Source organism: Macrotis lagotis, chromosome 1 (genome assembly GCF_037893015.1).
Source record: "Macrotis lagotis isolate mMagLag1 chromosome 1, bilby.v1.9.chrom.fasta, whole genome shotgun sequence".
NCBI classification, from domain to species: domain Eukaryota; kingdom Metazoa; phylum Chordata; class Mammalia; order Peramelemorphia; family Peramelidae; genus Macrotis; species Macrotis lagotis.
This window is the reverse complement of record NC_133658.1, coordinates 167,640,468-167,784,646: the sequence shown is the minus strand read 5'-3', so window position 1 is coordinate 167,784,646 and position 144,179 is coordinate 167,640,468. Positions and strand designations below refer to the sequence as shown.

The 144,179-nt window shown below is 35.8% G+C and overlaps 2 long non-coding RNA genes across 2 annotated transcripts; both read left to right on the top strand.

Moving 5' to 3' along the window:
• Nucleotides 1-53,232: 53,232 nt before the first annotated feature.
• On the top strand, nt 53,233-97,616 carry LOC141514682 (uncharacterized). Its single transcript, XR_012476080.1, has 3 exons — nt 53,233-53,382; nt 96,595-96,692; nt 97,501-97,616. It is a non-coding gene; the product is annotated as an uncharacterized LOC141514682 (long non-coding RNA).
• A 17,974-nt stretch (nt 97,617-115,590) lies between these two features.
• LOC141514679 (uncharacterized) lies at nt 115,591-121,383 on the top strand. The gene is made up of 3 exons (XR_012476079.1): nt 115,591-115,804; nt 119,524-119,575; nt 121,182-121,383. It is a non-coding gene; the product is annotated as an uncharacterized LOC141514679 (long non-coding RNA).
• The last annotated feature ends 22,796 nt before the right edge of the window (nt 121,384-144,179 follow it).

The following is a 144,179-nucleotide window of genomic DNA, read 5'->3' as shown; positions in this document are numbered from 1 at the left end:
CTACTAAACTTTAGACCAATATATTAGCCTTTCTTTATCTCAACTTTTTGATCATATAAAATTGATAATAATGTTATCTCTTTACTAAGTTATGGAAAGGCTACATGGTCAGAATTCATGAATGTTTATAAAAGAGAAAGTTCTAAATATGAAGTTCTCCATGTATATCTATTAAAGCCATGTGGGGAAATCTGTCCAAAGACTTTAGAACCATTCAAATACCCATGTCAAGTTATCTCTTAAACTTGATGAGGTGACTAAACAGCAGGGAAACTAATTTTTTAATGGGCAAAGGTTTGCTTGATAATTTTTGTCTATATCAAGGGTAACTTGTCAGAACATTATTGTCAGTCTACCTTCAAAATGCTTTGTTATGATGACTGCTTTGGTTGTTTTTTTAAATTGTTTCATGTATGTAAGTCTTCCTCTTCCTTCTCCCCTCTGATTCCCCCACTAGAATATCATCTTGAGACCTGGGACCATGTCATTCATTTATCATTTATTGAATGACAACTCTGTAATGGGAGAAACACTGAAAAGGGAGTCTGGAGATTCAGATTGTAGTACCCAAATTGATAACAATTTTTAATGTGACTGAATCAGAGCTCTATGCCTCAGTTTCCTCATTATTAAAAAGGAAAGAATCCTATTACTTTGAATTTAACTACTTTGTATTTCTTTGTCTTTCTTCTCTTTAGTTTTGCATTATATCTAATTATGTATGTCCTTGTGCCCTCCATTAAGATATAAATTCTCTGTGAGTAAGGATTATTTTCTTGCTATATGTGTATTGTGCTTGATACACAGAAGATGCCTAATACATATTTGTTGTTGGATGATGTGAGTCTAGATGCTAAGGAAAGGGATACAAATATTAGCAACATATAATTTTATCATTAGGTAGTTTACAACACAGTGAGTGAACTTCTCTCATATAATGTATGTATGTATTTTTTCTTTTTTCCCATTTCAGTCCTAGAATAGTCTTGGGTATATAGTAAATGTTCTTAAAAGTTGTGCAGTGTGGCTACTCACTAAATGCTAATTGATAAGGATGATTATGATGAAAATGATGAGTAGGTAAATCAAAATTTTTAAATGGTATGTACTCCTTGTATAAAACAAAATACTTATTTTTATCATCTGGGACATGCTCCATGTTAGTTACTCAAAATTTTCTGTTCAAAAGGAGAAAAGAATGAAAAAGGAAGATGTGTTTTGTGAGAATTTACAACATATTCCCTTGTGTAGGTTATGGGTTACTTTTCTTCATTTAAATTTCCTACGTTCAAGTCTAATTTTCTAGATTTTAAATGTAGAGACTATAATGTGAGGAACAATAATAAAAAACATACTCACCACGATTAACAAAATAAGTCCTCTGTATTTATATATTAATCACAAGATGCTAAAAATCACAGAAAACATTGATTTTTAATTTAGAGGAACTTTTAAAAATGTGGCATTAGGTTCAAATCAAATGCTACTTGAGTTTCAAGGGAGAGTTTAAGAAAATCAATTTTCCCAGACTAAAAAAAAACTCAGAGAAAAACACAGCAATTTATATAGTGGTCTTTGTTATTTGAATCAATAGCTCTGTTCCCATGAATAGCTGAATAATCACTTTTTTGTATAACGTTTGGTATCTGTGCAGACTTATCTCTTCCCGACTTAGTCGTTGAACCTGTGGTAGATTATTTTTGATCATTAACAGTTTCCTAATCTTATCCTTATTATTTCTTTTTCACCATCTGCAAGTCTTCCTCTGTGCCAGAAAGTGATTATTCCCTGCAGGGGAGTTAGCATGTGTTATAAAAAATGCTTTCACAGTAATATTTTTCACAAGAAATCTTGAGTAGAGCATAACATTTTTTTTTGATGAGAAAATTGGCATCTACTTGGTGCCTAAAACTCTCCATATGACAAACAAAATATATCTGATCCTATTTGTCTTTTACATATGAATAAATAGCATAAAATGATGGAAAGCATAATTGGCCTAGTTAGCAGAAAAGCAGGCTTCCAGAGTTGCCTCTTCAACTAATTAGCCTTGTGATTTTGATTAAATAACTAAATCTTTCTGTACCTCAGTTTCCTCATCTGAATGTAGGAAGGAAGGGGAAGAACCTGAATAACTATGGGTTTCTGGATGGAGGAAGGGTTTCAAGTCTACTTTCACACAGAGTCAACATGAAGTCAAGAGTAAATGTTCTTTTTTTGTGTCAATTTTTTCCTGATTTAAAGAGAAGGTATATTGGAGACAGCTTTGACCTTGGGTGCTTTGAAAGGTCAAGAGATGGAGTCTCTAGAAGTTCAGGAGCCAGAGTCCATGCTATGATTTTCTGGAAGCTTAATGACAAAAGGCAAAGTCCTGAATGGCCTGTTTGATCCAGGTAAACAAAAACATAGGTGTGGATTCACTCATTCATCAGCTAAGCTACTGGTGGGATCAATTGTATATAGAAAAGTTTCTCAAGTTTAAGCTCACTCATCAGGGACCAAGGAAGGAGTTATGACCTCAGATATTGGGGGGAAATGTCTAACCTCTATTCTTGCTTTATCTTTGCAGTAAAATGTCTTTAATAATATCAGCCAGTATTTCTATAGTGCCAACTATGTCCCAGAAACAGGACTAGGAACTTTTTTTGTTGGAACCTCATTTCTACATGCCTCCTCAAGAAGAGGAAAGGGAAAGGAGGGAGGGAGAGAATTTGGAACTCAAACTTAAAAAAAATAATGTTAAATTTTAAAATAAATATTTTATTTGTTTTTCCAACTATGTACAATGGCAGATTTCATCAATAATTTTGCAAGGTTTTGAATTTTACAATTTTTCTCTTTCCCTTCCTTCCCTCTGCCCTGCCCCTACAATAAAAAAAATTTATTTACTTGTAATTAAGAAGCAAATAAAGATAGCATAAAAAGAAAAGAATGTTTTAAATATTTTTACATTAGTCAATAATGATGATGTTTGTACTTCACTCTCAAAGAAAGGTGATGCATATGAATTGGACTTGAGTAGAGGTAAGTTAAGTGACAGTGCTAAATTATCAGCTTTAATTTCTCATCTGTAGTCATCTGGGTCCAACAGTGAGATATGAATCAGAATGACTGGAGGCAGCCCAGAATGTGAGGTAATCATAATTAAGTGACTTGCCCAAGGTCACACAGCTAGTAAGTGTATGAGGCCCAATTTGAACTCAGGGTTTCCTGACTTTAGGGTTGGTGCTCTACCACCAGTTTCATCAGTTCAAACAGATATTTTTACCCAATTTGCATATTGCTCACTCTGATGTAATAGAAAAGGAAACATTTATTTTTCTTTATTATTTTCTTTTTTCCCCAATTATATACAAAAGTAGTTTTCAACATTCATCCATTTGCAAGTGAAATTGGCATTTTTCTATCATCCTCTCTTCCCTCTCCTTTCCCCATGGCAGTGAGTAATCTGATAAAAGTTGTACATGTACATTTGTGTTTAACATATTTCCATATTAGTCATGTTGTGAAAAAGGAATTAGAACTAAAAGGAAAAAAAAACATGAGAAAGAAATAAAAACATAAAATAAGTTTTAACACAGCATGCTTTGCACTGCATTCAGACACCATAGTTTTATTCTGAATGTGGACAGCATTTTCCATAATAATCTCAGGATTGTCCTTGATCACTGAACTGCAGAGAACAGCTGAAAGAAACTGTGACCATCATGGTTGATTTGTTGTTAATATGTACATGTTCTCCTGCTTCTGTTCATTTTATTAAGCATCATTTCATGTTAGTCTTTATAGACTTTTTTAAAGTCCTGCTGCTCATAATATTACTCCATATTATTCATATACCCTAACTTGTTCAGCCATTTCCCAATTGAGGGAAATCCCCTCAATTCTCAATTCTTTGCCACTACAAAATTTTGTACATATGGGTCTTTTCCCCTTTTCTATGATCTCTTTGGAATGTAGAACTAGTGATGGTACTATTGTATCTAAAAATATAGTTCCAAATAGCTCTTCAGAATGGTTGGATCAGTTCACAACTCCACCAAAACTACATTACTGTGTCAGTTTCCCCACATCCTCTCCAACAATGATCATTTTCCTTTTTTGTCATTTTAACCAATCTGATAAGTATAGGTAGTATCTGAGAGTTGTTTTAATTTGCATTTCTCTAAGCAATAGTAACTGGGAGCATTTTTCATATGACTATAGAGTTAATCTCTTCATCTGAAAACTGCCTGTTAATATCCTTTGACCATTTATCAATTGGGGAATATCTTGTATTCTTATAAATTGAGACACTTTTCTAAGAAAAAAATGAACTATTGCAATATAGTACCTTAAACTCCTACAGAGTGCCTTACTACCATCAGGAAGTGACCCTGGCTTCTTGAAAGCTCAACCAACAGAATTCAAGAACAACCTCTTACAGGTCCTACAAAATCATAGGGGCTGTAGTATGACTCCTTTATGAACTTTATGTCTGTTTGCCAAGTACAAGAATAACTGAGTTTGGAGAGATTTGTTCCTAGGGTGGTTTAAAGATGAGCAATGTTTTGACTGCAGAAATCCCTGAAGACTATTTATAAAATGATTATGGAATCCAGGAGTTGGAGAGGACCTTCAAATACAACTGGTGTTACCTTCCAAGAAGAAATTTCCTTACAAAATACCTAATAAGTGGTTGATAGTTGACTTTAAGATTTAAAATAATAAGAAATCCACCACATTACAAGGCAGTCTTATATACTCTTGAATAGTTCTAGTCGTTAGAAAAATGTTTCCTTATATTAAGTCTAAAGCAGTCTCTTTGCCATTTTCATCCATTATTAGGGCTATCTGCTTTATATGGCCATGTAGAGCAAGACTGAGCATTCTTTCATGTAACTCTTCTTCAAATACTTAAAGAGTTCTCCTGTTCTTTCTTATTCTCTTTTCCAAGCTAATCATCCCCAGTTCCTTTAATGATTTCATATTTCATTTAATTTTTAAGTCCTCCTCTGACTCAATATGGACTAATCAGGAGGTCTATTGAACTATCACTTCCCTAGTCCTAGACATCGTCTCTAGGGATGCCTAAAAAAGAATTCTTTTTCTTTTTTTTACTTGCCATATTGGCAGCTAAATACAGACTGGATGCAGACTCACAGCTCTCCCAGTAGAAAATGTCACTATAATCAAGGGGAACATCTTGAGAACTCTAGTAAAGAGACTTCCAGAATCTGTGACCCTTTTCTTTCTTTCTTTCTTTCTTTCTTTCTTTCTTTCTTTCTTTCTTTCTTTCTTTCTTTCTTTCTTTCTTTCTTTCTTTCTTTCTTTCTCTCTTTCTTTCTCTTTCTTTCTTTCTTTCTTTCTTTCTTTCTTTCTTTCTTTCTTTCTTTCTTTCTTTCTTTCTTTCTTTCTTTCTTTCTTTCTTTCTTTCTTTCTTTTTGGATTTGTGCAAGGCAATGTGGTTAAAGTGACTTGCCCAAGTCACACAGCTAAGTAAATATTGTATTTTGTCTGCATTTGAACTTGGGTCCTCCTGACTCCAGGGCCAATGCTCTATCTACTGTGCCACCTAACTACCCTGGTTATGCCCTTTTCTGCATGTACTCTCTAAGCTAAGGCCCATTTGTGAAAATATGTTGGGGGAGTATGTTATATCAACTGATGTTACTCTACCATTTTATAAATAATGTTTTCTAAAAACTATCTAGATATGATTAAATAATTGAAAATATACCCTTAAACACGAAAGGAAGCAAATTATCAGTTATATAGCATAGGTAAACCCCTCTTCTTCCAAGGTTAACCCAAGTCTCTCAGGGGATATAGAAGCTATACTCTAGGGACCCAATTCATCAATGAGAATGAGAATTACAATAGTTGCCCCAAACATGCAGTAGAGGTAAAAAATACTTGCTAACTGGATAATCTCTGTTGTAGAAGTTGACAAGTGTATCAAACTTAAAAATTTCCACAGTCATTGTTTTAATCTACAATATATGTGGTTTATGTATACTTTGATACTTAAATGAATATGGGATCTCATGGATGTGAGTTCTCTCCTCAAGAGTTAAGATCCCAACTTAACTGTGCTTTCTAAATTCATGAGACTATTGTTGTTGTGGGCTAACTTGGACTCAAGATGGTCCACAGGCAGTTTAGGACTGACACTGGGAATGAAATGAAACACGTGAAAGTCATTCAGAAGTTATCATAAAAAGATTTCCCTAGCCAAAGGAGGAAAAGGGCATTTGCCAAAGATGTTAAGTTAGAATACCACACTGATTTAGCTTAGCGTAGCTTCTCAGTGTCAGTTCACAACCAGAATCCTTGGAGAGAGAATGTTTGGAGTTTCTTCTGGCTTTTTGTTCTCAGATGATCCAGAAACCTCAGCAATAACTTGATGCAGTCCTTTTGGCCAAACACGATGAATGGAGATTAATACCTCTGCTGGAAAAGAAGTAACCCAGATCTTGAAGGAGGAGTCCCAGGAAAAGCTAGCCCAGCCTATTCATCAAAGCACCAGAAAATATTGTTTCTGCTACACTGTATATATTACTGTATGTATAACTGCAAATTCTCCACTTAATACAATGAAAATCTTTTTCAGCATCTCTCAGCATTGTACAGATGAATTGAAATATATGAGCTATCCATTGTTTATCTTTCATTCTCACTTTATGACTGATCCACCTCCTTTTCCAGTCATATATCTATATTTCTAATTATATCATATACACTCCTTGCTGGCTACTTGTGCCTACCATATCCCTCTTCAATGCCTTTTGGGTGATTCACAAATTTAATTCTTTGGATAATGGAATATTTCCTTAAACAACAATACTTCCCAGTATATATCCCATGGAAATATTGAAATCATATAGATTCCTTGAAAATATAACAGAAGTAATTTTATTCAATGACCTTTCAATTATTAATTCCAAGTGATACATAAACTATGGCGACATGTGCTTGCTAAAGGTGTTTACCACTATAATGGAAGATGAAGTTTTCAAGTAAAAAAGTTTTCCTAGAGATGAAGTCCTTGTGATGATCTTGAATAATGGGATGATTGTATTAAGCCCCGGAACACTTCAGAACCACAGTCACTCAAAAGAATTTAACTCAATTATTTACCTGGGAAAAACCAAATTGATAAAGAATGTTTATTTATCTTTTGTTCAGACTATAAATATGCAAGCTGAATAGACAACCTGTAGAACTAACATCTCTGTTTCTCTATCCATTCATACATACATATTTATCCATATATCTATCTAGGTGTGCCTATCTATCTTGAACAGACATTACAGATAGATAATGAACTGGGTCCAGATTTGAATAGGAAGAGGAGACTGGACTGGATTACACTTGGGAAATTGTGCAGTGCTCTTGATAATCACATAATTTTTGGACAAAGATACATGTTAACCCAAATTTTGTTCTAGTTTGTACATTTTCAATTATATTTTTAAAAATTATGAGAAAGAAAAATTATTAGACACCTACTGTGTATTTTGCAACATTTATTAGACTTGGACCCTGTCCTCAGGGAGTTGTAGCTTGTAGCCGTATCCAGTTGCACTGAATACTGAGACTCTGTCTCACTTTCCCATTTGTAAAATGAGGATCATAATCACCTATCCCACAAAATTGTCGATGTGAGTAAAATCAGATATTTGTAGAATGCTATAAATTACTAGCTATTACTGTTGCTGTTGTTCTTGTTGTTATTTTGTATCTGAGGATGTATATCTGTTGGAACAATTTCTGGATAGATATGTTTGATTACTGCCTTTCTATGTGAAAGGTTCATAGAAATATGCCTAGATGTTAAGAAGATATAAAAAATGAATAGTTGCTCCCCTCAAGGAGCTTACAGTTGAATAATGAAGATAAGCATATGGGCACAAATAACTTTAATACAAAGTAGATAATGATGGCTGCCTAAGAGAAGTATGACAATGAGAACTCAAAAGGAAAGAGGTTACTTTGGAGAATCAGGGAAGGTTCTGTATGGATTTCCAGTAGTTAAATATCAATAATTAAATAAATATGAGTAAATTCCAGTAAATAAAAATAACTTCCAATACATAAATATCAATAATTTAATATCTGGTCATAAACTCTTGAACCCTTTAAGAATAGTGGTTTTGTTAATAATGGACTTCATTGAGTGAAATCATATATTACTCTAATTTCCCTACATGTATTACACTTCAAAGATATCCATTATGGATTAATTGTCAAAAAAAGAATTCATTTGAAAAATATGATCAGAATCGTAGGATTTTTGATATGAAAAAATCCATAGGCCATCTTATCTGAACGATTCTTGAATGAAGTCCACTAAGACATGAATCAAGTAGCTCTCTAACCTTTGCTTGAAAACTTCTGAGAGAAAATCTATCTCTCACTAAAGCGATCCATTCTACTTTCTTAATTTTCTCATTAGGAAGCCTTTCCTTCCATCAAGTCTTGGTTTGTTGACTGTCTAGACTTAGGAAAGTGATGAAAAAAAATATTAGTAATGTAGATTAAACTTTAAAATGTATCATGCATACATCTTTTTTCCTGAGAGTAATTGTTAAATGTTTTTCAGTCCATCACTGATTGAAAGGCTGCCATGTTTGGTCACATAGGGCAGCAGTAGGAGCTAAGAAGGTAAAAGATGTACTAGTGCAAAGGGGTGGAGATACAAGATGCAATATCATGTATAATGGTGCAAGTAGGTCTGCAAGTAGAAGAGAATGACTGGGTCACAGAGTTAATGGAAGGGAGTAATATATAAGGCTGAAGAAGAAGGAAGGAACCATCCTTGAAGTAATTAGCAGTTCCTGGTGCTGTGACTAGAATGCCAGGATTAGAGTCAGAGAGACCGTAGTTTAAATCCAATTGTAGACACTTATTAGTTGTGTAGCCCTGGGCAAGTCAATTAACTCTGTTTGTCTTTTTCATCTGAAAAATGAACTGGAAAAGGAAATGACAAACCACTCCAGTATATCTGCTAAGATAACCCCAAATGGGGTCATAAAGAATAAATATAACTGAAACAACTGAACAACAAGAGGTAGTTGGGAACCATTGGAGTTTATCAAGTAAGAATGGAACATGGTCAGACTTGCATTTGAGGAAAACCACTTTAGTGGCTATTTGAAGAATACTTTGGCATACGGAGATACTTAAAGCAAAAAGACTAATTGTGAGATGATTACAGTAGTCTTGGTGATGAGTGATGAGACTTAGTTTCTGTGCAAATTTGGAAACAATGGAATGTGTGTAAGAAATATTGTGGCAGAACTAGTTGGATTGTGGAAGAAGTGAGGGTGAAAATTTGAGAATGACACTGAGAGAGGACACAAACCTTAGATGAGTAGAAGTCATCATGCTGCCTTTGATGGTAATAGGCAAGTTCAGCAGAGGTATAGGTTTGGTGGGAAAAATAGTGAGTACTATTTTGAAGATAGAGGGTTTGAAATGCTTGTGGGATAGCCATTTTGAAATGTCTAATAGACAACTGGTATGGTAGTGCTGATTTTAAAGGAGAGATGGAAAGGTTTTTAAAATTATTTTTATTGAATTTTACAGTTTTTCCCCTCATCTCAATTTCCTCCCCTCCAGAAGGAAGTCTGATTGTCTTTACATTGTTTCCATGCTATACATTGATCAAAATTGAATGTGTTGAGAGAAAAATATAAGAGATAGCAAAATTACATAATAAGATAACTTTTTAAAAAATTAAAGGTAATAGTCTTTGGTCTTTGTTCAAACTCCACAGTTCTTTCTTTGGATACAGATGGTATTCTCCATCGCAGATACCCTAAAATTGTCCCTGATTGTTGCACTGATGAAATTAGCAAGTAGAGATGGAAAGGTTTTAATAAAACTTCCCAACTTTAACTGCTTTCCAGTTTGATTCTCCATCCTAAAATCTACAAGTGCTTCCCTGAATTTAGTATAATAGATATCACGTGTTTTTAAAGGTAACTAGAGAATTTCACATCAGAATGGTAAAAAAAAAATCCTTTTCTTGATCCTCTCCCCAACCTCAGCTCTCTGGCTTCCAATTCCATTCCTGAGATCTTTATTTGTTCAGCTCCTAAAAGCAAGGCATGGTTTTGCTGATCTTGCTCATTAAAAAGGAGTAACTAAGGCTATGCATTTCAAAGGAGAGTGAGAAAACAGAACCATCACTGGTGGTCCAGTAATTCATGATTATTTTTGTTTTGTATTTTGAGCATCTCCCTTTCTACTTACAAACAGTTATATTATTAAAAAGGTATTTTTTCAGAAGATAGTAACCTTGGCAGTGGTTAGCAAGGGCTAATAGTTTGACATTTCAGATCACCCACAACTAATCAACAGAACATGGCAACACATTTGAAAAAGCCATTATAGACATATAGCTTTGGAGTAATATGTCAAAGCCAGCACTAACATCTGTTATGTAAACTGGATGATTTTTCACTGCTGAATGGTCACATGTTTGGAGGGAAAGTGCCTTTTGAAGGATGCAAGCATATAACCAGGAAAGTAGATTGTGCTGTTGAATGCCACATATTTATAAAAAATAAAAAAAGGTTGATAACACTAATGATAAAAACACTCAGTCTTCTCTCTCAAAGGTATTTAGGTATGCTTTTCTTCTAAACAGCTGCAGTCCCTGAAGGACATTAAGGGCTGTGGGTAATTGCTTCTTATGCTGTAAGTTGAAGGGGGAAGAAGAAAATGAAACAAAATAAAATGGGTGTTTGGAGCTGAGCAGTCCCAGAGCTGTAGTGTGGGTTTCTTGAAAAGTCAGAGCCTAAGGCCCCAGGTGAGTGGGTTGAAATTTCAAAAACACTCAAGCCCAACAAGATGAGAAAAAGACAAGGAACTCACTTTGCCTCCATAAATCCTTTACAATTCCAAATTGCTTAAAGCAATTGAAAAAAAAAATTGGTGTGCAGGACATCTCTCATCAGGTCTCTTAACAATATACTGGATTTGCAAGTATTTATTGTGGTGGGTTTTGAAAACATAAAAGAAAGTAAAGAAAGGTACCCTTAAGAATAATTGGTTTTATTCAGGTTTAATTAGCTTTCAAATTCTATAAAAGGGTCTTTTAAATGAACAGTTATTTTCTTCAATTATAGATCATTATGCAGCTTTGGAGAAAAAAATTACTTTTAGTTATGGTCTAGACCTGTAGACTTTGGATTTGTGAGAACTTGGGCCAATGTAGAACCGCACTGGCTGGTTAGAAATTCTCTGAGTTACTTGGGGCATGTGGTCATGCAGCGTTGTATATTTAGAGACTAGGCTTGATGCCCAAGCTTTCCTGATGCCAAGAATGGACTATTTACACTTCATTCTCTTACCCCTTTAATTCAGAAAAACTTTAGATTTAGGCAGGATGGTTCTAAATGAATCCTCTTAGAAAGATGGTGCTGGGTTTGAAACCTTTCTCAAAGAGAGTGAGGAAAAATAGAGGGTAAGGAGACTGGGGAAAAGGCTTCATTCTTTGCTTTTTTTCTAAAACTCTCCAATTTGTCAGTTTAATCCAAAGGCATGATTAATTAAAAGAATCACAGGATAGGAACTCTAGAAGGAACTTTTAAGATTATCCGCTCTAGCCCTTTCATTTTACAGATATAGGAACTGAGGTGTCAAAAGATTAAATGATTTGCATAATGTTACACAACTACCAGACAGCAGAGACTGGGATCTAAACCTTTTTTTGGTTCCAATTTCTATTATATTTCCTCATGTATATTAGCCAAATTATGTGATAGTTTGACTTGTGATCTAAAATTGGAAATTCCTTATTTCATTATTTAGTACTTAAATATATTCAGTGCACTTGGTCAAGAAAAGACATCTCAAAACTTTTTTTAACACTAAAAAATACACTATCTATAAACATAATCCAAAGGGTTGGGATTTTTTTGTATATTCTTTTCCTTTCTGCTGAATTCTTTCAGATCTTGGAACATTAGAATCTCTCAGAAATCAAAGCTATGTGTGATCCAAAGATTAATAGAAATATGTATGGTGTGTACAGAACATCCCCAAGGATGATCCAGGTCTAAAAAATGATGTAAGGGATAATAGAGAAGAAATCTGTGAAAGGAAAAGGAGGTGGGTCAGTCACATACAAGAGAAAAAGATAACAGATAGATAGGGGGAATGCTTCACTGGTGTCTACAGAATGTAACCAGAGTTAGGAGAAGGCTTTCAGAATATTGGGGAGTCCTTCTGTGGAATATAAGATGGCTTGTGATTTAAATCAAAAGAGGGGATATGCTCACGGTTGAAGTACCACATTTATTTGCATACACCATGTTTAGAATGCAGTGTAGAACTCTAAAATTCCAAACTTGATCTGCGATTTGACCATAATAAGGACTCATAATTTTAAAAATTGTAATGGAGGAATCTCACAGGCCCAATATATGACATATTCTGAAGTATCTATGTGTAACCATGATGAACACTTAACTGAATTAAACACATCTCTGCAAATATATTAAACATGTTAATCCAGATCTATAAATAGATGGGAACAATTTTCAATATTTATTATAATATGATTTTTCTTCAATAATTTAAAAGATACATGATTTATTGCTGTGGGCAGTCTCTCTACTAAAACATACAGTAGCTCCTCAATAGTCTGTGAATTTTTGTCCCCTTCACTCCCAATTCAGTGTTTCTCGAAATTTACTAATAATCTCTTAGTTTCCAAATCTAATGCAAAATGGCATTTCCTTGACCTCTCTGCAGACTTGGACAGTGCTGCTCACTCTCTACTCCTTGATACTCTCTTAGGTTTTTGGGACACCACACTCTCTTGTTCTCCTCCTGCTTTCATCACCACTCCCTCTCTGTTTATTTTGTGGATCCTTTTCCAGACCATACCTTCAAACTCTATGTTTCCCTTAGTTTTCTGTTCTGGACCATTTATATTACTTCACTTGGTGATCTCATTATCTCCCATGGATTTAACTATCATCTCTATCCTGATGATTTTCAATTCTATCTATTCTGGTTTGTAGTTTGTGAGATCAAGTCTCAGAATCTAAAATAGTTGTACCCATTTCCAGCATGTCTTGAGAGTTACTGTGATCAGAATGACATTTTGGATGCAAACAATCTCTAAGCACATAAAGTTAGGTTCAAGAAATATTAATAAATGTTAAATAATAATTCATAATACCTCAATCTCTTTGTGGACCTCCAGTCTAACATCTCCACTGCCTTTCAGAAATCTCAAACTGGATGTCCAGTAAACATCTTAAATTCAATATATCCAAAATGGAACTTTTTACCATTCATAAACCTTCAATCTCTTTGTTGACCTCCAGTCTAACATCTCCACTGCCTTTCAGAAATCTCAAACTGGATGTCCAGTAAACATCTTAAATTCAATATATCTAAAATGGAACTCTTTACCGTTCATAAATCTTCTCACCATCACCTTACCTATAATTTTAGAGAGCAACACCAACCCCCCCAGTCCCTAGGAGTCATTTCCCCTTCCTCACTATGTCTCACGCCCCATATTCAAGCTGATTCCACGATCTGTCAATCCCACCTTTTCATATTTCTCTAATATGTCTTTTCTCTCCTCTGACACTGCCACCAAGTGGTAAACCTTCATCCCCTCTCATCTTGATTACTTCAATAGTCTGCTGTTGAATTTTCCTGCCTCCAGTCTCTCCTCTCTCTAATCCATTCTCCATTCTGCCACTAAAGTGATTTTCCTTAAATGCAGGTCTAGTTATATAAAGCCATTCCCCCACTCAAAAAAACTCCAGTGGCTTCCAATTGCCTCTATAATACAATGTGAAAAGTTCTGTTTGGCATTTAAAATCTGTCATAACTTAGGTCCCTCTATCTTTCTCTAACACATATGCTTTGATTCAGTGGCATTGGCCCCCATGCTGTTCCACAAACAAGAGACTCCAACACTCAGCTCCTGGCATTTTTTCTGGTTGTAGCCTATAACTGGAACACTTTCCCTTCTCTGCTCTGTTTAGTGATCTCCTTGACTTCCTTTGAGTTCCAACTAAAATTCAACCTCTAGAGGAAGCCTTCTTCAACCCTTCTTAATTTCAATGCCTTCCCTCTTAACTTTCTCCTATTTAGCCAATTTGAGCTTGCTTTGCATATATTTGTTGGCATAATGAACTCCCCATAAGATTGTAAGCTCTTTGAGGGTTAAGACTGTCTTTTGCCTCTTTTTATAACCTCCACTGCTTAGAACAGTATCTGAAATATAGTGGGTGCTTAATTAATGCTCGTTGAATGATTGACTGGTAACCAAACTTCTCAGCTAGATGAGTGTTAGACAACAGACACAGTCCCATACTAGGGTTAAATGACATAGTATGTATCTGAGGCAAGTCTTGCTGACTTCAAGGTTAACTCTAACAAGAATATGACAACTTTGCCAGAATCTCAATGGACTCTCAATGTCAATTCCTCTTTTTAGGCTTCTACAGGGAGCTCTGGACCAAGTAGGTTTGGATGTAAAATTGGGCATACAAATTTAGATTTGAACCATATAACCACACTCAATCAGTCTGTGATCAGCCTGACTTTCACTCCACTCACCTCCTCAGTGCTTAGAATGCCTTCCTCTAGGGACTGCTAGGTAGCATAGTGGATAAAGCACTGGCCTAGGAGTCAGGAGTACCTGGGTTAAAATTCAGTCTCAGACACTTAATAATTACCTAGATGTGTGGCCTTGGGCAAGCCACTTAGCCTTGTTTGCGCTGCCAAAACCTAAAAAGAAAAAAAAGAATTCCTTTCTCCTTAATATTTCTCTTCTTTCAGGATTCTACTTAGGTGCTACTTTCTTTCATTCCTACTTCAAGTAATTTTGTATTTACTTATGCATGTGTATATCAATATGACTATGTACCACAGATCTATGTATACACACATGCATGAGGTGTATGTGATATGTAAATGCACATACACTAATATATTATATATGTAGTATAGCATGGCATGCCAGACATGTATTCAAATACACATGTGTGATATGATAGGCATATAATAGATATATACATGTTTTATTGTTTTATCATTTTCAGTCATGTTCAACTCTTTGTGACACCTTTTGGAGTTTTCTTGGCAAAGATACTGGAATGGTTTGCCATTTTCATCTCTAACTCATTTCACAGATGAAGAAACTAGAACAAACAGGGACCTTTGACCTATATGTGATCATTTCCTGGGAGATCGCCCCTGGGAGGCACCCTATTCCTTGTGTTTATCCTATATTGGAGTAAGACTAGAATCATTGTCCATAGCAGACAGAAAACTCTATTAACTTCAAGTTGAGGTAGTTTTTAGCTTTTTTTTTATTGGCAACTTTACTGTACTAACAATATCCTGGTCTTTTAAAGGATGTTTACTAAGAAGGAAACATGGACTATTTGGGCTTTTTCTATGTGTGGGTGTGTATTTCCTAGCAAGCTTAATTGCAATAACATTTATATCACATAATATAGTGCACTGAGGTGGTAATTTTCCTATCATCTAAATTGCAGGCTGAAAATTGTGTTAAGGAAGGAGCAGAGAGAATGAATTACTGCTTTCAAAATGACTACTTTTAACTGACAATGTGACTGGCAAATGAATGTCAAAGATGGAATAGTGTTTTTGTGTTTAATGTTAGTAATCTGTGGCATAGTATTTTTTAAAGTGTGACTTGGCTTACACTGTTTGAATGTTAAATTCCTAATGAGTGATTCTATCTGAAAAAATAAAGTTTTTCCACTCAATAGTATATTTCCTTTGGAAAATATTACCAGTATTTTGAAAATGTAACTGGAATGTTCCTCAAAGGCCATAGTACAAACCTCACTCCTCAAAGAATGTTCATCATACTGAACTCAACATGTGGTTATCCAGCCCTTACTTAAAGCCATCTAATGAGATGATTTCATTATCTCACTAGGTTATACATTTCACTTTTGGATGAATTTGTTAGGAAATTTTTCTTTATATCAAACCTATTTTTTTTTACTTTGCAACTTATAGTCATTGTTATTTCTTCTTTCTGAGACCAGGCATAACAATCCTGATCCCTCTCCCATCTGACAACCTTACAAATACTTAAAGACAACTATCATGTCCCCACCCCCAAACTCTCTCCTTCTGGCTCAACGTTTTCAGTTCTTTCAATATATCTATCATCTATCTATCTATCTATCTATCTATCTATCTATCTATCTATCTATCTATCTACAGCTCAAACTCAAGGTCCTTCCTGATGGTTGTACTGTTTTAGTGTTTCAACTTATTAATTTCTTGAGTGAATTTAAATCAGATGATGAATATACTACTGTTGGCAAGAATCCCTGAGAAGAAATTAAGATACCCTCATAGTCAATAAAATGCCAAGAAAAGCAATATTACAGTAGAATTTCAAAAATGATAGAATTTATCTGTTCAAATCCAAGGCAAATCATTCAACATCAACAGTAATACAAGTCTATCCTCCAGCCATTGATGCTGAAGAGGCCAAGTCGATCAGTTCTATGAAGACCTACAATATCTTCTAGATATAACACCTCAAAAAAGATGTCACATTCATTGAAGTGGATTTGAATACTAAAGTAAGAAAAATAATTGGAATGACAAGCAAGTTTGGCCTTGCAATACAAAATAAAACAGGGGCAGGGCAGAGACTAATAAAGTTTCATCAAGACAGCTGGTTGATCATAGTAAAAACTCTTTTTCAGCAACTTAAAAGGTAATTTTACATATGGACATCATCAGATGGTCAATACAGAAGTCAGATTGAATATATACTTTTCAGTCAAAGATGGAGAAACTCTTTTAGAGGCAGTTAAAACAAGACCTGGAGCTGACTGTGGCCCAGATCATGAACATTTTATTGCAAAATTCAGATTTATATTGAAGGAAGGAGGGAAAATCAACAAATCTTATAAATACGACCTAAAATTCCTTAGGAATATGAAGTAATGTCATTTTGGTCCTGCTTTTTAAAAAAATTTTTTAGTGGTTTATTTGTTTTTGGTGCTTAAAAAATTGAAAAAATACTTCTTGACAGACACATACAGCATTTTATAACTTATAATAAAAGATGTCACATTCATTGAAGTGGATTTGAATACTAAAGTAAGAAAAAAAATAATTGGAATAACGGGCAAGTTTGACCTTGAAATACAAAATAAAGCAGGGGCAGGGCACAGAACAAAAGAACAATCTCTAACCCTAAAATTTAGTTGACTTTTCTACTAATTTAAAGTGTGAAAAGGGCAAAGAAAAAGGAATATTGCACTTAAGAGTCAGGAAAAATACCTTAATATTAAATATTTATGTGTCTAATGGATAGGATACCAACAATATTATGTAAGATATTCATTTTGTTGTTGCTATTGTTCAGTCATGTCCAACTCTACATGACCCCATTTAGGGTTTTCTTCACAAAGATAGTGGAATGGTTTGCTGTTTCTTTCTCCAGCTCATTTTACAGGTGAGGGACAGAGGCAAACAGGGCTAAGTGACTTGCTCATGAACACATAGCTAGTAAGTGAGAGGTCAGATTTGGACTCGTCAAGATGAGTTTTCCTGACTCCAGACCCAGCACTCCATCTATTCTACCACTTAGCTGCCCCCCAAATTCATTACATAGCTACAAAATAAAATGGGTTGAGATCTGAGAGGGAAGGCAATTATCATGAGCCTGAAGTGGGAGCAAAAGAGGAGTCAGAGAAACTTTCATGTAGGAGATGCCATAGGTAAAAAAGAGGGAAGGAAGATCCTTAAGGTATTGAGAACCCTTTGAGTCAAAGGACTCAGATGATAAGTGTGTAGGATGAGTTTGAGGGACAGGGAATTCTCCTGTTTAGTTGAAACTGAAGACTGTGTAGAGGAGAATAATTGATGTGAGACTTAGATTTGAGTTCTGTTTTGTCACTTAGAAGACAGGTCAACTTGGTTAAGTAACAACCTCTCTGAGCCTCAGTTTTCTTATCTGTACAATGAAGGATTTAAGTGAGAAGATCTCTAAGGTTTTGTGCAGCTCTGCTACCTTAAAATCATTGATCTAATGGTGAGCAGTTTCAGTGAATGAAAAAAATGCATGATTCATATTTAAAGTGTTTTTTCATGAAAATTCTTAATCATTCTTACTCTACCTTCTTTTGGATTCAGTCCAGGTTCTTTTTAGCCCTGAGCCCAAGCACCTGTGTCTCTTTCCTAGCCCTAATACTTTGTACAAATGAGAATCTATTCAAGAGACTTTATAAGTTATAAAATGCTGTATGGGTCTGTCAAGAAGTATTTTTTCAGTTTTTTAAGCACTAAGGTTACCAAAAACAAACAAATAAATAAGCCACTAAAAAATAAAACCAGTCACTTCAATTCTCTGAGCCTCTGATCCTCACCTATAAAGTCAGGGGAAAAGATTCATTTTCTAAGTCTTTTCTAGCTGTAGATGTTATAATCCAAAGTCCAAGTACAATCCTCTGAATCCAAATACTCTTTTGTGTTGGGGGCTAAGAACTTGAGGATTTTTATATACCAACAGTGAAACATTCTTTATTTTTAGTTTTGAATTAGTAAAAATCTAGAAAAGGAGACTAGTCAATGAAGTTTTACTCCTTCCCCTGCCCCATATAGTAAGAGGGGAGGGGAGAGAAAGAAGAAACTTTGGATAAGGAATTAGAAAACCTTAATTCCATTTAACCTTTGCACCTTAACTAGTGTGATCTTGGGTAAGTCACTTCACAGAATCTAAGAGTTGGAAGAAACCCCAGAAGTCATATGCTTTTACCTGTTCCCTACTACAACATCTGTGAAAAGTGATCCCATAGGTTTTTCACTAGAAGATGTCCAGTGAGGGAAAAATTTGTTTCTCCCAAAGCTAGTCATTTACACTTGCTGCTGTTGTTCAGTCATGTCTGACTTTTCATGATCCCATGGACCTACCTTCCATGGGGTGTTCTTGGCCAAGAAACTGGAGTGGTTTGCCATTTTACAGATAAAGAAACCAAGGCAAATAGCATTAAGTGAGTTATTTAAGGTCACACAACTAAGGGAAGATTTGAACTTTGTTCTTTTCTGACTCTAGTCCCCAGCACTCTAACCAAAGTTTCCTAATGATTATGCCTATGGATAGATCATTGAGCTTGGAATCAGGAAGTTTCATCTTCATGGGTTCAAATCCAGTCTCAGATACTTTATAGCTGAGTGACCCTGAACAAGTCACTCAACTCTGTCTGCCTTGGTTTCTTCATCTGTAAAATGAGATAGAGAAGGAATGGAAAATCACTCCAGTATTTCTGCCAAGAAAAATCCCAAAAGAGGTCAGGAAAAGTCAGACATGACTGAAAATGACTAAACAACATTATTCTAGCCTGCCATGATCCTCGCTGAGACTTAATTTCTTTATTTATAAAATGAAGAGGATTCTGACTTCAAATATTGTGTCCTACACTTAACTGCATTGTGACCCTGAGCAAGTCACTTTATATTCTAATTTTCTCATCTGGAAAAATGAAGATAATAACATCTTTAATGTCTACCTCAAAGAGTTGCTACAAAGTTCAAATGAAATAATGCTTCCAAAAAGCTTCACAAACTTAGAAACCTATGCAGATGTCTTTGGTTGTTATTGTTCTCCTCTCTTCATATTTTTTCTGTTCTTTCAAACCTATTATTGCTAATAGTGGTTTATTTCCCTACAAGACCACTTTAGCCTGGGTGGTAGGTACTTTTGTATGAAAAGAGCACCGTAGCTTAACAGACAGAACTTGGTAGAGTGAATTTTTGAAAGCCTCCTCCAGAGCTCTCAAAGACTGTGTTGTTCATGGATGTTTGATGTTGGAGCAGTCTCAAGTGAACTCATTTGTAAGGATAATAAATAAAGAGTTAAAGACCACAAGCAGATTTTCAGTTGGTTAATTTTTTTGACTCTGGAATAGCTTGGCAAAATGAATAGAATACTAAGAAGATCTGAGTTCAAATTCCACTTTAGATACTTAATAATTGTGACATAAGCAAACAACTGAACTTTGATTTATATACTCTGTATAATGGCTATAGGAATACTCGTAGTATTTACCTCACTAGATAATGTAATGTTCCAATGAGTTAATATATGCAAAGTTTTATATAAGGATCAGCCGGGAGGTTCAGGGCTAACAATGCTGAACTTAGAGTCAGGAAGACCTGCTTTCATTGCTAAGATGCCAGCTATAAGACACTGGCTGGGTAAGTCACTTAAGCTCCATCTCAGTTTCCTCAACTGCAAAATGGGAATAACACTAGCACCTATCTTACAGGATTCTTGTGTTTATCAAATGAGAACATTTTAAAATACTTAGGATAGCACCTGGTACAAAGTAGATGTTTAAAAAATGTTTGTTCCCTTTCCTTCCTTAAGTGCCCCCCATGCCCATTATTATTATTATTTTAACCCCCCAAAAAGTTAGCTTACCAGTTAAGAATCTATAAAGTATCTATAAAACTATTTTTGAAACACAAGCACGGTAGATCCAAAAAAAAGCTAGAAGCCATGTTTGGTGTTTATTCTAAGAGAATAAATAAGAGAAGTTATGTTTGGTGTTTATTCTAAGAGAGAGGTTTAGTATTTAGTATATAGTAGCTATTTAATAAATATTTGTTAACTGATTTTTACCTGTTTTATGTAAAAATAGAATTGACAGCATAAAGAAAATATCTGAATGACTCCATTGAAACACACCCACAAATAACAGCAAAATGGCATTGTATTTCTTTGTTATGAAAATTTTGACATGAGAGAAAATAACAAAAACTCTAAATAAAGCCCCATAACCTCAGAAAGGGTTTAATATAATTTTTTTAACCTTTTCTCCTCTCTGTCTTGAACCAGCTATTTCCTTTGAAATCATGAGGCAAGGGAAAAAGGATGAGTTTTTAAAGTGCCCTCTTTGCAGAAAGGTTTGATGTTGTTCTACCCCATTCCCTACCCACATCCCCACACAAACCCTCTTTTGTTTAGGAAAACCTCAATTCTTTCACTTCTTTTTCTTCCTCATCGATATGACTTCAATAAGCTAAGAGAGCTTTCCTGTGTATCTTGATAGTGAAGACCTTGGAAGTTGTATAGTACCAGGTGAAGAAAGTAATTTCATGGTTCATGCTGTGGTGAATCCTCAATGGAGAGCAAGACCCTTTTGTTTAAGTTTGGAATAATGAAGGGTTTAAGTTTTAGTTCTGTCAAATTAGTCATCAGAGTGAAAACAGAGGCCCATTTCTCTTTAGGGTTAGTGTAGATTGCTGTGAAGATAACTAAGTGAGCATTATAGGTGACTCTTTCTTTGCAATAAGGTAGAGAGGTTCCATTAACTGCCTCCAAATGCATTAAGCAGGAAGTCAAAGTCCTCAGTTCTTTTTGCTGGCTGCCAGTCTGGTCCAGAAGACAATCAAACTATAAGGGTCATTTTCTGCATGAGCTAACCTTTTCCTCTCTTCTAGTTTGAAGCCTTTGTTGACAATGAGATGCTCAGAGGGAACATTAAATTAACACTTCATATTCGAGCCTGTAAATTTACTGGCAGGCTGAAGAAAAGTCAGGGAAAACAAACACTCCATCATTTTTGCTTCATTTAGCTTGTGAATGGGGACATTCTCACCTGCAGAGAAAAGAGGTCAGTGCAAACAGGGATAATTTTAATCAGACTCTCAGCCTCATCTTTAGTTGCTGTGGATGGTGCTGCATTCTGTGCTTCAAGTAAAGGTGAGCAGGAGGTGAGGTCAAACAGATAGAAAAGTACGGTGTGGAATACTCAAGACACTTCCTTCCAATAACCAGGGAATAGCAGATGGACTAGTTGGATCCATTACCAAGGAGACTAAGGCTAAATTTTGTTAATTTGAAAATTGTCAAAGTCAAGGTATCATCTGAAAAAGAAGTTAAATTTAGTTTCTTGTGTGTTTTGGTGGCAATTGAGGCCAATAAAGGGGTGAATGGTGAAGTACAAAATGATTAAAAGGAGACTCCAAATCGCATTGTTTTTTTAAGTGGGAGGTGGTTGATAAGGACACTAGTCTTTTTTTTGGGGGGGGGGGAGACTCTTTGACTTTCTGGATTGCTGTTTCATTATTTTCAATCCTTTCTTTATTATAAATTAATCATCAGTAGTGTTTACAATGAGAGATGAACCGATTGGATTTGGTGATTTCTTTGCCCTGCTTAGTGAAGTGAACAGCATAAATTTAAGCACTTATAGGACTTGTAAACCTGGGTTGGACTCCTTTGAAATAATGATGGTAATGGTAATAGAGATGAGGACAGTAAATGGAAACCAGTCAATCTACACAGTCATGTATATATTCAAACACATTTTTATAACACATCTGTCCCCGAGTAGAACCTGATCTAGGATGTTTGCAATATTTCCAATAGAGAAAAAGATTTTGGTAAGTGGACAAAAATTGAAAATGATATGTATAGAGAGGCTTATATGGGATGCAACCCCTGCAGATTCTGCAATTTTTCTATCTCACTTCTGTTTTTTATATCTTGAAGAATTTCTCAGGTTACTACTATTAAAACTTGACAAGGGTTGAAATGCAGCATTAAAAGTTCTGCCTTCTTGATGGATAGTGGTGATGTGATTCAAATACATAATTCCGGGGAATTAATTTTTCTCCTGAAACTCTAAATTCTACATTGGCCAGTAAGTAGTAATCTAAATGGGAAATGGGTGTGGCATGATATATCTTACACACACACACACACACACACACACACACACACACACACACATACAAACACACATTCACACATGAAAGAGAAGGAATTTATTTAATAATTTCAGTTATTAAAGTAGTTTCTTAGATTAGGTATTCTCTTCAAATGAGAAAATGAATGGATTTAGCTTTTAGTTTGCTAGTGCATTGTTATTTTTTCTTTTTTCCCCCCTGTCTACCTTGGAAAGGAGGGGAATAAAAAGAGATAAAGAAAAAAAGGTATGACTTGACTACCAGTGCCATTTTCCTTACCTAGGCTGGCTTATTGCATATTCATGTACACAGTTTTTACCCAAGCCTAAGTGGATGGGTGAGTCAAGTCCGAGTCATCATTGCTGCTTTTCTGGAAAAAGGATATCTATCTACTATTTTGTGTTGAGGCACAGTTCCCATGATTCCTGTGTTGGCAGTAAAACATGAAAAGGCCCTCACTCAACTTGTGCCCAAAAGGCGATTCTTTGATGGGGCCAAGGAAGCCATTCACAGGTGTCACAAGCTTATGAATCAAAAACAAGCCTGACCTTTAGTCTTGGGCCAATGTTTCAGAGGGCTGGGTGGATTAAGAGGAATTCCAGTTTGTCTGTAGATTCTGTGGGAGAATTAAGGACTAAGTGGGAGTGCTGAACTGGTGTCATGTTAAAATTAGCCTACCAGGTGGTCCCAGAAAGGAGACACAGGGAGTCAAGGAAGCTGAAAAGAGGGGGGCTTTGCAATTCCCTGGCTGCAGGGGAGCCTGGGTAAAGGGTGCAGCCCATGGGAGGTGGCACTGACGGAGCCATTGAAGCCCCAGAGAACTCCAAGTCAGGCTTCGTTTGCCACAATCAGAGCCGTGATTAGAGGCCTTTTGATCGCAGGTTTAGTTTCTGCCTATCAAGGGAGTGGGGGGTTGGGATACATATTAATGTATTGCAGTGGGCCCACATAATTTCCCAGAGGGTCACGGGGTCAGGTTTGTATTTAGTTAGCAGTAATGATCTCGTTAGGGATCTGAATGGACCACCGTCCAAGCCCATTCAGGGATATGAGCGTGCCTTCCCTTCACCCTTCTTTGCCTTCCTTGTGTGGGCTTACACGGGACATGAACTGTGATTAATGGACTTCCAGTGCTTAATAATTTGCAAAACAGTATTAAACAAGGAAAGTTGAGGACAATTGGAATTGGACACAGGAGGGGCAGGAGGTGGTTGTAAACAGAACCAGGACAATCCCAAGTGCATGGAATTAACCGAGATGGATGCATACAATGTCACAGCTGGCCACTGGCGGGGAGCCAGGCCTGCCCTGGGAGAGAAAGCGCCTTTGGGATGTCCAGGTGGTCAGACTGAGCTGGCCCTTTTAACTTCGTCAGTTTTTTTTTTATTAGAAAGGGAAAGGGGGGAGGGGAAGGTCTACTTTTGCAGCGGGAAATAAAGAGGAAACCATTGAACAGCAGAAAGAGATTAAGCAGCAGCAAAAGTGACAACCTGATAATAGAAAACACTCTCAATAGTAGTAATCCTTGATGAGTAAGGACAAATATGAAAGCTTTTTGTTCTCAAATTCTGATGAACTTTCTGTTCAGGAGTAACTCACTTTCTCTTTGTCCAATTTATGTGAAACTCAATAAATCCAAGATGGAAAAATGGACTGGAGGGGTCCTTAGAAGAATGTGACTTCAAGGAGCATTTGAGGATGGTGCTCTAGTATGTGTAGTGTGTATAGTAAAATAAGAATGAGAATAGAGATAAAAATAATGGCAAAATAATATTTTCTCAGATGAAAGATGAACAATCAAATAATTAAAAATAGGAGATTCTATGCAATATCCTTTTTAAAAAATTCTGCCTATGTTACATGTGAAGAGGTCACCTTGACTCTAGAGATCCTTTTAACATTAAAAAATCCTAAAAGTTCGAATTTTCCAAAATCTATTGCATGAAGAAAACCATATTGATTGAATCTATTCAAATTCTTATTTGCTCAAGTCATTGCATTTAATTCTAAACAATACAAAGTTGGTGCTATGGGACATCACTGTAGGGGAAGGAAAATTGTTTGCTTTGGATGAAAGTGAATAACTGTATTAAATCTAGATAAATGGATTATTGTATAGGTAGAATTTTTTTCAGTCCTGCAGGAAGCCTGGTTTCTGATGCAGGGATGTTAGTCTTGGATGCCCTGTCCTGATGTCACTGACTTACTTCTATACACTAATTAGTATAGAAATCTTTCTTCTCCTGCCCCTTTCCCTCCCCAATTCTTCTTGTGAAACTTATTTCAAACAGGTAATCAAATGATTGCCAGAATAGTAAAAAATTCTAAGTCCAAGTCTAAAAGAAAACTATTTCCTCAGGTAATTATAAGATGTATGCATGGTTTCCTTCAACAATTACAAGTGAAAGTTGAAAAAGGAAAGGGGTAGAGAGAAGGGTAATCACTGGTATTTGGGGAAAAAAAATTCCAAAAACTCTTTTAAAGCTCTTATTGAAGGAGTGGCTGTCATCTTTGTTAATCTGGGTAAAGCAAACAAGAAGACTGTTCCTGACCTTCAATACCAGCTTGAGGTCAATGAAATGAGGTGAAATTTCTTGAGGAGGGAGAGAGAGAGAGAGAGAGAGAGAGAGAGAGAGAGAGAGAGAGAGAGAGAGAGAGAGAGAGAGAGAGAGACAGAGAGAGAGACAGAGAGAGAGACAGAGAGAGAGAGACAGAGACAGAGACACAGAGACAGAGACAGACACAGAGACAGAGACAGAGACAGAGATAGAGAACAACATTTAGAGTATAGTTAGAACTGGTTGTGGTGGGGAAGGGAAGCTCAAAGGATTTGATCAGGCTGATATACAATGACAGTTCATTGATGGTGTATTTTTTCGACCCCACGTTTTATCCGGTCAGGATGAATGACAGCTTTATTTTGTGATTTACTAGCTTCTTAGGATTTTTCTTGACAGCCATCCTTAAAGTGTCCCTTTCAGGGAATGGCAGGCCTCTGAGAAAAGAACTTCAGGGGGCTTCACCTCCCCCTTTAACTGGCTCCTCCCCCATCTAACACTGGAAGCATAGACTACATTGTTTTTTTGCAGCAAAGAATCCCAAATAACACTGCTTCAGAATCCCCGAATTCATTGTCTTCTGCCTCTCCTGTCCTGGTGACTCTTTCCTAGAATCAAGATGCTCTCCTTAGACCCCAGTTTCCATCTCCATTCAATCATTAGTATCAGTCATTTACTAAGAACTCAACAACCTAAAGGGAATGAAATGGGTGTGTGTGTGTGTGGGGTGGAGGTAGTACAAGTTCCTTCCCAAATTAATTTTTCTTTGAAAAAGTTTGACTGAAACAAATAGTTCATCCTGCCAACTCCAGGCAAAATAAACATTGTTTTTTAAATGGGACAAGTGTTGGTAGGGAACAGTTCAACCTCAGTTTTTAAAAACGTTATCTCTTAAAGCAACTTAAATAACTTTTAAGTTATTTTGTTTTTGAATTGTGATTTCAAATTTTCACTCTCTTTCATGAAAGTTTGTCCCTGGCAGACATGATTCAGGCAAAATTGTAACTGATACAATTTTACTTCAAGACTTTCTAAAGTATATTTTTAAAGAGTTTAGTTGAAATATTGACATTTTAAAATGAATTTTTCCAAGATGAATATTCTTGGGATGATTTTTGGTGGTCATATCACAAACTAATATTATTTTTTGCAAGGTCAAATCCAAGTGCTTCATCAAACATTTGTACTTCTATACAAAAAAACAACTGCTCTCTCATAGGGTAGAGTTAAAATTATCCCTTGCAGAAGGTATTTCATAGCTGTGCCTGGTTTGAATTGATGATGCTGTATTGCATCAATATTAAATCTTGTGAATTTAATGATCAGATTTACAAAATGGGAAAAAAGTTTATATTACTATTTTATAAGGACTTTCATTTTAAATATCATAGAAGAAAAAGTTTAACCTATAAAAACAAAGTTCTATTTTTTTAGTTTAGCCTTGGGATAGTTCACTTAAAAGACAAAAAAGAAAAATTGAGCAAAATATTATTAAATATAGGATTCAGTTAGATCTAATTTTGGGTGAGAAGAAAGAGTGCTTCTTATTCCTCTCTTTATATAAATAAAATTATTATTACCCAGAGAATTCTTAGACTATAATGAGAAAGTGTTAAAAGAATAGACATCCTTTAACATAATTCATCTGGTCAATGTGTATTTATTTGCTGACTTTTGATGATATAAGTCATGGAATTTAGACCTGAAGGGAATTTCAGACATCATTTAGTCCAATATTCTTATGTATAAATTAGGAATCTGAGGCTACAAAATAGATTAAAAGTCTGACCTAAAGCTAAATGACAGTATTGGAGCTTACAATCAAATTATTGTTGAAACATAAGAAGTTGTCATATAATTACTTGTTTATATATTTACTGGGACAGTGCAAACTCTTGAGGGTGGGGATTATTTAATTTTATAATCTAGGGTTTGTACATAATAGATACCTATTTTTATATGTTTATTTCCTGAATCTGTTGTTACATATGTATATAATTATGTAAGTACCTTTACACATGTGTTAGTTGTTTGTGCTTCTCCCTCTTCATGTAATCTTATATTTACTCATCTATTTTGTTGTTTTACTCCAAGTAGCACCTAAAGCAAGTTTTCCTCAATGTTTTTTATCTCTATTTGTCCAAAACCTAGCACATTGTCTTGCATGTAGAAGGCACTTATTAAATGTCTTTGAATTGAATAAATCCTGAGTTTTAAACATATTTTGCAATGAAATTTAAGGTCAATTAGGATTTTAAGCATAGAGTAGATGAACTAACTTTGGATTTGGAGTTAGGGGCTCTTGACTTAGCTTCTGTTACCTCTATGATCTTAGGAAACTCAATTAATTTCTCTGGTCCTCAGTTGCCTCATCTGTAAAGTTGAAGTGATCACATAAGATGATCTCTAAAATCCTTTCCACTTCTAATTTCTGTGATTTCATGAACCTGAGCATTTACTGAGCAATTATGGCAGAGTTCTGTTTCATTCAGAACCTGTTTCACTTAGGAAGAGATGAGGGAGTTGCTAAGGTGGAACATGCCCATTCTGAGTATCATTCACCAACACTTCAGCAGTTTCTTTAGTGTCCAACTTGTGGGTACCTGGTTGGTAAAGCCTCTTCTCTCTCTCTAGAGAGGATTTTCTTCAGGACTGGCTGCTTTAAGAGTTTCCTTGACCTTGTTTAAAGAAAACTGCTTAGATTTTTGAGTGGACCAATTTCTAAAATAAATTTTTAACTGTAGTCAAGTTCCTTAGTAAACAAACTCAATGTTTTAAAAACAGTTTTAACAACATTAGATTATAAACAATCTCTGTGTGGTTGTAGATTTTTGTCTGGGTCAAATGTTAAAGAAGAGAATGGAAACTAGGCAATGAAAATGGTTATTTGCTGAACATTGGGTCCCTAACCAGATTGCCTCAAACCTGAGTATAGAGTTCCCACTTTGCTTTGTACTGTGAAGTCAAAGTCTGAGACATCATAATAAAATATATATGCCTACAGAATACATGCCCCATTTTTCTGCTGAAATGCTCTATTTTAAATACTACTATTCTCCCAGTGACAGTCTATAGTGTAATCATGGAACATTGTATCTCAGGTAAATGAAAACTGCATGAGATCTGATTTCAATATTTCTGTGGTTATACCACAGTGTAATACCAACTACTCCTTCCAGTGGTACAGATTGAAAGCAATTCATGCCTTTATACATTAAATGACTTTATTTATGAGGTCCTGTAAACTGTTTCCTAGGGACTGGACCACCCAAAATGTAAGGGCATTCCTCTAAATGGTTAAGCTGTATATAGGAACAAGTGGAGCACAAGGACCATTCATCTACCTCCTAGCTTTTATTTATTTCTGGCTATTTTTTCTTTTCTTGAAAATATTTATGAGAGAGAAAAATACTGAGATAAGGGATAGGAATAAGTCATGGAGGTCTGATGGTGGAGGAGGGAAGAAAAAAATGAGAATCTCTTTAGGGTCTGGTTATTATTGCCTTTTTAGAGAAAGCTTAGAATGGATGCATGTAAAATTCCTTACCTATGTATGCCATTGTCAAGAGGACTTTTGCAGAGATAATCGATTTTATAGTTCAGCAGGTGACCCCCAAGAAAAAATAATAATTTATAACTGACATTATATAGCACTTACATTTACAAAGTCCTTTGTATACATGATTGCATTTGATCTTCATAGCAACCTTTTGAGGTAAGTTCCATGGAAGCATTGGTTCTCATTTTACAATGAGAAAATAGGAGTTCACATGGTACTGAAATTGGAATCACATGGCCTGAGTTCAAAACCTGTCTCTGGCTGGCAATTTTTTAATTTAATTTTTCCTCAATTACAGGAAACTATTGAATGGTTTAAAAGAGAAGCACATGATTAAATAACATGGTTGGATGCTTGAAGAAGAAAATAACATTGAAAGTTTTGAACCACTTTGGAAGTAATAAATGCCTTCTTCACCTGCAACTGAAGAGCAAAAGGAAAGAAAGCAGTGATAATCAGGATAGAGGCTATCCCTGATCTCTTTTGTGGTTTGAGCTTATAATTGTGAAGAAATACCTTAGTGGGGAAAGTGGATGAGCTAAAATGTCTTTCTCTGAGGAGCTTCAAAAATCAACAAGGTTTCTGTCTCTCTAAACCTTTTTCCAGTATGTCTTGTGTTATTATTTTTGTTATTTTGATTTTATTTATTTTCACATAAGACATTTGTAATTATTCCAGACATGTGAATTGTGTGTTTGTGTGTGTGTGTGTGTGTATGTATGTATGTTTGACCCGAGGCAGAGAGTAGCAATAGTGTAGACTTTATGGTGACTGATTCCATAGGATATACTTGTCTAGGAAGATTTCTTCCTAACATATTGCAGAGATTTTTATTTCCGTCTAGTGGTTGGAAGAAATGTATTTAACCGAGGGGCTCAAGTTTGATAATTTGATCAATAACCAGTATGAAGAATCTGTATTTTAAAGCTCTTTCAATTGAGAGCAAAGGATTTTAGTGGATCTGAGTCATTGCTTCTGTCAAAAAAAAGTTAGCTTATCTTTGTGATCTCTAGACAGCTGGGTGCTGTGGAACTAGGGAACCCGGGCCCATCTCTACCTAAATGAAGAGGGGACATGGAAGAGTAGAGGTGATAAAAATTCTGCTTCCAAGCTTACCACAGTGGGCAGAATGAAGTAAGATCTTGGAGGAATTATTCAATTCCAAGAGCAAAGGGGAATGAGGAGTAATCTGACAGCCAGTAAGCATTTCTCTCCACAGCCCCTACTATCAGTTTTTTTCGGTTCTTTTTACTCCATTCTCTATCACTTCATATGCCTTTCTACTTTCTTTTAATTTTTATATCCAACATGGGAAGCAATATCATGATTTAAAACTAGATGAGGTCTTGGAGGTCAATATTCCTTATTTTACCAATGAAGAATAAAAGCCTAGGATAAATGATTTAGACACATATATGTTAAATATCAGGTCCAAGATTTGAACCCAAACTCCCTGACTCCAATGCCAGGGTTCTTTGCAATTAATGAGCTATAATGTCTTATTAAATCATACTACAGTTTGTTTAGTCATTCTCCAATGAATAGACAACTAATTTGTTTCCAGTTCTTTCCTACCACTAAAGTACTAATATGAATGAATATTTTAGCCCAGTTAAGGATAGTAAGGGTCTAGCAAAGCTCACAATAGACATTAAATGATTCCTAGTTGGATTGAATTGAATGTAACCTTAGGCAATTATTTAACAATTTAGAACTGAATTATTAAAATTTCATTGGTCTCATCTGTAAAATGAACAGCACTGTCTTTATTACATACCTCAAGGTGCTACTGTAAGGAAAGCTCTTTGAAAACCAGAAAGTACTACATAAACAACAACAGAAATAACTAATACTTATATCATCACTGCACCAATGTTGTACAATTATTATCTCATTTCATTTGGGATTTCTATGATATTATTATCTTCATTTTACAGATGAGCAAACTGAGGTAAACAGAGGTTAAGAGATTTGTTTAGGGTCACAGAGCTAGGAAGTATCTGAGGCCAAATTTGAACTCAGGTCTTTCTAATTCCATGTGAATTATTATTAAATATAACTTTTTTTGTTTAATTCTTATTCAATCGCATTATCTATGTATGGATTTGACTTTAAATAAGATAAAATAACAATTCAGTCTCAAAGCAGCACAATTCTCATATTAATTTGTTAGAACTCTGGTTCAGATTAAATGATTGACTTTGATTGCCAAAGGTCAGTGAATCTGATTGACAGGACCTGGTTTTATAGTCTACTAGATGTAGAAAAGCCACCCAAGAGAAGACAGGAGACTTGAAGCTTCCAGGCACATGTGTCTTCTGCCTAGGATAAGAAAAGGTTATTTATTATAAATCATAGGACTACTAGAATACCTTGCTGGTGGACAGATTTTTCTTAAAAGCTTCTGCTGATGGTGACAAGAATCCACTTAACTAGAGCATTTTGTTAGGATAAGTGAAAGGAAAGAAGAAATCCATGTGTGTTTTGTTGTATCAAGAGTGTATCCAAAAGAAACTGGAGACACTACTACTTCCTCCTTCAAAAAGAAAAGAATCAACAAAGTGGTTGACTTGGCTGTGAGAGAAAAAGGGAAGGGTATCATCTTCTATTTGAGAAACACAAGGATTCCTCAGAGTAAATTTTGTTTTATAGTTTTGGTATCAGTTCTGAAAGCCTTATCTGAAATAATGTCCCATTTTAAAAGCAAGATATGGAATATTCACAAAAATATGAAATACTCAGATTAACAGAACAAGACATAAAAAATTTAAATAATCTACTCTCAGAAAAAGAAATTGAATAAGCCCTAATTGAATTCCCAAATGGAAAAAAATCTCAGGAGCAGATAGATTACATTTAAATTCTATCAAACATTAAAAAGCCCCAATTCCAACATTATGTAATTTTTTTTAGGATTTTGCAAGGCAAATAGGGTTAAGTGGCTTGCCCAAGGCCACACAGCTAGGTAATTATTAAGTGTCTTAGGCCAGATTTGAACTCAAGTACTCCTGACTCCAGGACCAGTGCTCTATCCACTGTGCCACCTAGCCACCCCCATAAATTCTTTTAAAAATAGGTAAGGAAGATATCATACCAAATTCCTTCCATTGAACAATCTTGAAACCTAAACCAAGGAGAGACAACAGAGAAAAAAATTATAGACCAATATCTCTAAGGAATATTTATGTTCCAAGTCACCATTAACTAGAAGATTCAAATTAAATCAACTTTGTGGCTTTATCTTACAGATTGGCAAAGATTACAAAGAAGAAAAATGACAGGTGTTGGAAGGGATGCAGGAAAACATACACACTAATGGATTTTTGGTTGAGTGGTGAATTGATCCTGCCCTTCTGGGAAAAAAATTGGAACTGTGTTCAAAAAGTCCTTAAACTGTGCATGTGTACCCTTTGATGTTCCAATACCACAAGCAGACCTATACCACAAAGAGGTCAAAGAAGGAAGGGAAAGGATCCATAATTCTGAAAATATCTATAGCAGTTCTTTGTTGGGAACAAAGAACTGATAACTAAGAAAGTACCTATTAAGTAGGTATTGATTGAACAAATGAAGGATAGCTAGGTCATATAATACTATTTTCCCACAAACAATGTTGAATGAGATGGTTTCAGAGAAACCTGAAAAGATTTGTATAAATTGTTGCACAACAAAGTGAGCAGAGCAGGAAATAAATTATATAATGACCCTGGCATTGTAAAGAAAAACAATCTTGAAAGAATTAATATCTCTGATCATTGTAATCATATCAATCAACAAGTATTTGTTAAGTGGCTACTATGCTGTGCTAGATGCTGTGGATACAAATAACAATCATAATTCCAAAAGACCAACAAAATAACTTATCTCCTGACAGATAGAACTGATTGAATTGTGGTGCAGAGTGAGACATGTAGGAACTTGTTTTGCCTTATTTTTCAGTTTTAATGTTTTATTTTGTTTTTACATTATAGATATTTACAGATTATCCCAATTCAGTGATGGTTTCTTGTAAGAAAGTAAAACAGATAAGTAATATTTATAATACTGTGAGTTTATCTGAGAGTGTATGGAACATGTCACTTCAGTAGTGCCCTCCCATCGTGTCTCTTTAATAATCAACAGAAATCTATTTTCACTTCCTCTTGCCTCCAATTTTAAAAAAAAAAGAAAAAAGAAGAGAAATTTCTCATAAATGTAGTTAAACAAAAAAAACTTTCTTCAATAGCTGTAAATCTTTATTTACATATATGTATATTGGTGTGTGTGTGTGTGTGTGTGCATGCACATCTCATTCTGTATATGCTAAATCTATTACTTAGGAAAGCATGTTTAATCACTGGTCCTCTGGAATCATGAATGATCATTCTATTTATTACAGTTCAGACAACTTTTAAAGTTATTTTTTTATTATTGTTATTGTACAAATTATTCTCTTGGTTCTGATCATTGCATTCTTGGTTGGTTTATTAAAGTCTTCCAATTGTTCAGTTTTATAAGATTGACATAATATTAAATTGACTTTTTTTTAATGATCACAAAAAGAGCTGCTACAAATGTTTTGGTATATAAAGGACCATTTCTGCTTTCCTTGATCTCTTTTGGGTATTGGGCTGCTAGTGGTGTACCTGGGTCACAGATCATTCAGGGAATCCACATTTCTGTCATCTCTTGTTCTTGCCACATGACCAACCCATACTCTTTTCTAGTATACATTTCCTAATCACATCTTCTACTTTGAGATACATCATTTATTAAATGTTGTAGACTGCTTGGACCCATCATGCCTCTCCTCCCTTGCATTTTATCTGATATTCATTTTCAGTTTTTTGAAGACTGTTTCTTGTCTTGTGGTTATTCAACAAAAATGAGATGAGTTGCATTACATGATCTTTAATTTATCTTCTAGCTCTAGAATATCACTATTTTGGCAAATACAAACTATTGAGAAAAATCAAATTATCTTCATTGATTATGATCATAGTTAAATTGTTATGGATGATGAATTGGCCTGATTCTTTCCATCAAATTACTTATAGAATGTTATGTATCTCAATGCTCAAAACTTTCACCCTAGCACTCTGGTTGAAAAGTAAAAGGATTCTAATTGCTGTACTGGATGTCTCAAAATACCCTTTGATCAAAAGAAATAAAATTCCAATCTGTAAAAAAATGACCTTGGCTGACTCTACCTTGTGAGTACCACATCTCCTCCAATCAGAAGAAAGGAGTAAAATGTGCACAAGAAGACCAGAAACCTAAAGCAGTTGCAAAGAAATGCTGTGGTTAAAGTCAAGAAGGGCATTGGGGAGAAAGGAAGGTTGCTCAGTCACAAGTAGATAATTTGCAGAATCTCAGAGTTAGAAGAGACCTCAGAGGTTATTTACTCCAACTCTTACTTGAATAGTGCTCCCTTCTTAGAGCACCCCTAACAAGTGATCTTGAAGGGTCCTGTGCACATGACAGCCTGCATTATTTACTACTCCAAGCACCCTCATCTCTCTGACTGCTTTGGGCACCTGCCATTCCTTCTTTTCTCTGCATTTGAAAAACTAAAGAACTACGATTAATTCAATGACCAACTCTGACTCCAGAGTACCTATGAAGAACCGTGCTACTTACCTCCTGATAGAAAGATGATGGACTCAAGATGAAGAAATTAATATACATTTTTGGACATAAATACTGCATGGATTTATTTTACTTGTTACGATTATTTGTTTGAAGGGAATTTTTATTCTTATTTTAAAATGGGAGAAGGTTAGGTTATGGGGCAGCAGTTAGTGATTTTAAAAATCCAAAAAAGTCATTTGAATAATCTTTTAAAATGCAGCTGCAGGGTTTATTAGAAGACCTTTGAAACCCTTCCAATTCTAAATTTCTGGGACTCTATGAAATACTATTTTCTTAAAGTTGAAAAATGTTACAACTAATCACAATGCCTACCCACCATATGTCCCATGAGACTTAAAGAGTGGATTATTAACCAGGGCAAGTCTACATTAATGGTATTCAATCATGAATATTACTATAATAGGAAATAAATTCAGTACTAGGTCCACAAAAGATGCCTGCTGTCTTGTCAAAATGGGCAGCGAATATTTGTTTCACCAGAGAGGATAGTGGGCTCTTAGAAGAGCATTTGTAGGCATTATAGCAAAAGAATCAGCTTAGTGAATAATACAATTATGAACTGTACTTCAGATATTCAAGTGAAAGTGTTGAAAGGACCATATAATGGCTAATCTGTGTTTGTAGTTTTACACTAATGGCATTTAACCTGCTGTTGCAATTGATCTCATAAATGGTATGAGTCCTTGAAATGAACAAAAAAAATCAAGGATATAAAGAAGAGCATCCTTCTGATATAAATCACAAAACTTGAATGCAGTTGATCTTATCATACCAGTTATGTTTGTAAATCCCTTCCATCCTCCCACTACCATGTGTTGGTAAATCAAGGATCTGAGACTTTATTACAGCTCAATTCAAACTCTTTATAATTTAATAGCTAAAGCATTGTAGAGGTTAAGTGATTTGGTCAGAATCAGAATGAATTAGAGGCAGAATTTGAACCCAGATATTCATAACTCCCAATTCTATGCATTATGCCCAACTATCTCTCCCTTAACATTAGAGTTTGCTCTTTAAAAAACAAGTCAGCACCACCTAGCTCCCTGTGCATTTCTAGCCAATGAATTAGGCAAGGTTAGGAAGAAGAGCTTTAATAATTATCTGAGGCACAATATGAAGTGGGAGGACAGTAGTTAATCTGATTATAGTAATGACATTTCTAATTTATTTACTTGGAGTAGTGATTGTGGACTTGCACCATTATTAGTAGGCTTACTCTGTTTACAGGAATGGCGATAAATATTCAAAACTCTGCTTCTGAATAATGAAGTCAGGGCATTTTGCTTTTCCCTGCCCTGTTGTCTAATCTGATCTAATTGTCTGGTTTTGAACATCTTTTCCTGGCCTTCATGGGTGAGCATCATCACTGTGTGTTTTTCTGTTTTCTTTTAGAACTCCTGGGCCTTGTCTCACAGTGCATCAATATCCGATACACTTGTGACCCAGAGAGCTTCGACTGAGAATTAGTTGTCTCTGAGCTTTTTAACCATCCACATGAATACTTCTTTTGCTGAGATATGGACTGTTTCATATGCCTGATTAGTTGATTTGCCAACCTTATAATTATTGCATTTGTAATTTGTAAGTAGGATTAATTCCTTAAGACAGTCAGCGTGTAGCACTATCAGCTGCATGCAAGACTGCAGCTTAGAAGTCTAAGCTCCATTTTTTTTTGAGGCTAGACTATTGATGAAAAGGGGAAGGGGTGGAAAAGAGTTCTGGGATCAAATGTACTTGTCAGCCCAGTTGCTTCCTAAAATTCCCAGTCCAAGCTATATCATCCCTTTCATTCTTTATCTCTAGAACCCCCTATTGGGACTTTAAAGCTTGAATTTCTGGCATATGATCAGTTTACCCAATCTTTAAAAAAAGGAGGTGAACAGAAGGGAAAAGACAATATAAGCATTGAACTGCTGGCACCCTTTGTTATACAAAGGTCTTTTTTCTTAGAGATTTTTGTGAAATTGAAGATTGAAGATTATTGGTAATATTGATTTGCCAGTCAATGAACTAATGTATGATTTTTTTCTTTACAGGAAGGACTAAGTATCCTATTGTTCAAGGAGTCATCTTACCAAAAACCAGTCCTTTGGAGAATGGATCCACTTGCCTGTTAAATACTATTTTTTTCTCTTTGTAGTAAAGAACCAAGAATGAAATAAATTGTGTCTACCTGCTGATTATGAATGAACTATAATCCTTGTAGATTGCCCCTGACTTAATGATTTTAAGCCCTGCTGGAAACCTTTCACTTCAAATGCATCAGACTGTATGACTTGCTTTTTTGTTGACTTCAACTGAAGGATAAAGATAGGGCAGTGGTTTTGGAAATGTGACTCAGGAATATTCTAGGGAAGATTTAAATTCTCTGATTTTATTACAAATATTTTGGAGAAAATGATCTGTGAATATTACTACTCTGTACAATCATGACAGAAGAATGGGTGGAGAACATCAGAAGCTAGTAAAAATTAAACATCTCCCAAATGAAGACAGAGGTTTTAATTTCTAAGATTGTCATAATAATGTCATAGATATAGAGCAAAAAAGTCACTAAAATATATCAACATAGGAATTCAGAAAGTGGTAGTTTTTGAGTTTGGTCATTTTTTTTTCTAACCCAGAATCATTGTAAGACAGGCTAAATATATTGCATTCAATCTAAATTTAAAGTTATTGATTTCAAATGATTTGGGATAATTTATACCTTTTCTGTTAATGTTTTTTTGTCCTTCCTTTTGAAGAGGAACAATGACATCCTGGAGTGATGTTTTGACTTGTTCAGGCGTCCCTGAACATCCATAAATTGAATTTAAGTGAGGCAGAGTTGCACAAAGTCATCAACCTCACTCTCTCTTTGAAATTCAGTAGTAAGGCAAAAGTCAAGACAACTGGTGATGGTGATGGATATAGTAGATGAGCCTGGTGTCTTTGATGTCTGACTGAGTTCTTGCTTAAGGAGCCTTCAAAGTCATTGGAACAAATCTTCCCAGTTTGTCTTGGGGAAGTCTTCCCATGCTTGGAATGACACCCCAGTTCACCAATGGGTTCAAGATCTGTTCTTTACTCTCAATCTCTTAGCTTCTTCTCACAGATGAGAGTTGAGTGAATCAGGTGGGCACTAAAAGTAGATGAATAACCCTAAAAAGGGCTCAGTAAGTCCTCACATAGGAGGTGCTAATCTCCTTGGAAGAGTCCACACACACCCCATATTAATGTAGTCTTTAATATAACACAGTTCTCCTACCATGCTATCACTAATAATACCTTATAACAATGTTTTAGTCACACAGTTTTTAGAAATGCATTCATTATATTGAGCCTCAGAAGGGTTAGTAGTATCATCAAAAAATTGGTAAAGAGGCACATAGTAACTGCTTCAACATGGTGCCATTGAAAATTTTCTACTTACAATGCTATGAACATCAAAGATGCTCGTGGTATAGTAGAAAAAGAAGTAGACAAAGTCAGAAGAATTTTAGATTTAAATCTTCCCTCTAACAGTTATATCTTCATAACTTTTTCAATGCAGTTATATGGTCCAGGGCTTAGAGAGGCGGACTTGGAATCAGGAAGATCTGAGTTCAAATCCAGCCTCAGACACTCATTTAGCTATATGAGTCTCTGGGTGTCTGCCTCAGTTTCCTCCTCTATAAAATGGGGACAATAATGGCACCTACCTCCCAGGATTGTTGTGAGGATAAAATAAGATGCTATTAGCAAAGTGCTTTGCAAAACTTAAAGCACTATATAGATGTTAGTTGCTATTGTTATTACCTATGATATGAAAGAATATTATGCCCAGGTAGGCTCTGGTTGTTTTGCCTGAGAGAGAAAAATCATTTGTCTGAAACAATTGAACCCTGGATGAAGTTTTCTCATCTGGAAAATAATGATAATAATACTGTGATAGCTCCTTCAGAAGGTTGTTGTGAGACTTGGTAAACCTTAAAACTATAGAAGTATAAGTTGTTGAGTCTTATTTATGTCAGAAAAAGTGGGGTCTCTGGTTTCAATCCTCCTCACCACATTCTGAGAAGTCCTCATTGGGCATTCTTGGCAGACTTTCCTAAGCCCCAGAGGACAAAAATTATGTAATTTCCTTTACATCTGTAGGCTGAATTTGATTCTTCCCTATGAGCTATCATCTGGCACCCAACAACCATCTGCAACTGGTAGAACCTTCCTAGATCCTGTATCCCTGGCTTTCCATTACTCTTGTTCTCCCTATTACCAGGGAACTTAACCGTCCTTTATAAGCATTACGTATGTGTTTGTGGTTTGTTATTTTTACAGTCATGACTATTCTCTGGAGATGTTTTGATTACCAGAAAATTAGCTACTTGGTATGGCATGCTATCCTCTAATCTGCTATCTTGTGCTCTACCTGGGCAATGAAATTATCTAGCTGGACTAAATTCCCCTGTTGGAATGAGTATCTTCATCCTGCTGTTGCTTCTTCCTTTCAGTGACCTTTTGCTCTGAGGACAGAGCTAAACAATAGATCCTCCTCCAATCTATCTCTTAGCTCAAGTGGTATATAGTGAACTTCCACATCCCCTCCATTTATCAAGATTCCAAAAATCAATAAATAAGCATCCAAGGCTCTCATCCCAACAAGACATGGAAGGAACATGATAATCAGATGTGCTTGAATGAGCATGCACTGTTATAATTGACCTTTTGACTTAGACTCTAGGGTTTCCACATGGTCAACAGCATGTTTCTAAAATAGTCTGGTTCTAAGTATTATTCTAGATTGATGCTTGCCAAGTCATATACTTCATTCATTGATTTTCTCTGGTGGTATAAGCCTGCATATATCAGTAAGAGGTTTATTATCACTAGAGTGACTAGCCTTTTTCCTGTTCCCTTCCAGAGACAAAAAGTCTATGTACGCAAGCTCTCAAGGTATGTTTCTTCTATTATCCAGGCAAGAAGCTTGAGTTGGTAGGATTTTTAACATACTGATCACAAGTCTTATATCTCATACAGACATACATCCCACACCATGCTAGGCAAGCAGATCCTGTTCAACACCAGCTCCAAAGTTTTGTCTTGATTAAGATGTCCAGAATCTTCTTGGAATCCTTTCATGTCCATAGGCTTTTGCTCTCCCTTGTATGAACTATTATTCCAAATCATACCTCCAACATCTGCCATACTCTCAACAAGAGAAATCCACCTGAGAAGTGAAGTTTGATTTCTTTCTTTTGGCTTATATCCCTTTATGCTACAGATGAGCTCACTGCTAATTGTGAACAACTAGGGCAGGGAATCACTGAATCAGAGAATTGAGAGTTAAATGCTTGCCATCAAATCCAACCTAATAGATAAATGGAATTCTCACTATGATATACTTGGGACAAATGGTCATTTAGTCTCTGTTGAAAACCTCTAAGGAGGGGGAACCTACTCCTTTTGGATAGCTCTAATTGTTAGGTAGTGACATCAAACCTAAATTTATCCTTTGGTAAATTTATATTTTATTTCTCTTTTTTTTGTTTTTTTTTGCAAGGCAATGAGGTTAAAACTTGCTTGAGGACACACAATAGTTAAGTAAGTATTAAGTGACTGAGGTCATATTTGAACTTAGGTCCTCCTGACCCCAGAGCTGGTGCTCTATCCACTGCACTCACCCTTTTAAATTTATATTTTCAACCTGCAGGTCCTGATTCTGCTCTGTGGAACCAAACAGTCTTTTACAAAATATCCCTTAAAAATACTTGAAGATAGTTATCATACCCCCCACCCCAGTCTCCTTTCTCCAAGCTAAATATAACCAAATTCTTCAATACTTGTTTCTGGTTTTCCTTTTTCTAACTCACTAATTTATCAATACTCTCTTAAGCTACGGTTCTAAGAAGTGAGTGCTATACACCAGATGGGGTCTGAGGAGGGGCAGAGTACCCTGGACTCATTCTCTCTTTGTTCCTGGAATCTAGTCGCCTATTAATACAGTCTGAGATTTCATTAGCTATTGTGGCTACCACATCAAATTCTTGATTCATATACAATAAAATCCCCAGTTCTCTTCCAGAATAAGTGCTATCTAACTATGCCTACATAACTTTGCACTTTGCACCTTGTATAGGTGATTTTTTTGTACCCAAGTGCAGAACATTACACTAGTCCTTTTGAATTTCCTTATTAAATTTAGCTCAAGACTTTAATTTCTCAAGATCCTTTTAGATTCCTCCAGTTGTTAGCTATCTCCCCAGCTTTGTTAATGAACACAATAACTATATCTTTATTCAACTCATCTGTTAAAATGCATATTTTAACAGCATAGATCCCCAATATCACTGAGAAAGACTCTGCAAAGATGATGACATGACAAACTTTACTAAGTGCCTACTAAGTGTATGCATATAATGTGCTGGGTGCTAAGCCTGGAGTCAGGAAGAACAGAGTTCAAATCCTGCCACAGATATTTCCTGTGTGTCTGAGTCACTCACTTAACCCTGTTTGCCTCAGTTTCCTAATCTATAAAATGCAATTGAGAAGGAAATGGCAGCCACTCTATATCATTCCTAAAAAAAACTTTACATGAGGTTATAAAGAATTGAATATGAGGGGGCGGCTAGGTGGCACAGTGGATAAAGCACCAGCCAAGGAGTCAGCTGTACCTTTGTTCAAATCCGGTCTCAAACACTTAATAATTACCTAGGTGTGTGGCCTTGGGCAAGCCACTTAACCCCATCTGCCTTGCAAAAACCTAAAAAAAAAAAAGAATTGAATATGAGTGGAAAATAACTGAACATACCATCCCCATTTTATAAAGGATAGATTACTGATACTGAAGATTTTTTTTTTTTGCAAGTCAAACGGGGTTAAGTGGCTTGCCCAAGGCCACACACCTAGGTAATTATTAAGTGTCTGAGACAGGATTTGAACCCAGCTACTCCTGACTCCAGGGCTGGTGCTTTATCCACTACGCCACCTAGCCGGCCCAATACTGAAGATTTTTAAACCATTCTGAAAAGAACTTCCTTTTGGTGACTTTGAATATTGAAAATTACCTGAATGGAAAGGAATGTTTTTGGGGTTTTTTTGCTTTGTTTAGCTTTTGCGTCAGAATTTTGTATTTTGCCTAGAGTTTTCTATGAGGCAAATCAAAGTGTTTTGTAGTGATAATGTTTTTCACATCTTAGATCACTCATCTCCATAGTGGGACCCATGAAAACATGACAAAGAAAGGGAAAATGTGAGTTGATATTGGGACTGTGGGAGAATAGGCAGACTCAATCAGTGCTATTAGGGTTGTGAAATGATTCAACCCTTTAAAAATACAATTTGGAACTATAGCCAAGAAGTCAGTAAACACCTTTGAAATGAGTAGTACCACTACTAGAGTAGACCATAAAGCTATCAAAGAAAAGAACTCATATTACAAAAAAAAAATTAAAACAGCATTTTTGTTGTAGCAAAGAATTGAAAATTAAATGGGATTCCTATTAATTGGAATATGGCTAAATAATTATGATATATGAATGTAGTGAAATATTATTGTGAAAGAGATGGAAACAGAGAAATCTGAGATAGAGTGAAATGAGCAGAGCTATGTGTACAGTGTGAAGAATAATAAACATGGAGACTACAAATATTATCCAGAAAAACTTTTGAAAAATGTAAGACTAATTAATACCATGATTAATAATGGCAATATCATCAGAGAACTGATGAAGAAGCAAACTATTGTGTGTGTCACTCTCTGACAGAGAGATGATCGATGTAAGATGTAGAATGAGATATACATTTTTAGAATAGTTTAGAATAATTTATAGATTTTTCGAATATGTTCATTTGACACAGGGAGGGCTTAAAAACTGAGAGGGTATTTGAGGAATGTGAGGAGGGGTTGAGTGTTAAATACATTAAAACAAAAAAAATAAAAAAATGTTTTTTAAAAATTAAATTTAAAAATGAAAAATTTAGTTTTTTGGTATTGTTTTGTAGCTGCAATGAAACAGCTTCTCTAGTTTGACTGCCCCTTCATGCTAGATCTTCTTTCTGTCCTTAAATCAAAAAACACAGTGGGTATAGTATTACATATCTGCAAATCCTGCTGTCTGGAAGGCTGATGTAAGCTGAACTGCATTGGGCTAAGCCAACTGATGTCCAAACCAAGTTGTTGGGTTTTTTCCCCCCAATATGGCAGGCCTCTGGAAGCAAGGGACACCAGGTTGCTTCTTTGCCTAAGGTGCAAATTGATACAGGTCAAAAATTGAGCAAGTCTAAATTCCCATGTTAATCAATAGTGGAATCAATCAGGCCCTTGAGTGGCAGTTGTACTTTCAGATTTGGAGAGATAAAAAGATCCAGTATCAAATAAGCAAATATATATATATATATATATATATATATATGAATATAAATATATATTATTTAGCTATTTATCCAGGGATAGTACTTTCCTTTAGATATTGAAATTCTTCCCCCATCCTCTAGTCCTTTTTTTAACCCCTTAGTGTGAGAACTATATTACAAACAACTGTCTTTTGACTCTTTTGCCTCTTCCTCTGTATTTTCTCCTTTACCAATGTCGTCCATCCCATGACTTTAATTGCTATCCCTGTGCAGATGACATATATGCTATGTTATATTATATTACATATATCATATATAATATAGTAAATATGTAAATAATAGCTACATTTTATATAGCACATTAAGTTTTTCAAAAACCTTTACAAATATTATGACATTTAATTCTCTTAATAACCTGGGGAGAATGATACTATAATTATCTCCATTTTACAGATGCATAAACTGAGCCAGGAGAGAGGTTAAGTAATTTGCTCAGGGTTACACATCTTGTAAATCTTACCTTAAATCTGAGATCAAATTTGAATTGAGATCTTCTCGACTCCAAGTCCAATCTGCCACCTAATCTATCCTTAAAGGTACTTTTCCAGTGTAATTTTCCAATGTAATGAGTTTCAACTTATATTCACCATGCATTTCTCCACTGCCCTTAGTAATATCTTTAATAACTTTAATTTAGTGACTTAGATCTTTAGTAACTTTAGTTCTTTAGAGACAATATACTCTATGACTTGCTATCATTTAGCTTCACTAAAAGAATGTTGACTGCTAGTTTTAGAAATAAGTCCAGGGGTCCTTAAAAGCAATCCGATAGCATAGCATTACATAATAATTTATATGTGTGAGACTTATCCTCATTAAAATAATTAGCTCTGTAAGGGCAGAAGTCGAATCTCATCTAAGCACTGTATTTCCCCCATTACTTTTTTGTGCACAAGTATAATAAGTAAAAATAACAGTATTTGTTAAATAAATGATGAAGTGCATAATTTTCTGCATAATACTCCAGAAACAAAAGTTGGTTCTGGGGCAAATTTTAGGATTTAGATCAGGATTGATGAAGGGGAGATCAGCTGTTGAATTCAGAGGGCAAATGGGTTTTGAGTATGGCTTAGGAATCAGACAAAGATCCAAGATGAGGATTATGGAATGAATTAGAAGTCCTTCTTTTATGCTGGAAAATGCATTGGATTAAGAGACAAAGCATTTTGACTTAATAGGTTCTGGCTCAGCTACCAACTTCCTTTATAACCATGGGAAAAATATTATTTGCAGTATTATTTTTTCAGTTATTGGATGTCCATATTCTCTACCTTCCACATTCTCCCATCTCTCAATTGAGAGATCCAAATAAAACTCTTAATACAAATGTGTTTAGTCGAGCAAAAACAAATTCTCACATTGGTCATGTTAAAAAGAAGTCTTTATCTAAAGTCTGACTTTATCCCCTCTCTTTATGGAGGTGGCTAGGTAGCATGTTTCTTTAACAATCTTCAAGATTCATCATTGTATTCCAGAGTAAATACAATTTGTCCTATTGTAAAGACTACAATTGCTGTTGTTATTATATAAATTATTCTCCTAGTTTTGCTCCTTTCACTTTCCATCAGTTCATATGTCTTCCCAAATTTGTCTCACATCATCTACTTTATCAGTGCAATAATATTCTATCACTTTTAAATATTATAACTTGTTCAGTTATCTCCAAATAATGGATACCATTCTCAATTTCCAATTGTTTACCTTCAAAATGGCTCTTTCTTTGATCTCTCTAGGCTATAGACCTATTAGTGGCATCACTGGGTCAAAGGTTATGTAGAGCTTGTCTTGGTATAAATTTATTTTCCAGGTGAATTTCATTATTTTTTTTTAGTTCTATAATGTAAATCTTTGGTAGTCTTATTTATATGGTACCAAATAAGTAATATTTTTTTTGCAAGGCAATGACGTTAAGTGACTTTCCCAAGATCACACTTATAGATAATTATTGAGTGTCTGAGATCGGATTTGAACTCAGGTCCTCCTGACTCCACTGTACCACCTTACTGCCCCCAAAATAAGTAAATTAATTTAGATAGTATTACGCTTTTTATTTTGATTGCTCAGTCTACCCATGAGCAATAGAGTTCCTCTGTGTGGAATACTTCCAAGTATTTCAAACTTTCTTCAATGATTTTAAATGGAATTTCTTTTCCTATCTTTTTCTGATAGATTTTGTTGGTAAAATACAGAAATGTTGATGATGCTTGTTTATGTAAAATATATAATAAATGTTCATTTCATATTCTGCAACTTTATTGAGGTCATGTTTCCATTTTTAAGTTGTCTCTAGAGTTCTCCCAGTTAACCCATCATATCACCTGTAAAAAGATCAAATATTCATCTTTATCTGAGATTTTCCCTTCAGTTTCTTTTTTTTTGTATTATTACTATAGCTAGCCTCTCTAGAATGATACTGATTAGTAAAGGTGAAAATGGAAGGCTTATTTTAATTCTAATCTTACTAGAAAGAACTCTAGATGTTCTCAAGATAATGATGGCTCTTGGCTATAATAGTTATTGTATATCATATTAAGGAAAAAATCAATTACTTTTAGTTCTTTATAAAATGAGAATAGATATTATACTTTGTCAAAAGCTTTCCTACATCTATATAATCATGATTTTTGCTTTTTATATTTATGTGGTCAATTATTTTTTTTAAATTTTATTTATTTAACCTTCATGGATCCTTAACTTTTCTATATATGATTAGCAAGATACAGCAGGAAGAGCTAAAAAAGAGAGAAATCCCATTCAAAGTAACTTCAGACAATATAAAATACCTGGGAGTCTATTTGCCAAGGCAGACTCAAAAACTTTTTGAAAACAATTATAAAACATTTCTCACACAAATTAAATCAGATTTAAATAACTGGCAAATATCAACTGCTCATGGATAGGTAGAGCTAATATAATAAAAATAACAATTCTACCAAAACTAAACTACCTATTTAGTGCCATACCAATCAAAATTCCAAAAAATTACTTTAATGAGTTAGAAAAAGTTGTAAGTAAATTCATATGGAGAAATAAAAAGTCAAAAATTTCCAGGGATTCAATGAAAAAAAGTGCCAAAGAAGGGGGCTTAGCCCTACCTGATCTAAAATTATATTATAAAGCATCAGTCATCAAAACTGTCTGGTATTGGCTAAGAAATAGAGTGGTGGACCAGTGGAATAGACCAGGTGCAATAGCAGGAAACGATTATAGTCATCTGCTGTTTGATAAAACCTAAGAGTCCAGCTGTTGGGACAAAAACTTTCTTTGATGAAAACTGCTGGGAAAATTGGAAGTTAGTATGAAGTACCACCTCACACCTCTCAGACTGGCCAGTATGACCAGAAAGAATAATAATCATTGTTGGAATCATTGTGGGAAATCCGGGATACTTTTACACTGTTGGTAGAGCTGTGAACTCATCCAACCTTTCTGGAGAGAAATTTGGAACTATGCCCAAAGGGCAACAAAAATGTGCATACCCTTTGATCCAGCAATACAATACTATTGGGTCTATACCCTGAAGAGATGATGAAAAAGGGTAAAAACATCACTTGTACAAAAATATTCATAGCAGCCCTGTTTGTGGTGGCAAACAAATGGAAATCAAGTAAATGTCCTTCAATTGGGGAATGGCTTAGCAAGCTGTGGTATATGTATGTCATGGAACACTATTGTTCTATTAGAAACCAGGAGGGATGGGAATTCAGGGAAGCCTGGAGGGATTTGCATGAACTGATGCTGAGTGAGATGAGCAGAACCAGAAAAACACTGTACACCCTAACAGTGACATGAGGGCGATGATCAACCTTGATGGACTCACTCATTCCATCAATGCAACAATCAGTGACAATTTTATACTGTCTGCATGGAGAATACCATCTGTATCCAGATAAAGAACCATGGAGTTTGAACAAAGTCCAATGACTATTTCCTTTAATTTAGGGAAAAAACCCTGATCTCTTATTGCCTGATTTTGTTATTTCTTATACTTTATGTTTCTTCCTTAAGGATATGACTTCTCTCTCATCACACTCAATTTGGATCAATGTATAACATGGGTAACATGGGAAACAATGTATAACAGTCTTTACATGTAAAGACTGACAGATTGCCTTCTGTGGGGGGGGGGAAGTAAGATTAGGGGGGAAATCTTTAATGGAAAAAAATTTATTTATTTAAGGCAATGGGGTCAAGTGACTTGCCCAAGGTCATACAGCTAGGTAATTATTAAGTGTCTGAGGCCGACTTTGAACTCAGGTCCTACTGATTCCAGGGCCAGTCCATTGTGGCTCCTAGCTGCCCCATGTGGTCAATTATGTTTATAGTTATAGCTTAACCTTCCTGGTGTAGATCCCACCTGGTCATATACTCTTTGTAATATGTTGTTGTAGTTTACTTGCTTATATTTTATTTGGAATTTTTAAATTGATATTTATAAGGGATATTAGTCTATTATATTCTTTCTCTGTTTTGACTCTTCCTACTTTAAGTATCAAAAACCATATTTTTATCACAGGAGTTTGGTAAGACTGATATATATATATATATATATATAATTTCAGATAGTTTGTATTATTAGAATTAATTGTTTTCTTCATGCTTGATAGAATTTGCCTATAAATCCATCATTGGAGGATTTTTTGAAGAGGAGGGAAGTTCACATATGATTTGTTAATTTACTTTTTCTGTAATTGTGTTGTCTTCTTTCTTGTTCTGTTAATCTGACAATTTTATATTTTTGTAAATATTCATTAATTTTAGTTTAGACCATTTTATTAATTTTTGCAGTTACTCCTAGACTGAATCCCTTTTCAATGTGCCCTGGATCTATGATCCAGAGCTGTTTAGTGAGTAAGTTGCTAGTTGGCACTTGATCCTTAATCCAGCACAAGACTCAACCCTTTTGGGTGGATCTGGGAGCATCTTCTTTCCCTAATCCACAGTTCTGATCTTCTTTTAGTTGCTGTGCTCAAATGTTCCTCTTCCCCATTTTAGCGCTGTCTTCCTTGATTCCTTAAAATGACAATGTGAATCCAAGTCCTTCTTTTTTCATAGGATTATTTCAAAGTTCAAAGGCAATAAAGTATATGGAAATATTTTTAGACATCAATCATCAAATATTTATTAACTGCCTACTATGTGTTTGGAGTGGGGAGATATAAAGACCTAAATGAAAAACCATCCCTGCCATCTTTTAGTGTGTTATATGAACTTAAGGTATTATTCTTGTTGCTCCCAGATCCTTCTATATAATACCTGGCCTTTGGGACAATCTTAGTTCAGGTCTTTTCTCAAAGTTTAGAGAGGTCAGAGGATCCCCCTGGCTTTCTGTCCACTCCCCAAACCTGCAGTTCCCACCTACCACAGAACATCTTCAACACTCAAATTTATATTGTCAGACCTGACCATGGACCAGGGATTGAGAAGGCAAAGAAAGAACTGATGTCTCAGAGTCCTGGCCTCTGTAGCAGATGGTAGGTTTTCAATCCCCCACAAACTTCCAGTTCTCTGCTCCCAACCTTAAGTATCATTTATTAAAGGATGTAAATACATTTCACTGTTCAGGTGGCATCGCAACCACTCAAGCTTTTCTCTCGTGGTTTATTATAAGGCTGGCTAAATCCTTCAATGCATTTAATTCCCCGTTACCTATTATTTATTCCCTCCATCTGCATTGTGTGGGTTTGTGTATGGCATGTATATTTATATAAATTCTTATTTATCAGGTTCATAAAATATCCTTTATGAGAGGGAATGTTAGAGGGTGACCCAGATGCACAAGAGGAAATGTTTCATCTCTCAAGGAGTGCCTTATGTGCACCCTAGACGTCCCCTCCCCCTTGTGGATCACACACAGTGCTTAATGGTTTTTAAAATTAGAGCATCTGTTAGCCTGAAAATTTATTGACCTACTGTGTGCATAACAAGTGGAATTTAAAATATAATCAGCTAAGATAATTTTTGTTAAAACCTGATTTTTGGAAATTGCATTTGGTGGAAATTTCTGAATAGTATTTCCTGCTTTACTCTGTGTTTGTGGGTGCATGTGCTCATGTGTAAGCACTTGTATATGCATGAGTAAGGGAGACATTTGAGTCACATATGCATATATTGAATGTGCTAGATATATGTTTATAGTATTAAAATCTACTAAACCTTAAAAGCTGCATGAAGACTTGGGACATCCTTTTTTAGTAGGTATAAAGGTACAACAGTACATGTATGTACAAACCTATACAAATAAACAACATGTATGTGTATCATGTGTGTATTATATATAAACTTATATGTACACATGTACACCAAATACATTCTTCAGAATGAGAATTGATATAATGTAATGGACAGAGAACACATGGGAGTCAGGAAGACTTATGTTCAAGTTTTACCACTGGCAGCCACAGAGGGAGAATTTGACTCCAAGTCTTTCAATTTCAGAGTCAGTGCTCCTTTCACTGTTACATGGTCTTGAATTTCTAAACAAACAGTACAAATAATGGTCAATAAGCAAGATGAACTAGAGGGTCCCCCATCTAATGGCAGGAGGCAAATTTTACTTCCCAAGTATTGCTAACCAAGAAAGTGTGGAGGAGCAACTTGGTGCCACAGTGAATAGAGTACTGGTCCTGAAGTCAGGAAAACCTGAGTTCAAATTTGAGCTCACTTATTAGCTATACTGCCCTGGGCAAGTCACTTAACCCTGATTACTTCTAAGGAAGGAAGGAAGATAGTATGGGGGGGTAAGAGAATTAAAAAATACTGTCTCTGATTGGACAAATCACTTAACTTCTTAATGTACCAAGAATTCTCTAGGACTCTAGGTTGCAGATGACTTGTCAATCTGAAGAGGGAGAGGGAATTTCTGCAATTAGAGTTCTAAATACTGATGAAATCCCAGCTCTGGACCCAAAGAGATCATTGGGACTTGATGGAATGAGCCCCATGACAGGAACATGACAATATATACTTCATTCAAAAGAAATAAGAATCAATTACAAAACAATGTAAATGTAAATAATAACAATCTAAGTCAAATGCTATAATTACCCAAATTAGCCTCAAAGAAGGGATATGAGGAGGCAGCTAGGTGGTGCAATGGAGGAGGACCTGAGTTCAAATCCTGCCTCAGACACTTAATACATACCTGTGACTTTGGGCTCCATTGTCTTGCACAAACCAATAAAAAAGCATATAGAAGGGATATGAGAAAGTATTCCCTCCCTCTTCAGATTTTTTTAATCTGTAAAATGGGGATAATCACTTAGTTAACCTCTCTTACAGGGTTATGGTATAACTCTATGGAGATAATGAATTAATAGAATTTTATAAATGTTAAAGGGCTAGGTAAAAATCATTTATTATTACTATCACCATAAACAATAATTGACCTGGGAAAAATTGTATGACATGGTTGATAGAGTTCTAGAAGTCTTGGGATTTGAAGTTAGGAATACCTGAGTCCAAAAATCTCTTTGATGCTTGTGAGCTGTGTGCCTATGGGTCAGTATCTCACTGTCTCTGAGTGTTGGGCAAATCTATAAGACATAGAAGGGTTGGCATCTGCTATGATGAAGGCTATCCTCATAATGACATAATTATTAGATTATATTCTAGCAAAATCCTTAAATAATACCTTTAGTGAATGAAAAGTATAGGACTTTTCTTTACATAATAGTCTTAGATATTTGACATACTGGTTTTTTTGGTTTTTTTATTTGATATTCTCTCCAACCTTCCAGACACTAAGTTGTCTCTGCATTCTTATTAATGTCAATATGCCTGCTTCTATTTTGCTCTGTGCTAAGAAGATAACTAAAGTTGAAATAATTATGTCTAAAATAATTATTTAATGAGCTTCTAACACGAATAAAGTGACTAGGTTTGACTAGGCTCCATGGATGAATTTTGAGACATTTTTGTCTGCTACTCTGACCATTAATAACCAATGGGTAGTGAAATCATTTTAAGTCTTGAAGTGGAGACCCTCTCACCACTTGTCAAAAATGTTATAAACAAGATTCTTGCTTGCTTGTGGGTGTACTGGAAGACCTCTGAGTTCCTTCAGACTGTGATATTTCTTGATTTTATAATGGGCTCAGGAGAGAATTTTGTCCCCATAGGAGTCAAGGACAGGTATACATTTTTCTACAATTTCTTGACCTCTGTGTGATTCAGTTTTATCACTTTTAAGAGAGGAATGTATTGGGACTGCATTGGTTAGAATACTGCAATATCAATCATAGGAAAAGAAAGAGCTCCAAAGTACCAGGCAGAATTCTTCAAAGTGAAAGACCATGAAGACAAACTCTAACTAAAACTGTATTATTTACAACATAAGAAGCCCTTTTGATACAGCTCAAGTGAGTAATCACTAAGAAGCCAAGAAATTCTTCTAGCAGCAAATGATTTAAAGTAATTAACAAGAGGTTGTCTGTGAGATGCCTGTCCCAAAAGAATGATGATACTTTTCCTACACAGTTCTGAGGTTTAGTAAAAAAAATGGCAGCACACATATCCCTAGATAAGAGGCATCTCAAAAATTCTAAAAATTACTGTAATCTGTATGTGCCACTATTTGTTTTTTTCTCTATGGTTTCTAGATGTGACCAATAATAGAATTTAGGGTTTATAAGAAGGGCTGCAAATCATATGGTCCCAGTGAAAAATGTGTTAACTCCCCCTCCCTACCTTTGATAATTTATATGGAGAAAAGCTTTTCTACCAGATGACAATTTTAGATAACTAAAAGCTTTAGTTTTCAGATTTCAGACATTCATTGCTTTAAGATATCATTTTTTAAGCATAAGATCAGAAAAGGGATAAAAATGATATCCAAACTAGTGGAATTTTGGATTATGGATTTATTTTTTTCCCCTTCCTATATGGCTTAGCCTATATTAGGAGAAGAGAGAGGAAGAAAAGGGAATGGAAAAGCCAGAAAGATGAAGTTAGAGAGGAAGACAAGAGAAAAGAGAGAAAAGAAGAAGCATGAAGGAGAAAAGTGAAGATTTTTTTTTCAACAAAGAAGCTAAAATATCAGTGTTTACTTGAGATGAAAGATATTTTTATATCCTCAAGCAAATATACATATCTTTTTTAAAAAAACCAAACTTCTATTGATTCCTTTTGCATATAAATTCGATTGATTTCTGAATGTGTTCCTCCCCAATTCCATCCGATCATCCTTTCCTAGTAATAAAGATTTATTAAAACCTAAAAAAAATGTTGAGTAAAATCAATCATTGCACTGATGTGTCTGATAGCATATACAACACATCATCCCTGTAATTTCCCCCACCCTCTCTTCAGTGAAAGAAAGGGGGTATATTTTCTTATCTCCTTTCAGGGATAAGCTTGGTCATTATAATGTAACATTCAGTTTGGTTTTGCCTTTCTTTCTGTTTACATTAATGTGGTCATGTATATTGTTTTACTGCATCCCACATACTTAACTCTTCAGATGCCCTCTTGGAAAAGGGTTGATTTAAACCTGAAGCCATACTGGTTTTTTTTTTCATAAAAACAAAACCTAGCACAGTAGTGATAACAACACTCCCTTTAGACATGGAAAATAATACTTTTATTTAATCATTGTTTTTTTAGAGGAGATGGCATAGCAAGCATATAGTAGACACTTAAATGATATTGTCATATTTCTTCATGCCCACTGTTAGCTGTTTCTACTGCATGTCCAATAGACATCTCAAATTCAACATGTCTTTATGAAACTAAACATGGCCCTCTTCCCAACTTCTCTATTTCTGTCATGGAAACCACCATCCTTTGAATCATTCAGATTAAAAATACCTAGGAACTATCCTTGATTCTACCCTCTCCATTGCAAATATCTGTCATCTCTCTCTCTCTCTCTCTCTCTCAGTTTCCATTCATGTGCATACCAGCCTTGTTTAGGCAGCTCATCTCCTTTTTTCCCCAAACTATTGCAATGGCCTCCTTATTGTTCTTTCTTTCTCTTTTGAGAAATGAGTCATTCTCCTCAGAGCCTCCAAAGTGGTAGTCTGAAGCTTAGGTCTGACCATGTCACTCACTTCCCTGCTCAAAAAGCTTCAGGGACAATCTAAAAAGCTGAGCAGTCACAGTTAGGGATAAGAATGACCCCTTTGGACACCCAATGGCCTCTACCTGCTGCTGTTTATTCAAGAACTCTTCCTGCTTGGGGAGGGAGAATACCAATGAAAAATTCATATTGACAATAATGTAGAGAAAGGAGAGGATCCAATAAGAATTCATAGCCTCATTTATGACTCACAATACACAGGGAACAGTCAAGAGCTACAAAAATATAGAATCATAATGATGATAAAAGGAGTCTATGGGAACTGAGTTTGTTGAGATAAGTGTTTACAGAAGCAACAAACCAATTAATAAAATAGATTGAGGCCTCTAACAAGTTCTTAAAGCATCTCTGAGATCTGGAGTCTAAGGTCATTTTTAAAGCTAGTATCTGACTAGAATCAAAGAAAATGGTTGAATAATGAGGAAGACAATGAAGATTATGCAAAATAAAAAAGCAATTGATATAAGGTAGGCAAAAAAATTCTCTGAACAAAAACAGACAAATCAGAAAAGATGCAAGGCTATATTTTCTAAAAAAATTCAAGGAACTAACTTATCTAATTATGAATCACCTATGATATGTATTTTTTTCATTATTGGGATCTGAAGAGCCACTGAGAACTGAAGAGTAGAGAAGATTGCAAAGAAATATAGAGAGAACCCAGAAAGGATTCTAAGATGATTATACTAAATGAAAGTTGTGTGTGTGTGTGTGTGTGTGTGTGTGTGTGTGTGTGTGTGTGTGTCTATATGGATATATGTAGGTGTAGGTTTACATTTTTTTCTGACATCCCAGGGGAGAAGAAAGAATCTGAGTAAAATCCCTGATGCTGAGAAATTGGGGACCAACTATCCTAGATTAGCTAGTTTATAAAAGGTTTCATTTCCCTTTCCATATACATCTATTTTATTGTCTGTAGAAAACCAATTACATGGTTTTCAGTTATACATGTGGCTTATTTCTCAGAACCAGACCAAGACTAGGACCTTAGAAGAGCATGCCATCTAATATTCTTTTATTTGTGAATAAGCATTATCTTAGTGGTTTGTGGGGTTAGTTTAGAAGAAAACAAGTATTCAGAGTAGGCCCATAAGTCATGAAGAAGAAAAGAAAGAGAAGGTATTGATGCTTGTGAAAGTGTATTATCTCTCTCACTTAGTAGTGCTGTAATTTTCAATCATGTCTGACTCTGCGACACCATAGTAATGTTTGTCCTTCATTTGCAAAGAATGCCATGACATCAGGGAAGTGATACCATGACAAGCACATGAATTAGATCTGAGAGAGGAAATGCTGTTTCTAAGTCAAGAATCACTTTCTCCTCCAGAGCTATCTGGGTCCAATGGCCAGATACGAATTAGATGATTAGAGATCGTCCTGGATATGAGGCAGTCATGATTTGCTCAGGATCACACAGTAAATTAATGTTAAGTATCTGAGGTTGAGATTAGAACTCCTATTCTTCTGACTCCAAGACTAGTGCTCTATCTACTATACCACCTACTTGCCTGATCCCTGTCCATGGGATTTTCTTGGCAAGAATACTAGAGTGATTTCTCATTTCCTTTTTTCACTTTTTACAGATGAAAAACTGAGGTAAATAGCAGTTAAATGACTCACTTAGCATTGTCCAACTTAAGTGTCTGAGACCAGATTTGAACTGAGATCTTTCTGACACCAAGACTGGTGATTTGGGTGATCTGTGCACTGAACCATCTATCTGTTCTCACTGAGTACATAGCATCTATGAAATAGTGAAATTTTCATTTCTTTTCAGTTTAATTCCAACACTGACCTCTGGGTTCTTGCTATCAGACTGCCTTACAGATGAAAGGATCATATGATAAACTCCTTTAAGGAGTGACTAAGCCTCTTTCTATAGTCTCTATGATGGGCTTGTCTTATTACTATAAGTCTATTGAATAGAGGATTAGTGATGTCCCAGTTTAGTTCTTTTAAAAGACCAGTTTGGTAAACTCATACTGTTGGTGCTTTGTGTTAATAAAATTACTGTCATATCATTAATGCTTTGTTGATAGAGTTGTAAACTGATACAACCTTTCTCAAGAACATGAACAAAGGACAATAAAATTGTTCATATCCTTTGATTAAACAATACCACTACTAGGTTGGTATTCCAAAGAGATTACAATAATATTCATAGTAATTCTTTTTGTGGTGGCAAAGAATTGGAAATTGAGAGGATGCCCATCAATTGAGGAATGACTGAACAAGTTGTGGTATATGAATATAATGGAATATTATTGCTCTAGAAGAAATGATGAGCAGGCAGATTTCAGAAAAACTTGGAAAGACTTATATGAACTGATGCTCAGGAAAAGAGCAGAACCAGGAGAATGTTTCACATCAACTATGATAGACTTAGTGCTTCTCAGCAATATGGCTATCAAAGACAATTCTAAAAGACCTATGTTGGAAAATGCCATCTGCATCCAGAGAAAAACTATGACATCTGAATGCAGATCAAAGCATATACTATTTTCACTTTTAAAAACTTTTTGCTTTCTTTCTCATGGTTTTTCCCTTTTTTGTTTTGATTGAAGTTTAACTTTATGGAAATATGTGTAATACAATTGTAAATGTATTACCTCTATCAGATTACTTGCTATCCTAAGGTGGGGGGGGAGGGAAGAATAGGAGAGAGAAAACTTTACAAAATTGAATATGGGGGGGGGGGACAGTTAGTTGGCACAGTGGATAAAGCACTGACCCTGAAGTCAGGAGGACCTGAATTCAAATCAGACACTTAATAATTGCCTAGCTGTGTGACCTTGGGCAAGTCACTTAACCCCATTGCCTTAAATAAAATTAAAAAATAGAATGTTGAAAATTATCTTGACAAATAATTGGAAAAATGAATAAATTTTAGAAAAGAAAAAAATTGTCATACGTGTCCCATGGAAAATTCTTTATTGATTTTATATCTCAGTTCACAAACTACTGATAACTCCTCTTTTTAACTGCCTTCATTAAAATGGGTTTTAAAATTAAGATTGTATAAACACATGATATAAAATATGAACTCCAGAGAGTTTCCTTTCTTTTTAAAAAGTGTCTACAATGTCCTAATCTTTGTATAATGTCCAATTAATGTTCCTTATTCATGTATTACATGCATTAGACTAGAAGTGGTTAGGTTTTTTGTTTTGTTGTTGGGGTCTTTTAAAAAAATCAGAATGTAATTAACACTCTTCCTGCAGAAGAGTACGAAGCCTAAAAATGTCACAGTGCTTTATTTGTACCAATTTGAGAGATACTGGTGGTGGTGTTCAACTGTGACATCAGATTCAGATCTCACACAGACAAAATAAGGAATTTAAGAATATATAACTTTGTGATCTCAAATACCCAGTGGCAAAACTTATGAAAGCTTCACAGATCTCTGACTGGTAAGTTGAATTTTTACATTTTTTTCTTCTAAATAATATATTTCCCACCTGCCACAGTGCCTTCCAAATGCAGTGCCTTGCAGGTAATAAGAACTTATACTTGCTGAATGAGTGAAGGGATCAGTATCCATTTAAAAAACTCAGAAGAGACACAATGACATTTAAAGAAAACACAACCTTCCCCACCCCCATCTGTCCCTGACAACCACTGGAATTAAACTAAAGAATTTGTTGAGGATTTCATTCATAATCCCTTCAAAATGAGTTAGTACCGATATGTACTAAATGGATTATGCATGAGTCCCAAAACAAATCCAGTGGCAATTAATGTTTTAATAAACTGGTTGTTAGTGTATGCAATACCAACAACTAGTCAGGAGGGATCTTATTGTATTTATAAATATTAATTAGTTGTTTGTTACTGTGGAACTAAATTTAAAATAAATCTGTAACATCACTGGCCACTTGGGTGAAAAATCTCAGTGGTGACTGTAATTAGAAAATAGATGTGAGAGAAAAGTATTAATTAGTTGGCTAATAGTAAGATTTCTGCTAATTGAAATGAGGAGCCCCTATCTTGCAAGATGATGAAATATGGTAGGTGTGAGGGTGAAAGAGAAAAGAGACCCTTTGGGATTTTAAAATAAACATCAAAATTCAGTTAACTCTTTCATAACTAAATTGAAATATGTCCTCACTATTTGGATGACGATTGGCTACCTTCATATTAATTATACAGTGAAAGGGTTGAAAAGGACCAATAGCTTTTGTTTGGCAGAATGAAACATCATTGTCAATTAAGAAATAAAATAGGTCCTTGCCACCACTCCTCAGGCCTTCCCTCTTTGCTTGTGTCCTATATCTGGATCCTGAGTGCATGGGCTGATAGAGTTCAGAAATTATATTGGAAAGCATAGTGTCCTGTACACTTGGGGAGCCCCTGTTTATTTATTACTTGTTTTAGACATCTGTGTGATGGTCAGTATGAGCTGTCTTTTCACCAACAATGATGGAAACTTCTCTCTGCCTTAATAGAAGTCCTTGTGAGTTGCTGTGTTCAAAGTTTAGTGTCTAATATCCTTTGTTAGGATTTTTGACTTTCCAAGTAGAAGTAAAGTCGAGGTATTTTCATGAATCTTTATATTTGGAAAGAACTCTAGAGATCTTAAAATAGCACTAAAATGCTAAAAAACACCTTCCTCTTCACCAATTCAGAGTCCTAATGCATATAGATACATACATATATATGTATGTATATATGCATGCATATATATTTTTTATCATGTCATTCCTTTACTCAAGAAATCTTCAGTGCTTCTTCCCATTGTCTTCTGAATAGTTTACATCCTGATCCTGCTTCCCTACTACAAACAGGCATCATCAGCCTACCCATTCAGTTTTGTAAGCAAAATTTAAACTCCAGTAGAATGGAAGTTCTGTAAGGATAAGGATTATTTCTGTCTAAATCATGTAGGACTCAGTGCTAGGCAGCCAGAATAGTCATAGTTTTAGGGAGTTTAGTATCTTAGGAAAAACAAGAATGGAAAAACAATGTTACAAAGGAAAATGGGGCTAGTGACAAGAGGATCCCTACATACTGCTATGTGAAATTCAAAGAGGAGAGAGAATTTTTACTTGGGGAGGGAAAAAAAGTGGTCATTTGAATTGGGTTTTCCAACCTAAATAGATCATTTTATAGATTTATAAATTTAATTAGTAGTTTGTTATTCTGCAACTAAACAAAATAAATCTGTGACATCACTGGCCTCTTGGGTGAAAAATCCCAGCAGTGATTGTAATTAGAAAATAGATGTAATAGAAAAGTATTAATCTGTTTATTTTGACTATTAAGCTTACTAATTAAATTTAATTCAATAGAACTCAGGGTCTAGAATCAGGAAGACTTAAGTTCAAATTTGACCTCAGATCCTACATGCTGTGTTAGCATGAGGAAGTCACTTATTTGCCTCAGTTTCCTCATCTATAAAATGAGTCAGAGAAGGAAATGGGAAAACATTTTAATATCTTTGCCAAGAAAACCCCAAATGGAGTCATGAAAAGTCAGAGATGGGGCAGCTAAGTGATGTGGTGGATAGAGTACCAATCCTGGAATCTGGAGGACCTAAGTTCAAGTTTAGCCTCAGACACTTACCAGCTGTGTGACCCTGGGCAAGTCACTTAGACCCAATTGCCTTCCCCAAAATAAATTGTGTTTAAAAAAAGAGTCAGATATTACCAAACAGCTGAACATTTAATTAAATTAATCATGTATTATTAATTTTAAATATTTAATTAAATTAATCACTTTACAAAAAAGGAAATTTAAGGTCCTTACTCTGTATTTTGACTGAGAGTGAGATAGAAATTTTGATCAATCACTGGCAGCCTTCTTCCCTCCCCCCAATTGCTTTGCAGACATAGAATAGAATTCTATATCATTCTTTACCCTTTGGCCAACATTCAGCATTTTCATCTCCCATTCTGGTATTGGTGGATCCCACCAGGAATCCATCTATCTGTATGCCCGATGAGCTTTAGAATTTAAAGAAAAATATATCCACTGGAAATAATAAACAACCATTTTAGCCATTTTAATGTGACTTGATATTGGGGAAAATGTCTTTATGGATTGTAGCAGACAATGAAATTTCTGTCGGGGACTCTAAATCACTTAATGTTGAAAGGGATTCCCAGATGGCCTTATCAGTGTCTATGTAAAATTGTTTGAGACCTCTATTAGCTAATAAATCAGATTTGGGCCTTGGTTGTCTGTCATTTACTCAAACCCTTGGAGAACCATAGTTACTGTATATTTCTATACAGTATTTGAATTCAGAATTGAAATGCCTGCTTTGTTGCCCGTTGGGATAGGAAATAAAACTCCATAATAGAATGTCATTTTTTAAAAGTCTGCATGCTATTATTGAGATGATGGTGTACAACAAACTCATGGGATATCATTTGTTATTGTTGTTTCTACTATTTTATTGAGTAGTAAAACTCATTTGTTTCATTAGCTTATATGGGGATTTGTAAAGTTTGGTTAATGATAAAGATGCAGGTAAGAATTAGCTCACCAATCTAGAGTGCTTTTCTTTAATAACCTACGCTTATTCTTAATCCTATGCAGAATAGAAGCTCCTTATTCCAGACCTTGATAGGAAACGTGGGTAAATCCCTCACCATGCTTCCCTACTACTCACCTCAGACAGATTTAATTAGTCCCACATGGACAGGTCTTATTAAAGTAAACGTATATTTTGGCACAACTGCTTTCCTGTGTTCTGCCCTGTGGAGGTGACCCCTGATTTAAGTCAGCTATGCAGTGCTAAGCAGATAATTACTGTGTGCTCTTGTTTATTTTTGCTTGGTGGGTCCTGAAGAAAGGAGATGTGAGAGAGAGGAGTGTGATGTGGAATCATTCTTATGGTTACAGAATTAGCAGAACTTTGAGAGGGGAGCTGTTCTACAGGAAGATGGTAGAGTTCAGGCTATCTAGGTATTTTTTTTGGAATGGAATGAGTAATAATAATTTAAACTATTATAGTTAATGATTTGTTAACCACTTTACATATTTAACTCCTGGGACTATCCACACCTCAGCAGGGTCATCTAGACAAGACAGAAGATGGTGATGTTTATCTTTTGTTTTTGAAGACCATGACATCAGGGAGGTGATACCATGATGTGGCATTTTGAATTGGATTTGAATGAAGAGATACTATGCCAAGTCACCAGTTCCATTTTTTTCCCCCAGAGTCATCTGGGTCGAGAGACCTGATATGAATCACATGACCAGAGATAGTCCTGGTTGTGAGGCAATCACAGTTAAATGAGTTGCCTAAGGCCACACAACTAGAAAGTGTCTAAGGTCAAATTTGAACTCAGGTCCTTGTGACTTCAGGGTTGGTGCTTGCTACCCACTCTGCCACCTATCTGCTCCTAGCTTGCTCAGACAAGACTACCACTAATTCCAAGCACTTCATGGGCATTTATTGACTCAAAACCACTGCTTATGAGCCCTTACTAATTCTAGATAGTCAGAGAGCATGATTCAAAATAAAGGTATTTAATGAAAGAGCATGGTAGTAAGAGGAGTAGCATTTATTCCATAAACTAAAAGTTTATTTAAGCAGAGATATACACATTTTTAGTAGCAATACTGCACTCATCAAGGGATTACCAGTGACAAAAGGTCTCATATCTGATACTGAATGAGTCTTCTAGTAATGTCATTGGCTATATTGCTTGTTCCCCAGTGATTTCAAAATCTCCACCAGGCTTGCTTATGAAGATGACAGATAGTCTTTGCTGAAGGTCTTCTGTGGCCACTGCTCTACCCAGAAGGAAGTTATGGAGCTTCTTTCTCCTTTCCAATTCTGGCTATTTTCTTTTCCTAGGTAATGTATATTCTGCCAAGAGGACTAATTCTGTCCCAGCTCTAAAAGAGCTTTAAGTCAAGGGACATTTCTGTTATGAAACTTTTAAACAAAGTAAAAGTCCTAACAATCAAAGTAATTAGACAAAAAATAAAATATCAGAACAAAAAGCTCCCAATGTTCCTTATCCTTTTTCTGCCTTTTTCAAAGGTTTGTTTGACTAGAATAGGTATTTCTTTTCATCTGGGAGATCCCATGTCCCAGTCATCAAACTCTTTGCAATACAAAGTCAGAATCACTTCAGCTAACTAGTGCCCTCAAGTTCAAATATGTTTTTTCTCCTCTATTTCCTGATCACAAGGCCTTTATAGCTGCCAGAACTCTCACTCTGACAGGATCTAAAAGTCCATCTAAAGATTTAATTTCCAATTAGAATCAGAATTCATTTTGAAGCTTCTCTTTCAGCAATTGTCAATGCTCTCTGGATTAATAGCCCCCAGTTTCTCAACCCACAAACTATTTTGTTCTCCTTTGCAAATGAGTGGGAGTAGGAAAGATACAAGAATAAATGCTAAGTCTAAGGGTCAAGTCATTATCTTTCCCTTGACTAGAGAAATGTCATAGCTACACAATCCTAGAAATAGCTTTCTTACATAAACATTATACTCTATGAGCCTCAAATTTTACTCCTGAGGAAATTGAGGCTCAGAGATATTAAATAAATTGCTCAGGGTGGCATACCTTGTTAGAATCTGAGTTAAGATCTCAATATAGATCTTCTTAACTCTAAAAATAACATTCTATTTATGATGGCCATCTCAAGGTAATGAACCTAGTTGGATAAAGCTCAATGCAAGTTGTTTCTTTTCATAAATTTGAGATCTTTCATAACCCAAGAAGCTAAGATTTCATTATGAGATGGAAATTTTACTTTGATAACTTAAAAAGATAGATTTATATAATATTCTAAGGTATATGTATATTTAAAAAAATTTAAATTTAATTTAAAATATTCTCATTGGAGCCTCACATCAACCCTAGAAGCTGTGTTACTATTATTCCCATTTTAAAGAGGAAGAAACTGAGGTGTATGGAAATTAATGGACCTGCCCAGCATCACATTGCTAGTAAGTGATGTTGGATCTGAACCCAGATTACTTGATTCCGGACCAATGCTCTACTTCACCACCTAGCTGCCTATCATTTAATAGAACTTTCCATTACTTGTTTCACGTATTAAACACTCACTTCCACAGCCATGTATCTAATCATTTGCCAAATCTTGCAGTTCCTATTTGTACAATATATTCCTTTCTCTCCAGTTATATAGCCATCCTCTTAGTTTAGCCCTAAATCACCTCTTCCTTGGATTATTTCAGTTGACCTGTTTTGGATTTCATGTTTCCCAATATGGATCATTCTTCTGCACAATTGTCAAAGGGATTCCTAAAGTTCAGGTCTGAGTATATTCCTACTCAATAAATTCCCCTAGTTTCCTATCACCTCTCCGTTCAAATATAAAATCCTCTATTTAGCATTTCAAATTCTTCATGAGTAGGACCATTCCTGCCTTTCCAGTTATCTTAGCACATTACTCCTGCCCTCTGTGAACCAGCTACACTGGTCTATTCCTCACATAATAAAGTAGGGGTTAATATTGGACAGAGACATGTTTTAGTCAGTCCTGACTAGGTAACTTCTACCCCCATCCCATTGTTCAGGTTATTAAGATGAAGTCAATGGACTTTTGGTAAAGTACCTGGCCCTACCCTGAAATCCTTCCTCAAAACAATGGTCTTTGCTCTAAACTGAAAGGATTAAGTCTTTGAGCTACTACCCCTTATCAATATATCCCTAATTACCTCATCTCAGCCCCAACTATATCTCCCTACACTTCCCTGTGTCCTCCTTAAAATGCTCGCTCATTCTTCAGTTGGACTGCTTGTCTTCTTTCCAGAGGGCAGCCCACTCTGGGGGAGTGTGATTTTCCCCCAAACTCTCCTTCCACTATTCCCTTCCTTACACCTTGATTTTTTTTCCTTTGGGAAGCTAGCCTGCTCTTGGGGAGCATCATTCCCCAAATAACCATTCATGTTCCTATACCTTTTCTTACTGCTCAACCTTTCACAGTGACTTTGAATGTTTAGGTTATTTAGGAATCCGTGGTTTCCTGCCTCTTAGACTTACCCTTTAGCTCATAGCAATACTTAAAATAAACTTTTTGGTCCCTAAATTTTTTTCTGGATCAGAAGGATCATGAATCCCTTCATGTTCTGCCCCAACCTTTACCAACCATTTTTCCCCAGCAGCAATAAGACTACATTTCCTACCTCTTTGTCTTTGCATTGGTTTTCTCTTACTCTTGGAAGGTCCCCTTCCTTACCTCTGCCTCTTGGAATCCTCCTTCCCCCCTCCCTGCCCCCAAAATCAACCTATGTGATACATCTGCTTGAATCCTTTCCTGATCTCCCAGGGGCTAGTGCTCTACCTTCCCAAACTACATATATAATTGTTCATTTCTATTTACTTATTCATGTAGTCTCCCTCACATCTGTCCCTTTCAAACTCCCGAAGGACAAGGATTTGGAAAGTACAAAAGGTGGAGTTTCAAGACAACTCAAGTTGTTTGTTTCCAATGTCACTGTGCTTTTTCTTCTCTACCAATGGCCTAGTTGACCCGGATTCCTTACCTTAGAACCCTTGCTGGTCTTGTCCACATACTGAAGGACTTCAGGTCATTTAGGTGTTACAACTTTCTAACTGATTAGTATCAATGTGCCTTATAGTATCCCTTAGTGTTATTGTTTCAGTTGTAAGTATCACTCCCTTCCCTCACAGTCTGTTGATGATTGCCCATTACTTTTAGAAGTGTTAATTGGGAGGGTCATGAAAAACTGAGCAAAGCTGTGAAGAAGTGGAAATGAGGATTCTGACAGAGACAATGCGTCAAGCATGAAAATCTTATGGGAGCAAAAGAATGTAATCTCCCCACCCCAATCCCATAGAAGTTCAGAGTGAGGCAGATCTGAACTTCTCCCTTTGATATCTGCTAGTTATATGAGCAAAAGCAAGTTATTCAACCACTCTCAACTTCCATTTAATCATCCATAAAATAGGAATGATTACATACCTATAACACCTCTCTGTAGTTAGGTGGTACAGGGCAAGTTCAAATGATTAACTATATGATCCTTTGGTAAATCACTCTGATTGTCTCAGTTTCTTCATTTGTAAATTGGGGCTAAAAATATCACCTAGCTCTCAGAGTTGTTGTGAGGATCACATGAGATAATAATTATAAACATTATTTAAGCATTATTGGTAAACACTATATAACCATTAACTATTATTATTATCACTCAGGTTGTGATAAGCTCAAACACTAGGTAAAGACTTTTGTGAAATAGTTCCTCCACAGTTGCCTTTTTTTTGGAACTTCTACTATGCTATGTTGTATTCTAATTCACACTATCATTTGTCTAATTGAATTTTTCCTTGAAGAATCTGACTTTCTGCAAAATTTCTACCCTCAGTTCCTCTTTCAATCTTTAAATTTCTCTATTGAATTATTCCAGAGTTTCTGAATGTTGGTTCATTATTTTGGAATCACCTGGAGGATGCCATCATGTTTTATTTTTCATTTTGAGTTTTTGAATTATTTTCCATTACAGGATAATATGTATTCATCATATTATGACCCTTTCTGATCTCTCTGTTCATTTGTCAATTTATCACTATCCCTACTGATTTTTCTTTAGGGGAAAATCTAACTGACCCTTTAATTTTCTCTTCTGCTTTTCCTGTATTGTATTCCTGGACTTCATCTTCTGATGTGATATTTTGTCAAATTCTTGCAATGTCTGGCCTCACCAGCAGCTATGACCTCTATGTTTTGTCCTATCAAGATCACCAAGGGGTAGTAGCTCAAAGACTTAATTTTAGAGCTTTTCTTGTATTGAGACTTGGGAAGGGGAGGTCAGAGTACCTAGTCAGTTTGCTATTATAGGCATATTCCCCTTGACTACAACTAGGTTTATAACCAGACCCTTTTCCTCTATGTGAGGTAGAATTTGAACTCAGGTCCTCCTGACTCCAGGGCCAGTACACTATCCACTGAGCCACCTAGATGCCCCATTTTTATCTTTTCTTGCTGCAAGTGTTAATTTTCATATATTCCCTATTTATGATAATTAACATTGCAGCAAGAAAAGATAAAGATAAAGAAAAGATAAAGATGTTGATTTAAGGTGATAGGTTTTACCTACTTCTGGAAACTACACTAAAACTTAGCTTACTGCTATATCTTCTTAGCTATTATTATCAAAACCTGAAAGTCAACCATCTTGGTCTCATTGTTTTCAGGGGTTATTTTTAGAGGACAAATAATCTGCTTGTCTTTGAATTTTATTCATAATATTAAGTGTCAGCTGTATACTGATTAGATAAAATGTTTAAAGATGATATAATCCCTGTCTCATAGAGTTTGAAATTTAATAAGGAAAATGTGACACATACCCAAAATAATTAGCACATAGATTTAGAGCCCAAAGAAACCTTAGATGTCATTTAGTTAAGCCACTATTATTTCATAGATGGAGGAATTGAAATCCATTAAAGTTAGCTGGCCTACCCAAAGTTACTTATAATAATTTTGATAGTAAGCACAGACAATAAGTGGAGGAGCCAGAATTTAAATCCAGGGATATCTAACTTCAAATTCTATTATGTTTCCTTCCATGAAAAAAAAAACCAAACAAACCAAACATGCTTTATTGTATTTTTATTTATTTTATTTTTTTCTTATTACATTTTAATTTGATTCAAGTCATATGTGGGAGTGTTTAGGGTCACATACAGTCTGCAAGCTGCATGTCTTACATCTCTGGGTTAGAATACTGGGCTGAATCTAATAAAATTAAATTCAGTAGAGTTCAATGTAAAATCTCTCTCAGGTACAAAATATTCTACTTCAAATGTACAAGATAGGGAAGGTATTGTAGGCAGCAGTTGTTCTCCAAAAGATCCATGCTAGGAGATTTAATGGACTGCAGACTCATTATGAGTCAAGAGTTGATGTAGAAACCAAAAAAGTTAATTCAGTTTTGATCTATATTAAGAGGAGATTAGGGTGGCTAGGTGGCACAGTGGATAGAGCACTGGCCTTGGAGTCAGGAGTACCTGAGTTCAAATCGGGCCTCAGGCATCCTAGCTGTGTGGCCTTGGGCAAGTCACTTAACCTCATTACCTTGAAAAATCTAAAAAAAAAAGAGGAGATTGTCCCACTATGTACTCCACCCTCATAAATCTCATCTAAAGTACTGGGCTTCAGCTCTGGTTTAAGAATATCATTGATAAACTAGAGAGTGTCCAAAGGAGAGTAATCAAGGTGGACAAGGAACTGGGGTCTGCGACATATGGGGATCAGTTGAAGAAACTGATTATGTGTTTAACTTGGAGAAGAAGAAACCCAGGGGTTTCTTGTTAGCAGGGGGTAACAAAATAGCTATCTTTAAGGTTTTCAAGAGAGGAATTAAACTTATTTGTTTTGACTCTGGAAGATAGCGAAACAATAGCAATTAATGAAAGTTACAAAGAGGCAAATGTAGACTAGATGTCAAAAAGTATGAACAAGTAGAGATGTCCAACAGTAACTTGACTCCTGTTTTAACTCCTTAGAGATTTTCAAGAAGATGCAGGTAAATTACAGTGGGGATTCCTTTCTTGTGTGTATTGGTCTAGATGACCTTTGGAGTCCCATCCAAAGTTCAGGTTCTATTATTTTTTAAAGAATATTTTATTTTTACTCAATTACATGCTAAAACAATTTTAATGTTCAAATCTGGTCTAAAACTCTTGATACTTAGTATGTGTGATCCTGGGCAAGTCTCTTAACCCCAATTGCTTTCCCTCTCTCCTCTCCCCCCCTTGAGAAAATAAGCAATCTGATATAGTTTATACAAATGCAATCATGTAAAACATTTCTACATTAGTCATTTTGTACAAGAAGACTTGAATAAAACAGGAGGAAAGAAAGAAAAAAATAGCATGCTTCATTCTGTATTCAAATAATATTACTTCTTTCCCTGGAAGCAGATAGCATATTTCATCATGAGTCCTTTAGGATTGTCTTAGATCATTATATTGTGGAGAATAGCTAAACCATTCACAATTCTTCATTGCACAATATTGCTATTACTATGTACACTGTTCTCCTGATTCTGCTTATTTCTCTTTGCATCAGATCATAAGTCTTTCCAGGTTTTTCTGAAATCATCCTACTTTTCATTTCTTATAGCACAATAATATTCCATCACAATCATATATCACAATCTGTTCAACCATTCCCCAATGGATAGGAATCTACTCAATTTTCAATTCTTAGCCTTCAGTTTCTGTTATTCTATAGTTCTATCTGGAGTTCCCTGTTCAGTCTGTCAAGTAACCCTATAAAAAAGGGATTTGATCTTAGCCTGGGAAGGCGTCTTCTTAATAAAGTCATAAAGTTTTTATAATCATTATTTTTTTCCTTTACTAACCACATATGAAATAACATGTTTTAGAATTTTGCCAGGAATTGAAGTCAAGCTCACTGCAGGTTGCAGGTTTCATTCATTTTATTTCTTTGGAAAATCAGGATAATATTTGACTTCTCTGGTTCTCTGTTGCCTTTCCTTTTTTCTGTGATCTTTCAAGGAATACAGATAGTGGCTCATCAACATCTACTATCTCTATATTAGGGCACAATGTATCTGGACCTGGCATTTTGAAGGGAAGAATAGTACAATACAGTAAAAAAGAGTACTGAATTTGGATTCAGAGGGCCTGGGTTAAAATCATGGTTCCAGGGGCAGCTAGGTGGTGCAGTGGATAGAGCATTGGCCCTGGAGTCAGGAGGACCCAAGTTCACATTTGGCCTCAGACACTTAGTAATTGCCTAGCTGTGTGACCTTGGGCAAGTTACTTAACCCCATTGCCTTAAGTAAATTTAAAAAAAGAAAAGAAAAAAATCCTGGTTCCATTTATTACTATTGTCTTTACAATGATATTGTTGCTATCTAAATTGTTCTTCTGGTTCTGCCCACTTTACTCTGCATCAATTTACACAACTCTTCACAGGTTTCTCTGAAACCATTCCCTTCAAGGATCATTCATTTTAGCAGAGAAAACAGAAATATATAATGTTTGGTCCCAGTGGTAAGATCATTGAATTTAGAATCAGAGGACCTAGGTGTAAATCTCACCTTTACCATTTACTACCTATGTGACCTTTGGCAAATCAATTCTACTTTGTGGACTTGAATTTCCTCATTTATAAAATAAAGGCATTGGAATAGATGATCACTAAGGTGTCTTTCTGTTCTAGGAAGCATTTGTTGTTCTGATATTATCTAAGAACATTTGTTATTCTTATATTATGAATTTCATATGTATCTGCCAAAGTAAGAAAAAAATATAAATTGGAATAAGGAGGAAATATGTGGAGTCTGGGCAAGGAGATTCATAATTAAAGACTGAGAGGCATCTGGAAGATGCATGTTCTAGAGAATGATTTTGTTTCTGATCAATGTACTGGGAAAATTTGAGTAATTATTAAGTAGTAATTGATCACCAACAACATGCTTAGCACTATATTGGCCCTTTGGAGGATACAATCAGACAAACAATTAGAGCAAATTAAGTGTTAAATTATGTTTGACTCTAAATACAAGTGTAATTCAAAGATAGCACTGGGACCATGATAGAAGCTTCAAGAAAGCCTTGAATTAGTCCATGAAAGGTAAGAAGAGTTTAGATACACGGAGGAGAAGAGGAAAAAGTAGGTAAGACCTTGAGACCTCTCAACTAGAGAGGAGGGGTGCGGGTTGGAAGAGTGGACAATGTATAATTATCATGAGATCATCTGATCTCCAGGTTTGAAAGCCAAGTAGGGAAGTTTAAATTTAATTAAGTGGGGAATAATAGCCATGGCAATTGCTTTTTTTTAAAGCAGAATACTTCTTAATGTCGACTGACATTATGAAAGTTTAAATTAAGAGATTATTAAATTAATAATAATAGGCAGGTTAGTCTAAAGTGGAGACAGTATGAAATTAGAGTAACTAGCTAGAAGCCCATTAAAGTAATGTGGACATAAAAACTATACTAAGAAGATAGCTGTGTGAATAGCAAGAACAGGAAGACACCTTAGTAGTCATCTGGTCTAATTCCCTTATTTTGTAGATGAGGAAATTCAAGTCCACTAGTGACAGAGTTGGTACAAAAAGTATTAGAGAAGAAAGAGTTAATAAAGACAGCTTTCTAGATTGGAGACTGTGAGAGTGGTAGTAGATATAAATAGGATAATTGGGAAAGAGGTTCACAAAAAAGGGAAATTGAGTTTTTTGGACATATTTAGTTTGATATGATAGTAGGGCAACCAAATAGATCAGTGATTTCCAAAGAGGCTGGGTGATGCCATGGGATACTTTTCCTGACTCAAGAGTGTTTGACATGAACAATTTTGAAAAGTGGGGATATGAGTAACATTCAGTACTATCTCAGGGCTTCTCTTCTCCAGGATCACACCTACACTTATACCCAACCCTTTCCTATTCTACCCCTCTATCAGCTAAACAATGTTATTTCTCCCTACTGAGCCTAGCAAGAGTAGTACCTGCAGATTGTAATCTGTTATCTGGGTGGCCACAGAAGCAGTTATGCAGGTGCCATTTCAGAAATTAGCATGTCTTTGGTCTTTCTTTTTCTTAATATCCCCCTGCCTTCCCCCAAGTCATTAATCCTAGCCTTTCATTTTGAATACAAGGAAAGTTAAGTCCAGAGGTTTTAGATGATTTGCTGAGAATCACAATGAATGTCTAAGGTAGGATTTAGGTTCAGGTCTTGCTGACTTCAAATTCAGCATTCTCTCAAACTAGGCCACCTATCTACTTCATTAGTGAGAACCCATTTCCCCCCCTTTTATTGTGAATAGGATAAATGAACTGTAAAAGATGAACAAACATGGATGGCTTATGATCTTACCATTTACCCTTCTTGCAAACTTCCCCTTTTAAGTGGAGGGCACCATCATCCTTCTAATTAAACATCATCCTCAACTCTTCACTCTCATACTCTACATAAACAATGGAATGCCAAATCTTATGATTTCACTCACTCAACTACCTCATTGCTTTTTGACTAAACTATTTTAATAGACTCCTAATTGGTTTCCCTTCCTTGAGTCATTCCATAATTGAATTCCATCCTCTACACAGTTGTCAAAAAGGTTTTCCACAAGTTTAAATCTAATCATGTCACTACCCTATTCAAGAAACTCTACATGTACCCTATTCACCCTAGGATCAAATATTATTCCATCTTTTTAGTATTTTTTAAAATTTCTATTTTCTGTATGTTTTAAATCAAATATAATTATTAGTATCATGTATACTAATTATAGAATTAATTTAGAATTAGTAATTATATATTAGCATGTAATAATTTAAATAAATATAAACAAAAATATGAATATGCATGCCTAAATTTTTTTATGTAGTAATTTGGGAATTATCAGCAGGGAGGTGATTGTTGAGACCATGAGAATAAATGAAGGAACTCTGTGTAGAGAAGAGAAGCAATGACTATTGTTATGGATATAACATATGCCTCTATTATCTAGAGACCTTACTGTTAGTATTACAACATGCAGCCAGGCTCATCATATTTCTGTTCAGGTCATAAATAGAATCTTTATTAGCATTTGTAGACACTTCTCCCTTCTTCCCATCCCAAAGTAACTTTGTTGATAGAGGTAGTGGTGCAATAAATATGCAAGAGTTGGAGGAAGACCTGTTTAAATCCCCCCTCTCATACTTAACTGGATCTGTAACCCAGGGTCAATCACTCTCAAGGAATTATCTAGGATTTATAAACTTATCCTTTCCCAGCCCCTACCTCAAGAATCTCCAGTCTCCCCCTATTATATCTAGGATCAAACATGTCAAATATAAAATTCTATTTGTCTTCTGAAACTCTTCACAACCTAGACCTTCCCTACTTTTTCAATCTGATTGCACTTTTCACACTCCTTTTATACTCTGCAAATTAGTGGCACTGGCCTCCTTTCTGTTTCTTTTGATTGTGTGTATTTTTCACTGGCCATTTCTCTTTGCCTGGAATTCTTTTCCTTCTTATCTCTCTCTCCTGGCTTCCTTCAAGAGAGCTCATATCCCACCTTCTGCAAGAAGTCTTTTCTAATCTCTCCTACTGCTGGTGAAATATTTGTGGCTCACCTGTGGTAGAACCTTCTGAGCTCATATAGATCTAATAAGCCACAGCACCTTGAACCCAGCATAGTAAGGTCATTTTGTCATTTTGGTCCTCTTCAAGAATGAAGGACAATAGCCAACCAACTGCTGGTGTTTATTCTCTGAGATTTTCTATCATTAAAACTGCTTAGATGTTTATCTGTTGACTCACTCATTAGAGTGAGTTCCTTGAGGGCAGAGACTGAGTGTTTTCTTTATATCTCCAGGCTTTAGTATAATGTCAGACACATAGAAAGGGTTGAATGTTGACTGGCTGACTAGTCATGGATGAATTTATATTCCCATGTAGCATAATGGCTGGCATATATTTAGTATTTAATAAATATTTGCTAACTGACTGACTAGATGGTTTTACATCCACATTAGTGGGGGGAATTCTCATACAAGGCTTTTCTCACACTGACAAAAATCAGATTCTTCATAAATTCCAGTTACTATATCCATGAGAAAAATGGCTGAAACATGGAAATCTTTGTTTGCTTATATATATGCACATATAATCAATAAGCATACATGCATATCTCTATATACAGATATTATTTATTTATATTTATCTCTTTATTTTTAAATATATTTCTATATGTGTATGTATTTATGAGAATATAATACCAATTACATTGGTATGCAACTCTCTCCTTATTGTCAGAGATCTATGTCCAGTGCTGGCATGAAGGGCAAGGTGAAGCAGGCAAGAGCAGAAGAGAGGAGAACTCTTTGGTCTTTGGACCTGTTTTAAGTCTCTTCAGAGTTGCTTCAGACATATCCAGTTTCCAACTACTGGAGAAAAAAATAAATGATGCCAATTCCACTTCATGTTGCTGAAAGGAAAGATTTTGGGAGAAAGTTGACAGAGAGAAAGTCCCTACCATGTTTCTGTCCCCAGGTTGGAACATTAGAGATTTTAAGGAACTTCCTTTTAAGTAAGTTCTAGTACTTTCTTGGTTGAGTTATCTTACTCCCAATTGGGGAGCTTCTTCACCCGGTGTATATTCTTATCATGTATATCCTTTCTCTGACATCTGTTTTTCTACCAATTTAGATAAATGGATTTCTTGACTAAGTGCTGTGTGTTCATTGTAGAACTAGTATTTGCTGAGTAAAGAATCAAGACTTGTATATAAAGCTGGGATCCTCTACCAAAAAAAATGAACAGTGATTAGAAGTTTGCTTGAATCTGAAAAATCATATTCTCTTAACAATATTTAAGGGAACAGATACATATAATTCTAGGCTAGTATTCCCTCTTCTTGAGGAGAATACAGTGGCCTATTTTCTGTAGTCATTTACATCTTGTTTATCCTCTTAGCAGGAACTGGGGGGGGGTAGATAGAACACCACCTCTCAGGTCATGAAGACCCGAGTTCAAAATCTGATCTCAGACACCAACTAGCTGTTTGATCTTGGGAAAGTCACTTAACTCTGATTGTCTTGCATCCAAGGTTTGCATCTCTAGTCATCTTGATTTATATCTGACCATTGGAACCAGATGACTTGGGAAGAGAAAGTGAGACTGGTGACATAGCACAGCATCCCCCTCATTCAAATCCAATTCATGTGCTTGTCATGGCATCACCTCCCTGATGTCTGGTCCTCTTCAAAAATGAAGGATAACAACATTAATATTTCCCTGGAGAAAGATAAGGGGAGAAGTGACTAGAAGTGACCAGAAGTGAATAGAAGTGACTAGTGGGTGGCTAGGTGGCACAATGGATAGAGCACTGGCCCTGGAGTCAGGAGTACCTGAGTTCAAATCCAGCCTCAGACACTTAATAATTACCTAGCTGTGTGGCCTTGGGCAAGCCAATTAACCCCATTTGCCTTGCAAAAGCCTAAAAAAGAGAAGTGACTAGAAATTTGTTTTCCCTTTGATTCACACAACACATCCAAGCTACATGTGGGGAACAATCCTTGCTATGTACATGCAGTCTTACCCTTTTGGCTAAAATGATTTTGATAGGCTATAGCTACACATATCCTTTATATACTTAATTTTGGCTAAATGGTCAATCCCTCATCAACCTATTTAGTTATTACAACCATTTGAGATCCAGTAATTCAATCAAAAGTCTAAAACTGGGTTTGGGACAATATTAGTAATTTTATGCTTTGCAAAATATGTCCCATCTATTTTCTTTATTCATCTCTTTGAGGTAGTATGGGGCAGATTATATTCCTATTTTTACTCAGTAGAATCAAAACTTTTTGAGGCCAGGGATTATTTTTCTGTTTTTTACATTATATTCCAAATGCAGGTGTTGAATCAATTTGAACTAAATTATCATACCCATTTTACAGATGAGGAACTGAAACTCAAACAGCTTAAGTCACATCAGTAAAGGAGAGGGGAATGAATGGTATGTAGCATGATCTAACTTACAAGTCACTAATTTTTCTTTTTCATTTGCCCTTTTTTTCTTTCCTTTTTGTCTAAGTATAGCTTGAAAGGATGCATTTGAAGCTTTGTGTTTGGTTGAAACCTTGTCCTAAAGGCATCATTTTCATATCTCCCTGACAGACAAGGGCTGCAAAACCATTAGACAGGATGTTCAACATCACTTGAGTATCTTTTCCCAGACTGAGATCCTGCTTGGTTATTTGATGACACTCAACAGTTCATCTAGGAAATGGATGATCACACAGGTTTCCCAGAACTTGTCATTAGTCCTTTATCTGAAAAAAGCAAGTAGTCTCTAACCTGTAAATTATGTGTCATTTCTAAAAAAGGAGGAGGGGAGAAGGATGGTGGCAGTGGAGACAAATGGAAATGGATGAAATAAATGGGCCCAGAACATGCTTTTCTTCCTTTTTTGTTTCAGTTTATTGATTGGGGGATTCTACCCCCACCTTAAGAGTAATCAGTTTTTCAGTGAATGGGCAGAATAAAATAGTTTTAAGCAAGTTCTTCCAATGGATTGTCATTAATTTGCCTATTGCTGGCACTTGTTCATTCGGATCAAGATGTGTTTAGCTTTTCCTAAGTATTAGCTGAGTTGTGCTCTGGGGATTTGCTGGGGCTGATTGGCAAGGGGTGGGGGATGTAAGCTTAGGGGAGCATTAGTAGGGAGAAAGATGTTGGGGGAGGCTGGAGGAGGAGGGAAGAGCTGGTAAGGGCTAATGAAGGCTCTGTGTTTGTTCATCTTTACAGAGTCACTTATTACCACTAATTGGGAGGGACAGTTCAAACAAGCACAGAAGAGCAGTTGTCACATGAGCCTGACATGGTTTTAAAGAGGCAGTCAGGACGGCTGCACTGGTTGGTCCCGGCCCCCTGAACTCCTGCTGCATGCTGGCTAGAAGCCTAGCATACACATCCTCCTCAGAGTGGAGGCTTTGTCAGGGAGCCCTATTAGGAGTCAGCAGTCTTAAGAAATCTGAGCAATACAAGTCATTTCAGGGAGCTATAGACAGACATGCAGCTGTCTGGGACACTTAGAAAGTCAACAGCTGACGGAAGGGGTGGACTTTGGGCTTGGCTCTAAATGGATTGCAATATGTGATCTGAATTAATTTGTGGTATATAGTTTGAGGTTGTTTTCTTTAAAGAACTCAATTGATTTTTAAAGAACATTCGGTTGTTTGAGCATTAAAATATTAATAACACGACACAGATCATATGGGGCTTTCATCACTTTATCTTTCGATTATTTTCAATGCAAGGACACATTAATTTCCTCTCCACTCTATTAAGTAGAGTTGAGTGAACGAACATTCCACATCCACCCACCACTATGTCCAATATTTCCAAATTATTTGACTGACATTTATTCTAAAAGAATGCTTTCTATTATACTGCTCTGCACCTGGGCCTTTACCACTCAAAAAAACTGTATTGTTTCTGGGTCAGATATAAGCAGACATAGTCAGTTTGGGACTCTGTTTTAGTTTTTAGATCTATGCTTTAACTCTCTTTCAAAAGCAAAGCTCTCTCTCTACCCAGTACCAAATTGCTACAGACAGTTGTATCATTCCCTAGCCCACAAAATATGCTAAGTTAAATTATTTGATCTATTTTTAATATAGGGAAAATATGTATCAAAAAAGTCAATTATGATCTCTTGCTAGGGAGGTATAAAAATGAATGGCAGATTCTACATATATTCAATTAAGAAAAGATTGAACAAAATTAACTTTGACTATTGTCCCTGTACTTATCTGTTAACATTTCAATTCCCACAAATCAGAATAAAAGCATTTCTTTAAATACACTGATGGGTATTCTGTTTGAATGACAGGGACAGAAATGGAGAATCCAATCCAGTAATCGACAGCTTCTTCAGAGTTATATGCTGAATTATGTCCATGACATATCCTGTCCAGAGAGCTTGTGGATGATAGGAATTGTAAGAAAGGCCTAGGGAGTCACTGGGGTTTGCCTGTTCTGGGTTGTCTGTTATCTGCTTTTCATAATTTTCACTTCATTTTGCAATTAAACCAAATGGAAAATTAATGAAGTTAGTGGTTCCTTGGGGGGGGAAAAATTCATTCCTATTTTGAACAATGAAAATTCTATTTCCTCCTTATGATTTAGGCAGATGAGGTACATCTGTGGTTTACTTTGGAAATGTTTTCAAAATGGATGTCAGATGTGTGATCAATGAAAAAAGGAAGGACTACCAGTATATGAAGTTTCTATAAATGTCCACCCACAAACCTTTCTCTCTGTGTGTATGTGTTTCCATTTTAAATTGCCATAAAGATGAACTAAAATCAAATACCGGTGAGGTGGTTGGATTTTTTTTTCCTTTTGGACAAAGTAAGTCTCAGTCTTTAACAAGAAACTAGATTTGTATTTCTCAGCATGGAAAATGAGAAATGATTTGCTTGGCATAACACTCCATGTTAGGTTTCCTGAATCATATTAAGAATGAAATTGTTGTTCATTGATACCTAATGATATAGTTCAATATAGGAAAAACAGTGTCCCCTTCACTTTTGCATGAATGCATTCAGTTATTTTCTTAACATCTGGAAGTCATTTATTTTGTCTTGAGACATCTGCAGGGGCTGTTTATGAATGATGACTGTAGACTAACTTGCAAATATGGAAAGACGTTGGGCCTTCTTTTTGGTTAAGCTAGGCTTTACTGTGGACTGAAACCATGAAACCGCTTAAACAGATATATGACAAGTAGAGTTGGATCCATTAATAATAATAACAACAATAATAATAATAATAATAATAATAATGTTGTGTTTCAGTCATTTTAGTTGTATCTAACTCTTCATGAGCTTTCTTGATCCCATTTGGGGTTTTCTTGGCAAAGATACTAGAATGATTTCCCATTTCCTTTCCCAGTTCAATTTACAGATAAGGAAACTGAGTAAAGTGACTAGCCAAAATCACACAGCTAGTAAAAGTCTGAGGTCAGATTTGAATTCAGATCTTCCTGATCCCTGGTCCTGTGCTCTGTCCCCTGTACCAGTTAGCACATTTATATAATGCTTTTAAACTTTTACAAAGCATTTTGCCAACCCTATCCGATTTGATATAAATGACCCAGTGAGACTGATGCTATCGTTATGTTCATTTTAAAGGAGAAACAACTGAGCTTCAAAGAAATTTAAGTGATTTGCTCAATCATTCCATAGTTAATATGCAAATAATTTCAATAAGTAAAATTCAATTTATTTTGCTAAATTGAAAACTAAATTTCAAAATTTTAAAGAAAAAATTCTGACCTAGCTCTCTGAAAACAAAACAAAATGAAAAACAAACATCTTAATTCTGTAAGCATTTATTAAACACCTACCTAGTAGTATGAGTCACCATTGTATTAGGACTGGGAAAACAAAGATAGAAATGTAATAGTCCTTAATTGCCACTAAATGAACTTCCTTTCTACTAAGGGACACATACATAAGATAATGCAAGAAGGGATCAGCAGCCAGATACTGGGATTTGGATTCCCATCATCTAGAGCAGTACCTAGTACCTGGCAGTCTCTTAATAAATAAATAATTGAGCATAAAAAAAATCCAAAAGGGGAACATATTGCTATTGGGGATGTCCAGAAAAGCTTTCATGCAAGTGATCTGTGAGCTGATCTGTGAAGGATGTTAAGTAGTCTATGAGGCAGAGATGAAAGGGGACTGTATCCCTCCAGAGCTGAGATCCAGATTTTAGAGATGATTTGCTCTAGAGACAATAAACAACCACTAATGATTGTTGAGTGGGGAACATAATCAGATGTTAAGAAGATTATTTTGGCAAGTTTATGGAAAATTGAAGAAGGTGGAGAATGGAGGCCAATTAGGATGTTGTTCAATAGTTAAGGTAAAAAGTGATAAGGGTATAACTAGGATCATAGAGGAGATGGACACATGAGATGTTACTCTTATTGTATCTGAGAAATAAATGAATATATGTAAATTTAAATGGGTTCTTCACTGCATGACTTCATTGGCTCTTTGCTAATTATCATAAATATCTATCAATCATCCAAAATATACTTAATGAGCCCTACATGGTAAGATCTCCTATGGAAGATATAGAGAAGTATAATACATTGTCTCTAGCCTCAAGGAGGCTGCTATTGAGTAGGCAAATGATTTTTTAGGAATATTTCTTAGTTTTGCAAATGGGGATTCATCATATTGGCTAGGCCCATTATCCTCATAGTACACACAGGATTATTGTCATTCAGCTGTGGATAAGGAGGTCAAGTCTTATGTAAAGGCAGAGTAGGTAGTTGTCCATGTAGTATGTGATTTAAGGGATGATGACAAGTTCTCTCAATTCTCTAAAATCTACCCCCCCACACACACACAATTGGTCTGTCAGTGGTACCTGAAATTCAATAATTAAAGATTCATTGCTTTGGGTTAAACTTTATCCCCCCTCTGAAACCCTCTTAAAATGCACATTTTTTGTTTGTAACACATTAAGTTATTAACATCTTAGCATATTATTTGCCTTCTAAAGGGGAGAGAAGGGTACTGTGAATATTGCAGATAGAATGGAGTTATAACTAGACAAAATTCAATTTAAGTTAGTAAGCATAAAGTCCCTATTAAGTAGTACATAGTAGGCTCTTGGGATATAATAGCAAACATGAAAGAGTTCCTTCCTTCCAGAAAATTACAAACTACTGGGAGATACAACATATAGATAACTGTAAGCAAATGCAACATAATTTGAGGAGAAAAACAGCATTTAACAATTAGGGAAATCAAGATAAACTTTTCTTATGGAAATGACTGCACATGAACTGGAAAGAATCTAGAATCTAAGAGGCACAAGTGAGGTGGAGAAGTATTCTATATATATAGTGGAACTTAGTCTGAAAAGTAATGAATTTACAGTATGTGATAGTGAATTTGGGAATAGCAAATGGGTTAGTTTTGTTGAATTACAGAATATATGAAGGGAAGTGATATGAAATAGATGGGAAAAGTAGACTAGAAGTAGACTAAAAAGGACTTTAAACATCAAACTGAGGAGAGTACATTGTGTTCTAGAGGCAATAGGGAGTCATAAGAGATTCTGGAACAGAAGAATAAGATCGTCAGAACTTTAATCCAGAAAGATTGGATTAGCTATGAGGAGAAGAAAGGAAGGAAGATAGAGAGAAAGAAAGAACAAAGGAAACTCTTCCTTTCATGTGAACACTTAGAGACTATATAAGGTTATTAATAACCTAATTTCAATCTTATTGTATCTTAGGAAAAAAGAGAAGCTTGAAGAGAGGAAGAGAGAAGAGGAATAGCTATTTAGTGGAACAACATTTACTGATTAAGTTCATCTTATATGGACATGGTTCTTGGTGTCCCAAAACAATTACAATGGTATCATCAAAGATCACTAATCACAGAGCACCACAACAGATATAATAATAATGAAAAAAATCTGAAAGATTGCAAAAATTACTATATTTGAGCACTGTTGGAAAAAGTGTATCAATAGACTTGCTGTTGCAAAAATTATGCCAATAGACTTGCTTGATACAGAATTGTTATAAACCTTCAATTTGTAAAAAAACAAACTTGCTAACACAAAAAAATGAAGAGCTATGAAATAACATGACTGTATAATTTTGACTGATGGCACATTATATTTAGTTAATATTTTCATTTTGATGGTTAATATATTTTTGAGACTAGCCTCAACTTTTTTTTTAAATCAAGATTTGATTTTGAAGCTTAATCTCTGTGAGAATCACTCTGATTTAAATTTCTAGAATTTTCAAGTTACCCTTAAGTACTGTTTCCAAAAGGTCAAAGTCACCTAGAAATATGAATGGAGCTACATGTATAACCACACTATTGTCTTGGCATCAATTTCAATTAGGATTGAAAAAATATTATTGATAATTTTTAAAAATTAAAAAATTTCCCTTTGTTGTTCCATGCATTTTTAATTTATTTATTTAAAAGCATTATTCTTAGAAGACTGCTAAGAGGTCCATGATACAGAAAATTAAGAAACTCTGTCCTAGAAACAAAAGGGAAACATTAAATATTCTTTTTTTAAAGGTTTTTTGCAAGGCAATGGGGTTAAATAGCTTGCTCAGGGCCACACAACTAAGTAATTATTAAGTGTCTGAGGTTGGATTTGAACTCAGGTACTCCTGACTCCAGGACCAGTGTTCTATCCATTGTGCCACTTAGCTGCTCCTGCTTTTCCTCTGTAATTCAAAGTACTTTGTTTCCACACCACCTGAAGGCCAAGTAGATAAGATTTTCACTTTTCCCCAAGGGTTCTTTTACCCCCATTAGAAAAAAATTTTTAATATTCCTTTCTTTTTAAATTTTGAGTTAGATTCTTGCCTTTCTTCCTTCATACCCTAATATAGGAAACTCTGGAGGCAACCAATATATCAGTTATATATGTAAAATCACACAACCAATATAACAATTATATATGTAAAATCATGTTTCCATATTAGCAATATTGCAATCAAAAAACAAAGCAGAAAAAAGTGGCAAGAAAGCTATACTTGTACTTTCTCTGAAGATGAATAACATTTTTTTAAAACCAATAGTCTTCTGTAATTATCTCAGATCTTTGTATTGATCAGAATAGCCCCGTCTTTCAAAACTGGTCATCATTGCAACATTACAGTTATTTTGTAATGATCTTTTCATGTCATATTCATATAGGTCTTGCCTTATTTTTCTGAAACCATATACATTCTCATTTCTTAGTATGCAACAACTTGTTAAGTTCATCCCCAACTATTGAGCATCTCTTCAATTTCAAGGCCTTTGCCAATTCAATAAAGAACTGCTAAAATGTTTTTTCATTTATAGGTCCTTTTACTTTTTCTTTGAGCTAGCAATAATACTTACTCAAAGGCAATATAGTTTTATAGCCCTTTTAACATAGTTTCAAGATTATTTTCCAGTTTATTATTCCCCAAACAATTCATTTCAGTCACTTTTCAGTTGTGTCTGACTCTTTGTGACCCCATGTGGGGTTTTATTGACAAAGATACTTAAGTAGTTTGCCATTTCCTTCTCCAGTTCATTTTACAGATGAGGAAACTTAGGTAAATAGGGTTAAGTGACTTGTCCAGGATCATACAACTAGTAAATGTCTGAGAACAAATTTGAACTCAAGGCCCAAAATTCTATTTGTTGCAGCTCAATATAGCTGCTAAATTATTCATTAATGTACCTATTTTTCCTGCCAGAATGTCATTTCTGATACGTATGAAGTGATTCAGTGTTGTTTTAATCTGCCTTTCTCAAATCAATAGTGATTTAGAGCTGGTTTTTTTTATTATGATGATACATAGTTTTGATTTCTTCTTCTGAAACTGCCAGTTTACATTCTTTGGCCATTTAAAGGTTGGGGAATGATTCCATTCAATACTCAGTATATATTTGAGAAATGAGGCCTATATCAGAGAAACTTGCTGTAAATTTTATATATTTCACCATTATCTATGCTACCTTTTAGCAAAATGTAGTTTCCCTTTTAATTAGGTGTATTTTTGCTTTTGCTATGACTGAGCTCATGATTGCTATCCCTACTTTTTTTTTTTACTTTAGCTGAAGCACAACAGATTCTATTCTAGTGCTTTATTTTTAACTCTGTGTGTTTTTATATACAATATACTATTGGATTCTGGTTTCTAATGTACTCTGCTATCTGCTTCCATTTTGTAGGTTAGCTCATTCCATTCACATTCACAATTTTGATTACTATGCATTTCTTTCCATCCCATTTTCTTCTTCTTCTTCTTCTTCTTCTTCTTCTTCTTCTTCTTCTTCTTCTTCTTCTTCTTCTTCTTCTTCTGAATCTCTCTCTCTCTCATTTTTCTGTCTCTCCTCTAAAAGCCTATTTGGTTCTGACCACTACCTCCCTCCTTTTTATCTTCTGTCCCTAATCTCATATTTTTATTTTCTTACCACCCAATTTCTCTATTGAGTAAGTTAGATTTCTATACTCAAATATAGAGTATGAGTTTATATTCCCCCTTCTTTGAATCCATTCTGATGAGAGTGAGGATCAGACTTCGCCCACCACCATCACCACCCCCATCATCCTCTCTACTATAAAAGTTCTTCTTAGTGTGCCTCTTTTATATAAGAGAAAATTTTTTTCTTTTCTCTTCTCTTCTCCAAGCTCTTTCCCAACCTGAACATTTTTTTTGAGATAATTTCAACATAATTGACTCACTCATGTCTTCTTTCTAGGTAGACTCCTTCCAACTGCCTTAATAATGATAAAGTTCTTAGGAGGTATACAGTCTATTTAGGACTCTATTCCATTTAGGAATACAAAGAGTTTAACTTTATTTAGTTCTTTATAATTGCTCTTTCATGTTTACCTTTTTATTCTTCTCTTGAATCTTCTGCTTGAATGTCAGATTTTTATTATTCATCTTTGGTCCATTCATCAGTAATGCTTAAAAGTCCACTATTTCATTAAATAACTGTTTTTCCTCTGAAGGATCATGTTCATTTTTTCTGTATTATTGTATATATATATTTGAGAAATGAGGCCTATATCTGTATTATTCTTGGCTGTAATCCTAGCTCCTTTGTCATCTAGATGATCCCTTTACCCCAGTAATGTGAATGCTGCTTAATCTTGTGTGACCCTGATTGTGGTTCTCTGATATTTGAATCATTTTTTTTGTGACTATTTACAATATTTTCTTTTTGACCTGGAAGCTCTGGAATTTGACTATAATATTCCTGAGAGTTTTCATTTGTGCATCTCTTTCAGGAGGTGATTGGTGTATTCTTTCAATTCCTGTTTTGCCTTCTGGATCTCTGATGTTGGGGTAGTTTTTTTTTTTATAATTTCTTGAAAGGTGATGGTTATAGTGTTTTCTCTTGATGTTATAGTGTTTTTTCTTGATCATGACTTTTAGTTAGTCTAATAATTCTTAAATTATCTCTCCCTGATATGCTTTCCAAGTCAGTTGTTTTTTCCAATGAAATATTTCACATTCTTTTGACTTTGTCATATTATTTCTTGAAGTCCCATGGAGTCATTAGCTTCTACTTGCCTAATTATATTTTTTCTTTTTCCAATGTCTTTTATTTTTAACTTTATTTATATATTTCCCTGGTTACATGCAAAAAACAAGTTTCAATATTTACTTTTAAAGCCTCAAGTTCTCAATTCTCTCCTTTCTTCCACTCCAATCCCCCTCATTGAGAAAGCAAGTTATTTGATATAACTTAAAAATGTATAGTCATAAAAAAATCAACAATAGTCATGTTGTAAAAGTAATCATATCCCAGCCCCCCCAAAAAGAAACCTCAAGAAAAATAAAAAGAAAATAAGCTTTAATTTGTATTCAGACATCATCAGCTCTGTCTTTGGGTTGGATAATATTCTTTATAAGTCCTCCAGAGACTGAGAAAAGGTAAGTCATTCATAGCTGATCATCATACAACATTGCTGTTATTTTGTATATAGTACATTTTCCATTGCATCTGCTCATGCAAGTTTTTTTTTTACTGAAACATCCTGTTCATCTTTTATTTTAAGTGGATAGCATTTCACCTTAATCACATACCACAATTTGTTCAGCCATGATGAACGTCTCCTCAATTTTCCATTCCTTGACACCTGAAAAAGCTGCTACAAAAATCTTTATATAAATAGGTCCTTCCCCTCCTGCTTTTCATCTCTTCTGGAATATAGACCTGGTACTGGCATTGTTAGATCAAAGGGTAGGCATGGTTTTATAGCCCTTTGGGCATAATTCCAAATTGCTCTACAGAATTGTGCAATCCCCTCACAACTCCTCCAACATTACACTAATGACTCATTTTTCCTACAACCCCTCCAACACCTGCCATCCCTCCCCTTCTGTCCTACTAGTCAATCCAATAGGTATAAGATAGTATCCCAGAATTATTTCAGTTTGCAACTCTCCTCTCAATAGCAAGTTAGGACATTTAAAAAATAATAATTTATATAGATAGCATTGATAACCTCATCTGAAAACTATTCATGCCTCTTGATTATTTATTAATTGGGGAATGGCTCCCATTTTAAAATAAATTTGACTGAGTTCTCTCAGTCAATTGAGAAATGAGGTCTTAATGAGAGAAACTTGTTTTAATATTTTTTCCCAAATTAATGCTAGCTGAATTTCCCTCCAGCCTCTTACCCCAACCCCATTTATTCTATTCTTTCCTCTCCTTTCATCCAGTCTCTTATCAAAAGTATTTTGCATCTGACTACCCCCCCATCTTCTTTTCTTTCTATCACCTACCTCCCCCCCCCCCAATCCCCTTCCTCCCATCTCTTTTCTCTTCCACTTTCCTCTAGGGTAAGATAGTTTTCTATACCTAATTTAGTGTGTATGCTATTCCTTCTCTGAGTCAGTTTTTTTTTTAGGTTTTTGCAAGGCAAACGGGGTTAAGTGGCTTGCCCAAGGCCACACAGCTAGGTAATTATTAAGTGTCTGAGGCCAGATTTGAACCCAGGTACTCCTAACTCCAAGGCCAGTGCTTTATCCACTACACCACCTAGCCAACCCCTCTGAGTCAGTTCTATGAGAGTAAGGCTAACACTCCCCCTCACCACACCTCCTCCTCTTCCACTCCACTGCAAAAATTTTTTGTCTGTTTTTATGTGAAATTATTGCATTCTATCTCATTTTTTTTTAGGTTTTTGCAAGGCAAAATGGGATTAAGTGGTTTGCCCAAGGCCACACAGCTAGGTAATTATTAAGCATCTGAGGCAGGATTTGAGCTCAGGTACTCCTGACTCCAGGGCTCGTGCTCTATCCACTGTGCCACCTAGCCACCTCTTGCATTCTATTTCTCCCTTTCCCTTTCTTCCAGTACATGCTTCTCTCATCTATTAGCTCCATTTTAAAAAATATATTATCTTTTCAAATTCAACTCCCTTCTGTGCCTAATTGCCCTAAAAAAATGAGACTGTTCATATGAGCTTTCGGTATCATCTTTCCATGCAGGAATATAAGCATTTCAACATCATTAAGTCCCTTATGATTTGCCTTTCCTGTTTACCTTTTACTACTTCTCTTGAGTCTTGTATTTAAAGATCAAATTTTCTGTTCAGCTCTTCTCATTTCTTCAGGAAAGTTTGAAAGTCCCCTATTTCAATGAATGTCCATTTTTCCCCCCTGAAAAAATATGTTTAATTTTTCTGGATAGTTGATTCTTGGTTGTAATCCAACCTCTTTTGTCTTCTGGAATATCATATTCCAAGCCTTATGATTCCTTAATGTGAAAGCTGCTAAATATTGTGTATACTAACTATGGCTCCATGATATTTGAATTGCTTCTTTCTGACAGCTTACAATATTTTCTTCTTGACTGGAAGCTCTGAAATTTGGCTATAATATTCCTGGTAGTTTTCATTTTGGGAATCTCAGAAGGTGACTGGTGGATTCTTTCAATTTCTATTTTACTTTCTGCATCTAGGTTATCAGAGAGGTTTTCCTTTGTAATTTCTTGAAAAATAATATCTAGGCTCTTTTTTTATGGTCATGGCTTTTAGGTAGTCCAATAATTTTAAAATTATTCCTTCTGAATCTGTCTTCCAGGTCCAGTTGTTTTTCCAATGAGATATTTTATATATTTTTTTACTTTTTTCATTCTTTTGGTTTTGTTCCATTGTTTCTTGATTTCTCCTAAAGTTATCAGCTTTCCTTTGCTGTATTCTATATTTTAAAGAATTATGTTCTTCAGTGAACTTTTGTATTGCTTCCTTTCCATTTGGTCAATGCTATTTTTTAGGGTATGCTTCTCCTCCTTGACTTTTTGGACCTCTTTCTTCATTTGACCCAATCTGGTTTTTAAGGTTTTGGGGTATCTACATCACCAAGCTGCTGACTCAGTTTTCATTTTTCTTTCAAATTTTCCCTATTTCCGTTACTTGATTTTCAAATTCTTTTTTTGAGCTTTTCCATAACCTGAGCCAATTCCCATTTTTCTTGGAGACTTTAGATGTAGAAGCTTTGATTAATTATCTTCTTCTGAGTGCATATTTTGATTCTCTATACTACCAAAGTCTATAGTGTCTACAATTGGATTTTTCCCTTCTGTTGCTTGCTCATTTTCCCAGCCTATGACTTGGTTTTAACTCTTTGTTAAAGTGGGGCTCTGCTCCCAGGGTGGAGGGTGCACTGTCCTAAGCTTTGAGAGTTTTGGAAACTGTTTTCAGAGATACTTCCAGGAATTGGCAAGTTTTCAATTCTTCCAGGGTCTTAAGAGAGGTTATCACTCCTAGGCTGTGCTCTAGTCTCTGAGTGATTACAAGCATTCTTTTCTACTTTGGAACTGTGAGGAGGATCCCTGCTCCACTGGGACAGCAAGCTAAGTTATGCTATTGCTCCTCTTCTTGGGACTGGGGACCCAGACCTAAGCATAGGCAAGGCAAGAGAGTTCAGCCTCAGCAAAGAGATCCTTGTAATCTTCTTCTGACCCCCTCACCATCCCTTGACTGAGACCTCTGGAAGCAGCTGCCTCTGCTGATTCAATGAGTCCTGAGACCTGCACTGGACTGTGCTCCTCTCTCACCCTGGTGTGGCAGAGTTTTCTGTTGATCTTCTAAGATGTCTTTGGCAATCCTTGGGCTGAGAGGTCTAGAAACTGCTACCACTGCCACAGATCCATTGACCCAGCTTCCTGTTCCTAGATGACTGGGGCTGGTTTACTCTGGTGCAGCCAAATGGCTTGCCAATGCAGCAGACTCTTTCAATGGATCATCCAAGCTGTCTTGGGCTGGAAATTTTTTTTACTCAGTCTTTTTGTGGGTTCTACTGCTCTAGAATTTTGTTAGAGTCAGTATTTAAAGGAATTTAGAATGGTTTGAGGGAGAATTCTCAGGTGAATCTCTGCCTTTACTTGACCATCTTGGTTTCAAACCCCTCCCCCATTATAATTTTTAAAGAATTATTTTCTTTACTGAGCATTCGTACCATTCTCCCAATTTGACCAGTTCTGCTTTTTTATAAGGAGCTCTTTTCTTTGGTGACTCTTTGTTCTTCTTTTACCATTTGACCAATTCTGCTTTTTAAAATTATTTTTTCCAGTATATTTGTACTTCTTTTACCAAACTGTTAATTCTTTTTTCCTAATTTTCTTGCATCACTCTCATTTCTTTTCCCTATTTTTCGTATACTACTCATTTTTTCTTGAACTTTTCTAGGTTTTCTTGCTGACCTTGGGTCTAAATAGCATTTTATTTGAGGTTTTATTTTTAACTATTCACATTATTGTCTTTTAAATTTTACATCTTGGTAGCTTTTGTGTTCAAGTTCTTTTTTTGTTGTTTGCTCATATTTTCTAATCTATTTCTTTACTCTAAACAGTGTTAAAGTTGGGCGCTGTTCTCCTGGTGATGGGAAGGTACTGTGTAAAGCTTTAGTCTTTTTTATGGTATTTTCAGAGTTGGTTCTGGGTGTCTCTAAATTTTGGGTGCTTCCAAGGTGGTATAATCCTGGGAGAGGTGTGGTCACTGCTTTCTTGATCTGTGGTCTACTTCTTTGCTCAGGAAAGACCCCTGCTCCTTGGAAGTCAAAAGTACTAGTTAGTGCTCCATTTGGCCCTGGAATTGTAACCATGGCCCTTGCTACTTTGTGATTGATTACAAAGCACTCTTCTCCAACCTGAAACTGTGACCCAGAACTGTTTATGGTCAATAGAATTGTCAATCAGCACTAGCTATACCTTGTGCCAGCAAAGGGCCCCTTGTAATCTCTTTTTGACCAGTTGTCTGAACCCCTTACTATCTCTTGGCTGAGAGCTCCCAAAGTTACTGCTATTCCAGCTGTTCCCAAGATCCACCTGTTTCAATCAGGTTTGTGACCATCCCAGTGATACAGATCTCTCCTGCAGACCTCCTAAGTTTGTCAGTCTGGAAAAATCTCTCTCTCTCTCTCTCTCTCTCTCTCTCTCTCTCTCTCTCTCTCTCTCTCTCTCTCTCTCTCCTTTTATTGACTTAACTGATCCAAAATTTGATTTGGGATGTTATTTTATGGTTATTTGGAAGGGAATATTGGGAAAGTTCAACTATGTCCTGACCTGTGTTGTGCACCAATGCTTTAAAAAATCACTGTTATATTACTTCCCAATAACCCAACTTTTTTGATAAAGTAAAACAAACCAATGCTTTGACCATGTCCTATAATGAAGACAATTTTCTGTGCCAGTAGTTGACAGCTTTCCTATCAGGATGAAAGAGTGATATTTTATCATTGCCTTTGAATTCCTTTTCATCTTATATTATTCTAAATTCTGTAATCTTTTAGTGCTCATTTTTGTGCTCATTGGTCTCCATTCACTACTAAGCTTTTGGCTCCAGGTACAAACTTCATAAGAATGGTGAAATAGAGTATTGTTGTGCTGTAAGAAATGATCAATGATTGATGTCTATCATTTGAGGTATGGCTGAACAATTTGTGGTATATGCTTGTGATGGAATACTATTGTGGTATAATAAATGATGAACAGCATACTCTCAGAAAAATCTTAAAGACTTGTATAAACAGATGCAAAGCAAAATGAATAGAACCAGGACAACAGTAAACAGAGTGAGAGCTGTGAATGATTAACTATTCTCAACAATACAATTATCCAAGACAATTCTGAAAGATTTATGATGAGAAATGCTGCCCACACACAGAGAAAGAGCTGAAGGAGTCTGACTAATAATGGAAATACATTTTGTATCACTATACATAGATAAACTGTATCAAATTGCTTGCCTTCTCAATGAAGGGATAGGGTGGGAAGAAAAGAATTTGGAACTCAATTTTAACAAATGAATGCTGAAAATGTTTCCCCATGAAATTGGGAAAAATAAAATATTAAGTTAATTAAAAAAGAAAAAAGAAGTCATGAATGTGATGAACATGAAGAGGCTTAGAAAGTTCTATTATAAACTGATAGAGAGGGAAGGAAACTTAAGTCAAGAAAATAATAAACAGTAACAACTACAATGTAAATGGAAAGAACAACCACACATATGTAAGATCAAAAGTGAATGTCGAAAAATTATAAGGAGAAAATATGGTTTGTGAGAAGAGACGAGAAGATGCTGTCCATTTAACCTTTGGTGAGGTAGGAGGTACATACACTTATGCATTCACCTTGTACATATTTCCAGTCTTTTTCAAGTATATGGATCAATGGTACTGATTTTTTTTCTTTTTTTTCTATTAAAAATAGGATTTTATGGAATGGTTCCTTTGGAGGAGAAATAAGGAGAATACAGGGGAAAACTGATGATAAAAAAAATCAATACTTCTTAATAGGTATAATGGGAAAAAACACTAGAATTGAACTGCAATTAAAAGTCCAAGTGATTAGCTTGTTAGCTATTAGGTCTTGGGTAAGCATTGATATTTGCTCAACCTTATTTTCTTTATCTTTCATGGATAAAATATTTTGTAAACCTGAAGATCTATGCAAATGGGACCTGTTACCGTTATAAGACAGCTATTTGGAACTTGTAAAAGCAGCTCCCCCTTGACTAGACTGCTTACCTTCTTGGGGGTTGGAAATTATATACCTTTTCCAAATAATTTTCATGTTGCTATTATATTGATGTCTTCCTGACATGCTATTATATTAATGTCTTGCTGAATAAATTAGGATCATAGGTTAGGAGCTGAAAGGGACCTCAGAGGTCAATTAAATGTTTGAATACTGATTATTGTGGCTGTTAGATGGCCTAATGGTTAGAGTGATAAAGTTGGAATCAGGAAGATCTGAGTTTAAATTCTGCCTCAGCCACTTACTAAAGTATGACAGTGTTCAAGTCATTTAACTACACAGCATCAGTTTCCCAATCTGTAAAATGGGGATAATAATGGCACCTTCTTCCCAGGGCAATTCTGAGAAGTAAATGTGAAATATGAAAGAACTGTGTAGTTATTAGCTTTTACAATTATTATTTTTTCAGTATTGCTCACCACCCCTCCTCAGCCTACCTTCATGGGATAGAAGAATTGAAATTTTATGAGGACAGAACTCTGCTGGTGACTATGGAGAGACAGATGGTATAATCTAGAGGACAGAATAATGTTGGTGCCTTTTCTCTGTTGGCTGTTCCCAATTTATCACGTATATGTTTATCTTTTTTTCTTTGTACATAGTTTTGTCCTTGGGGAACAGGCTCTGTTGTCTTTCCAGCAATTAGCACAATGACTGATACATGGTTGCTGCTTAATGATGATATTTGTCCTTCATTCTCAAAGAAGAACATGACATCAGGGAGGTTGTGAATTGGATGGGAGTGAGAGCTGTGCTAAGTCATCAGTCACTTTTCTGCTCCAGAGCCAACTGGATCCAGTGGTTAGGTATGAATTGGGAGGACTAGAGATGATCCTGGATGCAAGGCAATACAAGTTAAGTGATTGCCCAACGTCACACAGCTAGTAAGTATTAAGAATCTGAGGTTGAATTCAAACTCCTGTCCTCCTGACTCTAAGACCAATGCTTTATCCATTGAGTCACTTAACTTCCCTTAGCTAGCTGCTTAATAAGTGCTGGTTGACTTATTGACTTAGTAGACTAAAGGATCAGGAGTAACAGGCTTTATTTTCCTGCCATCTTACTAATCATTTCAACTAACTGAAGAAGTTGCTCAAACTCCCTTAGCACCAATCTTTCCTCTTATAAAATGGACCTTATCATATTTCCTTTAGTTTCATTTAGAGAAGCAAGGTAATGCCTGTCAAATTAATTGAAGTTCCCTGGAAAAATGGTGCATCCCTCCAACTGCAGGGGTTTGGGGTGTTTCAGTTTCCTTTTTTTATGTATTATTTTCCCACATTACAAGGTGAATGTCTTAAGGCGAGGGACTGTGCATTTTGTTTGTATTTGTCTTCCCAGCTTTTAGCACAATGTCTTAGCTAGCACATAGTGGGCAGTTAAATGGCTCAGTAAATAGTGCTGAATCTGGAATCAAGAAGACTCATCTTTCTGAGTTCAAATTCAGACTCAAAAACTTACTCGCTGTGTGTTCCTGGATAAGTCATTTAACTCTGCTTCAGTTTCCTCATCTATAAACTGAACTAGGGAAAGAAATGACAAGCCCTTCCAGTATCTCTGCCAAGAAAATCCCAAATGGGGGTCATAAAGAGTCAGATATGACTAAAATGACCAAGCAACAACTAGAGCATAATACGTACTTGATGAATGCTTATTGGCAGTTTATGAAAATGATGGACTGTAAGAGTGGCCCTTTGAAATTGAATTTTTCTAGCCCCCTACATCACCTAGCACTTATTTCTTGCAAATACTCTCATCATTTTAGGAGGCTAAATGTAGATGTTTATGCACAGGACTCCCTTCCCTTTACCCTAGAGTAGAAGACTAAGTAGATCCAAAAGAGACCAGAGAGTCAAATAGAATATAAGCTCTCTAGGGGAGAATCAACTTTTCATTTTTACCTTTTCCCCTGTTTCCCAGTATCTACCACAGGACTTTGTATTTAGGAAGTACTTTATATATTTATTAATTTGAATCCCTTCACTTTGGGCATTTAGGTGGCACAATGAAAAGAGCAAGCACCAGGCTTGAGGTCATGAAGAACCTGAGTTCAAATTTGACCTCAGATACTAGCTGTGTGACCCTGGGTAAGTCATTTAACCCTGTTTACCTCAGTTTCCTCATCTATAAAAAGAGTTGGAAAAGGAAATGGCAAATTATTCCAGTATTTTTGCCAAGAAACTTCCCCCACCCCCAGGGATCATTAATAGTTGGACACAACTGCAAAATGACTGAGAAACAACACAACAACAATGACACCCCTCAGCTTTACAGCTAAGGAAAACTGAGGTTCAGAGTCAAAATACCTTGCCTAAAGTCACATAGTAAATTATACTACAGGATTTGAATGCATATCTCTTGACTCCAAATCCAGAGTTCATCGCATCACAGCACACACTGCATTTCCAATGACAGCAAACCCTAAAGGTTTAGGCATTGACTAAACTTAACATGAGTTTAGAATTTTTAATGCAACTATGAATCAGAGATGTCTGAAGTAGGAGCTGCTTTTTACATTCATAATCAGAGGCTCTAGATGTGCTAGCTCCTACTTGGTACAAAAATGAGGAATGGTATGCATCTTAATGGGACTTCTCCATTAAAAGATTTTGGAAATAATATATGAAATTAATGATTTGCAAGAATAGTTCCAAACACTTGAAAACACGGCTAACCTATAGACCTTCCATGGACCACAAAGAAATTCATTCTCTGGCTAAAAATGAACCCTAAAATTGGTTTTGATTTTTGTTTAAAATTCAAATGTCTGATGTTTCCAAATTGAACAAATGATATTTTTTTAAAAAAATATCAGCCTCCAACATCTGCAGATTATGATTTGCATTTTGAAATTGGCTGCTTGAATTGAACAAGGATGAACACTGTCAGTCTTCTCTCATTCACTCATTTTATTTAATGAAATGCTAGAGGTCAACCCTTTGTCCTTAAATTAGTTACTCTAAAAATCTTTTTGTACTTTTCAGCTTGTTATGATGTCTTCCAAGCAGAAGAAAGGGTTGCCATTAATTATGTCTTTGTTGAATATAGATATCTATTCATTGTTAGTTGAACAGTTTCAAACAAAATTAGCATTGAGCAACTCTCGGGCCAGCTTTAGGTTGGTTATCAAGAATTTTTTTTTTTTTTGCTAAGAGAATGCTCTTCGGCAAGTGTGCATTATCTAATATATTCAGCTTTCAGTTGCTAATTTTTTTCTCGATGAAGATGGGCTTAATTGAGGTTGTGCTTTTAAGTTTGTAGAGCTCTTCAACATCTCATACAAAAGCATCTAGAGGCCTTTCATTTGTCTTGAGTATGTTTTAGATGTACAAATATTATTTACTTTAAACTCCAAATCAAAAGGTTCACTATAACTGTTTTAAATGAAACATTATTCAGGACCGAAGCGTATATATGTATGTATATATATATACATACATATGTAAATATATGTATATATTTATTATACATATCTATGGATATATAAATTCAAAGCAGGATATTTTATGGTGTCCTAATTTATGTGAAGGGAATTCTACTCACAAATTTTAGGATAAATATTATAGGAGCAGGTTAACACATCATCTCAAACTATCACTTAATAAAAGAATTCATTCTGAGGTCTTTGAAAGGCAAGTCTCATATGCCTTCTTTAAAGCTGAGCTAGGAAGACAATTTCATGTTTTAGGCTCAGCTAAATGTCTTGGTGAATAAAGAAAGGTAAGATGTATTGCCGCATTCCTTGGGATGTTAGAAATATGATAATATAGTGAAATTCATCAGCAAAAATGGATATGGTGTTTGCAGTGGTTATTATTAGGGCTACAATATTGCCTTGGAACCCTTAGGAAATTCAAGTTTAGGTTCAGACCTAGAGAAACTAGCTCTAGTACTGAAGGGTTCTTTCTGATATAAGCATACTGGTGCAAAGAACTTGGACCTTGGGATATAACTGGAGGGGAGGAGGAGAAAGCTCTGTTGTGCTTATAGTTAGTACATTGGGAATAACAGTATCAGAGACATGAAAGTCTAAAGTGTGAGTTTTTTTAAAACAAAAACAAACTGCTTGACTAAGGGAAAGGGAAAAAAATTGTAGAGCAATTCAGAGGCAACAAAGTATTCCCTATTTCTAAAAATACAAAGGAAACGAGTATTTTCTTTTCCCAACAAGAATGTATTTATTTTACAATTTTGATTCTCTTTTCTTTCTTTTCCTTTTTCTATTCACTCTCCAGCACTCTCAGACAGAGTCTCCTGTTGTTTGGCATTCCTAGGGATGAGGCTATAACCTTGCAGTGCTTTTAGGAGTAACATACATTTTTCATTTTAAATGGGAGCTCATAATAACATTGTAAAGTAAGGATTCTAGGTCTCTCTGATTATCATGGTATCTCCTTGAGCAAAACCTCTGAGAAATGTGAAAGTGGCAACTCTTTGGAATGAAGAAATTCTTTAGCTGCCTATAATTATTTATTAAAATGTATTAAAGGGATGGGGCGGGAATCAGCACTGTCTGGGTTAGGGATAGCAGAGAAGCATACATATGTATAGGAACAGGAGAGAAATTAACATCATGGCCAAAAAAATGTTAGCTACCATGTTTCCATAATATGACCTTAACATTGTTTCCATGCAAATATAAAAACCAAACAATGCATACATATTTGTGTGTGTGTGTGTGTGTGTGTGTGTGTGTGTGTATGAACACACAGACATTTGTTGCATTTAGCAGCTTGAATCTTAAGAAAAATGCAGGTGACAATAATTTATAAATGAGAAAAAAAGTTAATGTTTTCTTTTGTTTTTTATTTTGGGGGGAGTGGTGAGGGGGAAGGAGAGAGAAAGCCGGCAGACCTTGTTTAGATGGCTCTAATTCAACTACTTAAGTCCAAATTGGAAAGGCGTTTTCTAACACAATTGCTTCTATGTTTAGTGGAGACGGATCTTACCGCCTCCTTTAGTGGTTTCAAGAATTTTATAAACTTAGCATACCATCGAACCATCTTTGGGGTCAACTTCCCACTTGTGCCTTTAGCTCTTGAGATCGCACTTTTATGGCGCCTTCCAATATATAGGATTTATCTTCAGTTCTGAGAAGAGCTTTTAAACTTAATCCCGCACTGGAGTACTAATTTGATTCCTCAGCCTTAAAACAGGACTTGTGATTCACTTCCAACAGATGCAATAGATTTGTTTGGTCTGCCCTCTCAATAAATGTAGGTTTTTCTGTTGATTTTTTTTTGGGGGGGGAAGGGGAGGCAGAATGTGTTTGTGTGTGTGTGTGTGTGTGTGTGTGTGTGTGTGTGTGTGTGTGTGTGCCTGTGTGGGGAGGATCTCAGTTACAAAAGTGTGACATTATTAAAGTATTAGAAAGCCTTCCTTTTTCTCAAGTCCAGAAATAAGATTACTCTAAGGACAATAATCACCTTGAAATGATATCTATAATCAATTTCCTTAAAGCATTTTGAAGTCCATTACAGTAAAAATAAAACTACAGTCTCTGAAAATGAGAGATTTTCAGATAAAACAAATGCACTGTAGTCTGATTTCCGGTTTCCTTATTTTGGCTTATCATGTAATATTTGAGTTATATAATGTGCTATAAGAAGTATTAGGGGGGGAAATCACGTTTTTAAAAATGTGGTTTCTATCACCATATGTTTACATAATTATGTTGTAGGATATTTCCATTTTAAAATGGTAATGAATTTTATTATTGCATTTGGAAAGGATTTCTGGAAGAGGGTGGGAAAAGGTTCATGGTGACAGGTTGTTTAACCTAGCTAAAGGAGTTCACCCCCTCTCTTTCCCACTTATAAATGTAGAAGTAATGTTTTAGGTATAAAGTATCTTGGAATTTCATTCAATCATGCAGCTATTTCTAAGTTCTGCATTACGATTGATGCATATAATGATAATAAGATGTAAAAGTTGTATGTGGTATTGGTAAACCTGTATTTTTTTTCTTTAAACACTACAGATCCTGAAAAGACAATATCAAATGAAAAAATAAAATGTTAGCAAGCTGTATTATGATTGATAAATGTAATGATAATAGAATGGAAAGGTTGATGGTGGTATTGGTAAATCTGTATTTTTATTTCTTTAGACACTACATATTCTGAAAAGAATAGTAAATGAAAAAATAAAATATGATTGATACATATAATGATAAAAAGGTGTAAAGGTTGCAGATGGTATTGATAAAACTGTATTTTTATTTTTTTAAGCACTACAGATTCTGAAAAGACAATATCAAATAAAAAATAAAATTCTAGGAATCTCTTCTTGAATTTTTAAATTTGCCAAAAAGAACTCTCTCTCTCTCTCTCTCTCTCTCTCTCTCTCTCTCTCTCTCTCTCTCTCTCTCTCTATCTCTCTCTTGTCTTCCTTTTTTTTCTCTTTCTCTCCTCCCTGCTCATATCTGAAAAAATGTTCTGCATTTATGAGTGGCCTTGGTTTTTCTGAAACATATATCAACCCATCAGTCTATAACATTATTAGTGGAAATATGTTTATGGGTGAAAAGAAAGAAAAGAGATGCCCTATGTCATAATTTGGGAAATGGAGGGTACTTATAAAAATCTACAGCTGGAAATATTGTCATTCTCAGGGTTTTTTCCTTTGGCAGCTTATGGCCTTAGGAACAATTTTCATTAACTTTACTAACATTGTACTTCTGTTTATCTTCCTACTACCATCTTAACAAAGTAAATCATTACAGTCCTTCCAGTGCCTCCCCTTACTGTTGCTCTCCACTGCCCCCCCTCCCAATCCCAACATTTGTTATACCATAAATAGGGGAACATTCTGTAATAGTATAATGGCATAAATTGAATTTTTCCCAGAATGATTTAGGCAAGCCCAGAATCCATTTTTTAGTTTGTTGTTTAGACTCAAGCAGGCATAAAATCTCAACCATCTATTTATCATGTAGTTATTTTAATGTAAACATTTGTCCATTTAGATGAAGTGTTTTCATTATTAAGCTAATTTCCACATGTTTCAGATAGACTGATGAGTTCGAAGCGGAGCACTTGCTGATGAGAAACCAAATTCTGTCCCAGCTCAGCCTGCTGTCAGATATGTCTTCATTAGTTTTTGTCATTCACCGATGGCAAATGCTGTCTAAATGAGATGACGATCAGGCCCGCCTTGATAACTTGCCTTATCTCATTAGTTTTCACATCAAAGTTAATCAGCAATGTGAATTGTAATTGCTAGAAGAGACAATGCAATAGATCACTGGGCGCTTTTTTTCTCTATGGCATCTTGAAACATCAGCAGGCTGGTGCGAGTAGATAGGCTCGGAGAGAAAATGATGTGGAAGGCATAATAAGCAAGCTGCTCGGAATTAATGAGCTTACCCAATAAGAAAAGAATAGCCAATCAATGTGAGTTGGGCAAATATAATTTAGAAATAATTGCTTGATTGGTTGCCTATAGTGGACTGATTTGGCCACACACAAGGATTAAGAATTAAGATGTCAAGGCAAAAAATCATTTGGCAACTGAGGGCATGTAATTTTTTGTTTCCTTTCCTTTATGCCTGAGAGATGGGTGTTTGATAGGTTATTCCCCCAGAATGAAAACACGAGAGAGAGAAACACACTCTTTCTGTTTCTATTTCCTTTACAATGCAGCCTCATTCACTGTGATACTTCAGGACTGGGAGGCAGAAATAGATGGATTAAAAACCAAAATGAAGTTTCCATTAATAGGCATCATCCCCAGAGGTCACGTAAGTCGTACGGGGACATCCGTGAGGTGTTTGTATTTGGAAGGAGTTGCCGAAATATTTTGTAGGGATGCTTAAACGCCAGCTACAAAATGCGGCAACTGTTTGCTCTGAGCCTGAAGAGTTCTTGCCATTCTCCATGCTTCTGAGGCCCCCTTCCCCACAGCTATTCCCCAATTAGTAAAGAAGCCTTTCTCTATTCTTCTATCTAAACTATTGGGAAGGCTCAGCCAGAAGGTAAATTTGCTTTGATCTACATTACACCTAATTGAGTCACCAGCAATGTCTCTATCCCAACATCCAGAAATGTGAAAATGTTAGATTATTTCACTGGGGATTAAACCTAATTTTCGCGTGTTCTGCATTAACCTATTAGGCTGACTCATCTGCATTGCTAATGTGGCTCAGGCAGCTGTCACTGCTAAAGAAAAACATGATCACGCAATCCTTGAATGAATGATTCCAGCTCTGATTAGTGCTAGTGAAGTTAGCTGAGCCCTAGTGATAAGGAAGGAAAATTCCCAGGTTGCCAATAGCTTTGAAAATTATCAGACTGTGGGCAAAAATGTACCTCATGACTCACAGGCTTCAGTCCAAATGCAGAGTTGAGTGACATTATTTAAGACTGTTGAAGGCCATCCATGGAGGCTAACTCAAATTGTCACTTGCATAAATGTTGGTGTTTATTTTAAGGGACTAATATAATGGATGCAGATTTAAATGCTAATATAAACCAGCCAGACACATAAAAATGTGGGGCTTTAACTTTTGTGTCTTTTATTAACACATATTACACTGTAATGTTTTTTAGATGAATTGGAGAAATCAGAAGGATGCCTGCCACGCTGAGCATTTGATAAAGATGACTTTTTCAAGACTTCAGGTTTCTCAGAGATGCTCAGATCATGTTTGCACTTTTGCTCATCTTTTGTCAGGTTTCAAAAATAAAATAAAATAAAATAAAATCCAGGGATGGGTGAGAAATTCAGCAGCCATTGGCAAAAACTGTTTTTCTGTATTTAATTGCAATGTTCTATTTGGGTATTTGTGCTCATCCTGGGGCTTTGTTCACATTGAGACAGGCAGTAATCTCAAGCCTTTACTTACTTCTTCCCATCTATCTGATTTAAATAGTGAAAAGGCAACAATAACACATCCCCTTGAGATGTAAAAAATTTGGGAATGAGTTAGTCTGCCCTGCAGTAGAGCTAGGAGTCAATTTAATCCGATTAGTGCCTTCCAACAATGGACCTTCCTCACCCATTGTGGACAGAAGCCTTTACTTTATTTGTTTCTATTAGCCAAGAAGGAGAGTTATCAGAAAAGTGGAATTTTGTCCCATCAGATTGCCCAGACAATCAACAAAAACAAATTGAGAAAATAGTCTAATGTGTCAATATTTATCTTCTGGCCCTAATTGTCTGCAAAGAGGACTTGTGGAGTGTGCAAAGTTTACAGCACGGGTTTATCTCTTAGCTCTTGATTCTCTCCATTGTAGAGTTATAGTAGCAGCTACTCACATGTAATGATGTTTAAGAAGGGCAATAACAGTTGCAGCATAATAGAAGCTTTTTAAAGGGGTAGAAAGCCTGGATTTACAGACAACTAGAATACATGATTGACATGGTAGAGAAAATAGGAACAAAATGGTTTTAAATTGAAATCCATATATCTTTAAGAGTAATTTGTGACTGAGTCACAAATGTATGGGAGAATTAGACCAGACGAATCTTATTTGTGCACCTTCTTTTAAGACTGTACCCATTCTGTTTAGCAACCCTTCCTCTCCCTCCACTTTCTCTCATTTCTGGATCCCTTTCTATTCCAGTCCTCCGTGATACTTGAGTCAGGTGATAGAAAAAATCATCAACAGATGATTCCATCATTTCTGAGGTGTCACACATAAGCAACTTATCTGAACTGGGGGGAGATTATTGTTAACAGGGCCCCTTTCCCCATGTCCAGCTCAAAGACGACCTCTTGACTAGTGCCTCGAGATGAGTTGTAGCTCCCAATTCAGGCTGAGAAGATAGCAATTGGATCCTAATCTGTTAGAGCCATCCATTCTGTATTGGGCCATAGAAACACAACAGTAATTCTCTGGAATTCAACTGTTACTCCAACCTATCATTGAAAGTTAATGTTTTCTTTTCCTGGCTAGATCAGATAGCATTTTAGGAAGCCTATGGTATCACTATACCTATGGGGGAATGTTAACAAACCTAGGGGTGATGAATTCATGATCTTATCTTTTAGTAAATTAAATCTGTCTTCCCTGTGAACACCCGAGTTTTTAGAATGCCTTAGCATTTAAAAAAAAAACCAACCTCTTTGAGTTACAGACCACTTTTTCTCAGATAATTTTCTTTGCAGAATTTATACCCGTTCTGCTGGCCTCTCCTCCTTTGATTATGCCATATGTCGTCATTATGTCACAGAAGGTTTTTTCCTTCTTCCAATGGCTTCTTAGGGAAACATATTTTAATATTTGAGGGTCATCATAACCAGTCAGAAGTAACAGACTCCTCATAGGGTCTCTAATGCTAAATTCCACAGTTGCAGAAGCTGAGCATAGTAGTAGGCACATTGAAGGAGACCAAGAAACCTCCGAAGGTGTCCATTTGATTGAGGAGCAAGGATTAAATGACAGTCCTTGTCTCAAGCTTTTGTTAACAGAGAAGAGTTTTTTTCTTATTAGTTCTAAATCCTTTATTCACAGTGGAAAATAAGTGAATATATATTAAAATCTTATTTTATTTTATTTTTTCCAATTATAGCTTATAGAAGTTTTTCAACAGTCATCCACTTGCATATTTGTAAATTACACCCTCCTTCCCACCCCACCCCCCAGGGGTAAACAGTCTGGTAAAAGTGGTATATGTACTTTTCTTTAAAATTCTGTAAAATCTTATTAACAAAAACAAAATTAAGAAGTAACTCTGACCCCATAGAACTGTCTGTCAACTCCAGTGATAAGGGGATGAAGTATAGCCAAGACTGCTGATAATTCCTAGACCAGTCTCCTCTTCTTAAATCCTAGTAGGCCATGATATGCTAATTGGGTTTAAATCTAGGAAAAGGCTTTAGACCTCATCTAATCTACCTCTCTCAGTTTACAGATGAGAAAAGGAAGACCCAGAGAGGTTAAATGATTTGTCCATGACCACACAGTTAATAAAGATTAGCCATGATTCAAGCTTCAAGACCAAAGCTCTTCCCATTCTTCTACATTACTCACCATAAACCTTTGAAAGAATTAACTTCATCACTTTCAATGTTTTTTACTTTTGTATCATATCATTTTAACATTTCAAGTGTCATATATATGGCATAATGAATAGAGAAATAGTCTTGAAACCAAGAAGACATGAATTCTAATCTCTGATACATTGACTGTCGTTTAACTTCTGAGACTTCATGTCTTCACCTGTAAAGTAAGAGGTTTGATTAAGTGAGACCTGGATAATTCTCTAAGACTGTAAATTACAAAGAAAATTGCCAATCTGTATTAGGAAAAAGAGTTTCCTCACTCAAGTTCTGTTGATAGGAATGCTATTTCACTCAAAATGTGATTGGTCCTTTTCCTTATTAAAATATAAGTAAGAGACTTGGGCAATGTTTGAGAAAACCTCAAAGAACTCAGAATAGGGACATGGAAACTTGAACTGGGGGCAAACTTCCATCATTTCTGAGGTGTCACACATAAGCAATTTATCTTAACTGGGGGAGATTATTGTTAACAGGGACCCTTTCCCCATGTCCAGCTCAAAGTCGATCTCTTGACTAGTGCCTGAAGATGAGGTGTATCTCCCAATTCAGGCTGAGAAGATAGCAATTGGATCCTAAAGGCATTTATTGCCTTTAAGGAAAATCAATCATGTCTCTTCAATAAAAGAGCTGAAAAATCCAAGGCAGAGTAATAATTAAGCCAAGAAGATGAAAATTTAAACTCATGGCACAGAAATTTAGAAGGCACTAACTGCTCTTTTTCTCCTTTAGTAGGTAGAAACAACAAAGGGCTCCAACTTACTACCTAACTCAATAACCCTTTCCTAGAGTCTCTACAAATGAGGACCAATGATACAAGTTCTCTATCTGTTTGTCTGTCTGTTTTTCTTTCTTTCTTTCACCATTTTCCTATTTGCATGTCTCTAAAAAGTTATTTTAAGAGTAAATGTCGGAGTGGCTAGGTGGCACAGTGGATAAAGCACCAGCCACCTGGGTTCAAATCTGGTCTCAGACACTTAATAATTACCTAGCTGTGTGGCCTTGGGCAAGCCACTTAACCCCATTTGCCTTGCAAAAACATAAAAAAGAGTAAATGTCATATTTCTTGAAATATAGGTTTTGTGAAACTTAAGTGCTAGTTATTGTCCTTAACAGAAGCATTTTGTAGATAACAAATAGGAATTTCGTGAGCAGTGAAACAGGAAGAGATGAAGGTTGAGTTTCTAGTGGTTGAGAGGAGTTGACATGCTATAGATAAGCACTAGGGAAAAATATCAAAACTGCTGTGGAGAGGTGGAGAACAATAGGTGAAGAACCTTACTATGTGGTTAGTGTAACACAACAGAGAATTGGATAGTGATGAGTAGAGAACACTGCAGGGAGTTTTGGCCTTACAGACCTATAGAAAAGGGTTGAAAATAGTTACAAGTTCAGTGCCGAATGATCTGAAGATCAAGGGGAAGACTTTTTAGAGGGTAGATAGGATGATGTCTTTTTCTTTTTCTTGTCCTCTCTCTCTCCAAGTTCTTCTCTCCCATCTCTCCACCCCAAAGGATTGGCTGGCACAAGTGTACTGCAGAAGAACAGGGTAGCCTGGAGCTAGAGGAGATGGCTTCCTGTCCATACCGAGAGCAGGATCTGTAGGGATTTGCACTCCTACCAAGTCTGGAAACATTATTAACCTAAATCTATCAGAATTGATGATTTGACTCTTTGATTTCGCATCTACCAGAGATAGGTTTAAGGAAGGCTAGGGAAAGGAACCAGACTCTAAGTACACTATAAGCTGTGCCTACAGATCTGTTCATGGGAACTTTATATTAATGGATCCCTAGAAACAATTAGGGAATACCTAAAAATTTGGAATTTAGTGGGGGGGTGGAAGAGGCAGTGAAAAAGGGGAATGATTAGTATCAGCTCTCAAAACAGAATTTATTTAAATGATTTGTTATTTGTTAAACAACAGAGATTGATCACTGGATCAAGTTAGGTATGCAACACAGAGAACCAAATAATTATGGTAATATAGTGTTTGATAAACCCAAAGACCTCAGTTTTGGGGGGAAGTGCCCAATATTTGGCAAAATATGCTGGGAAACTGGAAAACATTTTGGTAGAATTGGGTACAGACTAACATATTATACAGTCTATCATGATAAACTTCTAATGGATATATGACCTAAATATAAAACCTGATACATAAGCAAATTAGAAGAGTTAAGAATGAGATTACCTTTTAGATCTTTGGAAAGGAGAAGAGCTCATGATTATAAAAGTAATAAAATCACAGAAAATAAAATAGACAATTTTGGTTATATAAAATTGAAAAGTTTTTGTATAAACAATGATAATTGTTTATAATTATAATTTAATTATAATTAAATAATGAAATTAAAATAAGAAAGGAAATAAAGTATCTGAGGAAAAATATCTTTGCAGCAAATTTCTCTTCTAAAAGTCTCATATCTAAGATATATAAAGGACTGATTCAGTTTTATAAGAATAAAAGCTTCGAACAGGCAGTTTTTAAAAGAAGAAAACCAAGTTGCCAATAAACATGGAAAGAAATGCTTCAAATCACTAATAATTAGAGAAATGAAAATTAAAGCAAATCTGAGGTTCCTCTTATACCTAAATTGGTAAAGATGACAAAAAAGTAAATTGAAAAATATGAAGGGGCTATGGGAAAATAAGAACATTAATCCATTATAGGTGGGGCTATGAATTGGTCCAGGTATTTGGGGAAAGCAATTTAGAAATATTCCCCAAAAGTAACTGAATTGTGCATGCTATTTACCCTGACACTGCTAGGCCTATACTAAAAAGATCAAAGGAAGAAGAAAAGGATATATATGTACAAAAATATTTATAGCATCCCTTTTCAAGGTAGAAAAAACCTGAAATTGAGAGCAGGTCCCACCTATTGGTGAATTACTAAATAAATATTATAATACATAATTATAATGGGATAGTATTATGATTAATGGTGAAGATATGGATAAATAATAATGAAATGGGCAATTTCTGAGAAAACTGGGAAGACCTTCATGATATGCAAAGTGAAATAAGAAGAGGACAATTAACACAATGATAATACTATAGAGAAAAACAACTTAGAAAGACTTTAGAACTTTGAAAGAATTCAATGATAAAACTTCATTCAGTCCAAAGACTTGGGGATGATAATATCCCTAATAATATCAGCAGAGAGATGATAGACTTAAAACAAATAAAAATGACTAATATCTATAGTACAGTTTCTATTTCTATGGCATTTCCACTCCCATCCTACCTAGCTCTTAGTCTTACCCATATAGCCTACAGCTCATGTCCTTTATCTTCCCAGGTTTTGGATTCAGTCTCTTTGATGTCAAAAAAACTCATTCAATTTCTAAGCCTACATAGCTAGATAGAGAAGACCTTCTCTATCAAGGCCAAGGAGATAGAGCTTGCTTTCTTAGTTTAGGAGTGACAAAGTTGGAGACTTTAGGGATGTCATTCTTTTTTATATTGTAGTTTTTCAAAAGGTCAATTAAATCAATCAACAAATAATTAGTAAGTGACTATTATGTGCTAGACACTAACTTAGGTAATGAGATTAAATACAAAGAATGTGATAATCACTACTATCAGTGAGCTTACAATCTAATAGGGGACACAAGTATATATATATATATATATATATATATATATATATATCAGATAATAAATACATATACAAGGTAATTAAATACATGGAAAAGCTCTAAGAGTTGGAGAGATGAGTAGGAAAGGTTGTGGAAGATACCTGAACTGAATTTTAAAGAAAGAGGACTATGAAATAGAGGTAATGAGGGAGTGCATTCTAGACATGGAGGTGACAAGTACAAGGGCTCAAAGAGGGTAAAGGAAGTATTTTGATGGGGGGAACAGAGAAAAGACCAGTTTGACTGCATCACAGAATATGAATGTAGGAGTAAAGTTCAATGAACCAGAGAAAAGTAAATTGGTTTTGGCCAGATTATACAGAACTTTAAAATCTCAAGGAGGAGTTGTATTTGATCCAAGAGTCAATAAGAAACATTTTGGATTTGGTTGAGTACAGGTCACATGGTCGGACATATGCTTAGAGAAAATTACTTTGGCAGATATGTATAGGTTGAACTGAAGTGAAAGACTTGAGACAGAGTGACCAGTTAGTAGGTTATTGTAATTTTATAAAAAAGAGGTGAGGTGATGAGGGCTTAAACTAAGATGATAACTTTGTGAGTGTGGAAGAGGGAATGACAAGATTTGTCAACTGAGCGATATGTAAGGTGAGAGAGAGTGAGGAGTAGAAGACCATGCTAAGATTACTAATCTGAGACACTAGAAGAAAGAGGGAAAATAAACCAAGAGAAGATGAAATGACCCCACAAGAAAGAAATGAATTTACTAAGTAGTTTGTTGACTCAAATATTAAGTGGAGGTTGGCAGAAGATGAATTAGTTGACTTAAAACTGTTATGCTTTTCTTTTTTTTCTTTCTTATTTAGTGTTTTATTTTCCCTCACTTAAAACAGTTTGTGACATTCATTTACCCTGTATTTTAAATCCAACAGGAAGGAAAGAAGGAAGGGGGGGAAAGGAAGGAAGAAAAGAAGGAAGAAAGTAACCTGAAACTTGGATTGTGTACTTTTTGTTGTTGTATATGCTCCCCTATCCCCTTGTTTGTTCTTCATTTTAAAGGACCAATGTTATCACTTGAAGGACCAATAATGTCACACATCTTGATTTGCATGTGAATTGGATATAAGTGAGGTAGAGTTGGGCATGGTCATCAGCCTCACTCTATTCCAAATCATCAAAGTTCAATGACAGGACAAAAGTGAAAATGACTGGTGATGGCCCAGGATACAGTGAATAATTTTGGTATCTTTGATACCTGACCTAGCTTCAGTTGCTTTCCCAAATTGTTCTCATCCACCCATGGGGGGAAGTCTTCACATGCTAAGGACAGATATCCCCTAACTCACTGACAGATTTGAGGCCAATTGGTTACCTTCAACCTGGTTTAGCCCATCTGCCAAGAGGGTTTTACCACAGTGGCTTAACTGTATGTCCCTGAAGTGTCACTCAGATTTATCTCACCTTAGTTTACCTACCTCCCCAGTAGATTTTATGACTTCTCCCCTTCCCCACCTAGAAGGCTTGTGGCTAATGAAGCATGACCATTTTGTGCTTCTCAAGTCATTTCTAGGCATTTTTCTTAAAACAAGTCCTGTTAAGGAAAAGGAATTGTGTCAAAATCTTTTTAAAGTATAGTGGTCTCTTGTGATATAAAACTGCTGTACTGGAGAGAAAAAATGAATACATAAGGTTTTCTGTAAATATCAGCTAAAATAATGAGTCCAATATAAACATTAAAAGTTTAGAAAAATAGTATATGGATTTGAAAGAGTATCTAGGGGATTTTTGGTTCCATAAACATTATGTTTTTGGCAGCTTGGGATAGCTGTAATCCTGCTCCCATAAATTTCATGTTATTTAAAGAGGAACTGGGCCTATTTTCCTCCAGCCAGATAAGAAGCACCCTTGCATCATGAATAAACTCCAAAGCTTATGTGAAAATTCATTTGGCTTTATCACGGAAATTTTCCCATTTCAGGCCTGCATACAATAGAAATGGCTTTCTTTTAACTGTTTTCAGGATTCCACATTTAAGAGAATGTTACAAAATAAAAGGGGTCACTCCAGCACAGCTGAGAATGGATGGTAGAAATACTGGGGCCCCAGCTTTGGGAGGTGACATGCAGCTGAAACCCAAGCATATGCAGCAGGCTTTCCAGTTCCCAGACACCTTACATGGTTCAGTACACAATGCTACTTGTTCTCTGGTCCCTCATTAAAAGACTGAACCCTGGGAAACAGAGGGCTAGCTGAATAAAAGGAGAGGGCTCTCACTGCTGATATTACCCAAAGGTTCATTTCTTATTAGCCAAACCAAAAAAGGGAAAGAAGAATACTGAAGGAGAATCGTTCTAACCTCCAGTCCTACTCTCTATCTCTCTTTCTCTTCATGTTTCTTAACTTCCCCCACTCTCTGTCTCTGTCTCTATCTCCCTGGCCCCCCTCTCTGTCTTTCTGTCTCTGTCTCTGTCTCTGCTCTGTCTCTGTCTCTGCTCTGTCTCCCTCTCTCTCTCTCTCTCAAACATTAATGGACTTCAGAGACTAAAAGGTTTAAAGGTTTTGAGTTTCAAAAACCATTTTTTTTCCTCCCTCCCTTTCCCTCCTGCTCCCCAAGACAGAAAGTAATCTAATATAGATTATACATTTACAACTATGTTAAATATGAGACCAAGAGGCTTAAATCTTATTGTAGCAATTAGACTGGAAAAATAACTAAAACACTGGATATGGTTCAAAAAGCCTAGATTCTACTTCTAACCTTACTACTTAAAATATGAAGAGCTAAACTCATCATTCTCTGTCCCTCCACAAAACCCTGCCCTCCTCCCTTAAATGTCTGACATGAGCAGTCTTTTTGATGTCTCTTTTGATGTCTTTGATGTCTCTTTTTTCCTCACCCCAACACATCTAATTTTCAAGGGAAAGCAGTGCTGTTATTGCATTTTCTTTCATGTCTGTCCCCTCCCCTAAATTCATAACTAAAACTACCTTGGTTCAGGTGTGGTCTATGTGGGGTTTTTTTTTTTGCCTAGGCAATTCTAATAATCTCCTGCTTGATCTTCTTACTTTCAGGCTCTCCAATCCATCCTTTATGTTGTTGCCTAAGTAGTCTTAACGTGCTTTTTTTTTTTGCTACTCCCACACTAAAAAATAAAACCTTCAGTGATTCCTTATTACCAATACTAATTACATATTACAAGAAACAAAACCTGTCCTCTGGGGCTAGGAGGGGAACCAGTCACCAATGCTGCTGGGCTCTCTTCTATAGTAATAAAAGGTCTTCCAACCAGGATGATATGGCAAACTACTGAGCTGCATTAGATAAGTTGAGAAAATATTGCAATATACTAGATAGATAATGTGCCCAGGAAAATTATCTCTGTTCTCTAAGGCAGATGGATTTGCTCCAGTCATGAGAATTATGACTTTTATAGGTAGTATTAATTTATATTGTAGGGACTGACCATTTAGCTGCCCAGTCCTTAAGGCTGTTCTGATATGCCTTACATTCTGGGTCATATAGAGCACACATAAGAATTTAACCTATATATGGGACTTCCATTAGAATATAAGCTCTTTTGGAAGGTTCTTGAGGCCAGGGATTTCTCTTTTTTGTATCCATAGCCCTTAGCATGATATTCAACACATTGTTGTGGTTCAATCATATCTGATTCTGATTCTTTGTGACCCTGTGGACCATAATAAGCCAATGCTGTCCATAGTGTCTTCTTGGCAAAGATACTGGATGGAGTGCTTTATCATTTCCTTCTCCAGTGATTTAAGGAAAACAGAGGTTAGGCAACCTGCCTAGAGTCACACAACTAGTAAATGTCTGAGGTAGGATTTGAACTCAGGTCTTTCTGACTCTAGGCCTGGCATTTTATTCTCTGAACCACTTTTCTACTTTTTAATTGTTCAAAATACCCCAATCTTCAAGGGTTCAGGATCTTCTCTAATTCAAGGAACCCCATGAAAAGTGTAAGCTGCATGAGGAGGATTCACAGCTAAGATTCCAAAATAGCTGAAGTGGTAAAGAATCCTGATGCAGAGAACACTGCGTATTATTACATCTAGGATTCCCAAATATGGCCTTAGGCTAATGGGATGGAGCCTCAGAACAATCACTAGACCAGAAACATAACCTGAGCTATATCTCTCACCACTCTAAATAATTGCTCCTTTATCACAGACTTAGCCCTTATTATGAAATTGACCCTTCACCATCATGGAAGGTACCAAATATCAGGTGCTTAGGGGAGGGAATCTTCCTATGATTTAGTGCCTAGGAGGCAAGGGAAGAAGCACAGAGACACATACAGATCAGAGAAAATTTCTGGGAAATCTATTTATTTCTACTTTATTTCTACTTTGCAACAAACTTATCTAAATACAACAATGTTGTGACCAGTTAGATAAATAAAAGCAGCCAATAATGTCTTTTCTATCTCTTTAAATGCCCCAGCTAATGCCATATTCACATTCTGCTGAAAGGAGGATACATGGTTTGCAATGTATTTCATCTGGTCCCAGTATTTCTTTTTTTTTTTTTTAACTCTTGTATTTCTATATGACTTTCCAGTGCAAAAAAAAAATGCCCCTTTCTAAAAATAATCCTCCTCTTCCCCTCTTTTGGATGAGGATTATGATTTAGTTTCCCTGCATGTTCTTGAGGGGAAGTAATTCCCAGAGAAAGCAATCACTTTCCATCGGATCTTCTGATTTTATTAATAAAATTTCCTATACTACCATGATCATGCCAAAGAGATCGGCACCCCCTTTCTCTGGATTGCCTTCTTATAAAGATCTAGCTGTTAAACTAAAAGCACCATTCTTATGAGTCGGGTTCAGGGAAAAATATCCACCTGAGCTTCAACTAAGGCAGAGGTTCTATTGTCTGAACCATCATAGTTAGAATATTTCTCCGGGTAATCCTATGTTGACCATGCTCTAAATTACTGAGCCCCAACTACCCCAGAACTATTTCCAGAGGACTTTCTTCATTTGTGACCACTCAGAAATAATTCCCTAAGAAGACTGAATCAATCAGTGATTGTGTGAACAATCTACTCTGGTTAAAAAAAAGAAATACTCCTTTGAGTATAAAAAAAGAGAAAGAGGGGGCAGTTAGCATAGTGAATAGAGCACCAGTCTTGGAGTCAGGAGGACCAGAGTTCAAATCTGACCTCAGACACTTAATAATAATTGCTTAGTTATGTGACGTTGGGCAAGTCACTCTTAACCCCATTGCCTTAAATTAAAAAAAAAGGAGAAAGAAAAAACTTTTGTAATACCCTAGGAAGCATTTTCCTTGTCACTCCATTGATTATTATATTCAGCATTGGTTGTTTGCTCTTTATTCTCAAAGATAGCCATGACATTGGGGATTTGATCCATGATAGGAACTGGATTTAAGTGAGGGAGGGCTGTGTAAAGTTACCAGTTTCATTTTCTCCTTCACAGTCTTCTGGATCTAGTGACCAGATATGGCTGAGAATGAATGGAAATGGGCAGGGATGCAGTAGGATAACTTAGCCTTGACTGACACCTCCATATTATGAGTTCTGTCCTAGTGATTCTTTATTTTGGGGGATGTTCTCTGGGAGAAAGAAAATAATTTGCATAATGTTAACCAAAAGATGTCAATAAATTTATTTTAAAAATATAATCTACAAAAATAGGGGACAACAATACATCTTCAAATCAACTCAATCTAAAATTGATAAGATGCTTCCTGATAATGTGGTCAAAAAGAGAAAAAGACTAATTTCCTTTTCCTTGGAGATTTGCAAGCAAAAGTTAGACAAACACTTATTCAGTACCTTATAGTAGAAATTTTGTTCTGCTATATATATTGGTTCAAATGATCACAGATATCACTTCTGACATTCAAACTCAAGCTGCTGGTGTTGGAACTGATTTCCTAAAATAAAAAAAAAGTAATGCAACAAGTTCTTTCAATAGAGAGAAAAATAAATTTATTTATACCATAAAATGCTAATGGATAAAACTAAAACATAAAATGTGCAATAAGATATTGCATTTAAACTCCATCAGTTCTTTCTCTGAATGTGGATAGAATTTTTCATCATGAATCCTTTGGCTTGTCTTGGATAATTGTATCACTGAGAAGTTAAGTCATTTATAGTTGATCATCATACAGTGTTGCTGTTACTGTGTAAAATGTTCTGATTCTGCTCATTTCATTTTGTATCAGTTCATGTATCTTTCTAGTTTTTTTCTGAAACCATCCTGCTTGTTATTTCTTATTGCACAATATTATTCCTTTATAATCATATACCCTAACTTGTTACTCTGTTAATAGATATCCTCTTAATTTCTAATTCTTTGTCACCATAAAAATAGGTTCAAATAGCTCCTTTCCCCCTTTTCATCTCTTTGAGATACAAAATTAGTAGTAGTATTTCTGGATCTAAGAGGATGCATAGTTTGATTGCTCTTTGGGCATAATTCCAAATTGTTCTCCAGAATGACCAAATTTATTCATGATATCAATAGCAGATCATATCCCAATTTTCTCATATCCCCTCCAACATTTATCATCTTTCTTTTCTGTAATATTAGTCAATCTGACTGATGTGAAGTAGTACCTCAAAGTTGTTTTAATTTGTATTTTTCTAATAAATAGTGATTAATAGCATTTCTTTTTCTAATGAGTATAGATAACCTTAAATTCTTCATTGGAAAACTGACAGCTCTTGTCCTGATCATTTATAGTTGGGGATGACTTATATTCTTATATGTTTGACTTAGTTTTCAATATTTTTGAGAAATAAGGTCTTTATTATTTGTGTGAAATCATTTCCAAACTTTTAAAAAATTTTTAATATTTTCTTTTAAATTTAATAAATTCAAATTATCCATTTTTACATTTCATAATGTTAGCTATCTCTTGTTTGGTCATAAATTATTCGCTTCTCTGTGGATCAGACAGGTAAACTATTCCTTGCTCTCCTAATTTGCTTATGGTATTATACTTTATGTCTAAATCATGTACCAATTTTTACCTTATATTAGTATACAATGTAGTTGCTTGTCCTTCATTCTTCAAGAGGACCATGACACCAGGGAAGTAATGCCATGCATGCAAGTGAATTAGATTTAAGTAAGGGAGGGCTATGCAAAGTCACTAGCTTCATTTTCTCCTTTGGAGCCATCTGGGTCTAGTGGCAAGATATAGATCAAGATTACTGGAGATGGCCCATAAAATGTTGGTTTATACCTACTTTCTGCCATATTGTTTTCCTGGAAGTTTTTGGCAGACAGGGATTTTTTAATCCCAGAATCTGGAGTCTTTTGATTTATCAGACATGAGATTACTGTAGTTATTTATTACTACATCATGTACCTTATATATTCTACTGATCCATCACTATTTTTAAGCCAGTAGAAAATAGTTTTGATGTTTAGCACTTTATAATATAATTTGAGATCTGGTAAAGCTAGTTCACATTCTTTTGTATTTTTCATTAATTCCTTTGGTATTCTTTTTTATTTAATAGTATTTTATTTTTTCCAGTATTTTTTCATGTAACATTCCTTTTTGTAACATTTTCTCTCTCTCTTTTCCTTTCTCAAGACAGCAAGTAAATTGATATAGGTAATACATATATAATCACATATTTCCAAATTAATCATGTTGTGAAAAAAGAATCAATTTAAAAGGAAAAATCCACAAGAAAGAAAAAAACAAAAAAGCAAAAGAAATGAAAACTATATGTGAAGGGGTGGCTAGGTGGCGCAGTGGATAAAGCACCGGCCCTGGAGTCAGGAGTACCTGGGTTCAAATCCGATCTAAAAAAACTATATGTGAAAACTTTATTTGCTTTTAGCCTCCATAGTTCTTTCTCTGGATGTGGATAGCATTTTTCATCACAAGTCTTTAGGAATTGTCCTGGATAATTTTATTGTTGTGAAGACCTACATCTGTCATAATTGGATCATTGCACAATGTTGCTGTTACTGTGCTCGATGTTATGGTTCTGCTCACTTCCCTCAGCATCAGTTCAGGTAAATCTTTCCAGGTTTTTGTGAATCTGCCTGTTCATCATTTGGGGGGGGGGTTTGTTTTTTTTTTTTTTTGCAAGACAAATGGGGTTAAGTGGCTTGCCCAAGGCCACACAGCTAGGTAATTATTAAATGTCTAAGACCAGATTTGAACCCAGGTACTCCTGACTCCAGGGCCGGTGCTTTATCCACTGCGCCACCTAGCCACCCCTCATCATTTTTTTATATCACAATTGTATTCTATTCATTTCTACAACACAACTTGTTCAGCCATTCCCCAATTGATGGGCACTAATTCCCTTGATATTCTTAACCTTTTGTTCTTCCAGATGAATTTTGTTACTTTTCCCCTAACTCCAGAAAATAGTTTTTTGGTAGTTTGATTGGTATGGCACTGAATAAGTAAATTAGCTAATCCATGAATAACTGATATTTTCCCCCAAATGTTTAGGTCTGACTTTGTATGAAAATGATGTTTTGTGTGTAATTATTTCATTTAATTTCAGGGTTTGTCTTGGCAAGTAGACTATTGAATTTTTAATATTGTCCACAATTATTTTAAATGGAATGTCTCTAGTTCTTACTGATGAACTTTGTTGTAATATCTTAAAATGCTGATGATAACTTTATGTGGGTTTATATAAATATCCTAAAACTTTGCTGAAATTCATTATTTCGAGTAGGTTTTTTGTATATTCTCTAGAATTCTCAAGTATATCATCATATCATCTGTGAAGAAGTGTTTCCAAATTTCCTACTCTAATTTTTAAAATTTCTTTTTCTTCTCCTAATACTAAGAGGTCCTTTTCTGAGCTTGTGTTTTGAACTTCCCTGTCCTCATAATAAATTTTTATGATCAGATTCTTTTGATTTGTTTTTATTCATCTTTTCCTGCCCATTCCATTACTTTTAAAATTGGCATTTGCTTCTGAAGTGGAGAGTGACCCAATTTTCTTATGTCAGGTGTTCCAGGTCTCGACTGCTCATCTGGTGCTGCACAGGTGCTACCAAAAAACCTGACCACAACTCTGGTACTGCACTGGGGCTTGTCCACCTGCCTAGTGTGGTACCAGAACTGCAGGGTGCCTGTGAACTTGCCTGATGTTGCACATAGTTGGGGGGTATGTCATGGGAGGTCCTGGCCATTCACCTGGGCCCATGTGGGTCTGGGTGTAGTACTAGGACTGTGAATTGGAGGAGCCTGATCACTTGTTGGGTGCTGTGCTGAGACCCTTGATAGGTCTGGTCCTGGGGCTACAGGGTAGCAAGGGATCTAGCTGATCACCTACTACTGTACCAGATTGGGGTCTCAATCACTGACCTGTGGTTGGGGCAAGACCTATGGTGACTTGCTTGGACACTGCCAGCCCTGAATTATTCTCCTCTTTTACCCAAGTGAGGCAGATCTTTCCTGCCAACATTCTAAGTTATCTTAAGCTGGAAAATTGTTTCACTTCATATATTTATTTGTTCTGTCATTTTAGAATTCATTTTGATAGATTATTTTATAGTTGCTTGAAGAGTCTAGGCAATTTCCTGATTTATTCCACCATCTTGGTTCCCAGAAGTCTCCAAGATTATACTTTTTAAAAGCATATTACAGGGGCAGCTAGGTGATGCGGTGGATAGAGCACTGGCCCTGGAGTGAAATCCAGCCTCAGATGCTTAATAATTGCCTAGCTATATGCCCTTGGGCAAGTCACTTAACTCCATTGACTTAAATAAATAATTTCTTTAACAAAGCTTATTACAGACATGATACTGGAGGATTATAGGAATATGGTCTTTCTATGGAATGCAATCAGCATTGCCTCATATGCAACAGGATGATACTGGAAGTGCCATCATCTATATGAAATATTTCTTCAACTTGGACTCAGAAGTAGATATCCTCTGTGAGAGTATCAACCACCTTATCAAGTTTATGTATCTTCCCATTTTATACTATTCTTAATATGAATGATTAAAATTATTTCTTCAACTACATCCATTATAGAATTTTTATTATCTTACCCTGAACAAAAGAAACATCGTAAAGAGGAAGGAGAGGGCTTTGATAGCTGATTTTGTTTTTCTGAGTCATGCTTTAAAACTAATCAGGAAATAATAAACTCAAGACTATTTTGTAGTCTCTACACTTTATAATCAATTTTGTGACCATATAGAGTTGGCCTTCTATAGAACAATTTCTGCAAAAGTCTACTTACTTTATTCCCTACATTTGGAAACTTAAGTGGCTTAGAAGAATTGTCTTGCCCTAGACAAAAAAAAATAAGCAAGTTAAGAGAAGGGATGGGTTTAAAGGAAACACAATACAACAATACTATTAACATGTGTTATGTATTTAGTATGTGCTAGGAACTGTGCTAAATACTAGGGAGATCAATTTAAAAAAAAAGAAAGATAGTCTCTGCACTTAATTGTTGACAATCCACAAAAGAAAACTGAAAAGTAGGAGTTAGGGAAGAAGGTAGGCAAGGGGAGCATGATAATGTTGGAATCAAATACATGCAGTATAACAGGCAGAAAATGAAGAATTGCTTGTGTATTAAATCGTCTTTTTATGGAAGTGTTGGGAGTTGTCTTTTGTTCCACTCGTCAGCCTTCCAGTCAGGGGCAGAGGCTACTGAGGATACCATTGAGGTATGTGTATGCAAGCTGATAACATCTCTATAATTATGAGTTTCTTGGTGAAGAACTTTTGGGGGTACAGAAGTGGAAAATGATTATGGTAGTAAATGGTGCATTAGAATACAAGGAGCATAGCTGTTAGGAAAAGAATGAATTCTCTTTTAGGCATTTTGAACTTGAGTTGGAAACATCCAGTAAACAGGTGGAGTTGGAAACCTGGAGCTCAGGAGAGAGAGAGAGAGAAAAAAAAAGCTGAACATGAAGATTTTTAGAGTCATCTGTACAAGAAAGTAATTTAAGTCAAAGGTGTCAAACTTATGACTGTGGTTCATAAGCTACATGCCACAAATACCCCACAACACTACTGAGAGCATCTTGAACCAGATTAAAATAGAATTGGGAAATATTTAACAAAATAAAAATAATAAAGCATAGATAATTTTACTAGGTAGTTTTCTAGATCAATATTTGGCCACAGGTATATAGTTTAGTGGCCACTGTTTCTACCTGACTTTGACATGACGAGTTTAAAAAATAGTTGTTGATGAGATTACCAAAACTTGAAAAGAATGAATGGGTGTAATTAGTTACCTGTGGATTCAAAGTTTTCCATGATCATTGTAAAATATAAAGTCAAGCAAAGAACAAATGCCTTAGCTCTGATGAGTTAGAATTATTTTCTATCTCTTTTGTAATCTACTTTTGGACCTCCCATATTATTTACTATTGTTTCTGCTTTGGGAAAAGTTTGCAGATTATTTTTTAGGGGCAATCATAGTCAAACAGGCTAGAATGTAGTCGTGTAGTTTCAATAAGTAGGTAGGAAGGTAAAAGTTCCCAAACAGTTCTTTTAGTGAACCCAGTAGTCAAAGTCTTAATGTTTGACTGGTTGGAAGATGTTGAAAAGTTTGTAATGAAGTATGAGTAGATGCAAATATCAGACTTAATTAGTCTTCAAGTTTAGTTTAGAACCTGAAGTTGTGTCTTATGGAGAAAAAATTAGAAACTTAAATCTTTCCTGAACGTTTGGCTCTGTTCTTCCAGGCAAGAGATGAGGAGTAGGCTAATACACCAAATCTAATTCCTTCAATCATTCCAGAGTCCCTCAAAATCTTGATGGATGGTTTCCTGTTGGACTGGTTTACTAAATCAAAACATAAAGAAGTAAAGGAAGAGAAACAAAAAAACTCCATAAAAGAGCTAGTCAGCAGGGGTCATTACCATCTAAGCATATGCTTCCTAGTTCTAGTACACAGCATTAATTATTAATTCATCTGACTGAGTTTTGCAAGCAAATAGCACAGCAAATTTCAGCTAACCATCTGGGGAAGAAAAATGATTACTTCTGAAATGGCTGAGGAAGTCTTCTTAGTTCATCCCTGAATGAAGAACTTGTGATTTATCCAGACTGTGATTCAGTTCAGGAGAAAATTATGTATTAAAGGAGTTGTCTACAAAAGTGAAGAAATATTCGATATGATCAAGCAATCTTCTTGATGATCACTGAACACCCATGAAACAAGTGACTACAGTCTGTGGATGCCTTGTAATTCTGGGTGTCTTTCCCTACCAAAGTTTGAACTGGTAAGATTAAGCTAGTTTGGTCCTCGTGACTGGAGTGTGTTGTTGATTAGTTGATTAGTGACTAATCCAAAAGGAATCAATCTCTCTCTCTCTCTCTCTCTCTCTCTCTCTCTCTCTCTCTCTCTCTCTCTCTCTCTCTCTCTCTCTCTCCCCTCTCCCCTCCCCTCCCCTCCCCTCTCCTCTCCTCTCCTCTCCTCCCCTCCCCTCCCCTCCCCCTCTCCTTTCCTCTGTTTTCCTACATACAGATATCTTTACATAAATATTTTTGAACTGGTAGGATATCATGTTCACACACAAGGGAAAAATAAGCTAGTCCTATTATCAGGATGAAATTTGCTTTTCTTCCTTCCATTCATTGTTCCTAGTTTGACTTTTTTTTAACTCTTTCTGGACTAAACAACCCTAGTTCCTTCAGCTGATTTTAGGGCATCAACTCAAGGTCCTTTAGCATCCTTACTGTTATTCTTTGGAGAGTGTCTAGTTTATCAATGTCCTTCTTAAGCCATGATATCTAGAAACTGAAAACAATACTCCAGAAGTAGTAAGACCATGGTAGATTACAAGGAGTCAGCACTGTCTTATTTCCAAAGTCTGTATCTCTCTTAATGTGTGGTGTTGTTTAGTTGTTTTATTCCTGTCTGACTCTTCAGGACCCCATTTTAGGAGTTTTCTTGGCAAAGATACTACAGAGATTTGACATTTTCTTCCCTTGCTCATTTTACATATGAGAAAACTGAGACAGAGTTAAATGCCTTGCCCAAGTACACAAAGCTAGTAAGTCTCTGAGCTTGAATTTGATCTCAAGTCTTCCTGACTTCAGGTCTGCTGTTCTATTCACTGCACCACACAACTTCACTTCTCTTAACATGGCCTCCATCAAATTCACTCACTCTCACAAGACATTACCCTTACTCTGATTTCACTTTTCTCCCTCCCCATCTTTAACAGCCAGTTTATTTATGTAGCAGTAATCAGTAACCTATTTAACTATACACTATTCTCTACCCTCAAATTCCTTCCCCCCCCTTCTATCCATTTATGCTCCTAATTATTTGTTAAATCCCAAATCTGTCTTGCACTCACCATCTTCCTTCTCTGATCTCACATGCTATTGAATAATACTATACAGAAAATTATACAATAGTGTTGCTTAGGTTTATTATAAATTTATGATATGAAATTTCAACTGAACCCTTGAAGCAATAATTTTATTTTCCCCTAATTGACTCTCTATTGCAATCCCTATGGAGGCTATTTCAAACCTTTTCTTTCTCTTTAAGCTTTTTACTCTCTCAGAAGAGGACCTAGTCTCATACTATATTGAGAAAAGGAGTGATTTTCCTAAGTCCCTTCTTGTCTCCTATACCTCAAAATCCCTTAATAAAGGATTTTATCAATAAGGATTAATAAAGCCTTATCCCCTCCTTATTCGCTCTAGATTCTGATTAAAATATGGTCCTTTCCCCTCATCAAGGCCAACCCTCCCCTCTTATATACTAGATCAACAGTCAAATTCTGCTCCCTAAGTGTTGTAGACTGTGAGCCCTCTCCTCCTCTATCTTCCCATTTCCTCTCTTGGTGATCTCATTAGTTCCTATGAATTTAACTATCATCTCTATGCAAATGATTCCCAAATTTATATATGATCTCTCTCCTGAGTTCCTCTATTACTTTTTTAGTCATTTCCAGAAAGAAGTTCTGTAGGTGTATCAAAGACAGTATGTTCAAAACCAAGAACATTATATTTTCAAAGAAACTTTTCACTCTTCTTAATTTCCCTGTTTCTCTTGAGGGTACCACAATCCTTCCAGGTATGGCAGTTAGGGTTCTGGCTTAGAGTCAGAAAGACATCTCCTTAAGTTTAAATCTGACCTCAGACACTTGCTGTATGAACCCCCCCCCCCCAAGCAAGTCACTTAATCCTTCTTGCCCCAGTCTTCACATCTGTAAAATGAGCTGGAAAAGGAAATGTCAAACCACTCCAGGACCTTTGACATGAAAAACCCAAATGAGGTCACAAAGAGCTGAACACAACTGAGATGACTGAACAACAACAACAAAATTCTTCCAGTTACTTTCCAATCTCCAGTTCGAATTTCAATTCTCCACTCTTCTTCTCCTTCCATTTTTAATCAGCTGCCAAATCTTGTCAAGTCTACCTCTATAGCACCTCTCACATCTATCTCCTTCAGTCTACTCACAGTCAAGCACCTCTAGTTCAAACCTTTAAGAAATATTACAATAACCTTCTACTTAGAACCTTTAAATCTAAGTTCTATCCTTTTCAATACATGTTCTGAATAGGTGCCATATTGATATTCTTAAACAAAGGTTTAAACATTTCACTTTGCTGCTCAAAAAGTTCCAGAAACTACAAATTGACTCTAGGGTAGAAAAAGCACATTTCTCTTTGATATTTAAAGTCTTTCCAATTTACCTTTGCTGATTTATTGCACATTATTCTTTTTTCACACACACTCTACATTCCAATTAGACTGGTATGATTCCTATTCCCCTTCTTTGTGTCTTTAGGCTGCCTAATCTCCTGGATAGGCCTATGCCTGGAATGTACCCTTCTCACCTTTCACTCCTTTTTTTTTTGACAAGGCAATGGGGTTAAGTGACTTGCCCAAGGTCACACATATCTAAGTAATTAGGTATCTGAGGTCACATTTGAACTCAGATCCTCCTGACTCCAGGGTCAGTGCTCTATCTACTGAGCCACCTAACTGCCCCTCACCTCTCACTGTTATAATCCCTGATTTCCTTCAAGGATCAGTTAAAGCACCCATGAAAGGGCTATCCTAATTCCCATTTTCTGGTACCCTTCCCATGAATTACTTTGTATATATATATATATATATATATATATATATATATATATATATATATATATATTTGATATTAATTTGATTATTTTCATATTGCTTGCACCAAAAGAATTTAAGTAACTTGAAGGAAAGGACTGTTTCTTTTCTTTTTTTTCTTTATATTATCAATGACTAGCACATTGCTTGGTTCATATTGACAGTTAAAAAATACTTGCTGAATTAATTAATTAAACTTGCCCCAGATTGAGCTCAGAGCTTATTAAATACCCAGATCCTGTTCAGAAAAGGAAAAAAGAACTATTGTCTAACCATCCTTCCCTTATTTTGAATTTGGGAGGTTGATTTTTTTTAAACTGAAAAAGACTTTGAAGGTATCTTATTATATTTCATCTTTTTGGATTTTTGGATCTTCCTTTGTCATCTGCAAATTTTTTAAACACATTCTCTGTGTTTTCATTAAGCTAATGCCCAGAACCAACTATAGGTCAATGGGACAAATTTAATAAGCACATCATTTATACATTTATTAGAGTTATTGATTAAAAATATTAAGCAGCATGAGACCTAGTATATAGATCCATGGAACATGTCAATGGAGACTTCCTTCAAATTTGACATAGAGTTATTGATGACTACTCCTTGATTTCAACAATCCAACCACTTCTGAAACCATCCAATTATGCCATGGCATAGTCCACATTTCTTCATCTTTTTTCACAAGAATGACATTAGTTCCCTTAATCAAACCCTTTGCTAAAATCTAAGGTATTTTGATGATGAATTAGTAAGTAGCCTTGTCAAAAAGGGAAATAAGTATATTTTGTCATGTTATGGTCATGACATGAGTCATGTTGAGTCACAATAACTTTTTTGTTTTTGTTTTTTTAGGTTTTTGCAAGGCAAATGGGATTAAGTGGCTTGCCCAAGACCACATGGATAGGTAATTATTAAGTGTCTGAGACCGGATTTGAACCCAGGTACTTCTGACTCCAGGGCCAGTGCTTTATCCACTGTGCCACCTAGCCACCCCACACGATAACTTTTTGATAGTTTCTTTTTCTAGATGAATTCTTTAAATAATATAATATTGTAAAATTTTCCAGGAATCCAAGTCAAATAATTCACAAATATTTTTCTTTTCTCAGTTTTCTATGATTGGAATTTATGCTTCTCCAATGCAGTGCCTTTCCTATTCAGTTCTTGAGGATACAGTTCATTTGGATCAAGTGACCTGATTCTTCAGGGACAGTCAGATGCTCTCTTATGATTTATATTGAGTACAAACTTCCTATTTGCCAATTTTTTAGTCCAAAGGGCTATCTCCTTGATGAAATCAAAGTATATAAGAAGTGTGTACTTTCCTTTGGATGTCATTGATCATCACAAGCCCATTCACCTCAAGAACAATCCTCTGTCTTCTCTCCTCTTTTCCCCAATATAGTTAAAGAAAAACAAAATATCAAAACCTCATTTTATCATCCTTAGGTATTCCTACCAGTCTTAGCTCATTGTTAATTTTAACACTTTGAACATAATTTTACAGTACTACACCATGCTTTTTTTCTTTATCTTCTGCCCTTATTTCGATCTTCTGTACATCTTTTTAAAATTTTTTCTTTAATTTCAAAATTAAAAGAACATTTCCATGAGCACAGAAAAAGGCAAAAATAGAATTCTATATGATACTGTAAATCGCTATCTTTTATTTTTAAAAAAAAATCTAAGTTTGTGGATGTTATCTGTGCAACTACAACTTTTTTCAAACAATATTCTTCTATTCCACTCATTTATATTATTTCTTCTTGAGTCTTAAGAATTTTATTCTTGAAAGTTTCCCATCTCATTAGGAATGCACTCCACTACATAAATAGTTGAATCCTCTGAAATTTACTCTTCCAAATCTAAAATATATGTTAGATTATGTCTGGATTTCCTTTCCCATATCATGACCTCTAGCAGGTAGTAGGTACTTTCCCCAAGGGTTCCAGTTGCCTCCTCTACCTTTTTTGAAAGATATAATTATTATGAAGGCAAATAAAAAATCATTAGTGTTTTGTTAAAGGGAAAGAGAGAGCTGTAATACCTGTATGACAAATCAAAGCCCCCTTTGTTATTACTCTATAGCATCTCCTTACCAGCATGTGATTTATTTCCTGAATTCATACATTTCATTTTTGTCTCCAGGTGGTCTTCAATATAGTTCCATGACAAAATGACTTTTGTTTTCTACCTTCACGGTAGAAAAAATGGTTACTGGTTTTTTTTAAAGGAATTTTTAAAGGAATATTTCATTGTGCCAGATAATTTGATATATTTAAAGGCTATTTTTAAGAAAGATTTTTATTTATTTTGAATTTTACAGTTTCCCCCTATTCTTGCTTCCCTCCCCCTACCCCCAGAGAAGGTAGTCTGTTAATCTTTTCATTGTTCCCATAGTATACATTGATTTAAGTTGAATATGATGATACTCTGGTTTCTTCTCAGATGATATAAATCTTTTTCCTTTTACTGAAGGTATTTTTGATCTCTTTCACATTTTTCCCCAGGAGAGATACCAACCTATATTTTGAACACAGATGACTGATGAACCTCAGTACTGCACTGTTACCCCTAAAACAGGAAAAAGACCTATGGAAAAGACCTCCAACATGTGGTGAGAGCATTCATGAAAAATCCACAAAAAACCATGGTCAAGAGTTGCACAAAAAGAGAATGCAGACTGTGCTGCTATTTGCAATGTTAGTAGGAATAGCCCCATCAATACAATTATCAATTCATCAAAATAATGGAAAGAACACTTAGCCAGGAGTCAGAAGACCTTGTTTCAAGTTCCAACTATGTCACTTATTAGTTGTATGACTTGGGACAACTTATTTAATGATTTTGAATCTCGGACTTCTTCATATGACAAATGCAAGGTCTTGATGCAGTTTAATAGCTAATAAGGTTTTAAAATGCAGTAAAAGTTCTGGGATACCATGTATTACAATAATCTATGCTTTATGTATTTCATGGGCTTGTTAGAGAATCAAAGTAATTAAGGAATAAAGTAATATAAAGAACATTATAAATTATAAACATCAGCCTATTATAAGCATAATTAGAAATGTTAGAGTTTTGAGGAACTCTAATTAAAAAGAACTTTGTGATACTGGTTTTTAAAAACTTTAAATCAGAAATGGAAAGAGTCTGTATTTAGTATATGTCCTGGTTTAATCCATTATTTACTTGAAAAAAATCACCATTGAAATTTTTCTGTTTCATTTGCTAAACTGGGTTAATTAAAATGAGAACAAAACCCTGATTTTATCAGGGTCAAAGATAACAAAATGGGGAATTTTCTAAGTGAAAAGAAAAAAATAGAGGATGAAGGAAAGGTAGAAAAAAAGGAGAGAGAGAGAGAGAGAGAGAGAGAGAGAGAGAGAGAGAGAGAGAGAGAGAGAGAGAGAGAGAGAAATTCACCATAGCAATGCCAAACCCAAATGGGGAGTTGTATGGCAAAACCTGAATAAAGCAGACTTATAATGGTGAATATCAAGGTGTGAGGAATGTGGGGACTCCTAAAGAGATCAGTGATATGTAAAGGGGGTAACATTGGGGACATCTATCAAAAAAAGAAAAAGTAAATTCATTTAGCAAATGAGATTCTTCCTTATTTAAAATTATGTTGGCTTTATAAAACATCTGGAGAAGTCCAAATAAAATGTTATTTTGGGTGTCAGAGAGAAAATAATCATGAACAAAGGTTGTGATTAAATAGGAAAAAAGACAGGTTAAGAAGGACCAACCAAAAAAGTTACTAGTTTTAATGGAAAACTCTGCCCCCTGACCTCTGCCTCTTTGTTTTCCTGATTTCAAGATTCAGTTCAAATCCCATCTAGATGAAGAGGCTTTTCCTAATGCCTTCTAGTATTGGAGTGCCTTCTATCTACTCTGTTTATACTTTTTTACGTGCTGTCTCTCCCATTAGAATATAAGCCTCTTGAGTGCAAGGACTGTCTTGGCCTTTCCTTGTGTCTCCACCACTTAGCACAGTGTCTAGTACATATTAAATACTCAATAAAAACTTATTGACTTAAAGAACATGGGGGAAAGAACTGCAGAAATGTTTCTCAAAGTATAGGGAAAGGAATGGCTAGGTGGTGCAGTGGATAGAGCAACAGCTATGTAGTCAGAAGAACCTGAGATCAAATTTGACCTCAGCCACATAATAATTACCTAGCTGTGTGACCTTGGGCAAGTCATTTAACTCCATTGACTTGCAAAAACAAAAACAAAGTAGGGAAGAATAGGAGGGCTACTTCACATAGAAGATGTAGAAAAATCTGTCAGAGATCATAGCATATGCTCTAGATCCTGCCATTTTCCTCCTTCTAAGTTGAATGAATTTTGATTTCCTCTAATGAGAAAAATCAAAAAGACCAATTGAGTAGAAACCTAACAATTAGTATAATATAACTTGTTTCCATACTCTACTGAGGGTACCTACCACTAGAGGAGAAACATCTCCCTAGGTTTTTTATTTCAATGTGAAAACTCTCATTCAGTTTTTTCCTCTTGTCATTGCACTTAAAATTTCAGTAACTTCCAGTTTCCAATCCCATCAAACCTAAACTCCTCAGTTAGGTATTCTACCACTTCATTTCAAGCCATCCAACTTTATTCCCCACTTCTCCATAACTATACTCAAATCATTCTAGATTCCTCATTGTTCCATGAACATATTATATATTCTTGCTCCACTCTCAGGTATTTGGATATTTGCTTTGGTATTTACAAATTCTTAATTATAATTTACACTATCATTTATTTTAAGTATTTATGTCAAAACTATTATCTATTTACAATTAATTATATATTATATTATTATTTTTAATTTAATATGTCCATTGTTGTAACAGACATACTGTTAAATGCATCTGTCTGGCTGCTGATCTTAACTGGGGTTTATTTTTAGAGTAGGGTTTATATTATGAGCATTCTGAAAAAAAACCATGTCTTATTTTCAAAGAAATATGATATCTTCTCACTTCCTAGATAATTCAAGGCCTGGCTCAAATTCCATCTCTGATATGAAAACTTCCTTGATGAGTTATTTCTCTGAATCAATCAATTCACAAATCTGAACCATAAGCATTATAGTTTTAACTACACACTTTAATATTCAACCACAGACTGTTTTAAAAATAAATTTTGTTTCATATCATCTATATACACCACTCTACTCTTTTCTTAGATACTCTCAGGGAGCTAATCTTTATAATTTTTAAAATAGAAAAAATTATATTATATTATAAAACTTTGGATAATTTATGCTGTATTCCACATTCATAGATCCTTCACTTGTATAAAGAAGTGAGAAGGGCATTTTATTTTGAGGCCCAGTTTGATTATTATAATTTCCCCATCATTGAGTTTTAACAGTTGTGTTCTGTTAAGAGGTAATGAAGAGTTAGTTTCAGAGCAGGAAACATCTATGTTCAAAATCTAACTCTTAACATATTTCCTCTGCTCTTCTTATCACTTGATTTCTCAGGATCCCAGGGAACTCTCTTAACGCTACAAGTTGAAGAGTTAGGGCTGCATTAGTTGAGGGAACTTCTTCACAAGTAGTCTCCTGTTCACCTTTATCCTGTAATATAATATATGGTTTGTCTGGGTCTACCCTGAAGCTCTCTTCTGCCATTTGAGCATTGGATGGGAATGGAGGGATAAAACTTGGTCCTTGGAGGTTATACCAACAATACAGTCCAAGTTCTGGCAGGCTCTAATAAGTGGGAAAGAATGGGTCTGGTAATGTCTGTCTATTCCCTCAAGACTTGGTCTAGCTCAATTCAGAAAGGATCATTACCAGAGATTTGGACACTAAGTGATGAATTTGGAGGACTCAGCTTCTTGCAGAGCTTTTCTCCTGAACATCCTTAGTACTGGCAACCATACCACCATTCTTATAGTCACTTGCATTCACAGTATTGATGCCACCTTCAATTGCTCACTGTGAACATCCTGTACATCCAGTCAGATACAAAAGCTTGCTTCTTCTCTTTCCATAATATTTCTTTTTTTCTCCACTCATGCTTCAACCATCCTATTTTGTGCCCTTAGCACCTCTTGTCTATACTATTATCATAGTTTTATACTTGGTTTCCTTTCCTCAATTCAACAAATCAATTCAACAAGCATTTATTATGTGCCTTTTGAGCGTCAGATACTTTGTTTAGCCCTGGAGACAAAAGACATTCTCTTCTCTTTAAAAAAAAAATTATTTATTTTTAATGTATGTAATAAAACAAGCATTTCCATAACATAGTATAATAAAATCTGTGGTTTTAAGGAGCTTATAGAATCAATAGCCTTTACAGAACTATCTAAGTGATTTTTCTAAAACAGATCTAACTTTATCATTTCCTACCCTACTACCTTTACATAGTTGATAAACTCATGACTCCCTATCACCTCTAGGATCTTTCTTTTGTCATTTAAATTTCTTCATAGTCTAGACCTTTCTATCTTTCCAATCTTTTCCTCCACACACAGTGTGGTTCAACCAAGCCTACCTATTTGCCATTACTCATATTTTTCCATCTTCCATTCATGTGCTTTTGCTCTATCTATCTCTTATACTTAGTTTTTCTGGTTTCCATCAAAGCTTAGGTCAAGTACAACCTTAGGGAAGAGACCTTTGATGGTCTCTTGACTGCTTCCCTTCTAAGGTTACCTTGTATTGACTCTGTACTTGAGGTTAGCTCCTTGAGCTTAGTGACTTTTTAACATTTTTCACTATGTCCTCAGCATTTACTCCAGGGCCTGGTACATAGAACATACAAAATGTTTGCTGATTGATTGTTTGGTCTTATGATGTACAGTGGTGGAGGGAATTTATATGGAAGAAATTTCAGACTCCCTAAATATTGAAGTAAATATACCATTTATTCTTCTGCTAAAGCTCTGCTCTGATGCTCCATGATATTGAATGCTGACTCTTGAACTGTTCAGTACTATGTTAACAAAGCACAAGTCCCATAGGTCATTTTTGGCTGGAAAGACTTTCCAATATGATAGAAAGTGTGCTTGTTGTTCAAGAATTGTCTAGCTATTTTGGAGGAAGTTCATTTTCAGTTTGGTCACAGTATGCCGATGTCTTGTTTTTGACCAAAGCTACTCTGTTGTTATCTATTTTTTGTAGAAGAATCATAGCTTATAGATTAGGAAGATCATAGACTTTGATCTGGAAGTCTCCTCAGAGGTCATCATTTAGTCCAAGCCCTACATTTACTTTCTGAGGAGAAATCTGAGACCCAGAGATCAAATGAATTATCCAAGGTCATTCATAACAAATAACAGAATCAGGATTTCAACCATGGTCGTCCAACCACAAAACCATCACTTTACTCATGCTACCATAATTATAAATTCTGAGGCCTTTTATTATTTCATTGATCAATATACATTTGCTTGGTGCCTATTATGCATCAAGTACTGTACCAGGTGCTCTGGACATAAAGATAAAATGAAACAGCCTCAAGGAGCTTCTGTTGTACTGATCAATCCATCATATACACAGTTAAATAAATTCAGTATACGTACAAAAAGAATGAAAAGGATTTCTGGGAGGAGCTATTAATAAGCAGAGGTGTGGGGGTGGGGTGGGAAGAGATCCAAATAGACCCTCATAGGAGGTGGCGCTTGAACTAAATTTTGAAGAGAGCTAGGGGTGCCAAGATACAGGATTGTGAAGGAGAGTATGTCTAAAGACACAGAAGCAAAATTTGTAATGTTGTGAATAAAGAACAGCAAGGATACCAGTTTTACTTGATCATAGGGTGTTTGAATGAAAATAAGATAACTTCGAAAAAAATATCAGTTTTCCAACTTTTTGCTGTCACACAGACAAGTTTGTTTTTTGTCCTAGAGACTATTGAAGCATCTTGAACAGTAGAGACATGTTCAGATCTGTACTTTAAAAATAGCAGTTTGACAGCTTTAAGAAGGATGGATAGGAAAAGGGAGAGATTTGAGACTGAAAGATCAATTAGGAGGCTATTGTGATGTAAATGTGTAGGTGAGAAGTGATGATGTCTTGAACTAAAGTGGTTGTGGTATGAGTAGAAAAAAGGGGATATGTGTGAGATTTATAGATGAGGTAGAATCGATAAACTTTGGCAATTAATTGGATAAGAATGAAGAGTGAGTGTGAAGTTACAAATCTAAGTGGCTGGAACAATGATAGGGTTATCAATAGAAATAATGAAGTTAAAAATAAAGAAGTTTGGTGTAGGGGAAAAGAAACTAAGTTCTATTTTATACAATGTTGAGTTTGAGATGCCTAAGGGACTTTTAGGTATTAATGTCTAAAAAGCAGATTGGTATGAAAGATTAGACTCAGAAGAACAGGGAGGGTGAGATATACAGATTTGGGAGTCATTTGTATAAAGATGGTAATTGAATACACAGGAGTTGATATCACCAAGAACAGAAGTGGAAAAAGAGAAAGTTAAGTTGTACCCTATACAGAGAGTAGGACTTGATTGACAGTCCATCAAAGGAAACTGAAGATAGGTCATTCAGATAAGATGAGAACTAAAAGAGAGCAGTATTGCAAAAAACGCAGGGAAGAGAGATGATTTAGAAAAATGATGATAGTCAATGATGAAAAATCAGATTTCGCAAGAAAGATTAATGACCATTTTTTAAATTTTCTTTTTTTCAGTTACATGAAAAGATAGTTTTCAACATTCTTTTTTGGTAAGATTTTGAGTTCCATGTTTTTCTATTTCCCTTCCTTCCCTCTCACCTCCCCTTGATAGTAAGTAATCTGACATAGATTATACCTGAACAATCATGTTAAACATATTTCCTCATTAGAACAACTATTTTCTTTTTTAATTAATTAATTTTCCCAAAGATTTTAGCAATCACTTTTTGGTATGTTTTGAGTTTCACATTTTCCTCCCTCCTTCATTTCCCTCTCCCCCCCATAGAAAGCAATCTAAATCATATAACTATTAAACATGTTTCTATATTAATGAAAGAAGAATCAGAACAAAAAAAAGGAAAAAATGAGAAGGAACAAAAAACCATAAAACATAAAAAAATTTAGAATTTAACATAGTAAGGTTTGGTCTGCATTCAGACTCCATGGTCCCTTCTCTGGATGTGGATGGTATTTTCCATCACAAGTCTTAGAATTGTCTTTGAATATTGTAATGCTGAGATGAACGACCGTTTTCAATGAAATTTTTAGAAACAAAAGACATGGATGGGCTCAGAGATTATTTGTGACCTTGAGCAAAACAACTTCTGGCAAATGGAGGAGACAGAAGTCAGATTGAAAGAATTTGAGAAGTAAATGAAAGATGAGAAAGTGGCAGCAAATAGTATAGACAGCTTTTTTCCTAGAAGTTGTTCTGAAAGACAGGAGAGAAGTGTCAACAATTTGAAATCATGGTAGGATTAAATGAAAGTCTAGAATTTTTTTCCTTGATTACAAATTTGCCAGTAAAATCTTATGCTATATTTCTTCTGTCTCCTCTAAAACACCAGCACAGTATTCAGTATATAATAATTCCCCTGATTAGCTGAATTCTAACTAGAAGTAGAAGCATGGCCAAAACTAGTATCAAGACATAGTTCAAATGGATTAGGTGAGACCTGGGGACAAGCTGGTGGGCTTAGGCCAGAGGAAAGCAACAGAGCCCCCAGCTTGACAGAGCATCCTCTTCATCAGTCACATTCATGATTTCCATGAGCACAGGAGGCTGTCATGCCCAAATCTGCCCTGGAGCATTCTTAGAATTCACTTCAGCAGGAGCACGGGTCTTGTTTGAGATAAGCAATTATTGTAGTATTGTGAGGTCTGGGGGAAGGGTGTACATTTCCATATTAAGATGATGAATGTAAGACTGACCTCTAACTTTGAAGTTAGGAAGATTATTCTGGGATCCTAGTCTGAGAGATATTTCATCTAAAACATTTCCCTCCTTGTCCCCTGAGGAATGGTTACTAAAGGTTGGGAGACAGAAGTATAATATATCCAATATATTAATCAGAGATTTAGCCTACTGGTTTTTTTTTTGGTATTGACTTCAGTACTGCAAACTAGCTGCCTGCTTTCTAATTACCATCTACTTAAAGTTGAAATAAATAAAAACAGAGAAATGGAACTTTGCTATAGAGCTTATAAATATGTAGAAAAATATTGTCAACAAAGGAACATCCTCCTCCTTTGGATGTAGCAACAACTCATTTTTAACTTAGCAGAAAACTCCTAGAGAGTTTCCTGAGGAATAGAGAGGTTAAGTGACTTGCCCAAGGTCACTTAATGAATAAGTGAGGAGAAAATTGAACTCTGGTCTTTCTTACTCTGAACCCCAAATTTTCTCTGCTATGCCAAGCTGCCTATAAAGGGGGTCACAGAGGACTTTAATGAAGCAGATTTCTTGTTTTGGTATGTGTACATTAAAAAGATTCTATTCACACTGAAGGCAATTTGAAAGAACAAGCAGCAGCTCCTTAGGGAAAAGTGCCCATTTGCCAAGTGCAAACCAATGTGTGTGACACCATTTCTCAATCAGTCACACTTACAGTGTCTGATGTTTCATAAAGACAATGGCAACAGGAGCTGCTGAGGAGATTACCTTATGTGCCCACAGCAGCTTGGAGACAGTTGTTGCCATGGAGAACAGAACCGTGCTCCTGCTGAGGTGAATTCTAAGAATGCTCCAGGGCAGATTTGGGCATGACAGCCTCCTGTGCTCATGGAAATCATGAATGCGAATGATGAAGAGGATGCTCTATCAAGCTCGGTGTTCTGTTGCTTTCCTCTGGCCTAAGCCCACCAGCTTGTCCCCAGGTCTCACCTCTCCCTAATCCCTTTGAACTATGTCTTGGTACTAGTTTTGTCCATGATTCTACATCTAGCTAGACTAGTGAATTCAGCTAATCAGGAGAATGCTTCTGGACTGCTGGGTGGTGAAGGCATTCTTAGCTGTGACAGGTATTTTCCCTTCCCTAATGAGGGAATGTCTCATTTAATTCACGCCATCAGGTAGTCAGCCATAGCCCATGATGGGCCCAGTCCTTACTCCTGTCGCTGTATTGGACCAGTGGGGAGCAATACACTAATTTTGAGCAGCTGTACATCATAAAAAGCAATAAGTTCTCCTGAAAGGAATCATAACTTGAAGATAATCAACTTTGCTTACTGGGGAAAGAGAGAGAAGCATAAGGAACAGGGTCTTTGACAATTGTTGCCTATATGATCTTGGTGAACTCAACCTCCCTGAGCCTCAATTTTCTCAGTTTTATACTTGGGGAGGTAGGACTAGATGTCATCTGAGATCCCATTCATGTAGAGATGATAATTTTAATAGCTAACATTCCTGTTCTACTTTAAGGTTTCTATATTACTTTAGTTTGGGTTTTTTTCCCATTTCCCTTTTTTATTTATTTCAACTTTAAGTAGATGGTGATTAGAAAGCAAGTAGCTAGTTTGCAGTACGGAAGTCAACAACAAAAAATATCAGTAGACCATATCTCTGATTAATATATTGAATTTATTTAACTTCTATCTCCCAACCTCTAGTAACCTTTCCTCAGGGAGCAGGGAGGAAAATGTTTTAGATGAAATAGAAATAGATCTCAGATTAGGATCCCAGAATAATCTTTCTTAACTTCAGAGTTAGAGGTCAGCCTTATATATCATATTTATTTTGATTATTTTTTATTGTTCCCATATAATGGATGAGAAAACTGAGACTCAGAGAGATTAAATAACTTCAGACAGTTTAGTCATAAAATAAGTATCTGAGGCAGGTTTTGACCAGTTGTTTCTGGCTTCCATCCACCTAGCAAGGTCTATAAGGAAGGTCATTTGACAATTCATTATTGTTCATAGTTTGATTTGGTTGTTCCCCCCCCCCTTATTTATGGACAGTCAATGAAAGTGATGGTCTCTTATTTGCTATTAGTTGTGAAGGGGAAAGAGAATAAAGTTGAATAATACGAACTGGTTTCATCGATTTACTTTTTGGCCTCCCCCTTCCCATCTTCCCAAAGAAGTCCACAATTGATGATGATGTTAGACCTTCATTCTCAAAGAAGATCATGGCATCATCACACTGATGCCATAGCAAGCAAGTGAATTGGATTTGAGTTTGGGGATCCTGTGCTAAGTTATCAGTCTCACTTTCTCCTCTAGATTCATCTGGGTCCAGTGGCCAGATATGAAATACAACGGCTGGAGATGGTCCTGAATATGAAACAATCAGGGATAAGTGACTTTTCCAAGATCATCCAGCTACTAAGTGTCTGAGACTGGATTTGAAACTCAGGCCCTCCTGACTTCAGGATTGACATTACCCACTGTGTGAATATACACAACACATACATATATATATGTATATATATATATATATATATACACATATTCATGTACACATATATAAAATATGCAATCGTATATATATGCATATACATATATGTATATATAATATCATACCATACTTATTTCTACTTGCCACACTTCTCCGAAGGGGATAGAATTCCTTGATAAGTCTAAGCCTTTCCATGTTTTTTTCTAAATCAATCATTTCATCATTTCCTATACCACAGCAATATTCCATCCCAATCATATTCAATCTGAGAAAATGTTTATAAAAGTAAAAGTTAATTTTCTGTCTTCCCTCTATTCTTGGCTACATAAGTTTTATTTTTAAAGGAAATTTTAATTTAAAATAATCAAAGTTATCTATTTTACACGTTTAACAATTCTCTAACCTATTAATATAGTTTAACGTATGTTTGGTACCTCTGAATCTCTTTCATTTACACCTTTCCCCCCTGGTTTCTTTGAAACTCTTGACCTTTTGTTCTTTCAAATGAACTTTATTATTTTTTCTAACTCAGAAAGTTCATTTTTAGAAATTTAATTGACATGTCATTACTTAGATTACTTAGGTAAAATTGTCAATTTTTTATTATATTGGGCTTCACCTATCCACAAACAATAAATATTACTTCAATTATTTAGACCTGACTTTATTTGTTATCAAAAGCATTTTATGGTCTTTTTTAAATTTTTTTTTCTTTAAGGCAATGGGATTAAGTGACTTCTCCAAGGTCACACAGGCAATTATTAAATGTCTGAGGCTATATTTGAATTCAGGCACTCCTGACTCCAGGGCTGGTGCTCTATCCACTGTGCCACCTAGCTGTCCCTTATGTTCTTATGGTTCCTGTGTCTGTTTTTATTTTATACTGCCTAGTTATTTTAGATTATCTAGAACAATATTGAATAATATTGCTGTCATAGAATATTTTCCCTCTTATCCTCTTTTGAGTAACTCATGATTACTACCTTTGCTTTTTTTTTACATAATTAGTTCAAGTTGGTTAATTTTATGTATCTCTCATTTTTATAGTATTTCATTAAAGCAATATATTGTTGAATTCAAGTTTTTAATTTGCTATTAGTTTCCATTTTATGGGTAAATTCATCCCATTCACAGTCTAAGCTCTAATTACTTGTTCTATATTTTCTTTCTTATTTTTCCACACTATCCTTTTCACTCTATTTCTATCCCTCCTCCCTCTGCTATTTTACTTCTACCTACCGTGTCCTCCTATTCCTTAACCTACCCACCACAACAAGTCTCTCCCTTATCTTCTCCCCCTATCCTAAACTACCCAAATAAAAATGAAAGTCATAAAAAATTCATATTCTCAGATATAAGAAGTAAATGATTTGACTTTATTGAGTCCTTTATAATTGGTACTTAATCTTATATTCCTCCTGAATATTATATGTCATATTTTCCCTTAACTTCTACTATTTTTGACACAAATACCTGGAGGTATTTTATTTCACTAACTTTTCATTTTTTTCATTCAGGATTATACTTAGCTTTTTGCTAGGCAAGTTCTTTTACTCTATGTGATATAATATTCCAAGGCCTATGACCCTTCAACATAGAAGTTGCTAGGTCAATATTTAAATTATTTTTCTCTGCTTGTTGCTTGCAGTATTTTGTCCTTAACTTGGGAGATTTGATATTACTCTAAATTTTCCTCTTGGGATCTCTTTCAAGTGGCAATTGATGGATTTTTTTTTTTATTTCTCCTCTGCCTTTTTGTTCTAGAATTTCAAGTCAATTTTCCTTGATAATTTCTTATAAAATTATATCAATATTACTTTTCCTCCTTCTATTCTACAGATAAGTTTTTTTTCCTGTTGAGTTGCTTCATGTTCACTTATATTTTTTTATTATTTTGATTTTGTCCTACTATTTCTTTGTGTCTTTGTATGTCATTCATTAACTTCACTTTGGCCAATTAGTTTTCAAGGAATTTTTTCTTCCATAAATTTTTGATTCTCTATTTCAAGCTGATCAATTTCCTTTTCATAATTTCCTTTATTTTCTTGGATTTCTCTTTTTTTCCTAATTTTCCCTCAATCTCTTTTATTAGATTTTTAAATGTCTTTTTAAAGTTCTTTGAAGAACTCTTTTTTAGCTTGGGATCATTTAATATTTCTCATTGAAAAAGGAGTGGGGTTTTTTTAGCTCCATTATCTTTCTCTGAATATGAACTCTGATCATCCTTTCCCCCCATACTAGCTATCTATGGTGGGGTTCTTTTTGCTTTGCTTACTCATCTTATTTATTTATTTTTGTTTAATTTTGTTTTTAGCAGCTCTTAGTATAATCAAATTCTAGTCCTGATGACCTGATGATGATCCAAGTCGCATATCCTTCTCGCTGTTATTTTCTGAGTTCTAGTCCTGGGGCTCAACCTTGAACTCTCTTCTGAACTCAGCAATAGCTAGTTTCTGGTTTTGCTGTCTGATGAATTATATTGCTGCGTGTTGTCCCTCTGATGGCGACAAAGTATGAAACTGAAACCTGGGACTTTTCTCCTGCAAGCGCCTTGTCCTTTTGCTACTGCACTCACCAGACATGATCTAGCTTCTTCTCCCTTGTAGCAATAGCCCAGACCAGAACATGTCTAGTCAGCACAGCTCTGCTTAGCATCCCTTGACAGTGGAAGGTCTTTCGCTCTTCTTCTAATCTGTCTAAGAGAAGAAAGTTTCTAAAGCAGAAGTTGTCCCTCCAACCCCAGTTGCCCACAGGGCTTATTGTTTGTTGATTCTGCAGAGTTGACTTGGAGGTATTTGCTCTTCACTCTTGTCAAACCTCTTCCTCTCAATGTCAGATCTTTTTCTGTCTTTTTCTTTGAGAAAATTTGGAGAGCCAAAAGTTTGCTGACCTACTTGGTCATCTTCCCAGAATCCTCTGCCACATATCCAAATCATGTACCAATTTTGACTTTATCTTGGTATACATGGTGTGAGATATTGGTCTATACATAGTTTCTTCCAACTGCTTTCCAGTTTTTCCAGCAGCTTTGGCCAAAGAATGAGTTCTAGTTCCAAAAGCTTGGATCTTTGCATTTATCAAACACTAAATTACTATGATTATTTACTACTGTGTATTGTGAACTCAATATATTCCACTGATCTACCACTCTATTTTTTAGCCAGTATCTGATTGTTTTGATGATTACTGCTTTGTAATACAATTTGAGTTCTGGTTTGTCTATAACCCACCTTCCTTCACCTTTTTCTCATTGATTCACTTGATATTCTGACCCCTTTTTCTTCCAGATATATTTTGTTATGATTTTTTCCAGCTCTCTAAAATATTTTTGATAGTTTGATTGGCATGGCACTGAATAAATAAATTAATATAAGTGGAATTGTCTTCTAGGTTCTTTTAAGCATTCCTTCAACATATTCAAATGTTCTTATCTTGCATTTTCTCAGCTAAGTTCTTAAATTATGTCTGATTGATGATGAAAATAATTAACAGAGGGTTCATGCATTACTCCTTTTGAGGAATGTATTTTAACTTGAACCATTCACTGAAGCCTTAACAAAAGTGAATTCTGAGGAAGTAGAGAGTAAGTGAGAGTCCTGAAGAGCAAATAAAAATATGTACTTCCCTCTGCATGGAAGAGAGCTGTAGGCTGTTAGGGTAGGATATTGTTTACATAAACAAATTTACTCTCTGTTTGACAGGTTTTTCTTAATTGCTTTAATTCATTTTAAGGGAATCTAGAGAAATGGGGAAGGGTTTCTCTTTCTAATGTTGCTAGTAACAGGTATCAATAAACCTTTTTTTTAAAGAAAGAAGGCCTTTTATTTCCAAAGATGATTAGGGAAAAAGAAAAAAAAACTTTATGTGCTAAAATGTTTAGAGCAGCTCTCTTTTTGGTAGTAAAGAACTGGAAATTGCAGGAATGCAATGTGTGAAATGGTAGAGGGGTGGACAGAAAGAGAAAAAAAGAAATTTATATGACAACTTTATTATATATTTAAAAGGAATAGTAATTTGTATACAATAGATTTGTAGTTTCATATGAAATCATATTTTTATTACACTGTTATGAAAATGTTTGTTTTATTCCAAAAACTAAAAATAAAATAAATGTGGAAAAAAGAGGCAAGGCCTTAAGCCAAAGGGGTGTTTTCAGTGGTAGGAATTTGAGGCAATAGTCCAATTGGGAAGCTATTTTTGAACAGGAGAACCTTTCAGTTCCTCTAAAAATCACTCAACATAGTGATGGGACAAAGGGTCAGCAACAAAAGGCTGAGGCCAAGAAAAAGTTAGTTCTCTATAATTAGCCCTCCCATAGCTTTTATTTCTCCGACTACTTTGAGGCTCTCTCTCTCTCTCTCTGTCTCTGTCTCTCTCTCACTGTCTCTCTCTCTCTATGTCTCTGTCTCTGTCTCCCCCCCCCCCTCTCTCTTTCTCCCCCCCCACCCCAACAATATCAGGGCATTTTCAGGAGAAGAAATGGCTTTTTTTACCTTTGGATAAAATAAATATTTGCTTATTCTGGAAGTCCTTCTTCATATATTTCCTTCTAGCAAGGACTTAACCACAGATAGGTTTTCTATTGATAGAAAACTACTTAGTGGTTAATGCCTGGGAAGGAATGCTGTCTTGACTGTGAGACATGGAGAACATTATTTTATATAACATTTCCTCCAAGACATCAAAATTAGATTGCACTGGAGATGAAATCCTGGTTCAAGAGTACTACAGAAAATAGATGGCCTAGCCCTTCCTGCTGCCCCTTGGAGAGTGTCTGTTGTGCCCAGATGGAAAACATCTGTCACAGGGTAATTCTGTCACTTCTTGACATTTTTCTCTTCCCAGTTCAGCTCATCAAACATTTATTCAGCACCTACTCTGTGCAAGGCCTCCAAGGAAGGAACAAATTTCCAAAGGTTTAGGAACGCCAAAGTCCCCATCTCCATCTCCTTCCTTCTTTCCTAGAGGAGATGAAGGTAAAAAGACTATTACTCAGCTGTTCTACACCATTTGTTTCTTTCTATCAACTTGAGACTCGAGATTTCCTGACCACAAATGTTCTCAGTGTAAACACATCGGTTGGTTTCCAGGACAGCCTCAGTCTCTCGTCAATATTCAGATGGAAATCATCTCTTGGCTTCTGTTTTGAAGCATAAAAGCTGAATTCCAAAGACCCGGCCAAATGAAGCTCTGTCTTCAGCAAAGCTAACCTCTGGGTTTGGCTTTGTGAATTGATATATTTCAACTTCAGAAGATGAAGAAAACACCAGGGGAGAGGGGACCGGCTCATTTCAGGTTGTTTTATTTTTTAACAGGGAAGAAGGCGAAGAGTAGAACATTTATTAACATCTAATCCTGTTAAGATTTTCTACACCATATGCCTGAGGAAGAGAACATGTGAAATGTGTACTAATTACTCCTGGTTTGTCATGTGTGTACATTTTCAATGCAGTCCCTGACCTTTTTGTTAATAACTTCACATTATATTCATTGACCTGAAACAAATTGAATTCAGTGGCACTCACTCAAGAATTGAATTACATAGTCTTCTTAATTGGTCTCTTATTTAAATGTGAAAAAGTAACGGTTTACCACCTGTATTGTTTTGCCTTAAGAAATTCCTCCAGTGTGTATTTGTGTGTGTGTGATTTAAGAATAATGATTCAAGATGGAAACAGTAGATAGGAACCAAAAAAATCTACTGGAAACTAAAGCTTTAAAAAAAGGGGGGGGGGTGATGCCCGAATTTCAATTCTTTCCAAGTGAACTAACTGATCTTTCTTTCCAAGGATCAACTTCCAAATACAGTTTCAGGGTTTTTTATGCGAAGCATCTATTCCTTTTCCTTTCTTCCCAAATTCTCTCCTCTCTTCCCTTCCCCATCACCTTCCAAACAGTCTGGCTGTGCTCTGGTAATGCCCTTAAAATGTTAACTCAGCGATGTATTAATTACAGTCATCGAGTGTGAGCTGGATAAGTTAGGGATGCTTCACTGGGGAGTCTCACTTGCAAGATGCAATGCTCAATCCCTGTAGCCCAAGAGTTATTTAGCTTTTCCTCTCCCCAGCTCTTTGGAGCTTTCTGATGTGATTCAAAATACCTCCGGCTCACAAAATCGGAAATGTTAAGACAGAAGAATATGTTAAGTGTGCCAAGGTATTTTCCGCTGCATTTGTTGGTTTGAAGCCCTTGTAAGTCATTGTCTGTTAGCGGACTACCCTCCCCACCCCCCCACCATCAATCTAATTTCACTAGTTTAGTGATGTTCTCCTATCAACTGCTTCCCAGTCAGCCGATATCCCTAGCAACATTGTTCTTAACACGCTCACTCATCACTCCCCCTTGGAGGATTCTTGCTTGTGATGGAAGATACAGAAGCTGTTTGAAACTTGGGGCCGGGTTTTTTTCCCCCTTCTCCTTCTTTTATCCCAGTGTAAAATTAATTGTACAGACTGCAGAGAAGAGACTTGCTCTTTACTTACTATATTTAACTTAAAAATGCAAATGTTATTAGTGGCTTGATCATTGATAAGAGTGCCTTTGTACCGGGCTCTAACCTCTATTAGCGCGGATTATGAGGACGTCGGGCCACATTGGCATTTCCCAAGTGTCACCGTGACAGCACTTGCTGCACAAATGCCTGGCTGTCACAGTGAGGTTTATCACTAGGTTTTTCCCTCCGAATGTAGACTAATAAGCCCAGAAATTACAATTGCCTCCCTGCCGAATCTGTGATAGGCGGAAATAATGATATCAGTGCCCTGCTAATCTTCTTGCCTCTACGCCTGGCACCATCCTATTGAGTCACCTGTCATACTCCGCTTTGATGAGGCGAATTCAATCTCTCAGCTATAATGACAATGGAGCCATTTTAATGTTTGGGGATGATTATGTGGAGGTTTCTTTCGGCTCTGTCTTGGCAGGCAAACCAGGTCAACGTTCATTCGGGCCTGAGGCTTGAGCTGTATGGGAGGCAGGTGCCATTTGGTGAATATGCTAAGTTTTTGAAGAAACAAACATGGAGGGTTATTGGATTAGGAAGGCTTGATGGTGGCCACGGATATGGTCATGGCCATGGAGATGGGGAGGGCAGACAGAGGTAAGGTCTGGGAGGGGATAGGTAGTGACATTTGGGAAGCAGTGTAGACATTGGTTGATTGTCTCTACAGCTAGCTTGGGATTAAGAGATTCTCTGATAAAGAAGTCCAAATAAAGTTGGGGAGTGGGTTAAATAAGAGTAACACAACTATTATCATTTAATTAAAGCCATCATGGATGTATGGAATACTTATGTAGGACACTAAGAAAACCAAACCAAGTAATCTTCTGTGAGTCACCTTCATACTAATCATTTTGCTCCTTTTAGTTTTAAGAATGATGTAGCTGCAAGGACCAAAAACCTATGTTCAGTGTTATGCTATCTTTTTGTTTACCCTGCTTCTCCAATACAATCAAGAAGACAGATAGTTCATTCTGCATCTGGATTATAGGGTCACCCTCTCCCCAACAACAAATGCTCTTGGCATTGTTTGTCTGGGTAAATGCCTAATTGGGATGCTAAATGCAGAGAATTCAGTGTTTTCCCTAAATAGGACAGTCCCTAAAGATGGGAGAAAGCAGGTGCGGCTCTCTGCCAGCCTCCACAAACACGAGCGCCTTCTCTAGCCAGCCACACTCTTTGTGTCAGTAAAAATGAACATGATGCTGAACCATGTCCTGATAGCATGCTCTTCTCCTGAAGTGCTGTGTGTCAGTCTTCCAGTGAAAGAATCTGGCATGTGAAACTAGGCATCTGGGATTGGAGCTATTTCCTGGGGAGCCTTTTCAAAAAGTTTCCCTACCATGCTTACAAAGAAGATTTTTCAGACTCTTCAGAACACTATCAGTCTCTTGAATGAAAAGTGACCCCTTTTGGAAACACTCACAGGTGGGTGCCCCATTTGATCAATAAAAATCAGGGAGGGTGTTTTTATCTTCGGTAATCACCTCCCCAAGGAAAAGCAACATATTTGACATGACCTTTAATCCTTCCAGTAAGGCACCTCCCCAAGTGGTCTTATAATATGGGGGGGGCAGAGAAAAAAATCATCCTAATTTAATAGGGAAGTTAGGAACAATAGACTTTGCTCTATCACAAAGAGATATGTTTCACTTGCTCTCTATGTTCTTTTTTATGTTTTTAGTTCTTTTGCTGTCTGTCTTAGATATCTCCCAGAAACACCATAGGGTTAAAGTATGTGGTAAACAATTTGTGTGCTTTAACATCAGTTTCTAAAACATTTTTGGGTGATTTTGGCATTTTCAGGGTTGGAGAAAGAGCAATGTTTAAGAAAAATAGAGAATAAACTATTTTCAAGATAAGAAATATCCCATATTCATTCCCAATTTCCTGAAAACTCTACCTAAATTACATACTTCTTTACTTTAAAGATCTGTCATTTATAATTCTGGGTACTTTTACTATCCAATGTAAATCAAAAACATCCAATGTATTTTAGTGGAAAGAGTTCTACTCTTAAAGTTAAGAAGTCTTGGGTTCAAATCCAGCCTTTGATACTAACCAGTCATGAGGTCTTGGGAAAAGCACTTATATATGAGTTTCCTCATACATAAAATGAGAATAAGGGGTGGCTAGGTGGCATAGTGATAAAGCACTGGCCTTGGAGTCAGGAGTACCTGGGTTCAAATCCGGTCTCAAACACTTAATAATTACCTAGTTGTGTGGCCTTGGGCAAGACACTTGACCCCATTTGCCTTGCAAAAAAAACCTAAAAAAAATAAAATGAGAATAATAAATCACTAGTGTGTGCCTCCACAGGGTTCTTATGGGGCTCCATATGTAAATACTACAAACATTTTTTAAAACATCTACTATTCAGGGGTTGGTACTAGGAACTTGCTATTATGCTTAGGACTAGGAAAATAGAATAGCTGCTACCCTTAAGCAGTTTGTGTAAAGTGAGGGGCAAAGAGGACTAGGGTAGGGGATACACAAATAAAGGGATTCAAAATTACAATAAAGTGGTACAGACAAGGTGTGCAGGTAAAGTAAGAACTGGGCTTTTGTTGGGAGGAAATGGGTGGGGGGTGGGACTGTTGGGGGTTGAGGGGTGGAGGAAATGTGCCCATGGACAGACACACACACACACACACACCCCTAAATTTAATCTGCATTATTTACATTTTTTAAAGTTGAGACAATCAGGACAACAATCAAGACCTGATTTGCAGTGATTACTCTCAAGTCAACTCAAGCTGGCTCATAGCACTGGTAAAAGTGCACTAACTACAGAGGAGAGCAGAAAAACCTCATGGCATCATGGATCTAGACACTAAAGGGATCTTATTACTTACCCTCTTGTTACAGATGAGCAAACTATAGGAAACGGTATCTGAGCTGTGTTTTGAAGGAAACTAGGAATTTCAAGAGTCAGTTCATTTAGTCAATAAAAAATTATTAATTGCCTCCTATGCATTAGCACTGTGCTAAGTGCTGAAAATACAAAGTCAAAAGACAGTTCCTGCTCTCAAGTTGAATGGGTGAGACAAAATGCAAATAAATACGTACAAACAAGCAATATTTGTGTTAAAGGAAATAGCCAATCAACAGAAAAAAAGGAATAGGATTAAGGGAGATCAGGAAAGCCTTCTTGTGGATAGTCAGAATTTAACTGAGACTTGAAGAAAACCAGGAAGAGATGAGGTTGGGAAGAAATTATGCATGGGCAAATATCTGACCAGAGTTAGGAGATGGAATGCCTTGGGGGAGCTTTGACAGGGAGTCAATGGAGTTTACTGAATTTATTAAGAGCTGGGAAAACCTTAAAGTGTTATATAAATGTCAGTTATTACTGTTGTTTAGTAGTCTTTGGATATGGTATGGTCTTAAAATTTATCACTGCAGCTAATCTGATGATGGGGCATTCTGAACTTAGCTAAGTTGGTCCCCAGGTAATAGATACTTATACTAAACCATACTTAGAGTTTTTCTAGCTTGATAGGAGATGCCTTTGTTGGCATCACCTTCAAGAACACAAAGTCACCCCACATCGTTATAAAACATTTTTGTAAAACCCAAGTAGAAGTGAATGTGCTAGATGGTTAAAAAGAAAAAATGATTTTTGACAGTAAATCGGGGGTCTCTTCCCTAGAAATATGCAATTATTGTGCTTGATGATGTGTCACAAGTTGGCATACTATTTTTCCTACTTACTAGAATCAAATGACTAAATCAACAGGATTATAGAGGTATTTATTAAACAACATCATGGAATATCAATACAATGAGTTAAACAAGCTCATCTTGTAGGTTGTCCTGTTCTCTTATGACACTAGTGCTCTATTACCTGCCTAACTGACTAGGCAGTAAATCATCATGGACAATGATTTGTGGTGAATTTCTGAATTTTAATGACTAAGTGGTGGTATCTTTTCTTAAAGCAGATCTCCCTGGAGTGGGCAAGTGTGTGTGTGTGTGTGTGTGTGTGTGTGTGCATGTGTGTGCGTGTATGTATTTATTTCTTTGTATTACTGAGTCAGCATGTGTCATGAGCCAAATGGGTATAGATGACAGATTAGCACCAAGACTACCCCAGGAGCATTGGAATGGGCCTCCGTGATTTAGACTAAATCTATCTACTGCTTCTGTACTCAGAAAGGTTCTAATTGGACCAATTTCATGATTTTGTTGTGATGGATCTTGTTCTATGAATTTCACCTGTAATAGTCATCCTCTCATTGGTATTTCCAGTTAACTACTCAATCAAGTATTTATTAAGCTATTGCTTAGCTTAATAATCTTCCATGTGCCAGGCACTGTGGTGCTAGTACCTGAGGAGGCAAAATAAATATTTCTTGCTTTCAAGGAGCTTACATTTTTTTTTAGGTTTTTGCAAGGTAAATGGGGTTAAGCGGCTTGCCCAAGGCCACACAGCTAGGCAATCATTAAGTGTCTGAGATCAGATTCGAACCCAGGTACTCCTGACTCCAAGGCCGGTGCTTTATCCACTACACCACCTAGCCACCCCTAGGAGCTCACATTCTATCATAGCTAAAAGACCTAGAGACAAACATCTCCAGTTGTGCCCATAAATGAAAACTTACTCAATTGTATTTGACCTCCTAGACTGGATAACAACATCCAAAAACTGACAACCTATTTGATTGGGGGGGGGAATTTGACACATTAAATCAATCAAAATAATTGTGTGTGTGTGTGTGTGTAAACATAGCCTCAGTCAAGAAGAGACCTTCAAAAGACCTCATTGTTTGGTAGGCAGTATGGTTCTGTGGAAACCAAATGCTTCTATAGTCAGAGCATTTGATTTTAAATCCAGATGCTGTTTACTACCTGGGTGACACTGGTCTAATCATTTCCCTCTTCTTTGAACCTCAGTTTCCTTATCTGTAATAGACATCCTCAGCATCAGCTCATGCAAAATCCTTCCAGGCTTAGGTTTCTTTTTTAAAGGCAATGGGGTTAAGTGACTTGCCCAAGGTCACACAGCTAGGCAATTATTAAGTGTCTGAGGTCACATTTGAACTCAGGTCCTCCTGACTCCAGCGCCAGTACTCTATCCATTGTACTATCTAGTGTCAGGTTTCAATAATAGCTCCAAAAGATGGAAGGAGGGGAAGAGGAAAAGATTTAGATTGGAAGGGAAGTGTCTCGCCTATTGAAAAGGAAGTACAAAGGGCACAGTGCAAGGAGTGGGTAATGTTTGTTTGGGACTTTCAGATGGGAGGGTTGAAGGGAATAGGAATAAGAAATAGGGAGGTAGGGAATAGAAAATGGGGTTTGAATGATGACCTTATGGGGTATAAAATCACTGTGATGTGTAGAATGTGAAGAGGTATGAAAATGTTCATTATTGAGCATAAGCTACCAATCCTCTTCCCATAGCATGAGATAGAAGGTATATGGTCAGGTGGTCAGACAGAATGCCCCATTTCATTAACTGCTCTTCTCTTTGAAAGCTGAAGATTTGTATTAGATAGGTTACAGAACATCAGGAAATAGAAGTCCCAGTCTCCATCACCTTTTCTAGGTGTGTATATGTGTATACAATACATATATAAATATATGGAAAACATAAATATATACATATATAATATATATATACAAATGTGTAAGCATGTAAATATATATTTGAAGTTCAACATTTTAACCATTTCTGGGACAAGAAAGGAACTGGCAATTGAATTACATAAAGCCTTAAATAAATTCCCAAGACTATCTAAAAAAGGGTGTTCTTGTCTATTTTAAAAAGAATGAAATGATGACTATTCCAGTTTATATTTAAAACAAAAAGAGCTTTTGGGTTTTGTAATTATATTAAGAAATGCCTAATTGTCCCTACTCTTTAACCCCCAAATCTTACCAGGTACCATATGCACCAAAGTATTTATAGAAGGACTTTTACAGTAGCAAAGAAAACAATGTGGATTCCCATCAACTGAGAAATAGATAAACAAATTTTAGCACATTAATGTAATAAAATATTAAAGTACATATAAAATAAAATATTTATAAATAATGCATTACTATAAGAAATCATGAATGAGAAGAATTCAGAGAATCATGGAAAATTTATATAGATTGATGTGTATCAAAGGAGAGAGCAAGTCACATGTGAAGAGAGACATATGTATTTTGGGAACTATCTTTGAGTGACTTGAAGGGAGACAGAATAGATATATTTAGACTCTTCTCTCTTCCACCTTTCTCCAAGGAAGACTTTCATTCCTGCCAGGAGAGGAAGCAGGAAGTTGGGACCAGAGGCCATTCTGCTCTCTTCAGAGATAGGTAGTACCAGGTTAGATGTGTTATCTATCTGCTCCATTAAATATTATTAGTCTAGAGAAATGAGTAGGATATTTTAATAAGATATACATAAATACTATATATATGTATATACACACACACAGACACACACACACACACACACACACACACACACTTTTGACCACTTTGACATTTCTGGGGGAAAGGGAAATCCAAGTTCTATATCCAAGACTTGATCCCCTTCCTACCAATTACCAGTTCTACAATGAACACACATAACAAAAATTATTTATTTAAATTATTTAATGAAACAGAAATCAGAGAAGATATACATAGAAGAATAAAGACAGTATAGAATGATGGAGCTTTCCCAATGGGATCAAGAT